This window comes from Ixodes scapularis, unplaced genomic scaffold, assembly GCF_016920785.2.
Source record: "Ixodes scapularis isolate PalLabHiFi unplaced genomic scaffold, ASM1692078v2 PGA_scaffold12__126_contigs__length_90152505, whole genome shotgun sequence".
Taxonomy (NCBI): domain Eukaryota; kingdom Metazoa; phylum Arthropoda; class Arachnida; order Ixodida; family Ixodidae; genus Ixodes; species Ixodes scapularis.
Window position 1 is genome coordinate 67,716,123 of NW_024609838.1, and position 118,768 is coordinate 67,834,890.

At 47.4% G+C, this 118,768-nt stretch overlaps 1 protein-coding gene across 1 annotated transcript; it reads right to left on the reverse strand.

The window, feature by feature from the left end:
- Window positions 1-7,779: 7,779 nt before the first annotated feature.
- On the reverse strand, window positions 7,780-114,476 carry LOC8043222 (nuclear pore membrane glycoprotein 210). The gene is made up of 44 exons (XM_040218742.3): window positions 114,280-114,476; window positions 107,031-107,161; window positions 101,390-101,521; window positions 99,674-99,761; window positions 97,604-97,754; window positions 95,309-95,438; window positions 93,286-93,414; window positions 92,518-92,586; window positions 91,174-91,280; window positions 80,552-80,692; window positions 79,820-79,960; window positions 75,637-75,810; window positions 75,379-75,487; window positions 73,330-73,422; window positions 72,560-72,708; window positions 70,287-70,398; window positions 69,588-69,650; window positions 68,110-68,156; window positions 67,321-67,394; window positions 64,124-64,214; window positions 62,803-62,995; window positions 60,996-61,102; window positions 59,526-59,630; window positions 51,853-51,954; window positions 51,312-51,437; window positions 50,475-50,602; window positions 49,535-49,664; window positions 43,665-43,727; window positions 43,037-43,207; window positions 41,088-41,168; window positions 40,467-40,598; window positions 37,670-37,840; window positions 36,301-36,395; window positions 35,579-35,747; window positions 33,667-33,839; window positions 27,210-27,427; window positions 23,010-23,143; window positions 21,170-21,284; window positions 19,466-19,603; window positions 16,317-16,552; window positions 15,204-15,390; window positions 12,604-12,729; window positions 11,018-11,110; window positions 7,780-9,518 (listed from the first exon to the last, which is right to left on the reverse strand). Exons 1-44 carry the CDS (start codon window positions 114,438-114,440, stop codon window positions 9,418-9,420), a joined length of 5,586 nt encoding a protein of 1,861 aa, XP_040074676.1. The 5' UTR covers window positions 114,441-114,476; the 3' UTR covers window positions 7,780-9,417.
- Window positions 114,477-118,768: the final 4,292 nt, after the last annotated feature.

Consider the following 118,768-nt stretch of genomic DNA (forward strand, 5'->3'; position numbering starts at 1 on the left):
TAAGTGTCTTCACCGTTTCATTGCTACATATACATGGGTTTGGGGATGAAGTCATTCTGGTTGTTTATGACTTTGTTCCACCATTAGATTATAGCTCCCACCAGTGCCAAATGCATTTTGGTATTCGTATAACTATAAAATGCTACTACACGGCTTTCTGTAAAGGTGCAGGGTTGCAATAATGAAAGATTCTAAACAAAAAAAAAAAGTGAAAGCCGTTTACGACTCCCTGTAACGCCGAATTGGAGCGCAGCCCTTGAGGAGGAGGAGGGAAGGGTACTGAGGGGAGGGTAGACCCCTCCTCCTCCTCCTTCTCCTCCCCTCATTGTTTAATATGTTCCGGAGGGGTCACCTGACCTCGGGGGAGGGGGTCACGTGACCTCGGGGAAGGGTAGGGGAGGTCACGTGACCTCGGGGAAGGGAAGGGGGGGGGGGTCACGTGACCTCGGGGAGGGGGGCCACGTGATCTCGGGGGTCACGAAACCTTGGGGGTCACGTGACTTGGGGGGTCACGTGACCTAGGGGATCACGTAACCTTGGGGTGACCTTGGGAGGGGTCACGTGACCTTGGGAGGTCACGTGTCCTGGGGGTCACGTGACCTTGGGGTGACCTTGGTTATGCCAACGGCGACGCCGACGCCGCTCAAGCCGGAAACGGGCGCCTAAGAGCTGCATTCTAAAAAGATTTATAGCAAATTTCTAGGCAATTGTGTTGCATACGTGAAACATTCTTGCATCAGATACATTTTGCGATACTCCGAGTTTCCAGACTGCAGACGCCTACTCCTCAAACTTTCAGAATTCAGACGCCTACTTCCTCAAATAGTTTAATGCGCACCACGTGTACACTTGATAGATGTTTCTAGAAGGAAGCGATACTACCGCTGATCGGGCTGATAAACTTGGAGATCTTCCAAAGCCTTCCATACTCTCGATCTCCTCTCATGTGTAGTACTGGCAAGGTGAGACTGCCAGGGCATCCAATGCCGACTGGACGAATTCGCGGCCTCAGGTTGGAGGGCGCTGAGACGCTGATCGTACCCCGGGTGGAGTACCAGAGCCTGCGGCTGGTCAGCGGGGAGCTGACTGCTCCCTGCAGCCCCCAGGGGGCGCTGTCTGTGGCCACCCAGCGCTACCTGCACCAGTATGGCCTGCTGGACTCCGAGAGCGCCCTGGACGAGGGACCCATCCTGGACATATCAGTGCCCTTAAAAAGCTGCCCAAGCTGCTCTGAGTGTGTGGGGGCACGCTCAGAGCAGTGTGGGGGCACGCTCTGTCCAAGGCGAGTGTGCAGTCCGACCAGTGCGCCCTGTGCATCCAGTCGAATTAGTGCATCTGCACCAGCGCGTCCACAGTCGCACGTGTGTGTTCTGGTCGCACCGGTGCATTTGCCCCACTGTGTCTGCGGTCGCAACAGTGCATCTGCAATGCATCCACAGTTGCTCCAGTGCATATACAATCGCACCAGTGCATCCAGTCGCACCAGTGCATCCACAGTTGCACCAGTGCATCTGCATTAGTGTGTTCAAACTAACTCGCAACAGTGCATCAGCATAGCAGCAACAGTTGCTCCAGTGCATCCAAAGTCACACCAATGCATCCAGTCACACCAACGCATTCACAGCTGCACCAGTGCATCTGCCCTAGTGTGTTCAAACTCACGACAGTGCATCTACAGAGCATCCACAATTGCTCCAGTGCATCCATAGTCACACCAGTGAATCAAAAGCTGTACCTCTGCAGTGCATCCATGGTTGCACTAGCACATCTGCACCAGTGCGTCCACGGTCGCACAAGTCGCCTGCAGCCATGTGCCTGTGGTCGCACCAGCTTTGCGATGGAAATGCCAGTAGCCTCAAGAAACGTGGGGATTGTCCTAGAGCTCAGCAGAGAGCATGCATGGGCCATTCCTTGGGTCTAACAGAGGTGGTGGCAGTTGCTGCGTTCGATTTACCTATGCCAGATGCACTTGGTGTGCACACTGCCGTATTTGATTTACATATATGTCAAAACAGAACTGGAAGTACATTTCCCTGTACTTTTCTGCACCAATGCAGGCTGGCACAGGTACGTCGAACGAGCCTATACTTCGTTTTAGCTTAAGTCCAGACGCAGCCGATGCTGCAAGCGCGAGCTCGGGGCTTTCAGCGTTCCTCCTGCTAAGCACGCGCACTTGTAGCATCGGCTGCATCTGAGCTTAAGCTGAAACGAAGTATAGCTGTGTGATTGTGTGGCAGCATTGTTGGAGACAATATTTTAACAATTTGACAATATATACTTTAAAAAAATTTGCAGGGTTTAATTTTTACATTGTTTATTTTGCCAAAATAGAAAACGCCATACTTTTGAAATATCAAGAAAACTATTTTGCGATTTGCATTAGCAAGAAGAAAAAAAAATGTTGTTTAGTCAACTAATTATGTTGTTCAATAAATAAAAAAAATATTGGTCACCACGCAATAACATTCACTCTTCCGACCGTTTTAAACTGGTTCAGTGCAAGAAGATCATTTTTATCCCTGTTGTCTAATTTCAATGGAAACTTGTAATCTGCTGAATTCTGATTTTCTCTTGCATGTATGGATAGTGTAAATTCTTTTATTGTACAAGTTCCTTTATCGTGCACTACCGTGAGATCCCGAGCAAGGGCCCACTCAAAATTAAAAAATAATAATGTAAAACTGGGGGATGGGCGCTTCATAGGTCAACAATATGTAAAGATACGTTTTGTGTATATATCCTAATGTTACAAAATTGAGGGGTGGGCGCTTGTGGAATGGGCGGACGCTCTGTATTTTACGGTAAGTGTTTCCTGGCTTTTCACTCTTCGCGTGGATTTTGTTTAAAGCGTGTAGACATGTTTTCAATGCTAGGACAAAACTAGTTTTGCACGAGCAGAGAGAATAAAACATCTTATTTATTGCAATGCACACTAATTGGCTTTCACTTTAGTTTGGTTATGTACTTGCACAGGTCCGGCGTTACTGTGTCGTTCTTGCAGTGTCTCTTGATTATTGTGTCTGTTTTAGCCCCATGTTTACTCCTACAAAGTTGAAAAAAAGCACTGTAACTGACCAATACATCTGTCCACAAGATTGAGAAACATTCAAAGCTAGTTATTACGTTGGTGTTATTCGTAATATTTGCTTATAATCGAGTATACAGAGAAAATGCATCCACGTTTTCCGAAATTCATTACCGGATGTCAATTTTAGACTGGATGCTGTCTGCTTCAATTATCATCAGCCCACAAGTGCTGGCCGGGCCCCTAGCATACATCACAATTACGCCGTGGTTCTCAGAATAGAGCTAGCTCTAGTCTCATTAAAAACATCCAACAGTTTGGTGGCGGGTGAGGGGAAAAAGCGCGCCGTACCCAGTGCTAAATCGGTGCTCGGCGCATCTGAGAACCGGGCCTTACCAGGAATGTTAGCTGGCGGAAAAGTGTGGTTTTTCTCACAGGTGTTTTCGAAAGGCAAAAAAGTAAAGGTGGTTTTTTGTTGGTACAGTCAAATCTCATTAATTCGAAGGGGACTGAAAATTTGTTTGAATAAAGCAAAGCTTGAATCACCGGGAGTTTCCTCCCATAGACACGCGTAGGATGGGACCTGCATATTAGTTTGAATTAAGAGAGTTTGCATCAACGAGATTCAACTGTACCTTTTTTTCCACTTTGGTACAGTAGCGTCTGGTAATCACTGCTGCTTGACATGTGCATTTTTCCACAACATGGAAGACATATTGCCAAGGCTCTTTTTGCGGTGCTGCTTTGAGGCTCTTCAGTTTTAGAAAGTGTAGGAGAAATATTTTCCTCACCCCAAACAATACGGGCATTACCAAGGCGAATCCTGCGCAGCCACCCGAAACTGCCACGTCAACTGGGCCTTTCATATTGTAGGGGAATGTACACCCGTGAGCAATATGAAGGTGAACAGCCCTCTGGGGCACTGACTCAGTTTGGAGCCTGCCAATAGTATTTCAAAGTAGAACGCAAGTGGGCACCAATATCATGTCAATATCAACAGCGTCGCACACTGTACATGACACTGTGTCCAGCATCAGAACAAAACAATGCTAAAAAAATTAATCCCAAACCATTAGGTTTAGCCCGAGTCACTGCTTGGGTCACTGCAGGCGAGCCACAATGAGACAATGCAAGTGGGCTTTTGGAGAAAGCCGACGTCTGCCACTTGGTTCTTTCGCGATAACTTCACTTAAAATTTAGTCGCTCCTGCTGGAAGTGCGCAAACTCGCAAAATTTGATTTGCAGCATACTTTTATTGTTCAAAGTGTTGAGAGTTCTTCGTATGTTCGAAAATTACGAAGGAATGTCTTCAGAATTTGTTTTTGATCTCAAGCTTCCCTGCTTTGCAGCAGTGTAAAGCTTTAGCACTTTGCATTGGTGCACGTATGTCATGCTCTACTGTTTTGCATCGTTGTGCTAGGAGAAGCAGCCGACGTGTTTGGGTCCAACAAAGGGCGTCCAGCACAACCAACAAAGGGCATCCCAGCTGTGGACCAAGGATTCATTTTGACCGCCTGGGGATCTTTCGACGTTTAACCGAAATCTTGTCTACACAGCATCCGGCGGATGTCAGGGGCTGTGTAACCACGGGGGTCATGGAAACTTTGCCTACAAGTGTAAATAAGCATTCTCAAGCTGCATTAAAATAAAGGTAGTCATTGCCTCGCCTTCCAAGTTTCATGTTTTACCCAAACTAATCTTAACAGGACCTTTCTTTTCATGCAAGCACTGAAATGTTTCTCATGTAATACAATTTTATTTTCCTGAGTATTTTAGAAAACTCCAGTCATGATTCATTAAAACATCCAAGCTCAATTCAGATTATCTAGAAGATTCATATTAAAATTTTATTTGCATTCAAACTCTAATGGCATTTGAAATTTTGATGTTTGCACATATCTAGCTCATGTCATAGCACAGAATAGTAAACAACTAATGGTTCACTATCTTAGGTTAAAGACGTGCCTGTGTAGTCCCTTGTTTTATATTTTAAATGTGCCCGCAGCTTGAGCTGTGGGAACATTTTAAGGTGAAGTAAAACTGAAATGTAATGCTTACGCAAGTTCATACATGGCCTTGTACTGTTTGCATAGTTTGTTATTGTGAAGTGTAGTAGTGGAAAAGCCTAACAGTTGAGTTTTCCCCGCATTCCCGCACTGCATACGATCGAGGAACGACATATTCCACTTGAGTGACTAGCAACTTGTTTGCTGATATTTTATTGTGTAATAAAATCTACACTAATGGTGATAAAACTATGAAAGTGGTGAATACGTAATCTCGCGCTTAGGGGTCCACTAACGTGCAAGGCACTGGGAACTTTGAACAAGTGAGAGTTTTAAAAAGTCTAAGCATACCGGGAGAATACATTACGGTTCCAATGGCATGTCACGCGATCTACATCACATCTTACGACTAGTATAAAGGGCTGCACGGGAGGAATGCGTGCTCACCAGGGGAAGGTCAATGTCCGCTCGCTTACACATAGTATTGTCGACCCAAGCTGTTGAACTGACTGGGAATTCAGTGGTATGCTTTTTGCTCAATGCTACCACTGTACTCTGTTCACCCCTAAGCTGAGTGCGGTGGAAAGGGTGGAAACTACACACTTGCCAGACAAATCATTCAACTAGTTTTTATCACCTGGCCTATCACGTCTGTCTTTTGCCACGTGATTGCCACATAGCGATTGGACATGAGCACTGCACCGCAGTTTGGAAAGGAGCTCGACATTCAAGCTCGGGTCCAATTGTTGCGACTGCGTGCCATCTCAGAGTTGAAAAAATTATCCATAAGATGGCACCACCTGTTAAACCAAACTTCACTGCCCGGTGGGTATACTGGCCAACACTTCCCATTCAAGAAGGCAATAGTGGTGAATTTTTGGCATCCCCTGCATTGCGGTCGTCACCGCACTACAGCCAGCACCGTTGACGACTTGCCAAAACTCCCTGGTGTCAGTGGCGCTTAACGCGGCTTCGCCTCTTGGGTGTCCCCAGATCTTGCTAGTGTGGAACAATCGTCGACTTTAATGCGAAAGCATTAACTGGGTCTCATGGAGCGAGCCGACGTCATCAGTTTGAAGCGTGAAATGGCACCTTAAGTTCTTTCTCCAAGTAAAGCCAGCTCCCAGCTATGAAACCACACGAAAAGCCTAGACACAGCACCTAGTTTCCCCGATCCCAAAGGAGCGAAGTCAAGCTGATGTATTTTCGGCTTCGGTCCCGTTGGCTGGCACGCGTCGACGAGGCTCCCATTGGCCGCTCCTTGTCAGTTTCAACGATCGCTCACCCGAAGGCGCTGCATGTTTGCGAGGCAGCAGCTCCATCGCTCCATGCCCAAGGTCAGCGTGCCGTACCCCGCAGACAAAAAAAAAAAAAAAAAGGGAGCGAAGAGCGGCGAGCGTGCTTTAGCATTCATAACTCGTAAGAAGTGCTTACAAGCATCTCGAGCCTTCTATTTTGATGTTTATGTTTGTTTTTATTTTGATGTCTGTTAGCTTTTTTTTTCTTCTTAAAAGTATGGTTTAGTAGCAAGAAAAAAACGCAACATACAAAGAATACCTCTTTAGCCTCTTGGCAAAGTCTGATATACCGTAGAATACCGTGCATCCGCCCATACCACACTAAGCGCCCATACCTAAATTTGTAAGATCTGGGAAAATATGGTTGCTCCTCTTCGTCAGACGTCGCCGCATTCTCCTCGCAAGAAGCACCGAGCTTCAGTTGGAAGGGGAGAAGGTAGACTCAAAGGGAGGACCCTTCTGATTGGAGGTAAGACTCTCCAGTGAAGAATGAGCAAGTCGTCTACTCCTCACGCAGAGCGAGCGGCAATGTCTGGGTCTGGCGTTCGGGTGCCGAATGTTGAATGCTGGTGTCGCCCAACGGTCACGTTCCAATAGTCAGCATCTGAGTCTTTGTTTTGGGTCTTTGCAACTGAATAACTGCGCATTTATAGCTGTGTGCACAGATTTTCTACCATGCGTCTCACTAAGAATCATTCCATGGCTTCTAACAAAACAAATGATTTTTGACAGATACTAGGTTTAATACTATTATTGTCTAATCATGTCGTTTAACACCCAAGACTGGGGTGCAGAAAAGGAAAAAACAAACAAAAACTTTTAGTCGAACAAACAGACAGAAGGATCGTCTCAAGACGTTCCCTTCTGTGTCTTCAACCAAGTTTTTTTCCTTTTCTGGACCAGTCTCGAATGTTAAACAAAATGATTAGCTACCACCAGCTCGCCTTGCATCTTACCGATGTAGTCTACTAAAATGCTGCTATTTTTTTAATTAATTTTAATAAACAATATATTCAAAAAGTAAAAAAAGAATGTGAAAAAAAAAAAAAAACATTTTTGTGCAACCGAGGACGTTATACAGAGATTTATTATCATTCTTGCTTTCATTAAAGGGGTACTCTGGTGTTTCTTCATGGTCTCCAACTTGCCTCAATTTTCTTAGCACACCAACAAACATCAGTTAAGTTATACAAAATTATCACTCGTGAAATTTTCATTGTACGAGAGCATTAAAAGAATTCAGTTGTAGGGTTAACGTGTTATTAATTTTTCCAAAGAACCGAGTTCGTGACTGGAGCACCCCACCTAGTCGCAGCCGACAATTTTTGCCAAGTTATGGTGGGAGTGAGTGCTACGAGATGCAGGTGCAATGTGCAGAAAAAGAAGCTCCCAAATATGAACGGAGTTACTACGAGGAACAAGTACGACGGAGCCATCGAAGCAAGAAATAGACAACGTTTGAAAAACTTTATTGTTCGAGGCACAAGTAACGATTTTGAAGCTGGGAGCTTTCCGACTTCCACATTCCCTCTCGCCCCAAGTCCGACCGCAGCCGACACCGCGATCGGACGGAACTAATCAATCACCCCCAAAAGTGCATCGTCCCGGATCTCGTTGCCTTCACGAGTTCATTATCGCCTGCTAAACCAGTCGCACACAAAGAAAGCCCAGGATCACTGTGCATTCGCTGCGCGCAATTAGTTCAGTAGTTTAGCGCCGTGATGATGAAATTTTGGCCTCAAATCGTAGCGACCGCTGTGGTCGGACTTGAAGTAAAATGGAGTGGAGGACGAGATTGACGTACAAAACCTTTCTTACTCACTATAAATGATCAAAGTTGACACCTTCTTCCACGTTTCCCCCTCCACCAAGGCAGACACGGTCCGACAAACGTGTCAATATGTCAAGGGCCATTCTCCTTAATTTGTCACAAATGTCTCAAGTAATTTTAAAGGATGCCAAAATACGGATCTTGGAACTCTCCGAGGGACTGCTGCAGTTCCCCCCTCCTTCCAACGAATGGCAACTAAAAAAATGACTGAGATCGGTACTGCCAAACGCTTGCCTAGATCCAGGAGAGCATGTACTGTGCAGCCCATTTATAACAAACTCCCAATAAAACAAATGCATCTTGCAAAACATTCGGGTTTGTTGTGCGGTCCGTTTTTCTTTTGTCGGTCCAGAACTAAAGAAATAAATAGAGGGAACTCTCATCGTGGTTTTTTGAGCTCTACGGCCGAGTTGGAGGCAATGGCAGTGACTAGAAAAGAGGTCGAATGGCTTAATTACTTGGCTAATTAACTGAACAAATTTATGCAACTTTTTAAATCTCAATTTTTGGGACATTTTGCATTCGGATTCATGATACGCTCCAACTGTTCGGGAGAAATTTTTATGAAAAAATTTGTAGTGGGCGCTACGGGGCGAAAAGTGTCACCTTTGTGCACGGCTTCAAACCGAAAATGTGGGCAAAGAGCACCAGTAATGTCAATGCTTCTGCTTTCCGCAAGCGATACCAACTGCGATAGCTCCGTTTCAGTTTGAAAACCATTGAGCATCGACTATTTAAATACATTATAAAATATATAAAATAAAAATATTAAAAAATAAAACTTTCCTGTTTGGTGAAATAATTGACCAATTTTGCCTCTTTTCTACAGTTGGTGACAGGCTAAAAGTAAAGCGGAAGCTCCTCCCACCCCATTTTACTTTAGCAGAGCGAATGCCGGAGGGGAGGAGCGTTCGCTCTGCCAAAGTGGAAAGAAGTGAGAGGAGCTTCTTTACCCCTAACCTGTCACCGACCTATAGTGGCTGCCACGGCCCACCAACTTAGCCTCGGGGCTAAACTCACCCTAACACCAAGTTCCCTTTTCCTAAAAATTCTAAACAAAGCAAAAATAAAACAACTTTGCATACAGGGCTGCACTGTACCACAGCCTTGAGAAAAGAAAATAAACAAAAGATCACAACTCTATGTACAGACGGCAGTCATCGCCGCACGGTGCTGAACACCGTCCCCAGTGGTCTTGGGTGGCACGGCCAGGCGAGTGCTGGCGAGTTGCCTCGAAGGAGCCTTCCCGAGCTCCCGCTACCTGGCGGGAGAAGAGCGCCTCTGGCTGGGGGACCAGTGGGGGTCCGGAACGCTCCAGAGTCGCTCGGGGGACCCTGGCCACGGCACGTAGGGTAGCACTGCACCCAAACACGGCACGGTTAGAGGACACATGGCAGACGGGAGCCTCATACACGGTTACATCAAAACAATGCAACAAAACATCCCTTGCATGCAAAGCAGGGACGTATTTATAGTGCAGGCTTGATGGGGGGGCTGCAGAGAGATCTGTTATCGCGGACACATGCGACGTCATGGGTGAAGCATAGCCCAGACGTATTTGGTTGACCCGGTAGTAGCCCAAAGACGAAACATCTCTTCCTCAACAAAAGCTGGTGTATGTAAATTTTTCCACAAGAAAAATGCACCCTATAGAGGCTAAGGGAGGGGGGCCCCCCCAGACTTTTCCAAGGGCGACTTTTTAGGGATTTAAGCAGAAACGGCCAAGGGGCACAGGTGCCAGCTGAATGCTGACGCAGCATTGGTGTCCAATCTGTGCCATCTGGCGACCTCTGGTGGGCGACATAGGAACTCCAGCACTACGGCCTTGCCATCCAGGGAGCCAATGGCCGCGTTGAGTCCGCATTCCTTTACACCTACTCTGATGCTCCAATTTCATACTCTGGGCACAGCAACTAAACGAACCATAGTGTATGAGAGCGCGACACACCGAAACTCAACGAGCCGCATGAGCCAGTTCCGACTGCACAGTCATGACGAAACCGGCATCTCGTAGATACGGGTGGCAGAAGCCCAAATTATTTTGAAGATAAATGATTAAAGGTCAGTGTGGAACAACACAGTATAGAGTAAACGAGTAGGCAATGTTATGAAGTTTCTTCAAATGTTTCTAATACCCCTGAAAAGTTTAGAGTGCTCCGATCACATATGTAAAAAGTTACCTCGACTGACCAATCTATTTATTGGTAGAGTATCACTCAAATTTAAATGAAAGACAACATTCTTGAACTCTCGTCGATGCAGGAAACGGTCAAATTTGTCGGAAATGTTTCCGACAAATTCCAGCCCATCGATGTACTACCCATATGCCACCGTTCAATAGAAGGCACGTCAATTCGTTTTCGGGCGAGATGCATGAAGGCACCTTTTCCGGAACCCTAGTTGCTGTCTTGGTCTTAGGTGTTGACAACATGCATTTACCAATCTTGATCACTTTGTTTAAAATTCGAGATCGAACAAAGAACAGCTGCATATACCAAGAAGATCCATAAATCTCTTCGATTAGGCATAGCTGTGCATCTCTAAAGGTTAATTTTATGCCCTACCTCGTTCACTTTCTAATGTCACAGTCTATAAATATAGTCAGCTATATTTATGGATTAATTTAGAAGTAGTCAAGGGAGTTCAGCTGAGTTTAGTTGTTAGTGGAAGTTGTTTAGTGGAAGTTGCAAGTTCAGCCGAGTTTACATCTAATGGTTACACAGTAGTGAAAGGCTTGGAGGAACTACCCATTCAATATTCAATTCCTAAATATCCGGCCAAAACCACTATTCGTTTTGAACTCATGTTCCACGTTCGCACGTGCCTAGCCGGCGCCCATTGGCGGCACCTGACTCACCTCCGCTGGGAGATCGGTTTTCGCCGGAGGTGTTGAGGAACACGTCCGGCTGGCGGGCGACTGCAGACTGCTGGCCCAGGAGGTTCCGGTAGCCTGCACCGTGGGGCGCCAGTCGTCATGTCTGCGCTTGGCAGGCGCGGAAGTTGCTCGTGCAACGACTGCTGTGCCTCTACGCTTTTTCCTTCACCTTTTCGTTATTCTTCTGCTAGTCTAGGCGCGTGAAAAAGCCTTCCGATGAGTCGAATTTTCAAGATTCCTTAGCAAGAAATGTGGCAATGCATGCAGGAGCTATAGTAAAATGCTGGGGAAGTGCCCACCCCGCTTTCATTGTAAACTGGGTTAACCTAGACATGGGTGCTTGTCTGGTCAAGTCGGTAAAAGCAAGAATGGCGGCCAATAAAGAGCTTCGAAGACAAGGTGAGCGAAATCAGAGAAAGCACAATTAATTTTACCGATGTATTTTTACGAGGTGAATATTTTCGGTTGATGCAAGTGCTTTGGAGGGGGTGGTCGTATAATTTGCAGAATTCCCAAATATAAGAAATAACAGTGGGCGCTTGCATAAAGTGGCCACTTCTGCGGCACTTTATGGTACGTGCATATTGCTGTTTAAGCTATCTTGTGTGCCTTTTTTTTTACAATGTCACAGATCAGTTTTTATCTGATGTTTCATATTCACATCCGACTGACTTTAGTTATTTTTCTCGAGCACTACTTTCTTTTTCTTGTAACATATTTTGTGTAACACATACTGTGCATGCTTTTGTGCATTTTATTTATGTTACAATGCATACTCCTGATAAAAGGTGGATCCTTTTGTAGTCCTATAGGCTATTCAAGGGCACCCCCAAGAGTTAAATAAAAAAAAAAATTAAAATATTTTTAGTCAATTGATTCCTTGCAGCACTTGGAATTTGTTGGCAGAGCACCGCACCATGCTACTGGTAGCACCCGTCTCCTTACCCGTGTGCGAGCTCATGAGCCTCCTTGCCACTCTTCACGCATAGCAGTTGTTTCGAACATTTTTATATTTATCTAAACAAAACAGTCGCTAAAAACTCCAAACAGAAAAACAAGCTTGATCATGTTGACAGATTGGTAAGCACAGAATGTGCGATAGGCTTTCCTGGGAAGAAGAGAAAGGAGTCTGAATCTCATTTCCGACACGTGACAGGAAAGGCTGCAAAGCGCGTGATGATGCCTTTGCAAGCCATGCAAATTACTTTGCTTCTGCATGCTCCAACCACCGACCCTGGATAGCCGAGTTGGCAAAGCCATTGCCTCACGACCTCAAGATGGAGGGTTCTAATCCTGCCGGGGGACTGAAGTCTTTTTATATGGTTTTCTATGAGAGTACACTTTCTGGTGTTTTTTTGTTACAGCCAGCTGTTACAGAACTCTATGGAAACCGGCTGACAAGACAGAATCTGCATTAAAAACCTTTTAAGAAAAAGAAAGGCCGCCAAACCTAGCGATGAAGTCGCCAAGTTAATGACGCTGCGTTCTGGCCAGAGGGCTCAATGCGGTGACCTGGGGTAGATGAGGAGTCGCGAGGATATGGAACCAGAACTCCCGACAACGCTCACCAATCAGCAGCGCAGCAGTGGCGGCCCCAATGACCAGAGTGGCCAGCCAGAACTGGTGGTGCGCCCAAAAGGAGCGAAGCACGGCTGGCCAGCCCAGGTCCGGCTCCAGACCTCCAGAGGGTGACACTGCATCGCACAACACCAAAAAACAGTCTGGCATTGTCGCCATCATCATCATCATCATCATCATCATAGGCTGGCAACGGTTCCGGAAATTCAAATTATGAAGCCTGGAACGCGTCCCCAACCAACGTCTTTATGCACGAGTCCCACAAGGACGACAAACAGAAACAAACGACAGCGACAAGCCTCCAACACATGCAGCATGCTCACAATGGCACCTTTGGCAGGCATTTAGTCGTTCGGTCCTCGTGAAGTAAGCACGAGTGATTGCAAGCCTGCCAAAGATACCCTCGCCTGTATGATGTACGTGTTTGAACATAGCCTCCTTTATTCCAAATCGCAAAAGACTGGTTTGAGGGATGTCGCTGTCGTTTTTTCCGTTTGTCGCTCTAGTGGGGCTCGGGCACCAGTGTACTATTCTGCCCGTGCATCGAGCGTGTCCCCAAGTGGCAACAAATGACGCCACAAAAGTCGGAGCATCGGGCCGTTGGATGTCGCGATCCTGGTGGTCGATGCTAGAAGTCCTGGAAAACTCTAAGAGTAAACGCGAGCGTTGCCATCGTCGCTGTGTCCCGACTCCGGACTGCCGGAGCTTCCATGGACTGTCAAGCCGGGGAGCGACGTGTGGCAGAGCAGGCATCTGCCACATCCACCGCCACTGCTGGGACGCCGCCAGGATTGCGGCTGGCGATGACGCGGCAGTTTTACAATGTCGTCTGGCAGAAATTGAGGGACCACAGCTAGGAACAGAACACTCTGCCGCCACACGCCCCAGAAACACCCTGTAGAATGTATTAAGTGTGACCGGCCGGGAGCGTTCTCGCACACAATTTTCACCCGTCAGCGTCAACGCGGAGTCATTGTGGACGCTAGGTGCTCGATGTTGCCAATGCGCCCGTCCCTGACCAGTCCAGAAAAAACTTGCGTTGTGCCGACGCCAAAAATGGGTGCCTGCCCTCGTCGACAAGAGCCAGGCGAATGGTAGTGCGATTTCGGCACCCCCACTTTTCGTGGTGTGCGTGGAGCACGTGGCTGACTCTGTGCACCTTTTCGTAAGCTAGGATGTTGGCGCATTTGATTCGGCTTAGAAACAGATTGATTTCCAATATAGAAATAAAACGAGTCTGCTACGACGTGCAAGATAATTTGAAACTATTATTTATAAAAAGACAGCAAGTGTGCAGCCGAGCAGGTGAACGACAACTACGACGAATTATACCCGAGACTCTGGTAAGGAAAGGGAAACGTCAAACAATGGAAGACAAAAAAGGTAGAGCCCTTCCACCTCAAGTGAAGATGGACGACCAGCGAAGCTGTTATCTTTACGACGCCCAGAGGACGACCTCAGGGACGCCTAGAGAAATTCAGTAGGATGCACTGCAGAGAAGCAATATTTGCGGAAGCAAGCACCACCGGTGTTGCTTTTCTGCATTACATCGATGCTCGGTAAGAAGCGCACTCAACGGGGTAATCCGCCACGATAAACACTTGGAAAAGTATGAATATCGCAATTCCGTGCTTGGAAAAAAAGCATACATTCAAAGCGGGATGGTGCATGTGTGCCGGCTGTATTTAAAAATAAATAGAAACTTTGTGAATGTGTATATCTACATTGTAGTAAAAGTTTCAAAATTAAACAGAGATGCCCTTACAACCTGCATTAAACATGCGCGATTCATTCTTTTTTTTAACTCGAGATTAAAGGAAGAATATATAGCAAGATTTGTAGATTCACTCAATTGGGTAGAGTTGGCCATCTCTATAGAATTAATTTTATGTCAAATCTGTCGTTTAGTTGCCATTCCAAGACATCAGACCTTCTGAGGTCACAGTTCATAAATATAGAAAGATTAAACTTAGCATATAAATGAACAAGGGGAAGAACCTTCACAAGTTTAGCTGGGTTTTCGTCCAAGCATTATGCAGATAGTGATAGGGGTGGAAAAACTATTAGATGTTCAAATCGAAAATATTCAGCCAAAACCACTATTTACTTTGAAATCGCTTCAAACTCAAAATCCACTATTCGCACAAGACTAAAATTCAGCCTTTCTACTCTGGTGAAGACCAGAGCGGAAAGGCTGGAAAGGTTGCCGACATCCATGAGCGACGACGGCAACCAGACAACTGGCAAGCCGGTTGCCTGTTTGCCACTGTCGCTCATAGATGGCGGTAGCTGTCTGGAGTTTTGTGTCCACATGCTGCTTGTCCGCGGACACGATAGTGGGGAAACTAACCCTTAACGACTCCGCTGTAAATAAAAAAAAGGACAGTCCGACGCTTTAAGTTTTATAGACTCTCGTCCTTCTTTCGTCTCTTCAACCGGTGCAAGAACCGTTTTAATATATCTGTGTGCACGCCATCTGCTCGTGCTGCAGTTAATGTAGCCCAAAGCCTGTCGCCAGCATAAGAACGCTTTGTGCAGGTCACGCTTTATCTACGCACGGGAAGCACGGGTGTGTGAGAGAGTCACTCACGTGCAACCATGCGCACGACCAGGTGCTCCCTCTGTCCCGTGGCGGGGCAGTCCAGCGTGACCCCCAGGGGCTCCCGGCGCCAGAGCAGCGTGGAGTGCGCCTGCAGCGCCAGGCTCCAGGTGTGGGCACGGCCGGAGACCGCACGCAGCCCCACCACTTCCAGCCGGGACTCGTCCGAACTCGCCGCCTGGGACATGCAAGGGCACGGGGCTCTCGGCGTGAAACGCCCCGACTTGGAACGCCGGCATTCACGTTCAAACAATTTGCAGACAGCGTCTACCCGCTAGAGCAAGTGGGTACGTTGGCCTAGTGGCGACCGTCAAACATGACCAAAAACAGTGCTCAAGAGGACCGAAGGAAAGAACGTGGGACAAACGCGTGGTGTTTGTCCCGTGTTCTTTCTTTCATCCCGTTTCTTGGAGTGGCATTGTTTGCCGTCTCTACCCACCGATCGTTCCACCTAGAGCTCTGTGCTTTAGTTGTTGTGCACACGTGTGCTTGGAATTCATTGTAGGGTCCAAGGTGAGTACCGCTAGGACCACTCTGACACATGCTGTAGCATATATGCTTAAAAGGGATATTGAATAGAAATTTCGAACTCACAAAACAAGGCTGAACAGACAGGCGGGACGCTGCAAAACCCCAAAACATCACTTATAGAGCAATATCTCTAACGGATCGCTGTGTTTTTTTTTAAAAGAAGTGCGCGATTGAACATGGGCGACGAGGCCGACGAGAGAAGTCACGTCACGATTCTCATTCCCTCTCCTCCTCGCTTCGTCCCGTCGAGCTGATGAACCAAAGCAAGGAGGAAAGAAGCAAGGTCGCTTCCCCTCATTCTCAAATTTTCCAGGAGGACTGTGACGTCAGAGTCCTCGCTTGATCGCCCCCTTCTTTCCCAAAAATACTGCCATCCGTTATATCGATGTATGAGTGAGGTTTTGGAATTTGTAGCGTCCTGTTCAATGCTTCTGCGGCCTTATTTTGTAAAATCCAAATTTCGATTCAGTATCCTTTTAAAGTGGAACGGAGCGTCGAGCAGCAATGGACGTCTTGCGACAAATGAGTCTGGTTGTCTATCCACACGGGTCACAGCAGCAAGCGCACTCTCACCCTGAGGCAGGCGTGGGTGGCGGGCCCGGCAGTGATCAGCACGCTGGTGGACGGCTGGTCGGGGCTGAGCAGCACCTCACGACTGTGCAGCTCAAAGGGTCCCGTGAAGAGGAGCAGCGCCGAGGACCAGGGCCCGTCGTCGTCCGGGCCCAGGGTGGCCCGCACCTCCAGCTGGGCCTCTAGCACCGCGCGGGGCTTGTCCACACCAGCACGCGGCCGCAGGGAGCAGAAGTACCCTGGAGTGGGCAACACTCGCTGCACGCCCTCCACACTGTCGGCGTGGTTTCATACCTTTCCCTAGAGCATAGGTTCTCGAACTGAGTTTTTAGAAACCCAGGAATTCCAGAGAGTACAGTATTTTTTGGGAATGAGCCTCTACCCGATCCCAAGCATTAGTTTGAACATAAAAAATTCTAGCGCGTGGCACACTTTGAAAATATCCTGTTTTATTAGCTCACAAAAAACACAAAAAAGCTTGTATCATAAGTAAGCACGGTTAGGCATAGGTGTTAAAGTTTCTTGGATTTTAAGAATGCCTAGCTGCCTCAAACAGAGGCCGAGCCACAGCTAGGCATTCTTATTCAGGCAGCGATACATTTAGGCGGTACAAAAGCCTACACACTGTCGAGAATACTGTCGCACTCATTTACAATCAAGTCGGTTATAACGAAATAGTGGCTAAAGCGAAGCGATCACGATTTACCATTTACCATTCCCATCTGAACTTTCTAAGGTATGTGCATATGTTTTTTGCAAAGCAAATGGAGCGGCTCTCACGGATATGACTAAAAAAATAGTAATAACTAAAAAAAAAAAAAACAAAAAAAAAAACTTTGTTTTTCATTTTGGTGAAGGAGGACCAGTGAAGCTGTACTATGGTGGAACGACCTCAGGGACGACGCTTAGAGGACGACCTCAGGGACAACGCTTAGAGGACGACCTCAGGGACGACGCTTAGAGGACGACCTCAGGGACGACGCTTAGAGGACAACCTCTTGGACAACAAGGACGACCTCAAGGACGACCCCTAGGACGACCCCTAGAGAAATTCAGCCTCTCCAGTCTGGTGAAAACCAGAGTGGAAAGGCTGGAAAGGTTGCTGCCATCTATGAGCGAGGCCGGTAAACCGGTTGTCTGGTTGCCGCCATCGCTCATAGATGGCGGTAGCTGTCCAGGGTTTTGTGTCGACATTTCTGTACGGGGGACACAATCCTGGGGAAGCTAGCCCTTAACAGCTCCGCTGTGATAGTCAAATTCAGAAAAGTTACCAAGTCGTAGAGGCTGCCCTTCGCTGCTGCGGTTGAGAGGCCACCCAGAACGTGTAGCGGACAATGCTGCAAATGCCACCGGTGGCCTCTGCATTGTAGTCTGCTCATCTGCTCAACGCTCCTTATCTGGGAAGCGGCTTTTCCGCATCGCACGCGGAGAAGTTGTCTGTTACGGCATGCCGACAGGGGCGCTCAGGGTGCTAGAGACGACGCACCGACATTGAGAGCCTAGATTTAGGAGAGGGAGTAACTCCAACCTTGGCGAGCAATTGCAATTTAATGGCGGTCGCCTTCTGGGCAGACTGACACAAGTGAGCACATGTTGGGTTGTCGTGTGGAGAGGAGGACGGAGGGCTGAAAGGCAGAGACAATTGCAGATGAAGAACGTTCTTGACTAATTCGATTCTCGTTTTGCAAACGCAGGCCATAAACCATGTGACCCCGATCGAGCAGTTGCACACTCTCTTAAATCTAAGCTCTCAGTATCGACGAAACACAAACTTGGGTGCCAACTTGGTATTGTGCGCACTCCTTTGTTTGCTTTGTGTTTTGTGTCGGCATCGCTGGTCAGCGTGGTAGCTCTCTGTGGAAAAGTCTCGACTTCGTTCAAGCACCGATTCAGCGCAACGATGGAGAGCGTGCCGTCGAGGTGCCAGCCTTCGACGGAAAAAAGGAAAATGAAAACGGAAGCGTGCCGTCCTCGACGAAGTGCACAGGAACGTAAGGAATGCCGCTCCAACACCATGTTGCGCAGCAAGAATGCCACGCAACATCAATTTCCTTCAGGAGGTACTGCGAGGTGCTAGTTTGCGCTAAACACATTCATTGCTCTCTAATCAAAAACATGTGCGATTTCATTTCTTGGGGGAGGGGGAAAGGGGGTTTACATAGTAATATATACAGTCGCCGACCGTTTTTTCGGACTCCGACAATTCGGACTTGTTCGATATTTCGAACCTAAAGGAAGAACCGTGACTTACTCCATAAAAATGGTGCATATTCACGACCAATGTTACGGACAGCTTGAAGTCCGAAAGTTAGATTATCCGAAGAAAATTGATGCGAACGATCAGCAGGAAACACAAGGAGATTGGGAGAAACACCACCGAGACGCAGCCATTTTGAATTCTATGTTAGCAGCAAATGAATTGGCTTGGTTTGGCAGCGCTACTTGAGTACTCCCGACTCCTACCGCTAGGTGATGCTATGCTAGCCCCTTTTTTTCCATTTAGCTGCACATCATCATCATCATCATCATCATCATCATTTTTCTTTGTTTCCTTCCATCGCTTCCGTCCTTTCGAGCCTCCGCCCCACTTTCGCGTCGCCAGTCGCCATTTTGCGCTCGTGGATTTGCCCCTCTCATCTCGTTCGGACAACGCTGGCTTGGACGTCATGGCCCCATCTGTTGTTCTGCCGCCGCAATGTGTCGTTAAAAAGCTCGGAAAGTACTCAACCATAACGCTAGAAAAGAAGGCAGCGATTCTCAAGCTAACAAAAAGCTGCCGAACGCAAACGAAGGCGTAACAAGGCACGCTGGCGTAACCTGAAGCAAGGCACTATTTACGGCTTTTTTAAGCCCACTTAGAAGTAATAAAGGCAAGTTTTTCAATCTGCTGATCTTTCAGACTGCTCTATTAGTCTGACATTCTTTTGGTCCCTGCGAAGTCCGAATAATCAGTCGGCAACTGTCTGTCCTATCTTGGCACTTACAAGCAAACTTTTTTGGAAACTCTGTGCTCTTTTGAACTAAGAAAACACTCGGCGTACAAACAATCAAACGATTTGGGCAACCGTGGGGAACCGGTTTCTGAAAACCCGGTTTGAGACCCCGTGGTGCGGCTGGTCAGAGGTAACGCCAAGCTTCCCAAAAGGCCTCACCTTGGGCAAAGTTGAAGCCTGCTTCGGCGGCAAAGAAGTCTTCCGCAGACGCTTCCAGGCTCGAGTTGACAAACTCCACCGAGCACGAGAAGGGAGGCACGACCGCCAGCTCGGAGGCTGCCCTCGAGGAGCACTTCCCTGCAGTGCACCGGACCCGTCAAAAAAAAAAAAACGGTTGCAGGTGGCCCACGGTGGTAGAAGCGGAACGCTCGGGCCCTGTTCCAAATCTTTGCCGAGCAGATCCGAGTTACTTCAGCGGATCGCACCGTGCAGCGACGCAGGACTAACTGGTGGGATCTGCTTTCCCACGGAGCACAGGGATAGCAAATCACTGATCAGTGGAAAAATGGAAGCCATTTATGGGACAGAGACGTCTTCATGCGAAATCGCTATCTGCTCAGATTGCATTTTTACGAAGAATCGAGTTCCCGACCTCGTTATGTGCTGTATTTTTATGCAGAACGCAATGATTGGCTGTATGTGTGCTATGCAGAAAAGTAGACGCAAGGGCCTTGTTCATAAGAAGTGCTATTACTTGAGAAAATATGGTAAGAATCGAACGAAAGTTGTCAAAAATATGCTAGCTGATAAAATAACGGTCCAGCATTTTTTTACTCTTAAAAATTCAAAAAGAATCATTTTATAAAAATTTTGGATAAGAAACTTTTTTTCGGCGACAGCTTTTCAGAGGTTGTTTTGAATTTCCATGTAAATCTGACAACACCCATGCCTAAAACTTTTCGCTTGGAAACCTTCCTCCCTCTCTAAAAGGAAGACACTGATGAGACTTTCCGAACACCATTTGATAAAAGGGCTCATTTGGCTAGTTGGTTCGAGTTCTAGTCTTTCTGGTCCCCATTTTTCCAAGGACACTCATCTGAATGAACCATTCGATAGCTGTTGCACGTCGCAAGAGGACACAAACCAAGTCCTAACCCAAACAGACAATCTTGTTGAAATAGACCATTTTCAACGAGCAAAGAACCAATACACCAGTCGGACTATGACAAAAAATTTACCATTTCCTTGGCATTTCCCAAAGGCATTCTAAATGCGCAGCATTTACCTCTTTGCTCTCCTCCCTTCAAAGGCCCACAAAGGGGGCCACTCAAGGGCACAGTGTGAAGGTTTTGTGAATATAGAAAGCCGTCAAAGTCTCACGTCATACTGCAAAGTCGTGGTGCACGCGACATCAGGGTCATGCAATGTCACATCACGTGAAGTCATAAAGTCACTCAACATCGTGAGACGTCACTGTGTCACATAATGTCATAGCGTCATGCGAAGTTACCGTACCGTGTGATGTCATTAGGTCACACGACTCATTAATTCTGTGGCACGCGATGTCACGATGCAACATCACATAATGTCACATGAACCTGCGACGTCATCGAGGCTACATGCCATGAACACAAAACCCCAAGGCCGGCCCTATAGACCTTTCCAGCACTTATCAAATGTCGAGTCGCTCTGCTGTGGACGCATGCTTGGCATCCCATGTTTCGGGGAAGAGAGCTACTGCGCACGTTTGGAACGCCTTGCGCAGCCCAGTAGACAAAGATAGCGGCGCCCAGAAGCTGACTATTGGAAAGGTCTATAAATGCTACACAATCAGAAAGCTGAAGCCGCCTCCAGCGTCACTTGGATGCAGGGGGCCGTGCAACAAGAGGTGCCCCCCCCACCCCCCTGGGACAGCCGACCCACCGTGCACGTTTGAGGGCTGGGATGCGAGGAGCACGGGCAGCCGCGTCTCCGCCAGGGAGGTCAGCTGGGAGCGCCCCGGGAGCAGCTCCAGGGTCGCCACCGGATGGACCAGCACCTGGGACAAACGAGCGCCCTCAGAGCGGCCGCATGCCCCGCGAAGGCGACCCCACTATGCGTGTCTGGGGCGTCCGTTCAAGGGGCAATAAAACTGGCTTCAGAGATAGTTTATTTACGAATAACTCGATCTACGGGCTTTAAACATTCTCAAAAGCCCAAGATTAGATCGATATGCGTCTGATTTCCGTATCAAAGTTTGCGACACAATCGTTTTTCTGAGTTTCGCTGCAAAAAAAAGAAGAAAAAAAAAGGGTGCCGTAGGACGTGTGACGACTAATCGCGAGTAATCGCCTCCCATACGCGAATCGCACACAGATGGAAATCGGTTCGCCGTTGGTAGGCCCCCTTGCCGCGCTGGAAGCGATGGCTCGCGATTGGCACAAGCACGTCAGACGGCGCCCTCAAATTTTTGAGTTGAATCGCAGAAAAACAGCAGTGTTGTGAACTTCGACTCTGTTTTTAATAGGAATATCGTACACGTATCGATCTAATCTTGGGTTCTTCTTAGAATGCTTGGAAACCACTTTAGTACCAAGTTGTGGCTTCTCAAACTAGGTTGTTAGGAACCAAGGGGTTCTCCAGAGTGCCCTATGGGTTCCTCGAGCTCCAGATTTCCTTGACAGTCCCTGCCCCTAAGTAAGATGTGTCCTCAATTCAAGCTCTATTTCAGCTTCGAGTCAAGCAAGATAGGGGCTCCTCAAGATCTAAAAGTATGATGACTGCTGAGTTTAGTAATGCACTCGCCCAAATCTAAAACGACCAGTTTTTACAAAAGATGCGGGGCACATTGGAATTAATCTTAGTGCAAAGCATGTAAGGCTATGAAGCCCTCCACTCTTTCCAATTTAGTAGAGTGAACGCTGAAAAAGAGACGACTGGAGAGGAGTAAACTACCAATTACGGTGAGCAGAGAGTTTCATAGGAGGAGCTATTCTAAAACTGCAACATAGTCGAGCAAAATTGGTATGCACACTGAAAGAAGAGAAGGGAGTTCGGGATGCAATACTTATGCCACAAGACACGCTAGGAATGATTCCAAGACACGCTTCTGTCTCAAGACTTAGACCCCAGAATAGAATCATACTTCGGAATAGCTCGAACGAGCTCTAAGACAAATTTTTGCATGAAAAAGTTTCTTGTTCTTTGGGGAAAGTTCATTTTGTGACTTGCATGTCCTATCCAGCAACTTTAAAAAATATTTAAGAATGTCCCAATCTCATCTCAATCGAGATGCACAAAATGTGTTGCAGACAAGCTGGGCACACATACAGTGTGCGTGATGTCATGGTCACGTGACTGATGTCACGAGACGTCGTGTTGTCATGTGACCTCATAACATAAGTCACGTGACGTCATGTCATGACCTCGAGGCATCACGTGACATCGCAGAGTCACGTGATGCCATGGTGTCAGGTAATATCAGACACCTAACGTTACGGTGTCGCTCGACACCCTGACATCGAGGCTATGTAAGCACTAAGCCGCCTATGGGGCTAGTATAGTTTACGTGACATTGACCTGCACGTCTGTCGAACCGGAAAGTGTTGCTCTTCTCCCAAAACCCAGCCCTCTAACACTTTCTGCGTTGTAACACTTTCTGCGTTGAAGTGTCTTGAGATTTCAGATTCCCCTCTAAATGTCGAAACGTTGTGCACTGCACCCCTCTGCCAAGTCATAAGTTGCCCGGGGCAGCACCGCGGGTGCCAGCAGAGCGTGCTCCCACCTGTAGGGTGCTGTGCAGCTGCGGAGCAACGGAGTAGCGGAGCAGGGCGGTGCCTGGCTTCAGGGCCACCGCCACCCCCGAGCCAGGCTCCACTGCTAGCTGGTCCCCCGTCTGGCTCCACACGCCGGGGCTCCCTGCAGTCGTCACCACAGGGTTTGGGCCCCACTCCAACAACAATGCTAGGGCTCAAGACAGCAAGCACAGTGGCGTGCCTCCTTCAAACAATAGTTTCAGAAGGCCGTTACAAGATTATTTTACAAGACTGACGCTTCAGAATACTACAGGCTACAAGATTGTGGCATTCTGATCACGAGTCTTCAAAACCCCAGTTTCAGAGGTCTGCTATAAGATTGTGCTGTCACAACATAGGCGTTGCAAGATCTTTTAGAACCCTAGTTTCAAAGGGCTGTTTTAACATTGCAATGTCACAAAATCGACTCTTTAGAGTAACTAGGGTTCAGTGTTTTCGCATTAATCCGCAAAAACTCTGAAAAAACTTGCCAGAAAAATTTTGTTCAATTCGGATTTATTCGATAAACTCTGAATTAATCTGTGTGATGTCACTTCCGTGACCAAGTCTACGTGACGTCAACCTCCGAACTTTGCTCCCCCTCCGAAGCGCGGAGAAAGATGTACAGTAGGCTCGTGATAATTCAAACTCTGATATTTCGTACTTCCGGTTAATTAAACAGATTTGAAAATTTTGGCTGTCCCGCTATGTTTTTAATGTATTTATTAGCCGCTTAATTTGAACAGCGTTTTCGCTTAATTCATACTTTTTTGCTCTCACGGCCCCGTTGAGTGCGCTTCTTTCCGAGCACCAGTGCACCGCAGAGAAGCATTACCGGCAGAGCTTGCTTTCTGGAGTGTTGCTTCTCCGCAGCGCACCGGTGCTCGAAATGAAGCGCACTCAACGGGGCTCAAGTGGGCACACATTAACCGAAAACGACGTTCACATTCTGTGCTTTAAAGGGACACTGACAGGGTATTTATGCTCGCCGAGGTTTTTAGTTGTACGTGACATATGAGAGCTCAACTACCCAGAACAGAATTTGCGGCTCGAAATTCGGTTTCTTTCCGCCCGAAAACCGCTGATCAAGAACTGGCCGGTTCGAGTCTCGCTCACTCTCTTTTTCGCGGTCACGGGCCGTTTCCTAAGGTATCGATGCGACCACCAAATTTAATCAAAGTCGTGGGTCACTGAAGGCACACACTCAGTATTAAAAATAGAAAAAAATATGAAACCCATTTTTTGTGGCTTCTAAAAAGCTGTAAATACGTTGATTGAAAAAAAAAGTTCCACATACAACCGGAAGCATTCTGTGCGTTTGTCGTTTCGCGTATCGTGGGTCTCGCGGGGACGGCGATGGCAGCGGACGACGGGCGTGGGACCTCCATTTCAGAACTGTCGTTCGCGGTACCGGCGAATTCTGTCTGCCGTTAAAAGAGAAATTTGGGACTGATCAAAAGAATTGGTATTCATTCCGTACGACACGCCCGGCCACCAAGCCGATTTAAACGAAGACGTCGCCGAGCCGTCGCTCCCTTCTCGTGGCTGAAGACATCACTCGCGCAAACGTCAAGCACGACGTGTCTACTTCGTGTTGAATATGCACGCGTACGATTTCTTTACTAGGTGCGAATGTCCCCAAAGCGTGGTGCTTCCCGACTTCGACCCGGGAGTGCTTTTGCTAGAGAAAAATCGATAGCCAACTTTCCAACTTACAGTTTACCGGCTGAATTATTCCTAAGGAAAAAGATCCCCCAGAATCAAGATGCCCCAGTAGCTCAGTGGGAAAGACGTCCGGTTCACACGCGGTAGGCCCGGGTTCGATTCCCCGTAAAATTGTTTTTTGTCGAACATTTTTTGATGTTTACATATCTTTTTCTTTTTTTTTTTACAATCATCATTGAAGAAACAAACAAAAAAAATAACAAACAAATGTTGTGGACGATACTTCGCTGAATTAAATGGTATGGGATTTTCGTTTTGACACCTGCGAACTCAATGTAATCACTTTCCACAAAATGCAAGGAGCATATAAGTCAGGTAGCGTCCGCTTTCCGAGGTGCCCGTAAATGTTCTACAGGAATTGCAGCCAGCCATTGGTCCCGATCCCGTTGATCTTTCGGAAACTCTGTCACACAATGCCACTTTTTTTCGGATGCAGGACAGGTGAGCCAGCTCTTCACGCAACATCTTGGGTGTATTCTTTTCGGAGCCGATCATGGAAATTCACCACGGGCACTCACTACTCATCTCCAACTCCTCAATGTACAAAACAACTCATCTTGGGATACAGAACAACGAGCAGAACAAACATAACTGCAAAAGAATCGCAGGGCGAGCAGTTCCCGCACGCCGCATCGCACGCCGCATGTCGTGTCGTCTGCTACGGAAAGGAAAAAAAAAAAAAAAAAAAACGCACGGTCGGGTGTAGCCACGCGACTTCCGCCACTCACTCTCTTCTCTCCACTTCTCCGACCTCCGTCGGGTTTCGGTTTCGGTTTCGAGCAGTTGCCTCTTTTGGCTTTATTAAAGAAATACGCTACTCTGTTGCAAAATATTAATTGGGTAGTCCTCCGACACCATAATGTAGTGCCTGGCAAAAAATATAAAAAATTTTTCTGGGGGTGTCAGTGTCCCTTTAAAACTAGCAATGATGACTAAGACAACATCGAGGATGAGGAACAGCTCACTGGCATCATGCTTTCTGGCCTTGAAGCACATAATGTGAATGCCAAGCTGGCGAAATATGCTAGTCTTGACGATGATGTGGGTGTTTGTCGTGATGACTCATCAGAGGACATAGTACAGGAAGTAATGCCAGTACAGTGCAGCAGTGACAGTGAAGATGACGAAGAACGGGATGACCCACTACAAACTGTCACAGCCGCACAGGCTTTTGAGCACATCGCTCAGCTTCAGAAGTTTCTGTGTGCAAAGGAAGAGTCCCATAAGAACTACTTGTGTTGGCTGGTATTGAAACTTTTGAGATCTCATGTGCTGACTAAACAGCCCACAATCAACACCTTTTTTGCCAGATGAATAAATCTAACGTCAGTTATTTCACCAATGTGTAATGCCTGTACTTGCTTATAATTAGGCCCTTGTAGAGGAAACTGACAAAAACCTGCTTTGTATGTGTAGCTATCCATGTAACAATTCATAATGTTGTCTAGTATCATATTTAGATGATTTTCTGATAATTCAAACTAAAATCTGTGACTTCCTGGAGTTTGAATAGACCGATCTCACCAAGCGTGCGGCACATGCGTGACGCCGCCATAACTTTAGTTCGCAGGAGGCAGGCAGCAGTGCACAAGACGGCTCGTGCCGCCTCATGCTCCACATGCGCAGAGCTCCAGCGAGGTTGTCACATGTGCAGAAAGGCTAAAGCTCCCTCTATGCATTGCGGCAGCAATGGCGTAGTCAAACCGGCTGGTGAGATTAGTCTATTAATGAGTCTACTGTAGTTCTACGTCTGAAGATGACAGCCCAGTTTGGAGGGGTAGGGAGCAAACCAAAACCGACACCACACAGGAACGCGACAGAGTATACTCAAGCGTAGCACTCAAAGGGTTAAGGCTAGTTCACACGCTTGTGACTTCTTACGACCATGCGCCTTAAAAACTACCAAGATCTCTTACGACAAAAAAATAGACTGGCACCATCTATCGAGCAGCCATCGAACGCCCGGGGCATATCCCTATTTTCTACTTTTGTTGCGCATCATTTTTTCTTTTTTGTCTCAAGAAGCTTTTGGCTATGTTATAAACAACCACTTTACGTATCGTAGAGTACAGAGCATCCGTCCATTCCGCGCTAAGCGCGCACCACCAAAATTTGAAACATCTGAAAAAATATGCAAAGTACATATATATGTAAAATTGATGACGTCATATGGGCCCATCCTCTATTTTTTTTTGTGATTATCTTCAAATTTTGAGTGGGAGCTTGCTCGGTATTTTACAATAGATAGTTTATACATTTGACCTCTCAAATAACACAAAACCTTCACTCTAATGACATGTAGTTCTAAGGTCACACATAGATGGCGCCAGCGTGCTGTCGTGTAGAAGATCCCAAGAACTCTGTTCGGAAGCAAATGCAAGTGTGTGAACAGGCTCTTTAAGAGAAGATTTGCAGATGGGCTGTCGAGACACTCTAAGCAAGCAACGGATGGAGCGAGCCCTTACCGTTGGCCGCCTGAAGTGGCGTCTGGAAGCAGACGACGTCGCCCACGCTCATGCGATCGGGCCGGGGTTCCAGGGCGGGTCCCGTGCGCAGGGACACGAACGTCTGCAGCCGTGCGTCGTCCCGGTCCCACAGGCGGAGCACGGTCCGGCCGGCGGCCACGCAGTGAAGCGCCAGGCTCCCGTTGACAGCGCCCTCGGACACACGCACCAAGTCGCGCCTGAGAAGGTACGGTTGAACATGGTTGACCGAAAGTGTTCATTCGGTGGGTTTTTAAATGCCGAACATTAATGGGCCCAGCCCTTGGTGCATTCGAGTTCGAGTGTGGGATGTAGCCTCGATAGTATTCCGGACAGAGCGTGAAGTTTCCAATTGTACACTCCACATGCAATCGGTTACTGTTCTTGGAGGGGGGACTTGTGCGCGATCGGTGGCAGAAAGGCACCCTAGAACACGTATTACAAGAGGCATTCGAGATTTAAGGTCTCATTTTTAAGGCAGCAGCTTTTTAGGACCAACCTACCTCGGGAGTCGCACAAGCACAAAATGTGTATCGTAAAATACCGGAAGAGTGCCCACACCACGTTTACTGAAAACTGGGTTAATCTAGACACGGGAGCTTGTCCGGTCGAATTGGGCGCCTAGCATATAATTTTCAGAATTCCCAAGTTTTGGAATTGTCAGTAGCGGGCGCCTGAACAAAGTGGGTGCCTCTGCTGTATCTTACGGTAGGTCAGTCAGTCTAATACTAAACAATCCTGAAAAAAAAAAAAAAAATACAGCGACCGGTTTTAGGGATTAAACTCCAGTCACCAGCGTGGAAGCCGAGCGCGCTGCTGATCGAGCTACAGACTCAGCACGCGGGAACGGGAGGAGCAGAAGCAGGTGGTGTGAGAAAGAATGCGGAGCGGGACGGGAAGGGCAAGAAAGAGGGGTAGAAGCAGGAATTGTAAAAAGAGTGCATGGAATGGGGAGTAGAAAGGGCAAGAAAGCGAGTTTCCCCTCCCTTGGTGACCAAGAAACTTCAGCGCAAGGTCTTTGCACCCGGGTGGTGCTAAAGTGTGCGCGGCGTCACGAAGAGACAATGGTGCGACGTAATCTGGTTCCATACCAAACCCTGCCCTAGACACCACCCGAACTAAGGGCACCACCCACCCTATAAAGCTACCGCTTTTTTTCTCTGGGTTGTGAGCGGGCAGAAAAATACAAAGTATCTTAAAATATGCGGTTCATTAGCAACAAGTGCACAACAGAGCAACATTGTTATAAAGTCTTCAAACGATTGCAGAGCAACCTGGTCTCAATAAAGTTTCAGACACTACAAATGGCAACAATGACCTCTGTGTTACCCTCACCAACTGCACCCCGAAGGCCATGACAGTGATGGCTTCATCCTCTCTCACAACAATGGGCCGGCCCATAGAGAGACAGCTGTTAGAAATTTTCTTCACAACAACAACTTTGAACTGATTCATTATGCCCTCTACTCTCCCGACCTTGCTCCCAGCGATGTTTGGCTGTTTCCGACAATGAAGGACACTCACCGTGGTCGGGCGTCTACGACGTGCTCTGCTGTTGCGTTGGCAATATCCCAGTGGTCTCAACAGACCCCCCCAACAAGCGTTCACGGCAGACTTACAGCTGTGACATTGACATGCAAAAAATGTATGAAACTACACAGCAACTACGTAGAAGAGTAAGAAAGTTTAAGGTTTTCTGCTGCAAATACTTTTTATACAAAAATTAATAAACCTTAAAACTTGAATTCTCCACGTATGAACGCTCTCAGTTGTGGGCATTGTCTACCATCAAAGCAGTACTAGCTGGAGAGGGAGGGGCAAGGGACGCGGCTGCGAAACGAGATTGGCGGGCCCAGCAGAGACATAAAGCCAGTCAGCATTACGTGGTGGCTGACCGGCAGTTCAAGCGCCACTTCACGGACAATCCATTTGGAGTGTTGCGTAACAAGTGTGACAGACTGTGGTTTGAAGCCTTTGTCAACAAAGCCTTTTTATTTGCAGGTTTTCTGCCTGTGGATATGTTCTGTTGTTCCCCGTACTGCCTGCAGAAAGGTACGAGGGGCAACACCGAAAAAAAATCCAGTGTCCTTTTCATTTCTTGTACCGGAGATGTAAGCTGCAAACCTCACTCCATTGTCTCCGACATGGGGTCTTTTCTGGTCAAGGTGCAAACACTCTTCGTATCAGTACCAAGTGAATGCACGTCGCCTGATACTTTGCATAAAGCCGATCGACTCGGGATGTGTCAAGTGCTTGTGTCGGCCTCCCGAATACAAACCCTAAAAGTTAAAAACGGGCAGAATGGGCAAATCGGATTCAAACAGATCGAAAGAAGTCGACACAACCGAACAACACATTCTGAGTCGGTTGGCTTTATGCAAAATTCTAAAACAAGTTCAAATCTTTTTTTTATAGATACCACATAGGTTATTGCTCCCCTCGACAGCTACAGCCTGAGGAAGCTCGCCCCTTTTCTAAAACTGACACTCTTGGGAGGGTGTCATATTTTTTCTAGTGTTTCACCTTGTACAGTGCAACCCACTTACAACAATACCACATATAACGACGTACCACTTATAACGATCAGTTTCTATAGTTTATAGACTGGAAATGATCAGTTTCTAGTCCAGATACAACGATAACCGACTATAACGATTGAAATTTCGGGTTTTCTCATTGTCGTTATAAGTGGGTTGCACTGTAGAAGGTTGCCACTTATTTCATGGCGGCAGCCGCTTGTGCTCCCTTTAAGCGAAATCTGGCAGCATTCGTACACAAAAACCGACGCAATTGCAGAGAGAGAGCGGCAGCGCTGCCTCCGTCACTGTCGCCCCTCGCACAATCACATCACCTACGGCAAGACATGCAATCGGGCTATTGCCCCTTCTTTCTTTCCTCCCCATCGCCATAGCTGCTTCGGGGTTTTTGGAAGGTTTTCTAGAGCGACTCAACGACCCCAGTTCGCCAGACAAGTGCCAAAATTAAGCTTCACTGCCGGTAGTTTGGCTGCCGTCTAGCCATCTTTGAGCCTAAATCACCACTCAAGTGGCAGATTTGGGCTTCACAGCTGGTTCTTCAATTCATATGTGGCATCTTTGGTTTAAGGGGGGGATACGGCCCCGAAATTCCATTTTTTTTCGAAAAAATGCATTTTTAAAAAATATTATATTTGGGTTCACTATATTCTGGAGCATAGTTTCAGAAAGTTTCATTTATAAATACGCAGTATTTATTTCGCAAAAAATTATTTTCGACAAGCTCGCGGCCGCGCGGGCTGCGCACGGAGATCCGTCGAGCGAGCAGAACAGCGAAGTTCGGCGTTTTCAAATTAGGCCTACTCCGCACTCGTTCGACGCAGCCGAGGTATCTTACCCTCGTTGGAAGCGCCGTTTCTTCTAGTTTCTGCCCATAGAAGCTTGCTACATTGGAGGCTATCTGTGGCCCGGGAGAACCCCGTACAAACAAGCCGAAAAAACGTGGGAACTGTGATACCAGCAATCCTATTGGTTGCGACCCGAAACGGGGCTCATGATTGGCCGCCTTCGGTGACGTCGCTCCTTGTTCGCCTCATACGCGCGCTTTCGGCTGCTTCTTTCGCTTCTGATCGTATCGCTACTTCGCCGCTGTTTAGATTCGTTTTCCCTTTTTGTTCCCGGTAGCTTTGTTCCCGGTAGTTTTTCTGCCGAGGAATGCCTGCCTCCAAGGTTAGCACTCGCAGTAGCTTTGGCCGGCGTTCTCGATGGCGAAAACCGAGGGGTCGATCAGCGGCACTCCACGCAAAGGACGGGGACCCGTCTCCGCCGGCACCATCGTCGCCGTCTCCGCCGCCGCCGTCACCATCACCATCTTCAAGCTCAAGTGCGGCTTTGCGGACATCGGAGCCTGCAGCTTCATCTCCGAATGCTCATCGGCTTCCTGTCTCCTCCGAATCGGATGTGCTGACCACGTTCGAGAAGAAGCTCAGCCTGCTCGATTTTGACGCGGGGACTACGGACGACCCGGAGCCGACAGACGCTCCCGTTGAAAAGCCGCTGGACGGCTATCGGCTCCTCAGTGTGTCGGCCGTGCAGACTCTTGTTGGGGGCTTTGCTCTGCCCCAAGTGCCACGGAGAACTGCTGAGCTTGCGAGAAGAAGGAATTGGCGTCAACCTTCAGTTCGTTGTTAGCTGCTCGACTTGCGGAGACATCGTCACGACACCGCATTCACCGTCAATTGGCAAGTCTCGACAGAACGAACTCGCGGTGCGTCTCGGCGTCGTTGGAAGAGACTGTGGCATCAGTTTTACGAAGCTCACGAATCTTTTCGGGGGCCTCAACGCTCCGCCCCCGATGCACGTCAAGTCGTACCAGAAGATCGCGGCGAAAGTACACGATGCGGCGATGCAAGCGGCGAGTGACGCAATGAGGGACGCTGCGCAAGCCGTGAGGGACGCGCAACCGACCGGGAACCCGAGCGCCGGCAGCGATCGTTTAGATGTCTGCATCAGCTACGATGGCACGTGGCATTAACGTGGCCATACATCGCACTTCGGAGTTGGCGTTGCTATCGAACTGGAGACCGGCTTGGTGCTTGACTTTTCGGTCCAGAGCAAGTATTGCCACGGGTGCGAGTTGGGCCCCAATGAAGACGACGAACACTTCGAGGAGTGGGCAGAAACCCACAAGGCAACTTGCCAGAAGAACTACGAGGGATCGTCCAATGCAATGGAGGTACAGGCGGCTGCAACCATCTTCAGCTGGTCTATTGAGCTACACAATATGCAGTACGTCACTGTTTTGTGCGACGGCGACAGCAAGGCCTTCACGCATGTGTCCAGCCTTGACCTGTACGACAAGGACATCCACAAGGAGGATTGCATCAATCACGTAGCAAAGAGGATGTATGCAGGTCTGGAGAAACTCAAGAAAACAAAAAAAGGACTGGGAGGAAAAGGGAAGCTGACCAACGTAGTGATGAAAAATCTGACGAACTACTATGCTTGCGCTTTGAAGGACAACGCGCCTGATGTCGTGAAGATGCAGCGAGCCATCTTTGCCAGCCTGTTCCACACATACTCCACAGACGAGGAGCCCCGTCACGTGGGCTGTCCAGATGGCGAGGATTCGTGGTGCCATTATAACCGCCACAAGGCCCTTGAAGCAGCAGGGAAGCCTTCGACACCACGGCCACACAGACCAGCATTCTCCAAAGACGTTGCAAGAGAGCTTGTTCCAGTGTACAACCGGCTGTCGCGAAAGGAGTTGCTCCTCCGATGCTCCCGCATGATGACACAAAATGCGAACGAGTCTTTCAACGCCCTTATTTGGAAGCGATGCCCCAAGACGGAGTTCGCCTCCTTGCGAACTGTCGAGACAGCTGTCGCCCTAGCTGTCCTCGAGTTCAACCTTGGACCTAAAGGTTTCGAAAGGACGCTCCAAAAGATGGGCATCACCCCAGGAAGCCACCAGGAGAAGCATGCCCACAAGGCGACTCTGGGGAAGATCGTGAAGGCCAGAGTGAAGGCACAGGACTCATCAAAGCTCGCACACAAAAGACGGAAGCTGGAGGCTATTGCCAGGGAGCAACAGAGCCTGGAGGTCGAAGGTGCCACCTATGTCCCAGGCGGATTTTGAGAACAAGCCGCAAGCTGCTGCCAGCAAGCAATGCGCCCATGAAGTTGAAGGTGCCACCAATGACTCGGTTGGATTTCAAGTTTCTGGCATCGTCCGAAAATAAAAAAAAACAGAAGTTGAAACTTCAATCGCATTTTTCTCAGTTTCACTTTTTGACAGGAATTCTTGTTTTAGGAAAGCTATCGTTTGACATTCAGAATAATGAGGGACATCATTCAAGGTTCTCTGGGACTGAAATTTTCTGGGGAACAAGATAGACTACTTCACAGTTAAAAAAATACACTCTTTCATGAAAAAAAAAAATAAAAAACTGAAACATGAAAATTTTAGAATTTTTTTTTAATTTTGGGATGTTGCTATTTTCATCATAATTGAATATTTTGCAATATATCTTTTATCTAGGTTGCACTGTGGGTATTGTTCTTCTCATTGAAGCAGGTAGTTTGCCACCAGCTAATATTATTTTTCTACGATAGACTTCCTAATGAAGTGTCTTTTTTCTGAAGTGTAAAAATCTTAGCATACTGTAAAGTTCACCGATAATGCTAAAACTTGGCAGATTATCCTTCCTCATAGTGCTAAAATAACCCTCAAAATTTGAGCCAAATTGGGTGAAGGGTTCAAAAGTTGACCCTCCCAGGCCATATCCCCCCTTAAGTTGGGCGCTTTAGCAATGATGTGGTGAGCCAAAGGAAAGCCCAGAAAAAAAACGCCAATGAAAAGCACTCTAGCACTGACGCGTTAAAGCAAAACCGTATTAGGCCCCTAGGATGTCCAAGCTTGTGCCAAGTTAGGGGTTCCTCGGACGTGCTACCCGGGCAGTCACCTGGAAGAGCGATGAGCCAGGCGCGTGCCCGTGGCGTGGAAGCGCCGTCCCAGCTCGTCGTGCAGGGACACTGCCAGCGGGCAGCTGAGGCCCAGGGGCAGCGTCGGGCGGGGGAGGGGCTCCTGTCGCACCCCGGGCTCGAGGAGCCCCTGCAGGAACGAGGCTGGCCGCACCTGCGAGAATTTCACTCGCTCGGACAAAGACACGCAAAACGCGGCCGAAAGACAGTTTCTGGTTGCCAGTCAATCGTTTTGTTCAATTGACCTAGTGCAAAGACACCTGTACTTCCTTTCATCTCAAAAGGCTGGTTCACACACTTGCGAATGCTTACAATTGAGTGCATTACTATTTCTAGAATTGAGAGTTCCCCTGTCACCATTATGTGTGTATGCACATATATATGTAGATATACAGGGTGTTCTTTTTTTAAACTGCACCAAATTTCCGGAAAAAAAAAAAAATAGTTGCATTAGGACAGTTTTTGCTTCTGATTTAGCTTACCTGACTTGGCCACCACTACAAACAAGGTTGTTAGTGCAATCAGGCAGATAATGGACGGAGATATTTTAATTAACTTTTTAATTACATAATGACTTAAGAGGGCATACTGCCATTTCCGACATTGATGTCCAACCTCCAAGCTGCATATTCCCACCGCAAGCTGTAATAAACGTGTAAGCATTTGGGCGTTACAGGCCAAATTATTTTAGTTCCGTGGGCTTGCTCAAATCGAAACTAATATAAAAAAAAAAAAAAAAAAGAGTGACAGTGACGTTTGCGTCTCCACCCTTGTGTAGCGTCACAGCAACAATGTCACTTGTGATGCAGGCACTTCAGCCGGCACTGAGGCAATATGTTTATCTTTTCTTTTTTTCTTTTGGCGTAAGTTGCAAGTTTTGTAGTCTGCTGGCGGCGTGTTTTATTTCATCCCCATCCCACAGGCAGCGTGCCGCGACACTTGCCTTTTATCTATGGGATAAACGCTGTTCTCCAAAAGTGTGCAGATAGCATATGGATCAATGAATGTTGCATCATCTGCAGCTTCTGTCGTAGAAGACACAAGTTGACACCAATTTATTTTCAAGGGTAAAGGCTACGAACAACGCAGGAGTTATGCGATTCGTAGCACTGTGCCTTTCTCTTCCCGACAGTGGCAGTAAATGTTTCCAAATGGCATCAATGATTGTGACAAGAATGTCGGTTGAAGAAAAAACCGACACGGTGATTGCATATTTAACTATGCAGGAAAATGCTTGTCTCGCCGTGCAGCTCTATGCTTCTCAGCACCCAGGCTGCTGCATTCCTGCCCTTTCATACACATTTTTAACAAGTTTGCGTCGAGTGGCACAGTGGTGAGTGGGCGAGACGGAAAAACTATGTCCTTAGCCGTGAATTCGAGACTGACGATCTCGCATACGCAAGCAAGCCTGAAATTGCGAGGTCTGCTGCGCCAACAGTTATGTCAGTGTGGAGAGTATTGGGGTTGAGCATCAGATGCAAACCTTGAGCAAATTTTGAGCCAAACGTTGACGCACTCGTCGTGTCCAATCTGTGACCAGCGTTGGCCCTTGCTGGCGATGACATCCTTATTAGCCCTATGGCTTTGTTATCGGGGAGGTGTTGGCGCACCCGTTTCATTTACCCTTGTCCCCAAAGCCGCGTGGTCCCCGAATCCCAGTATGGGGGATAAAATAAAAGCGAGACCTTACAAACAGAGATAGGTAAAAAAATTTGTATAAATGGCAAAAAAAGCATGAGCGACAATCACAGAGAAGACGTTAGCACTTCCCCGTGGCACGGCGAGAGCAAAGCGACGATTTCCCCCACACCGGAAGTTCTGCAATTCAAGATGGCGATGCTCGTGCGGAGAAAGGTCTACGGAATACGTCGCCTTCACCCCGAGTCCACTCACCTCCACGGGGGTCAGGATCCTGTGCACGAGGCCAAACGGCTCGGCGAGCGACACGTTGAGGACGGCCGATCCCGTGTGCGCTCCGGATACAAGCAGCGGCCCTTCCTCCAGCCGGAGCGAGGCGTGCTCCAGCCGCTCCAGGGCATAGGCCACGCTGCCCTCACGGTCTCTGCACAGAGCACACCTTCTCAACACCTTTCCAATTTGAGACTAGTGCACAAGTCTCAGCATCACTACTGTGCCCGGAGAGCGTCTCCGACTGCGCGTTTACAGCATCGTAAAAGGCAGTCCCTCAATTTTCGGTGTATGGCGTTGTGGAAGTGGCGGCACGGCAGCGGTGGCGAATGTGGCAGGCACCCAAATGTTCTGCTCCAGGCCACTTTCCGGCTTGACGCTCCACGCAAGCCTCGGCAGCCAACAGTTGGGGTTACGCGACGACGGCAACGCTGGAGTTAGCTCGTGCTTTTTACTGGCGTTTCTACGACCGACCGCCAGGTTGGCAAAATCTGACTGGGCGACACGGAGGCCCCGTGAAGCAATGTTCTGCCACTTTGGAACCACTTCTCATGCATGGGCAGAAAAAGGTGGTGAAAGTACCGGTCGAAGAAGCTTTCCAGGCACCTTACATCACCTAGAGGAGCCTAATGCAGGGCACACATTGGGAGAGTCTGTTCGACAGTGCACTTTAAAGAACACTGTCGAGCGAAAGGACGACCTCTGACCTGGAGGACTTGAGGGGCAGCTTGGCGTGAGGGGTCAGAAGTATGGGGCCGGCGCCGGGCAGGCTGGGATTCACCAGCTCCAGGCTGGGCAGGATCTGCAGGGGGTGAGGGGGAGGGGGGTACAGATACAGAGGGGGGTTCAGATCTCCCGCAAACTACTAACTTCGACGCCAGGCGGGTGCACCGAAACTGAAGGCGGCCCGGCGGCCCCAAATGCAAAATATGACCCGGCGTGCGAGTAGAAATTGCCTGTATCTGACATTTATCCAAGGTGTTTTTAATGTGTAGCATTTGTAGGGCCTCCTCGCCCTGCTCCTTTTGCAGGGAGACTAGGGAAGCCACTCGAGGAAATACTGCAAGGGTTCCGTGAATACATAAAGCTGTCAGAGGACGTCACCATGTCATGTGACACCACAACCTCATTTTCCATTGCGTTGGGAAAATTGCAAGGGTACCGTTCTAGCAATAATTTCGGGGAAATAACACGGTCGAAGAAGACGACATGAAAGAGGGGTATTAGCAGCAGGCACAATACCTCCTAGATAAGGCTGTTGTGCTAGACTCATTGACATCTTCCAGGGGCTGACACGAGACACCGACTAGGAAGCACTTACGCAGTTCTTGTGTGAAATCTGTGCCCCGTGCTGGCCTCCAAAAGGCAGCGTAGAAACTTTAGCACTACGGCCTTGGTATCCGCAGTTGAATTAAAATTAAAAATGCGCCAAATGTATGCAACCGCATACCAGCTGCGATACAGAATCTGTCCGCAGACAAACCAGAAACTGCAGTAGCTACTGCAGTTTCTGGTTTAACTGCAGTAGCCACAAGTTCTGGCACAGGAAAAGGCACAGGAAAGGAAAAGACTCTGCGGGGAGAGCGAGGGCTAGGGCCAGTACTCGATTGCTGGGCCTGCTCGGATAAAAATGAATTTGTTTCTGTGCCTGGCCCATCTTCCTTACGTGCGAGCAGTATGCACCGATTTTCACGGACGTCAGCACAACGTGTGCCTCAGTACAGGACATCTGCTCATGGCGAGGGAAAAACAGCTGGTAGCAATGATGGTGTGGGGGCAGCTTCCGGTGCATTCTTGTATTGCATTATCAAAGGTTTTGAAACAGCAACACCCTAAACAGAGCACTTGAGGTTGCGGAAGAGAATGGAAGAATGTACGATAACGGCATTATAATCACGAGGTGGAGGTTAGAAAACTTTTGAAAAATATCTAGGGAACTACAAAGTCGTGCACAACATTATTGGGTTGCATGGCGAGACTTTTAAAGGGAGAGGCAGAAAGACGGCAAGCTGCTGCCCGATATAAAGGGTACAGCCACTAGCATTTGTCCATCCAAAAAGACACCTTAGCCCCCACCTGTATCTGAAGCTGGGCATCCAGTGGCGCATTGTCCAGTAGCTGCTGTCTGCTGGCATCTGGAGCGTCCTCGGAGACCGAGACCTGCAGCCTCAGTGCCACCCGGCCCGGTGTTCCCAGCGCTCGCAATCGCACCGCACACACATTCTCCTCCCTCGCTTGCAACCCCTCCTGCCAAAAAAGGAAAAAAACGTTATGCATTTGCAGTAAACACACGGGCTTTCCCCCAAAATACAGCGCGACGCCCAAGAAAGAAAGTTTTTTCCCCCAATTAAGGGAATTAAGGAAGGCATGGTCTCTGTGCAACGATACAGATCTCGCTATAACAGCGTCGTGCTCTGCAACTATAAACCAGAAAGCAATTGTTCTTGTGTCGTTATGTAGCTACTGCCTTCGGCTCGATGCCTCACTTGTCTGAAACATGCCCATTCATTTTCCTCTCACGCAGGCGCAGGGTCAAACTGCGCTTTCAACGAGCCTTCTGAGTGCACGCTAGGTAGTCTGGCTAGCTATTACTAGCGGACATGTCATTCGATTAATTTTTTTACAGCGAAGCTGTTTATGGCTAGGGCTCCGTGGATTTTTCATGTGCGTCCACAAAAACTCTATGCTCACACAGCTGCACGCCTTCCCCGTATAAAAGATTCAAAGTAAATAACCAAAATAAAGCGTTGACGAATGCGCGCGAAAGATGACATTTGTTTTAAGCTTTTGCTTTAGAACAGTTACTGCCGCATACGCCGGCACGTGGAACACCATTCCCTGCATTCTCCTTGATGCTTTGGTAATTCAGCAACAGGTCTATTCAGTAGATTAGTTATCAATAGGCACCATTTTTAAGATCAGTACACTTTCAGGTAGATAATAAAGGTTTCTCGAAGGTTTGCTGCTGTGCGACCCGCATCGGCCATGTCAACGCTCACACCACCTTACCTTTGTCGTCGTTCCAAGAGCTTGTATGCCTAGTTTCCTTTCCTTCCTTTCTCTCGGGGTTGCAGTCATGTCGCCGGTGTCTGCTTTCCGCCGAATGGCGGCCCAGACGCGCGTGTCTAGTTTCCTCCGGCTTTTCGGGGTGGCGATAGTCGTCCACGCGAAATAATGACCACCGATCAAGAAAACAGATGTGTGTGCGTACCTTTTGTCACAATGACCACCGATCAAGACAATAAATGTGTTTGTACCTTTGCTCAAAATTCTGTGTCACATCTGTGTTGTGTGCTAAACACAGGGATGGGCAAAATACATGCAAATATGTATCGAAATACAAATACAAAATACTTCGTCAAAAATGTATTTAATTACAAATCTAATTACATTTCCAAAAAAGTATTTAAATACAAGGTACAAGTACAACCAAATGTATTTGGTCTCGTCCAAATACTTTTCCAAATACATTCCTCAAAATTTGTGTCAGCGACTTCAGGGCACCTGCAACGGGTTTCTGGGTATCTCATTTTAATTTTGCATCGCACACTCTGGAGTTAGTGTGCGAGGCTCTAGCAATGCAATAGAAATATAATCACAAAAAAAATGTAATCAGCTTGGACGTAATAGGTGAAAAAAGTATGGAGCTTCTAGCAGCTTTTTTTGTCGATTACATTTTGGTCTAGACCAACAAAGAACCGATACGACCAATACGCACAGCACTAGCTAGAGATTTTTTTATTGTTGCAACTCGCACAAGTTACGAAAATCTGGACGACCCACGCATTTAGAATGTTCCAGGCATTTATTTAGCCAGTCTGCCTGTGAACGTCGATTTCGTCACTAGTCTTGCCCTGGACTAGCACCGTAATCACAAAGTACTAAAAGCTTGTGCTTGATTGAGAGACACTGCATTCGGTGCAGAACGTAGTTTTCGTCCTGCTCTGGACAGTGACAATAAATTTTAGGGATGTATTTTCGCCCACAAAATTGTATTTAATTACAATTGTATTTGAAATACCCATGTATTAGTATTTAAATACACACATCAAATACATTACCCAATTTGTAATTACATACAAATGCAAAATACACAAAGTATTTGAAATACATATTTCAAATACTTGTATTTGAAATACTGCCCATCCCTGGCTAAACAGCTTCGCTGGTCATCCACCTCCACAGAGTGGAATGGCTCATGATTTTTTATTTTATGCCAGGCGATTTATTATGTTGTCAGAAGACCATCCAATCAATATTTTGCTACAACCTCACATTCTTAATAAAGTAAAAAAACGCAACTGCTCAAAACCGAGACTGGATCCGGGAGGAAGAAGTAATGTAGAGGAGGCGAGAGTTTCCGGAAGTGACATGGCTACATCAGACCGCTTCTTCCCTTTCTTTTCCTTAGTTTTTCCGGCCGTGCAAAGCAGACGGGAAACTCGAGCGTCACACAAAACCCGAGTCAAGCACTTCAATGAATGTGCGTTTTTTAAGCCAATTTAGGTGGTTGAAAGTGGCCGATTTAAAATGGGGGATGTCCAAGCAAGCTCCAGTTAGAAGCCCAATAATTCGAGGCCTACTCTGGCTCAAAATGTTGGGTCCCTAATTAGGGCTTGGTTTTTAATTAGTCTTGTCCCAGCCAGACAGATTTGTCATATTTTCAGGACAAAAATCACCGTCATTGACAACAAGAGATTGAAAAATGCCCAAACATATAGTTGTACAACGTCCCAAGAGCCGTAGAAAAAGCTGCAAAATCGTGAGCGATACCAGCGAGACTAGTAAACAGCCCACAAGACAACTCGCACTCCAATCCAAGCATGCACCACCCGAGGCGGCTCAGCTTGCCGGTGCTTCGTGCCGAACCCACCTGGACCAGGGGAGCCTCCAGGGCCAGCAGGCGGGGGTCACTGACGGACCAGCGGAACAGCAGCGGGGGCTCGGCGCTGCAGAAGCTGAACGGAGTCTCGAACTCGTTGGAGCCCGTGGCAAATGCAGGAAGCTGCAAAGGGCGGCAGTTTCAACGCCTGGTTTCCCCCGAACGGTGGCCCAGCTATGGTGCCTGGGGCGCGTCTCCAACCAGTGTGTCCGCAGTGTCAATGTTTACGGTCCTTTGATTTCCACCTAATGACACCGCGGACGTGTCGTGCCGTCGCCTGCTGCAATCCTGGCGGTGGCACGACGGCGGAGGTGGCAGACGCTCCTTCTGCTGCAGGTTACTCTCCAGCTCGACAGTTAAGACAGTTGAGCTAAGACACCGTGACGACAGGAACGCTCGCGTTTGCTCGTGCTTGCTGCTGGAACTTCTACGACCAGCTGCCAGGATCGCAACATCCGACGGCATGATGCGCCGACTTCTGCGGCATCGTTTGTTGACACTTTGGGACCATTGTTTTGATGCGTGGGCGGCACGAGACGCTAAACATGTTGATCAAAAGTGCCCCGGACACCATCACCGAACCTGGACCCAAATCGCCGAGCGAGCGCCTACCTCTGTCCCGGACAGCATCCTGGAGACAGCCGGCTGGATCCGGATGCTCGCGAGTGCCACCACGTGCACGCTCGTCACGTCCTGCAATGGCGAGAGGCTCAGCAAGAGCACACGCGAGCCTCGACCACTTCCCCCCACTGACCTCCGAAAATGCTGACAATAGGTTTCCATGTTTCGTGAGAGAGGCCTCTGGCCCTTTGTTGTAGAGCAGGAATACTCAAACTTTTTCACCTCAAGGAACCCCTGTTAAACAAGAGCTGAGGAACCCCTCCCAATCTTGGCATTGATGCAGTAATGCAATAAAGAAACCCACGGGCCTTGCAGGCAATGATGCACACACTAGGAAGCATTTGGCACATACTGTAAGATCCAGCACTAACGTCTGCCTCTGAAGGATCACCCGTGTTATTTGGAGGGCTGAATCCATAAAGGCAAAAAATTCCAGAAAATCATCATCCACCCTTAAATTTCTGCCGGATATCGCCAATTGAACGTGCAATGTCCGACGGGAATTGCATCTATCATGCATTCTGCAGTACCAACATGTGTGACAAGCTAATTCGCAGCAGTTCTCCCATGTTAATCGCACCGCGAAACGTAATCTACGGTATCCACTCCTGTGACATGGCAGTTTGTGGTGGGTTCCCGCGTTTTTGTCCACGATCTGCGAATGTGACAATGGCTCCCCTGACACTCATGTTTGTAGTGGGGGTACTCTGATAATTGGTCGCACCGTGAAGTGCGAATCTGCTGCGTCTGTGTTCTGCAATGTTTGTTCCCATGACAGGGGAGTTCGCAACGAATTCTCGTGTTTATCTCGCTGTAGAACACAAATTTACCATGCCTGAAATCTGCGATATCGTTTGTAACAAAAAATTTTTTTTTTTATTTTATAAAATTTTGATGTTGCATTTTTAAAGTCTGCTCACCCCCCTTTTTCCAACTTATTTATTCATTTTGGGTCTCAGGGGATTTTACGGTAGTTTGTATCAGCGAGTGGCTTAGATCTGCTCAGGTGGTCCTCAAACTGAAAACCTACTTTACTAAGCTCAGGGAACCCCTGAAGTAACCATGTTCGAGAACCCAAAGTGTAGAAAGTACCGCTATGCTTTCGGAGGTAAAATATGGCTGGTCACACTCCATGGCCATCACTTCCTAGCTTGTCATTTAGAGCTGTTTACTACCAAAGCACCAAGGAGCCAATTTTCCGATTACCCAGAGTCCGAGTCAATTACCTGCATCGTCCAGTCTCTTTCGTTGATCACCAAAGTATCGGTGAGAGTGCAGATCCGCAAGACCGAGTACTATTTTTCACCCAATCGCAACATCATCTGGCTGTGGACTCTGAGAAAAACTAAATAAATTCCCGTCCCCAGTGGCAGCGCAGCCAAGCTAGCGCAAAAGATGGTCTCGAGAAACACACCGAGAGGTTCTGAACCTTCGACTTTAAATTTCAATCATTGGACCCGGAGCTTGCGAGGAGCAAACGTCTGCTGCTCCAAGTGGAGGGGGACAGCGAATAGGGACAAAGGCAGCTGGCCTTTGTGCCTACCCACTCATCATTCCAATTGGCGCTCGATGCTCCAGTGTCTCCATGTGCTCTCATCACCTTCTTTCCCATAGTTTTTCGCTGTATAGTAATGTATGCATTAAATAATAATGTAGGAATGTATAGTAATGCATATATAACAAGGCAAGTACTCTAATGCCCATAGAGCAACATGCGTATAGTAATGTACAATCGGCATGGAATGAAATGTGAACGCCGGAATGCATGGCCTTCGATACATGCTGCGCTATCTGGAGGCTGATAAAATTGAGGAGTGGAGAGGGGTCCGAGAGGGCGTGCACGTCTGAGGAAGCGCACACCCTCGTGTAGTAATATAAGTATAGTAATGTGTAGTGACACATGTATAGTAATGTCACTAACGGAGACTGCTGCATATCACCTGAGAGTAGACGACACCGCTGTCAGAGTCGAGGAAGCGAGCCGCGACGTTGACGCTGCCCAGGGCGCTGGCCGTGACCACGCCGCTCGTGGACACGCTGGCCACGCTGGCGTTGCCCTCCAGGGAGAACTCCACCTGGCCCTCGGGTTGGGGGCCCCCAGACCACCAGAGCTGCGCAGTGCACACAGGGGCCACTCAAGCTCCGTCGCCGACTCAAGCTCGACGAATAAAGGGACGCCCTTTGGCGAGAACACCCTTCCTGGTGTTGGCATTCCCACAATAAAGCAGTCAAAAGCCCACAGACCTTTCAAACAACACAAAATAGAGCATTTTCACTCCCTAAATCATGCACTCCCCAAAAAAATTTTTGTTTTCAGTGCCTAGATAAGACGCAAGTCATGAAGAAACCCCCCCCCCCTCCCCCCCCAATGAAAAACACATTTTTCTGTGCAACATTTACTAGATTCTCTTTTGAAAGTGGACCTCGCAAGCTCTTTTGGGAGCCATCCAGCTGTTCCAAGGAGGTCCCAAAGCATCCATAGTGGAATATGTCACTCCCTCTTTGAGGCCGTGCGAAGTGCCTCTCAACAAGACCAGTCTCAAGAACTGCCACAGAATGCTGTCTCACCTGGAATGTGGCTCCTACCACCAGGGTGATGTTTCTGGGATCCAGCTTGAGTGGAGCAAACACCTGCAAATTCGCCCCCACCAGCTAGTTACAACACTGTCCATACTTCTAGATGGCCTCACAAGTCGCCTGCCGACCTTTCCTATACCCAATAGAAAATTCCGCACACAATGTGGGGAATAGGGGGTCAGGAATCTCCAAGTTCATTAATACAATACCTAATACACAGATAATACTCAATACGTTATGTACGAGTACATAATGCAAAGACTTTGAGAGAAGGGAATTCTTTACAAGACACAGGGACCTCCCAGTTTCCTAGATGTGGGAAATTGGAGATTTCCCCGCAAGAAAAAAAAAAATCCTGTTCCCAAGATCATGTAGAAATCGTATTTCTGACACTCTGGTATGGCATTAGCGCGAGTCACCGTCACAGCCATGCAGGTGCCCTCAAACTTTTCCCTCGAAACCCTGAATGGAAGGAGCCAATGTGCCCACTCCAGATTATACACAGAGCTTGGTTAAGTCGAACAAGACCAGCTGGGAACTGGGACCTTCCAAGCAAAAACAAGAACCTTGGACTATTCCAATTCTGCATTAAAAACCCAATACTGTAATATCCCCAGTCATCGCTTATACCCGAGACATTGCCTACCGCCACTTTTTGGGCAATATCGATTTCCAAAAAAAAAAAACAGTGATTGCCCACCCTTACAAACACACAAATGCAAACTCTGCAATCCGCGAACATTCATCCTACCCGAATGACGCAGCTGCGGACCTTGCAGTTGGAGGATGTTCGTGGCAAAGTAAACCGAAGGGAAAGACACTTTACTTTGTTCACGCGCTTTTTCCGCTATTTCCGCGAGTTTAAAGTCTGAGCACAAGCGTGCAAAAGGAAAACGATGAACATAACAAAATGAAAACTTTGGTTTCATTTTGTCGGAAAAATAACATAAGCACTAACCGATTCAGGGATTGCAAGGTCCACGCTTCATATCCTGACGAGGTCAGCAAAAAAAAAAAGTCTCCGCGAACCCGCTCCTTCTTCCAAAACATTCCAACTGCAGTTGGTACGGTTGTGCGGTGTTTGAGACAAAGTGAACGGATAAATAAAACGCACACAGACGTTTGCAAAGCGTCCCATTTCGAGGTCTGTGTTCATGGTGTAGCCCACGCCATGCAGCAACGACACCTTAACACGCATAGATAGCACGCCATGCATGGATTATACATAGGGATGGGCAAAATACATGCAAATATGTATCGAAACACAAATACAAAATACTTTGTCAAAAATGTATTTAATTACAAATATAATTACATATCCAAAAAAAGCATTTAAGTACAAGATACAAATACAACCAAATGTATTTGGTCTCCTCCAAATACTTTTCCAAATACACTCCTCAAAATTTGCATCAGCGACTTTAGGGCACCGCAACGGGTTTCTGGGTATCTCATTTTAATTTTGCATCGCACACTCGGGAGTTCTAGTAACGTAATAGAAATATAATCACAAAAAAAAAAAAAAATGTAATCAGCAAGGACGTAATAGATGAAAAAAAGTACACAGCTTCAAGCATGACGAAAATAATCCCTGGAGAAGGGGAACAAGAGGGACAAAGGACAAACAGAAATCTCCAAACACAGCTAGGGGACTGGTGAGCGTCTGAAAAAATCCGCCTGGTCCGGGTATCGAACCCGGGACCTCTCCATTACAGGTGGAGCGCTCTACCAACTGAGCTAACCAGGGGTTAGACGTCAGTAGAGCAAACGGGTTTTATCAGCTGCCACCAGTCGAACACCAACAAGGGTGAAGCTTGCAAATTTAAGGTTATAATTATAATGCAATTAAATGCAAAGGTGCAAGCGAGCTGCACCTTTGCATTTAATTGCATTATAATTATAAGCTTCAAGCAGTTTTTTTTTTTTTTGTCGATAACATTTTGGTATAGACCAACAAAGAACCGAGACGACCAAGACGCGCAGCACTAGCTAGAGAATTTTGTAGTGTTGCAACTCGCACCAGTTACGAACATCTGGACGACCCCCTCATTTAGAATGTTCCAGGCAAAAATATGGATGGAAGTCAGGCTGGAAAGCATTACAAGTTGTCACAGGCACTTATTTAGCCAGTCTGCCCGTGAACGTCGATTTCGTCACTATTCTTGCCCTGGACTAGCACCGTAATCGCAAAGTCACTAAACTCTTGCGCTTGAATGAGAAACACTGCATTCGGTGCAGAACATAGTTTTCTTCCTGCTCTGGACAGTGCCTTTAAAATAAATCTGGAGGAGAAAAAGAAAAAAGTTCAATGGCCGAATAAAGGATGGAGACTATATCTTACAACCACATGCATAAAAACAAGATGTAGTTTCGCCCACAAAATTGTATTTAATTACAATTTTATTTGAAATACCCACATTTTAGTATTTAAATACACACGTCAAATACATGACCCAATTTGTAATTAAATACAAATGTGAAATACACAAAGTATTTGAAATACATATTTCAAATACTTCTATTTCAAATACTGCCCATCCCTGATTACACACAACACAAGGAAGTTGCACAAAAGCCTGCCTGCCCCTTACGATTGACAAGGCGCCAAATTGGTCCCACGCTCTAAAAAAAATCCATGCCAGTGGAAGGCACAGGTTTACTATTTGGTCAGCAGAACTTGCTCCCAACAGAAAGCAATGAACTTGAGATGAAAATTTAAATCCCAGGGAAGCTCACTCCAGTACTCGCTCGAGAGAAAGAAAAAAAAGAAGCGACATGGTCCGTTTTGAATGGTCGGCGACAGGTTAAAAATTCGGCGGGATTCACTGGAAAGGTCCAAAGCATTCTCGACAGTTAAGGAGCATTCCCACCGGCGATGTAAGCAGTCGTGCGATGCGACTAGATCGCATCGCAAAAAAGCTAGATGGTCTCACCGGCGTGCACGATAAGCGAGTCCAACGCCTTCATTGGCGAATCATTTCTTGAAAACTGTCCCTCTGAACACCGTTCATTGGCTCCGCCACTTTGGGACTAGATCGCATCGCAAAAAAGTCGGGTCGAGTAGCAACTGCTCAAATCGCGTCGCTTTTTGCCCGCGATGGTCGCTTTTGCAATGAAAATTATTGGCGACTAGATCGCATCGCCAGTGGGAACGCACATTTACCGTGTGTTCCGGTTTAAAGGATCCTCGAACGCAGAGCCGTAGCACCCGGCATGGAGTCAGTCTCACACTAGTGCTTGATCCTGCTGTTCCAATAACATCAATGGCCGGAACGCCAATTATTGAGTTTTTGTTTAGGCACAAGTTCACCACACTAAACGCTTAATTTTCTGAATTCTTCGACATTATCCGTGACAACTTGAGCTTCGTGTTAGTACGGTGCCGGAAAAACTTTGCCTAATATTCTATTTATTGACTCGATTTCCGCATGATAACTCAAAGTCAATTTCTGTCAATTCGACCCCGTCAAGACATGCGAAAAGAGTCAAATTATTCAAACATTGAATTAAACCAAGAACGGTGGCAAAACGGTCCAGGCCGGACTCAGTTCGATAGGAAGTAGTTAGTGACGCTTTCCCACCGCTTACACCTGAAATGCGCATTGAATGTCATGCTCCAGGGGGCGCCGACATAGGTATTTAAACGCGCTTTCAGGCGCACGCAACCGCTTGTTTGGGGCGTTTGACAGCCTCCTCCTCAATTCCATGTCCTACGTCTATCCTACGGCTGGTAGTCTTGACTATTATGTTGTCGCCCGTAAGCGGCCCGCGGACTTCGAAGCTGTCGTCCCCATTCAACAAATCTTGAAACAAGACGCCACCCAGGGCAGGGAACAAACCAGTCGGCGGCAGATGCATTGGCAGCACTTGCATCGCCCTTTTCGGCTATCTCCTTTCTCAATAGATCACCCTTGACAACATCCTTAAGGAAGGCTCTCTTCGTACCGATGGACAGCGAAGTGTACTTCCCGCGTGATGCCATACGCAATCGATGCTGCAAGACACTTTAGCTTGAGGACATGGCAGAGGTGCAGCCCGTGGCTGGTCTAGTCCCAAATGCACAGACTCCACTTCCTGCACTCTCTCAAACTGCCTTTTCACTTTCGGTACAATGCAGACAAATATCTTTGCAAAGATTGATTGAGCTTCCATGAAATACACTGCACAACCGAGCTAAGCACTCCTTGCGGCCGACGATAAAAGGGATGAGCGGGCCGTCGTGGTTACGCATCTGCGCAAACAAAGTGAAAACGGTAGTGTTGTGCGAATATTCGAAATTTCGAATAGCAGTTTCAAATAATACACTATTTGAATTCGCTTTCAAGAGAAGAACTGTGATATTCATATTTTTCTAAGTGTTGATTGCAGCAGGTTAGCCTTGTGGAGTGCGCTTCTCACCGAGTACAGGTGCACTGCGGAGAAGCAACATCTGTGGAAACAAGTTTTACGGGTGTTGCTTTACCACAGTGCATCGATGCTCAGTATGAAGCACACTCAACGGGATAACCTGCAGCGATCCAACCTTGGAGAAGTAATGAATATCGCAACTGCGTGCTTGGGAGAAAAGCACACTTTCAAACCGGGACGATGCACGCACGTGCCTTGTGTATTTAAAAAGAAAGAAAAAATTGGTAATGCTGATATTTACATTGAAGTGAAGTTTTCAAAATTGAACTATGGCTGTTATACAAAAGTATATGATAGGCAGAGATGCCCCAGACAGCCTAAAATCATCATTCACTTTTTTTTCTTTTTCAACTTTGAGAATTCGCATATACTACTAGCAAGATTTGTAGATCAACTCAATTAGGTATAGCTGAGCAACTCCATAAATTTCATTTTATGTCAAATCCATGGTCGACTTGCCAACCCAAGGCATACATTTCCGAGGTCAGAGTGCATAAATATAGTTAGATTATAGTTAGATTAAAACAAGGTTATAAATGGAAAAGTGGAAGGTTCTCATGAGATTAGCTGGGTTTTCATCTAAGCATATTGAAACAGTAGTGAAAGGCATGGAAAAACTACTCGTATTTGATTCGAAAATATTCAACCAAAACCACTATTCGCTGCAAATTCTCTTCGAACATAAAATCCACTATTTGCAGATGACTAGAAAACAACCCCAAAAAGCCTATCACACTGCTTCCCAAAAAATGCAAAAAAAAAAAAGATTGGGAAAGATATCTTTCTCCCCTTTCATTATTTCGTTTTATTTGTTTATTATTATTATTCATTATATTATTATTATTATTATATTATTATTTGTTTGCTTACTTTCTACGAAAGTAAGCAAACAAATTTCAGATTTCAATGTACCGTGCATTGGCTTCGATGCTACCGGGGTGCAACATGGGGCGGTGAGTTCCCGCTAGGTTCGAATTAAACGGCGCAAAGCCCTTTGCGTTCGAACTATTGAATTTATTTCTCCATACGAATGTATTGGCGCCCATCGGGAATTCCGAACACAATCGAATTGAACGAAGAGTCAAACTAACCGAGGTTGAATCAACGCGAGTTTACCGTAATAGGTGTTGCGCTGTCGCCAGCAGCGATCTTGCAGGTGTTGTGGGAGCGGTGGTGCAGGTGGCAGACACCTGTCCTGCTGCAAGTCAATCTCCATTTGGAGAGTCTACGAAAGCTTCCACAGTCAAGTGTTGGGACGCCGCGACAACGGTGACGCTCACGTTCCCTCGCGTTTTTGTTTTCGGAAACCTCCACGCCCTATACTACCAGCACGCGCTCCGGCTTGTCGTTTGTTGCCCCCTCGGGACCGCTTTCGATGCACGGGCAAGATGAGATGCCGAACACACCGGTAAAAGACGCGTTCCAGACACCGCAGTGTCGAAAACAGGACCCACCTGAACAGACAGAGCCTCGCTGGCCACTTGGTTTGCTCCTGGACCGCCGGCCACGAACTGGAGGCTGGTGGTGCCCAGGGAGGAGCCCCGCACGGCAAACCGCACACGGTCGCCCTCTCCCGGCAGCGGCCTGCAAGAATTCCGCCGTGCGTCCGCATCCCCAAGCCAATCAGACGCCAACTTCCGAAACTCATGAGTCACATTTCCGAAATTCTTTCATTCCACTTGCAGTACACGTTTCAAAGCGATCATTTTATGTGGGAAACTTCGTGAGCCTTCCTTCCTTGTGTTGGTGTCACCGCACGACTCCCACGACGTCAATTGCCCTGCTAAATTTAGTGGGGAAATTGATGGGGCAGTTTAGGTCGTGGTGTCATGTGATATTGCAAGGTCAATTTCCCTGTATTATTTGGAAGGGAAATTTGTGTTTCGTGATGCCATCACATCATGAGTCATGGTCACGAGATGTCATGATGTCACGAGTTGCAATTTCCTCACCAAATTTAATGGGGAAAATGATGTCTCATGATGTGACGACATCCTGCACTAGTCACGGTGTCACGTCACCTCATGCGGCAACAGTATTGTGCGACATCACAACGTCATGAGTCACGATTTCCCCGCTAGATTTAGTGGGAAAATTGTCTCACAATGCCATGACATCCTATGACAGTCATGGTGTCCTGTCATGTAACATTGTAGTTTAACGTGACACAATCTGCCCACTAAATTTGGCAAGAAAATGCATCTACTAAATTCCTCCATTGCAATCATGTGCTACTGCACCCTTGTTGCACACGACAGTGTCCAAGCCAGGAGATTTTTCGCTGCACCAAACGCACACCGCCTCAGTTTGCGTTTTAGACTCCTGATCTTAGAACTCTTTACTTTTAAGATCCCCATGCTTCTTTACCTCATGGACCATGGAAAAACCCCTGACCTGATCTCGAGCAGGGGTGCCCCCAACAAGGGCCTGAGGCCGACCAGATCCAGTAATGAGGCCGACAGAGACTGCCCCAAAGAGTCCTCCAGCTCCACGTGAGCCTCAATCTCCTGGCCAAGCTCCACCTAGGAAGACAGCAAAAGCTTTCCCTGTAAGTCTCAAACATGAGGACGTGCCCTAAAGAGTGATTGATCAATCTATGACCAGTCAATGTTTGATCAATCAATCAATTAATCTTCAAACAATTTAACAGAGCTCCAATGTAGGGCCCTCTCAGTCACTTCCTTTGCAGGACGACACGCAGGCAGATGACAAACGGCAAACAACGGGCCGGTAAGCAGCGAGCAAACTCGCCCGCTCTTTGTGCAGAGGGTGAAATGAAGCCATTGCGATGCCGAGCTTCGGAGTCATCTGCTAGCTGCAGCAATGGCTGCCTTGCCTTTTCCATGGCTACTTGAAATAATTTAACGAAAAAGAAGTTCAAGAAAGTTCAAAGGTACTTTCTTTTCGTTGAGTAGCAACTAGCAATTGCCAGACGCACCACACCAAGGGAAGAACTTGTGGCCTAGACGTCTGCTATCCACCTAAGTGAGTGGCATCTATTGGGGGAAGCCTCATCGCACATGCAAATCCCCACTTTTTTGTGAAACCCCTCACGTTTTCTCGTGAATGTGAAACTCCTCACCATTTCTCATGCACAAAAGAACAAGTTTTGGTCGACTTCGTTAACTTAGTGCTAACCAAGTATTGCTCTCGCAAAAGCCGCTGCTGACAGACTGACGCCCCCTCCTCTTCCAGAGTGAAGAAATAGTGAAGAGGGGCGTGGCCACTGACCTTGGTGAGGGTGTGCAAATGCAGCCTGGCCAGTCCCACCAGCTGCACCTCCAGGGTGAGGGGAGGCAGGTCCAGGCACAGGTCGTGCACCCTCACACTCACGCTGCCTTCTCCCAGGGGCACCACCTGAAACAATGCAGAAGGCGGACACCAATCACAGGGGCGAAATCTGGTGGACATTCGAATTCCGGCAAATGGCCAAACTCCGGCGAACATCTGGCAAACGTCCAGTGAACATTCAGTAAGTGACTGGCAAATGACTCAACTCTGGCAAATGTCTGCCAAATGTCTGGACCCCAGCGAACATCCGGACGTCAGCATTCAAGTTTTTAAGAGCGAAAAAGGCCATATGCAATTGTAATTATCGGTATTATAAAACGCCTAGGGTGTGTAAATTGAGTTTGCGCCATGACAAGACGATCTCGAAATTCATCTTAGTGCCCCTTTAAAGCCAAATCTATCAACCGATAAATCAATCCCCTTTCCAAATGAACAGAAACAAAAAAAGTAGCATCCGACAGCCCACAGGCCGAGAGCCCACCTTGATCTGCCGGGTGGCAGCGTCCAAGGTGACCTTGGCCTTGGCAGGGTCCGAGCACTCCAGCTGGAAGGAGCCTGAGCCATCCTGGAGGCTCACGCTTGCCTGCATACAGGGTTGCCGAGTTAGCAGTTCTCTCGCCAAACTTAGCGGTTCAGTTTCATCTATAGACCATCCACTAAGGGCTCTCTGGGCACAACTATTTTGTTTGACTGCAGTGCTATCTACATACATCCGGGCACTTCAACGGAATCGTCGGGGCAAAAAAGGAAAGGGAATGTGCCCGATCTCAATAGCAGATAACAAACCAACTGTCCTCTGCAGACATTTCAACAGATTCGACGGGGGCACGTGCAGTTCTCATCGGTATGCTGTAATACCGGAACTATGGCGCCTGCAGCACATCTCAGCGTCCTGAAGTGGCAAGAAATGACGTCAAGGAAGCCGGAGTGTCCTGCTGTCGGATGTTGCGATCCTGGCAGTCTGTCGAAGAAATGCTGGCAAAAGCACTAGCGAATGCGAGCGACGCTCTTGTCGTGGCATCCCAACTTCTGGCTGCCGAAACTTTTGTGGATAGGCACACTGGAGAGGAACCTGCAGCGGAACAGGCGTCTGCCACAGCCACCACCTCCACTGCGACGCTGCCAGGATCGCGGTCGGCGACAGCATGACGCTCCTACGATGTCATCTGGCGGTGATCCAAGGACCCCTTTTTTTGGACGCAGTAAACACATTCCACGTTAGAAACACAATATTGGAATTGCCTGAACATGGAGGCTCATTTGCCGCTCTCCTCTCATGCTACTACAATGCTCTAAAGCAGGGGTCTCCAAACCCAGGCCCGTGGGCCAAATCAGGACCGCGGAGGCCTTCTGACCAACCAGCAGCTGGCCGTGCTTCTTCCAACGTAGCCCAACCCGTGGCCCGCTTCCGGCAGGCACGCTGCTATCGGTGCAAAGTAAGCGTGCACGTAAAGAAAACGTGCTGAAAAACTGCGTAAACGAAGGTACAGTATAGACCACTTACAAAGTAACCGCTTATAGTGCAGGACCGGGTATAACGCGGCTTTTTTAATCCACCGGTTCGCCTCCCATAGATCTCCATGTAATTACATACCGCCTAAAATGCAGGCGCACGAAGGGAAATACCGGTTATAGTGCGGTTTCTGGAACAGCCCGCCGACCGCACGCTTCCCTGCGCGACACGAGATAACGACGCTAGCCGCGAGCCGCACTCGCGGGGCAAGGAGGTTGCTCGAAGAAGCGGGGAGAAGCGAAGAGGGAGGCTTCAGTTGCCATAGCGACGGAAGGAGGCATCCAAGTGTCGTTCACGTGCGTGCGTCCTTCCGCTGCATTGGAAACAACCGCAACGACAGACCAATCGCAGGTCGAGGAGAAGTGTTTGCGCGCGTTGCATGCCAGTCGTGGGCCGGCTGCTTCTATCCGCAAACATGGCGTCGGTTAAGATCGTCGCTCATCGTTCCGCGTAAAAGCGCTATCCTTGACAGTGAATTTTCGTTGTGTGTCGCTACGATAACCCAGCACGTACTACAAGGGAAGATCCACCTACTCGTGCGGCGATGTTGTGGCGGCACTCTCAAAATGGCAGTAACGCCCGTGTCGTCGTGTTTGTTTACTTCGACTACAGTGGTGCTTTCTAGGCATTTGTGTTTTCAAACATCGCCCGGATTTCTTATTTGGAGCATTTCGTGCCTGTGCTCAAGTTGAAGGTATTACTGGCGCAAACCGTATAAAGGATGCGAATTTTCACGCGTTTTCATCGCCGGAGAAAAGTGATTAGGGTTAGCAATCCAGACGTTAGCAACGTCCGTCCGCAACCCGCGACGCCGTTAAAAGGCAGCACCAGGCGAAAGTCGCTCATTTCTTTAAAAATGTGTGACACACTTGAGAGAGAAGTGTACTAGTCTGGTGAAATAAAGACTTTCCTCAAACTAAGCTTTATTTTTCATCTAACATAAAATAAATTGTTTTACAAAGGTAAGTTGTCTGATGGCATGTATTCTGGCCTGAAAAATTTATGTTTTGGTTATAGCGCGGTACCGCTTATAGTGCGGATTTTCGCGACTCCCGCGACATACGTTAAATGCGGTCTACACTGTACCAGAAAGACTAGAAAAAACTGCATATCGTGAAGTGCCTACCCTTATCATATTTTGGGCATTGTTACCGGAAGAGTTATTACCTCAAAATATGAGATGCATATCTGTCCTATGTCAATTTTTGAAAAGTTTTTTATCACTAAGGGCTTAAACTTAAAACAAAATAAAGTAGATAGCCCAATTCCCCAGAAAATTTCAGTTCAGAAACATGTTGATTGTGGTATCAGAATACTTTCACTACTAAAACTACTTCGCGGAGACTGTAATTGTTCAAATTGAAAGCTTCGGCTAGGTGGCGCAAACCTCCACCCAAATAAAGAGGGACACCGACATTCCAAAGGTTGTATTATTTTCTTGACTAAAAGGATGCAAGTTGTAGTCATAGACATGAAAAAAACTGCCACAACACGAAAAATATTTACCTACGCACGTGCAGTCTTATTTTTGGTGTTCTCTCCCTCTCCTAACCCCCTCACTTCTTATTTGCGATGTAATCGATTATAAAATGTAGAAGTTTTGTAATCAACATTTCTAGAATGACGACATTCATAAAACACATTTTTAAAGCAATTGCGAACACACTACAGCCCTTGTTTATAAAATACTGAAAATTTGAGTCCAGAAGTGATGTCGCCTCCTGGTTTTTTATCCTCGCTCGAAAAACATAGCGACGCTCGGCACATGTCGTAGCATTGAGGAAGTCAAAATAACTGGGTTTGGTGTGTGTGCGCCATAGTTTCGTTTGCAACCACGCCGAGGCAGCCTCTCAGCAGAACCGGCGCGATTTGGTTCCTCACGTCACTCGGAGAAGTCCACTGCGCATTATCTTCAACCTCGCACCGTTTCGAAGAACTCGAGATCGCAGAAAGAACCTCCAAAAAAACTTCAAACTCTAAAGTGAAATGTCGCCCACTCAGTAATAAGCGGCACGCCCAAAGAAGAGCAGTGGATCATGGGATGCGGGCAAACACAACACTTCCGGTCGGGGCAATTCGGAGGTGCAAGGGAAACTCTAGTGACAGGACAGCCCAATCTTGGACGTCGCTGCATAGGCGTGGATCGCGTGGGAGCTTCGAATTCGGCTTTTGGAAATTGTTTCTTTACTTAACATATACTGAGTTGCCAAGCTTCCAATTCTGAGGGTATTGTCCCGGCAACGTTTTAAATAGTTCCGGTTCTTAAAAAAATTATTTGGATCTTTCAGTGCCCTTGTAAAGGGTTAAGCCATATCCATCCATCCATTACAATCTAGAAGACGAGGCTTGTTCATTAGTTCATCGCCAGTGGATCTTTGAAACGCCCGAAAGCGGCAAATGCGCTGAAGCTCGAAGAGAGAATGGTGCAAAGCGGCAGACGCAAGCGTTCCACCGTAGCCGCGTGATAGCGTCGATGATGTGACGTGTTGTGACGGAACTCACTGCTTGTGCTTTTACTGCTGAGACATCCCACAAGTGTACAGTGCTGTAGGCGTTGCCGAGCAGTTCCAAAAAATTGCTTGCCACCGTTTCACTGGTTCCCAACGTGCCAGATTTTGTTAAAAGTAAGCAAATGTAAAACAATAAATTGCAAGCGTCCCAGCTGGTGCCTCTGTCGTGCAATCATGTTCGCATGCACGTGAGGGCAACTTCGGTAGGCTTGGAGTTGCACGTGCTTAGTAGCGCGATTGGAGACAACGGCTGTTCAATCGAAACTGCCCCGTCGCCAACTGATTCCCAAAATTGTATACAAAATGTAACTGTCGAGAGCCCGAAGCATAGAGTGGGTTGTTAACACTGTGGCATAGCTCAGCGATAACACCTCTGCTTCGGACGCAGCGCACCCAGGTTCAATTCCCACAGGTGGCAGGAGATTGCTTTCAAGGATTTGTCAACATTTATGATGGATGCCCTACACTGCCAAATACAAGATCAACAACCACCATAACTACTACAACTACGTCAACTGACGTCCTTTCCAGTGGTGGAATGCGTCCATAAATCCTATCGCTGCAAAAGAAACTGGAGGCACTGTATTTTGTGAGAGTCCTGCCACCCTGAAGATCCTCCTTGTACCACTGCATCTGACACAAATGCTGTCCTTAACCCAAAAAGAAACTAGAGGAACTTTTTCACAATTTTTTTGGTTTTCAATTCCCAGGTTTCCTCTTAACCTTAAATAGAGCAGAAAATTTCACAGCTTTTTAGTCTAAAACAGAGTTTCCTCCATGACATCACATCATAGTATCCGAGACCACAATACGTGGCAACAAATTTAAATATAATCAATTTTTTTTCACTGCAATTATGCAGCAGAATTTCAACATTTTGAGGGAGGGTGACGTCTTTTCCATCACTTTTGTCGAGACAAAATTTATAAAAAATACATGTTGCAAATTCTCAACGTTAAAATCTTTGTACTGACCCTGTAAGGGAATACACAACTCTAAAAGGCAAATTTTTGAACCGGTACTCTGATTTGCATAAAATTTGCAGGGTATATTCGACATTGGAAAAGATGTGACCATGCAAAGTTTCACATTTAGAAAATAATACTTTTCAAAAGTTGTATAAAAGTACATCCAATGAACACTGTGCCTTGAGGAAAACTATTGTTTAGAAATGGCAAGGATAATGGCCGGTTATTGTGGTGAAACATAAAGCATAACACCTGTGTCATGCAGTTGTGGACAATTACAGAAGCAATTTCCAATAAAAAATAATACCGTATTTACTCGCATAATGAACACACTTTCTTCCTGAAAAATTGACTCATAGTTGGGGGGGGCATTCTACGGGGTAAAATTTCTTGCATTTACACACTTCTTGCAAATGTAATATTAGGTGCCAATATGACATGGCAAGGTACTGTGGCACGTCTCCAGTGATGGAAGCACACCCGCGGCTGGTCGGGGGTGCACCACAATAAAATGTAGAAGAGTAGTAAGCTGGGCGAGTTGGTAAACGTTGAACATAGTTAAATCACGCACAAAGGGACGAGGACAAACGAGGAAGGAACACAGAACACAGACAGGCACACACTCACAACTCTAGTATATTAAGTGAAGAAAAGAAAGATGAAGCACAATTTTTTACAGGAGACAATGTCCCCCTGGTGACGTTGTACCCTGTAAAAAATTGTGCTTCAACTTTCTTTTCTTCACTTAATATACTAAAGTTGTGAGTGTACACCTGTCTGTGCTCCTTCCTTGTCCCTTTGTGCGCAATTTTTAACTATGCACTACAATAACCATACTTTGTAAATTGCAAATCTTTTTAGGGCGCTTTCGGGGTGCCTTTTGCCGAAAAAAAAGCGCCCTACGAAGCTCACTCAGCACGAAAAGCAACACAACCATTCTTAGGCAATATATATTGCTAGTATCTGGCGGCACGCTCAGGTATATCTGCGACTACGCGTATAAAAATTCTTACAAAGTCCAACCGCTGAACCCGCTTGCACGGATCAAGTTTCGTTCACGGAGACGCTACCAGACACTCTCGGCCTACAACGCAGCGTGCACCTCGGTGTGCCGTTCTGTTACGGATTAAATAAACACATTTACCTGGAGTATGTGAAATTAGGCCTAACCACTTTCACGATTTCACTGTCCGAAAGCGGACCACAGACAGCTTGTTTGTCGACTACAATACACCCGATAAGCGAAGAATGTCCGGGGCTTGGCAATTCCTCGACTCAAGGGTAAATAAACAAACGAGTGCGCGACATTCGATTTCACGGTCGATCACTTCCGCAATTACTACGCACTCGCGGCCATTACGAGAGCGGCTTTGCTTGGCTTGGTCTGACTGCTTAGCGGCAAAAGAAAACTGACTTGGTGGCTTCCTAAATTGGACGCAATTCGAGACTCGCGGATCCAAAAATTGGAGGTGCGTTGATTACGGGAGGGAAAGAAAAAAGTCTGAATATTGATGCTCGTTGTGGGGGGTACGTTCAATATGAGAGTGCGTTTATTATGCGAGTGAATACGATAATACATTTCTTTCTTTTTTTGTGTGTGTGCATAAGGTGAAGTATTTGCAGCGTTTTATAACAATAGAGCATGAAAATGCAGAAAGTTCAGTTACATTCCTTACAAAATTTCAGAATGAAAACCCCAAAAATTGGCTCCACACATCACTTCATTACCAAGTGATTATCTTGCTGAAGAGAGTTTTGATGGGAAAAAACAAACAGGGATGAAAGAGTTTAAAACGTGAAAAACCCCTTAGATGCTTCCGGCATGCCAAAAAAATTTCTTCCATAAAAAACGCTTTAGTTGCAGGAGTGAAATTTCCTGGCAACAGCCATCAGGTGATTTGCAAGCTAAGAAACTAGATGAAAAATTGACTTTAAAAAAATTGACAATTGTTAGGTAGTGTCCTTTTTTAATGGTATTAGCATTGCAAAATGCTAATACCAAAGCATCAGGGATCAATCGAGTAATACGGAGATGTTTTCAAATACTAAAAAATTATATAGTCTTCTATTGACAATTTTCCTGCTGCACTATACAATATAATTTCTTGAACCACATTTATGTGTCAAATAAAGTTTTCTGCCTTTTAACTTTATCTGTTACTCCTGCTACAGATATAGTTAAGAGTCGCAAAAGGAAAAAAAAACACCACCGCACCAATATCCTGACAAATGTTTTATTTTGTACTGCCCACCGTCCACATGCAAAGCGGAGCAGAGGGGGTGGAGGGGGGGGGGTGCAAACAACTCGAGGTTGCTAACACTGAGGGAGCTAAAGTGCTCATGGCCACCACCAGAGGGACAAGTGTTAGTCAAGAAGGGTGTTAGGTCGCAAAGCGAGCATTTGGAGGGATGACTGCCGATCGACCGAACGCTTCGGTTTGCCGGCACATGCGCTGCTGCCCCGGTGGTGGCCAAACCTTTCTACAATTCCTGCAAGCCGGGAGAACACACAGTCACGGGGAAACCCTGGGGATGAGCAGACTTCACAGACACAACTTGGGACAGGCACAGGGTCCTAAAGGAAGACTGCCTCTGAGACAGAGGTGGTGCCACGTGGCACCCAAAGTGCCGGCCTAATTCCCAGATGGCATATAGTAAAAGGAGGAGGCGAGCAAAAGTGTAAAGCACGAAGTGTACGTCGGCCTCTAACAAAGGTTGCACATCCCAACGAAAGGTTGCACATCCCAACGAAAGGTTGCACATCCCAACGAAAGGTTGCACATCCCAACGAAAGGTTGCACATCCCAACGAAAGGTTGCACATCCCAACGAAAGGTTGCACATCCCAACGAAAGGTTGCACATCCCAACGAAAGGTTGCACATCCCAACGAAAGGTTGCACATCCCAACGAAAGGTTGCACATCCCAACAGTTTTGCACATCCTGACGAAAGGTCGCACGTCCTGAGAAAAGCTTGCATGTCCCAATGAAAGGTTGCAGGCAACCTATAACATTCTATTAAAATTTTAGCTGCATGTCGAAGACCTTTCATCATTTCAGAAGTCCGATAGCATATGCTGGCTTGGAAAACAAATCTCCAGAAGTGCAGCGATTCGCTTGAACAGGCATTTGTAGCCGCCAAGGGACCACGAGTGGCTACTCACCGAGTGGGACGGATGATTGAAGACCGACACCTTCGAAGACGACAGCCGGGCTGGTTGCACCAGGTCCAAGCTCACAGAGCCGCTCACCGTCGGACTGACCGCATGCTGGATTGTCAATCACCAAATCAGCACCTCACAAACTTGCCAAGCATTAGGCCTACTAACACTACCAGTTCCCCTGGAAGGGAAGTGCTATGCAGTAAGAGTAAAAGGTGACATCAGGCTGAACTAAGAAACACCGAGTAGTAATGCAGTTGTGCCTTGCAAAAAGGGACATCTCCGCTCCCCCCAAAATCATCCACAGTGCGAGTTGTACATTATAATGCAACAAAAACATACATGTTTACCAGTATCAGGCACATAGCCAGTGGGAGGGGAGAAGGGGGCCATGGGGCCCAGCCCCATAGCCCTTCCCCCTCCCCCCCCCCCCCAAATCTGATTTTGCTAGGGCCGCCTCTCCCTTTTCCCCCTCATACAGCATTTTTTCATTCAAAAGAAGGCAGCGATTCTCAAGCTAACAGAAAGTTGCCGAACACAAACGAAGGCGTAACCTAAAACAAGCCGTGCAGGCGTAACTCGAAGCAAGGCACTATTTACGGCCATTTTAAACCTCGTTTAGACATAATAAAGGCAAGATTTTTAATCTGCTGATCTTTCGGACTGCTAAATTACTCGGACAATTTTCCGGACCCTGTGAAGACCGAAAAATCGGTCAGCGACTGAATACCGAGCCACATAATCCATTAAAGAAATGAGCAATGTCATTCCCACCACGCCGCTAGGCGTTCACAAAAAAGTGAGCAGTATTAGTAAATAAATAAATGAACAAGGCAGTATTTCTAGCATCTTCAAAAACCTAATTTAATAAGAGCAGCAAAAAAAAAAAAACATTTTAGGGGGGGGGGGGGGCCTATGATTAAGAAGTTTGAGGCACTGCTTTCATCGGCAGTTACAGAAGCAATTTCACCCTAACCGTACTAGCGCTGGAGAAGTGCTGTAACAATTTTAGACGACCTAAGTGAGCGAGGAAGTTTTTCCCTCCAACTCTCAATCCCAGCAAGCAACGCTCAGAACTGCCCAAGCCTGGCGGCTCTGGATCGTTATCTTCGAGAAACCTTGAAAGCCACGTCAGTTCTACTATGATGACTGGAAAGTGTCTACAACTGGCATGTTCAGAGTCCTATTCCGCCGCAAGTGCTTCACAAGTAGAAACAAATAATGTCACAAAAGCTAGAGTGTAGTGCTGAGGACATTGTAATCCTGGCAGTTGACAGTCGCGGCGTTCCACCTCCCGGCTTCCGTGGACACTCTAGCAGCGAAACATGCGTCGGCCACATTTATTACCACTGCTGCGGCACAGCCAGGATCGCGGACGGCAAAGGCGTGACACTTCCACAAGGTCAGGCGAAAATCGAGGAACCACTTTTTGGGACGCGGTAGTTCCGCTTTGGAAGAGGGCGGTTTGCTTACCACGTTGGGCAGCGAGGAGTGCCTGAGGATCTGGTGGTTGTAGCCCACAATCTTGGCCGTCACGGTCAAGGCCCCGGACTTCTGCTTGGGCCGGATCACCTGGAAGTCTATACGTAGGAAGACTCCTCAGATTCTGACCGACTCGTCATTGCCCACACCGAACAAACCCGGCGGGTCGTCGAAAAAGTCATAGAGACATTGGTTAAGTGGCCCTGAAACTAATCAACCAATTTCCTAGATCATGGGTTCTCAAACGAAGTTTCCAGACTCTGGGGGGGGGGGGGGGGGGGGGGTCTTCCCAAGCTCGGAAATTCCTTCGAGTCTCTAGCCGCATGTAAAGGTTTTCCCTGTTGAAGTATGATTTTAGAAGATTTGAGCCACCCGCTGATGCATACCGTAGTATCTCTCCATTTCTTTGGGGCCCCCAAGGTTTCGGGCCCCCTACTCTAATGGCAAATTTGTCTGGCGCCCGCATCGCACAGGTGCAGTGCGGTTCGTGGTATACGGAAGGCTAGAGGGGAGCTTCCTTCTCTCCCCGCCAGTCTTTCGTGTACTAAAGTGGAAAGAGTTAAACGCACTAGACAGGTGCGGTGTGCCCCAGTCGAATAGGCCATAAAACTCTACTATTTCAAGCGGTGTGGTTGACTGGGGCATGTAGGCAGACTTTGAATCGCCGAGACTCGACTCGCCAAGAACCTGCTTCGGACACTAGAAATTCATTTTCAGTTTCAGAATGAACCCTTGGCTACAATATTTTGGCTGAACAAATCGTTGGAACGATTATGGACCAGATCGGCCTCTAGAACAGGGACGACTGTCCGGACCAACAGAAAACCACCGTTTGTGCACATCTTCCCAGAGCTTCCCAAACAGCAAACTGCAGCCCTGAGACACAGCCGCTGGGGCAGCGTTTGGAAGGACCAATCCCTTTCCTTTCCGTGTCAAGTACAGCCCCACTGTTGAAGGCCACGGTATCTTCCCCAACAGTGACAGATGGGGCTGAAGATCATGCGTTCACCACTGCATCCTACCCAACTGCCATCCTTAACCCGAAAAATAAGCAGTCCCGCGTTAATCCTCAGGTACGGTAAGTTGTAGGGCATAGGTGTCCCATTCTCGCACTTGGAGCGCGTGAACAAAAGAGTTTGGAACGAGACAGACATCTGTTTTGTTCCGAATGCTTTCAATTCTTTTTTGTTTAGGAGTGCATTTCCCGGCAAGAGCTCTTGGCATTGACAGTGCTGCAACAACATTTTTTTATAGGGTGGGAAATTTTTTTTCGAGGATTTGGCAACGTTGACGACAGACGCCCTTCATCACGAACTACAACATCAACAATGACAACTACCATAACTGCTACAACATCAACAACCGACGTCATTTCCAGCGGTGCAAAGAGCCCATAAATTCTATCGCTGTAAAAGCAACCAAGGCACTGTTTTTTGCGAGAGTTCTGCCACCTTGAAGACCCTCCCTGTACCACTGCATCCAACCCAACCGCTGTCCTTAACCCAGAAAGAAACTAGAGGCACTGCCATTCTATTGCATCGGGCAGGATCGAGTCAAGTCCCAAGATGCATACGGCACTCTTTCTGACTTCACTTCATTGTGGCATGTTGGATGCATGTCGGCAGCATATTGGCAGTGTGATGGTCGTACGTTGGACCATCACAGCTGCATGTTGGCTGCACATCGGACATATGTTGACTGCAAGTCGGACACATGTCACACACATGTTGGGTGCACGCGAGACGCAGATCGGCTACATATCAATCGCGCGTCGGCTGAGACACGGTCCGGCACTCACTGCGCGAGACCCTGCGGTAGCCGGCGGAGCCGTCCGTGTGGATCAGCAGGTCCCGGTGGCTGCTGGGCGTGGCCAGGGAGTAGTCCGACAGCTCCCAGTGCACGTCCAGGGAGGACACATTGGCCAGTTTGCGCCCGAGGGGGTCCTTCACCACCACCTCCACTTCCACCTCCTGGGAGCTCAGCACGCACACCTGCGCCGCCGTACACAGAAAGGGGGTATGCCTAAGCCCTCCTGCCTAACGGCAAACCACGTTGACAAGGTGCGGCCTTACAGCCGACGCAAGGAGGCCACGAGGAGGCATTACGGTGGAACGGACACCACGGCCTTACGATAAACACTACATTCCCCTTCCCATTAGGTCCAACTGCGGCCAACTTCACAATTTGATGAAGCGAATCAAGCAGTGCCAAAAGTGCATCGTCATGCTGCTTGTCATCCATGCGCGTTTGCCATTGCCAGCTGAACCAATCATGCGCAGCGAATGTGGCACAATCTTGTGATTTTCTTTCCACGCCCAATTTCGTTGGCTGAAGCGTCGATACTTTGAAACACTACTCGTTCAGTGGCTTGAGCGGGCCACTTGGCGGAAACCAAAGGACGGGATATCATTTGCGTGCAACAGGCAGTTTTCTTAGAGATGTATAGTTAGATCTTCCCGTAAAATGTTGCATTTCCAAAAGTGTATGTCTTTCTACCAAAGGAGTGTCAGTCTCACACTTTGACGGAAGGGTGTTTCGGAATCGTTCAAATGAGCCACGCAATGTAAATATTGCTCTACATTTTTTTTTTTTCTTTTTGGGTAAATCTTGTGTAAAACATAGATGTCCTATAAAAATATTTTAAAACAATGTCGGGGAGTTCCTGTTCCTTTGAATAAAGTTTAAATGGGCGGCGGCGAAGTGACTTAAGATGTCTCCAACGTCAAGTTCCTCAGATTTCAGCATAGTTGCAGTCACACTGTCCGTACATCATACAAAAGACACGGCATTTGCTGAAGACGTGATGGCAGGATCATCTGAAGATGTGCTACAAGCATGTTCGAAGCATGTTTGCTTCTAAGCATGTTCAAACATGTCCCAAGACAGTTTTTGTGCAACCAACGTGACAGGACTGCCATACAAAAAAGAAACGCGCCTCAGTCTGCAGACCGTCTTTTGTATGACGTAACAGCAGTGTGACTGCGGCTTTCTTTGTCTGTGCAAATGTGCAACCCTGCGGAGAACAACTGACCGGGGGTGTCCCGAGAATAAAACCCAACGCCCTGCCTCGACGCTTTGTGCGGAGAAAGGTGACAACTTCCTTAAAAGAGTGCGCGCACCTTGTCCCCCTCGGTGGGGCAGGAGGCGGCCCGGCTGCCCTTGGGACTCTTGACGTGCAGTTCCACGCTGCTGGGTGGCCCACACACAAACCTGGAGGAGAGGGACCGCGGGACAGCGTTAGTCAAAAAGGTACAAGTAGAGCCAATAAATAGGATGGGTTTCGCAAGAAGTATGCTGCAGTCACCCTGCTGCTTAAAGTCATTATTGCCGTTTATCTGAACCCAGGGGCGTATTTATGGGTCAGCTGCAGATATCAGACGTCGCGGACGGACGCGACGCAACAGGCGATGTGTTGCCCAGGTCTGCTCTTTTGACCTAATATGTGTTTTTCCACAAAAACAAAACATTATTTAAAAAACAGTCACCTTTTTGTGTGCGTGTGTGTGTGCGTGCACAGGGGTCGCAACATTTAAGGTTGACCAAAAGTTTGTGACAAATCCAAGATTTTTCTATTAAGCACTCTGGGAGAGCCATTGTGACCCAGAGTCCGTCATAAAGACCGGCTCATACATGCAGCGGAGAGCTGCTGACTCTGTGCTGCATTATGTGTAAACTTGAAAAGGCCAGATCACATACAGTGGAGCACCAATACAGCACAAAGCTGGTGCTGACATAGCACAAAGTCAGCGACGAGTAAGCACCGAGTTGTATAGGCCTATTCACACATACAGTGCAGCACGAAGCTGGCACTAGAAATATTGTCATTTTAGCACCTACCTACTTCGCGCTATGTTAGTGTACCACACTGATACAGCATCGTGTCACTGCTAATTATATTTGAAAAAGTGCTGCTATGTTCAAGACAGCTTCGCACCAGTGCTGTTTCCATGGTGTTGATTCAGCACTGAGGTAGCGCTGCATTGTATGTGTAAACCAACCAACCGTACGTGTGAACTAGTCTCCAAGGGGTTGTTATACGGTGCAAGCCTATTCCCAAACAGCCAGAGGTGGAAGAATTATAAACATTGAGCTTCTTTGGGCCAATAAACAGCAAGCTGCCAAAAGCTATTTAATAATGAGTTTTAAAGCGATAGCGTTGCCGGTGACACTTGCATTGATTTCAATGTCTGTGTTGGCAGTCTGTCGTCGTAGCAGAGATACAAAAACCTTTCCTCCCCTCATGGCACAAGACAGAAGTCTGGTTTTCCCATGGGTCACACCGCACAAAGGGGGAAGAGGAGAGCCCTCATGACAATGGTGCGACAACGAGGAAGCGTCGTCTGCTAACGACAACTTCAAAACAGGTGTTTAATAACATTTTTCGCGTAATACGAAATCCCACCTTGGCAGTATCCAACTGCTATGCGTAATATTGAAAGGTTTTGGAAAATTTCAGCATAACATCTCTACTTCTCAAACGCACCCCGAAACGTAAACTATGTCTGCCAAAACTCGTCACCTTTCCTTGCCTGCAGAGCTTGCCTCTTTTCTCTGGGTCCCTCACTCTGCTCATCGCTGAACGTCCAACGTTAACCCCCTCCCTTCACCGCTCGACGTCACCGAGAAATCCTGCGTCTTGCTTGCATTGGCGCAGGTTTTCCCGTCATCGTGCAAAGAAGTAAAAGGCTGTAACACGCTCGCACAATGTGGGAAAAATGGCGTCGTCATGCACCATCCTCGAGCTTGCGGCAACACCAGATTTCCCGTATCGCGCGAAGGTGCTGCAGCTATCACTTTCACTTCCTTGCACATTGTGGGCGAAAAAGGCACCTTTTTTAGTGGAGCAAGGGTCAGATTTTACTAAAAAGCCTGCCAAGAAGTGATAATCTTAGATGGAAGCCCGATCAAACATTGCTCCTCAGCAATAGGCTCTGGGCAGGGTTCCAGAGTGCGCCAGCATCGGTTGATCATCAGCGCCACTGTGGCCAAATGAGGCACTACTGGGACGGCTAAAATCGGTAGCGCCGCCGGCATTCTCTTGCGAGATGACGTTATTACCAACTCCAAGCGTTGCGTTGCACTACACTACTGACTGTTTTAAGCATCTATCAAATGTTAAATATATAAATGTGCATATGTGTGGTTGTGTCATTGTAGAATTAGGGAGTTTTAGTAGGCGCCTTCCTCGATAGGTAGAGACAACCCAAAACGTGAGCTAGCAGAACAAAATTCAACGTCTTAATATTACGGCCAAATATGAAAAAATAAAAAAATAAACAAGAGACAGTATTTTTTTTTTTCACGTTGTTTGCGCGCACCTCAAGATAACAAAACTGAAGACTTCATCGAGCTTCCATCCTCTAGAAAAGCGCACTGCAAAAGCGAAACTAATATCCGAATTGGCAAAAATTTTATTGGCGAGTGTTTTTCGGAGTTTCTTTGATTTGTTCGAAAACACAAAACCCTACTTATAAGATATCCAACTCTCGAAAAATCTGCTCAGATCCAAACTCTGAATCGAAACGCACCGGAAGCAAAACTTTGTTTTTCAAAATACATTAAAATCTCGTTAATTCAAACTCTCTTAATTCAGACATGCAGATAATTCAAAGTAACATGCAGGTTTCATCCTATGTGTCTCGATGGGGGGATACTCTTGATAATTTAAACTTTGCTTTATTCAAACAAATTTTCAGTCCCCTTAGAGTTTGAATTAACGAGATTTGACTGCATGCTTGCAAACAGCCTGGATACGACCCTTTGAAGCAACATAACTAGTAAATCTGCACTTTCAAATGTAGCAATTAAAAATCTGTTTGCAAGTTACTTATAGTGAGCGGCTAAGAGTTCAGGGGAAGCTCCTCCTACCTCTTTCCAATTTAGCAGAGCGAACAGCATTTGCTCTATAGTCCGTTGCAACTGAAGAAGGTAGGGCGACGTTAAGACGGGCCGGGGAGGAGGAAGCAGACTGAAGACTACAGAGAGGAGGAGGTTTCCCCCTCTCTTCTGCAGCGTTCCGTTTGCTTCCTCCTCCCCGGCTTGTCTTACCCTCGCCCTGCCTTCTTGAGTTGCAACAGACCATAGTAAAGTGGGAAGATGTAGAAGCAAATTTTTCGGCAAATTTTGGTCCGAGCAAAAGGCACGGGGTTGTACGAGAACAACAAGACGGCCTGCGCCAGAAAGGCCTGCACCACAAAGGCCTGCACCACAAAGGCCTGCACCACAAAGGCCTGCACCACAAAGGCCTGCACCACAAAGGCCCGCACCACAAAGGCCCGCACCACAAAGGCCCGCAACACAAAGGCTCTGCACTCACTTGACCGAAGCCTGGTTCCTGGCAGGGTTCGGAAGACTGGCCGAGGCATTGTTGCCAACCCTCAGTTCCAGGCCCTGCCATCAGAGAGAGACATGCTTCACTTCCACCACATTGCCAGAACGTCTTTTACACATCAAAAAAACAATTGCACGCACATTCATTTGACCAAACACGATGAAATGCGGTAGCTTTACAGGAATGTCAGTAGCGAAAACAATCAGGAAAAGAACTGGTACGGTCATGAAACGGTTCTAATATATTTGTGCCCACATCAAAGCCTAGTTCAAGGACGGCGTCTAGAACGGTGTATAAAACAACGTCAATGACCGCGTTTAGGACAACTTCTACTAAAATATCGAGGACAACCTCTAGGATGGCATCTAGAACGACAAGGATGGCTTCTAGGACGCCACCTAGGACGACATTGGGGACAGCATGCCAACTAGGCGTGCTGTCCCTGACGTCGTCCTATGCTAAAAGCTGATTTATGCTGCAACTTTAAAGGTTTCAGCCAAAGTCGAGACTCAGCGGTACACCAAAACACTATGTAGTGTGAGAGCAACAGCAAATTCTTTACTGCACTGACATGCCGACTAGACAACAAGAAAAACAGTAAAGCTTCTACACAGCCAGGGGTTGCTGCTTCTATTAAGCTTGCATTCAAGCAGCCAGCTAAACCTCTTCAAACATTACCCAAAACACTCAGTGTGGTCACACACTAGACACGAGAGAAAGGCTCTATGTGTTCCAAGTGTGAATCCCCATCCATTTCCAGAACGGGAGCCTCACCGTTTCCCCGAGGTCCTTGCAGAGAATCCTGAACACATGAAGGTCTCCTGCACAACCGGGCGTCAAGAATGAGGGCCGAGGTGCGCAAATGACGTTAAAGTTTAGAAAGAGCGACATTCTGGACAGATTTTGACAAAAAAATTAAACCTATGAAAATGGCCCGCTGTCCTAATCGGGGTGATTTATAAATCCAGAAGCCCAACGGGCAAAAGAGACTGAATAGGTCAAAACGGTTAGAAACTAGGACACAAGCACATGACACATCCTGCCTTAGTTGGCATTATGGGAAGTATCAAAAAAGTTTACATTCAACACAGAATCTGTTTCGTGGGTAGTTTTCTATGAGAAAAGTGTCACGAATGAGCGTCGTAGCAAGCGTCATGACCGAGCAACACGCTGCGAGCATTAGTATGTACGTTAAGGTTGTATATTTAAGTTCACACACAAAGTTCGAGCCCCGGCGGGGTTCAAAGCTGGGTCGGTGCAGTGGCAGTCAGATACTAAAGCCACTGAGCTGAGTAAAACAGAGGGTCCGAAATGGTAAAAAAATTAATTTATTTTAATGAAAACGTAACGGCTAGAGCGGCAGGTTTCGAATGAAAATAATAAAATTAGTAAAAATAAACAACAAAATAAATAAAAATAGAAAAATAAATAGAATAACTAAACAAAACCATAATAAAAATAACATAAAAATCAATAGAAAATAAGATATTGCAATATATATTGATAATACAAAGAATAAAAATCCAGCTAAATCCCAGGAGCATCGAATGTGCAGGACACATTCGATGCTCCCTGGTCTTTGTCTTCGAGTGCCGCGCCAGAATGTATGCGGGCATGCTCCCACAGAAGTTTGTTTTTATTTTCTTTTGACCTCCCAACTGGTCTGAGGAGTTTGTTTTCACGTGTAGAGCAATGTTATACCCGTTGATGGCATGCGGAAAGTTTCGTTTGCGGGACTTTTTTGTTTCGGTTCGCCCCTTTGCCGTTCCAGAAGGGCGAATCTATGTCGTTTTACCTAGCGCTTTACGGCGAACGCTTAGATCTAAAAATTAGTCATGTAAACTAATTTAGTAATTAACCAAATGAGAAGGTCCTAGTTCCAAATAAAGAAATGTTGGTCGAGGCCATTCGAAGAGAGTGACAATAGGTTCCGAGGCCGAGGTGCCACTTTGCGTAGCACCGCGTCTCGAAAAGTACAATTTGAGAAAAAGTTTGGGGGCATGCAGCCACGAATTAACTTTGAGCCCACAGATCGCTGTGTCTTCGATAAATAAGTATACTTCATAAAGCACGCTACAGTCTTTTGCACGGGACCAAACCTGCCAAAAACGGCCACTCAAGGGGTTCAGTAAAAGTTTCGGAATTCCATTCCATACGATTGGCCATTGTCCGGCACCGTTAGATTCAAATTCGATTCCAGCCAAAGCTGAACCAGTTGCACAGCCTAAAAATGATGAGAAATGGGCACTCACGGTTGTTCCGGTGGGGGTCGATGATGCGCATGATGCTGACCAGGGATGTATTGTCTGCCACCACTGCAAGAGGCACAACCCACCCGGGTCAAAAAGAAATGCCATCACATTTGAAAGTAATAAACTTCAAATTATTGTGCTCAACTAATGACTGTGGAAAATGGGAATGGAGCGGCGAAGTGATAATCGAAATTCATAGATTAGATGGTCATGTCCTAAATGTTTCAACTGTTGCTTGCCCAAGGTTTGGCGCAATGTTCTCCGTCCAAAAGAGCTTGAACATTGTGCAGATCTATAATTGCGCGATGGTTCAGATTTGCTTCGCAAGTTTCAATTTTCGTACCCAACTCCCATAACAAATTACTCTGTACCCCAAAATGTGTCGCTAGTCCCACAAAATTCGCCAAAAAGGTATATGACCATACGAAAAAATATAGTTCTAGCTCTCCAGTTTAAAAAGAATTGACTGACCACAGAAAAAATAAAACAAACTCTGGACGAATCATAATGAACACTTCATGAAAATGTTTGTCGTCCCTTGTCCCGAGTTTGCTTTATTCTTTCTGTTGTCAGTCAATTTTACCAACACACTCTTCAGTTGATTTAAAAACAATGCTAGCACGAAATTTTTGAAGTGCTCGTTTTTTTCAGTAGCAGACGCATCCGTCGAGCTGCGCACGACGATGCAAATAAACTTACACTTGACGTAGTGACCTTGCTTAAGCATGGGCCACGGTCTAGGTCCCCCTTCGAAGGCCACGTCTTTGAAGGAGCCGTAGGCCACGACCACCGTCTTGGCCGGATGCACAGCCTGCATAAGAACAGGCACAGCACCAAGATGCTGTCAAACCGGTGCCTCCTCGGGCAAAGGAGGCACCTCTGCTACGATTCCCAGAGCGTGTCGCCGACTGGAGTGTTTAGTACATCCTAAATTGTGGTTCCTCTATTTCCACCTTTTGACGTCGGAGAAGTGCCACGCAGTCACCAACCGCGATCCTGGCAGCGTCTCACAGAGGCAGAGACAGAGGTTGCGGATGGCCCCCGTAAAATTCCGCAAGGGCCGCCCTCTCCAGAGAGATGTTCATCCCATTTTCCGGCTAAATACCCTTAAAATGAAAATACCAAATCACTCCCCCCCCCCCACCCCCCATTTTCGAAGGGAATCTCATCAACCGTGCAATCTGCGGTACCGGTACAAGTGCGACATGAGAAATCGAAGCTGGTTCTTGAGTTTTTGCTCGCGATCTGCGCACGCAATATTGGTTCCACTGACACACGAGTTCGTAGCGAGCTCCCGCATTTTTTTGTCCGCGATTAGGTCCCCGTGGCACTAGAGTTTGTAGCCAGTTTCCGCACGCTTACGACACTGTTAATCCCGAATCTGTAGCGTTTGCAGTCTGCGGGATCCTTTTTCGTGACGCGGGAGTTCATAGCAAATTCCCACGTTTTTATTGTGCTGTTAAACGCTCCTTTGCCGTGTCCGTGGTGTCAGCTCCTGTCATGTGGTTTGTAGCGGGTGCCCCTGTGTTTATCATTACAAAGTTTTGCTTTCTCATCCCCAAAGATAGGCCAGCTCATGTTATCACCATTCACCTCTTCGTATTGCATAGGCACCCTTAAAGAACTTTAACAACCCCCAAAACCTTTTTTTAATTTTTTGCTGGGAGATTTATCATGGTGTCACAAGACTACCAATGAATATTTTGGTCAGCAAAAAAATTCTGCCCTAACCAAGTTTTTTTCGTCCGGAAAAAAAAAAAGAAAAAAAAAAATAGAGAACCACCTCCCCTCCTTTCCTTGTGGCGTCGATAGTAATCTCTGGAGGAGAACCCCGCGCCCAGGGGCAGACACGGGAACCATATGTCCGGGGCTGGGCGGCGCTTGAAAACTAGGGTGAGGATGGGAGGGTCTTTTTCCACCCAACGACGGTTGGGAATTTCCGGAAAAAGAGAAATTCCGTCGCTTGCCTGTCCCAGAATCAACGAGAGAGATACAAACGACGGCAATCCCCCCTCCTCCACCTTCTGAAGGAGGGAAAAGGGGAGGGGACAACGCCTAGGACGACCTCAAGAACGACGCCTAGAGGACGACGCCTAGGGCGACCTCAAGAACAACTTCTAGGAAGCCCTTGAGGATGACCTCGAGGTCGATGCCTAGAGATGGTAACAAGAGATAAGGACCTCACTACCTAATAATGCCAAGGAAGGCTGACTCCCGCTGGTTGCCCCCTCTTTTTATTTTTATTTATTCATACTTGCCGCGGCCAATGGCGAGTTTTCTGTCAACATCTGCGGGCACATTTTTTTCCCAGACCCTAGCGCATAACAGCTGCGCTGTAATAACCACCGAAATCACGGAATCCTACTTGCAAGTACCTGTGACATTATTTTAAGACAGCAACTTAGTCAGTTGTACGATAAGTTACAATTCAAGCAAACTAGGTTTGTAATATAAGTGTTGGAGAGCATTAAATATACAACTTTACAGCGAAATATCTAAGTGTACACAGGATATTTTTTTTAGGAATCAGTTTGGAATAAAAATGAAGGGGCACGACTTGGGAATACTAACACGACATGCTACTTTGCACGATACATTGTGGAATGTACGCAACGTTGGCATACGCAACGCATGACGTAACGATACGACGCCCAGGATGTGTGGATGTACACGTCGAACCCATCAGATGGCTAGATGAACAGACAGAAACGGCTCAACCAAGGAATTGGGAGGCGACTTGCACCGCCTGGCAAAGAGATAGCCAAGGTCGTCAACGGAGCGTTCCTTTTCCACTAAATCTAGTGTCAGTGACCTTTCGCGCAGCGGGGCGTAACTCTGCGTCCATTTCGCGCTTCTGGTGCCCCCAGGCACAGAAAATCGGGAATGCATAAAAATGGCGCAACTGGCACAGCTGTCCCACTTTCTGCGCCCGACGATTCGAGTGCATGCCTCGGAAATGCCAGGAGCCGCACCTTGAGGGTCTTGTGGCAGCCGAGGACAGTGGTGGACTTGAGGTCGAGTTCGCCGTCGCGGTACGAGACGTAGACGCGCGAGTGGCCGACGGACTTGCAGCTGAACCGTAGGGTCAGGCAGCCTTGCCCCAGCGGGGGACCGTGGGAGCCTGGGCAGAACAAGCGTCGGACGTCACTGTCTCGCGACGAAACTTGGCATTCACGCTGTCCATATACCGTACGAAAGACTCTGCGTTCGCAGCAGAACTGTGACAATGTGATCTGCAGACACAACACGTTCGAAGCAGGTTTATTTTAAACACGTGTTCAAACATGTCCGCAAACAGTTTTTTTATGAACGATAGGACGGCAGCATCAGTGCAATCCACTTATAACAATACTAGATATAACAATGTACTGCTTACAACTATCAGTTTCTAGACTAGGAACGCTCAGTTTCTAGTCCAGATAGAACGATGTTCGGTTATGACTACTTAATTTCCCTATTTCCTCATTTTCGTTACAAGCGGATTGCACTGTACAGAAAAAAAAACCTGATGCTGACAGTGCCTGCTTTCCTTTCTGCCCCTTTCCACGCGTGGTTGCAATAGGACGCCAGAAGCGCCAGTCAGAGGAGCGTTCAAAGCATCGCACGTTTGGGGGTAGAGGACGTCTCGGGCATCGTGCCTTTATTTCTGCCCTGCACCGTGACTTCGCTAAGCAATTGAAAGAAACAACAAAGGTAGCCCTAAAGTCTCGTGCCAGACTTTGACCGGAGCGAGAGCACCCACCCTGGATGTAGAGAAAGCGAGCCTCGTCCACCACCTCCACAGTCAGCGGGATCTGGCTGCAGTCATCAAACACCCTGCGGCCGGTCTTGTTCTCTGGAGGACGACAGATGCACCGCAAGGTCGGGTTGGAGCAATATGGCGCGCTCGGATGCTCGCAGGGAAGAAGGTACCACTGTTTATGCCGAGTGCAAGTTTGTCTGTTTTTTTTCACAGGTTCTGGTAACATCAGAATGCGGGATCTCCAACTGGCACTGATTGAATGATAGTGGATAGACCTCAAAGCAGCTTGCTTTGAGGTCTACCCACTATCCTTTAATCGGAGCCAATCGGAGCCCTGCGTTCCGACATCGCCACAACCCCTGCAAAAGAAGCAGACAAACTTGCGCTCAACATACTCCGTTTCCCCTGCTAGTATGGCATGTACACTAAAGCTTTGAAATCATTTTCGATGGTCCGCAAAAATCGGTTTCTAAACGCACTGCGCCGCGACTTACTACAGGGCTGCCGACAAGTGGTGAAAGTTTGAAGTGAAAACATCAACAGATGAAGCTACCTCGCTCAAAATAAAAAAATAAGAACCTACTTCGAGCAATCTATGGGGGCATTTTGCAGACAGATGTCAGAAGCGTCGAGGGCACACTGGCGCCAAACGTAACGGACGACCTTCCAAAAGTTTTGATTATGCTTCATTCGGCACGGCACGCTTTCTCTAATACCGTATTTACTCGCACAATGAACGCACTCGCCTAATGAACGCACCCCCAACTCGGATGTAAAAATGTTGACCCCCTCCCCCCACACGCGTGAAATTAACGCACTTTTCTTTCCTGGTACAGCGAGGTCGCGAATGCATGGGCAGCGTGGGCGAACAAAACGCCTTGCAAAAGGCGTTAAAAAAATTTGAAAAGATCCAACGGAAGCAAGTAAAAAGGACATGGAGAGGAGCTTTTATTTTGCACAGCGCAGTCTGGACTTTGGTTTGGTTTCGGGGCGCCGCCGCGCGCAAGGAGGTAAGAAAGAAGCGCTCTAAGCAAGCGAAACAGCTTGCGAAAGGCGGCAAAAGGAAGAAAAAAAAAATAAATACCCACCGAACTAGAGAGAAAAACTAAAAAGAGCTTTTTTTTCTTTTTTTTTCTTTTTTTTTTTGCACAGCCCAGTTCGGATACAGGGGGTTGCGCGCCCCGCGCAAGGAGGTAAGAAAGAGGAGCGGAGAAGCCCTCTAAGCAAACGAAACAGCTTGCCAAACGCGGCAAAAAAAAAAACCCACAGAACTGAGAAAAAAAAGAAAGAGGAGCTTTTCTTTCTTTTTTGCACAGCGCAGTTTGGTTACTGGGGGGGGGGGGGGGGGGGGGGGGGGGGTCGTGCATCGCGCGCCGCGCGCAAGGAGATAGATAGATAAGCGGAGAGCCCTCGCCTAAGCAACGCCTAAGCAAACAAAACAGCTTGCGAAAGACGGCAAAAAAAAAACCAAAAAACAAAAAAAAAAAATTTTTTTTTTTTTTTTTTTGCACAGCTTAGTTTGGTTACGGGGTCGGGCGCCGCGCGCAAAGAGATAAGAAGTTACTTCGATTTTTTGGGAAAAAAGGTCCGTTCATTAGGCGAGGAAATACAGACGCAAAAATTTTACTTCGCGTAATGAACGCCCCCCCTAACTTTGCATCGATTTTTCGGGAAAAAAAGTGCGTTCATTCTGCGAGTAAATACGGTATACCATCTAGTGCTATAACTTTTTCTATAAACTAAACACAAGAGGTATTTGAATCCCTCAGGGCGCTCATTCTTTTATGGAGAAGATTGGTCAAGACACGGATTCCTCATGCGTCCGACGTTGCGCAACCTGTCAGCATCACATACAAGCTTGCAAGCTGAATTAAGGTGCTTGCCAAGTTTGCATGACACTATCATGCCATATTATGTCACAATGTAGATTGACATTGCAGAACCATCCGATACCAAGAGATCCCCTTTGAGTAAAACTTAAGGCTTGAAACTGACGGCTGAGAGTAACAGTCTTTTTTATACAAAAATTGTTCAGAAGTCGCGCAGTACCTGAATCTTCGTAGCCATAGAGTGCTACGGGCACCAGGACCTCGTTGAGGTAGTCAGTCTCCAGCAGAGAAGGCACAATCTCCAGTTCGGCCACCGGTTGGACGGACACCTGCCAGAAGGTGGAAGCCGACTCAAGCCAAAGGTCAAAGCCAAAAACGACACGAGCCAGGGAAAACCCGACCCTGCCATCGTGCCGGCTAGTTGCCCAAAATTGGGCAGCAAACCCGGAACCAGACCTGGTCCGTCGTCCCAACTCACCAGAGCCTTTCCCAGGGAGAAGGAGTTATGGGCGTCCTCGGCCACCACGGCGGTGCGTCCCAGGCCGGTCGTTACCACAGTCGCCTTGCCGCTCAGCTCGTCCAGCGCAAAGCTCACCCGCGCCACGGAGCTGTTGTCCGCGTACCAGCGGTACGAGCCGGTTCCTCCCGAAGCCTGCACGGATGGGGAACCTTCTGATCGGGCTGCTGCAGACTGAACGCTTGGCAAGAACGACTGCAAACGCTTTGGTTTCAAGCGACTCTCTACGGAAAGCCTAAGCTCGGTGCCTTTTACCACAGGTTCTCAAACTGGGTTCCTCCTATGAACCCAGTGGCTCTGCAGGAACCCATGAGAGCTTTCCAAGCTCGCGAATTTCCTCAACTGTTGCTGCCCACAAATAAAGAGTCTTCTCGGTTTAAGCACTATGGCATATCTAAATCATCCTTCGATGAATAGGTATAGGAGGATAGATGGAGCGATTGGCCAATGATTGAAACAATTGCACATTCATTTACCAGAAGAGAGCTCGAAATGTTTGTTGTTAGCTGGATTAGTGGTCAACATTTAAAATTAGCAGGCCTTATGGTACAATTTTTTATAACTGATAACGACGCTTTTAAATGTTCTTTATAATGCTGTCTGCCAGAGGGCAGACGGCATTAAACTTGTGCGACTAGGCTCAGAGCTTTCGAAAAATCGAAACGTCTGTGTGCGAGCTTGCAAAAAATGTGAGCTTGCAAATTGAATGCCAGTTCAAAAGCTTGTTTTGCATGTTCTTCACTTTTGTTGGTCACATGTCCGAGTTGATGGGTGACACATTCGAGCTTCAAACTTAATGGGCTAATAAACAATGTGCAGATCGACTGAGGACTGCGACTAACTATCACTCGGATTAAACGTCTTGTGCTCATGAAGCATAAAAACTAGGGGTGTGCGAATATAGAAATTTTCGAATTTAAATCCAATAAGATTATTAAAAATAAAAAAAATTGCTTTAAATATTGAACATGCTTCGAATATATGTTTACCATTATTAAATAATAAAAAGTAAATATGCAGATACTTTTTTTACTACCTCCAAAAACCAAAAATAATGTAACATATTTAAGTAAATGAAACTACCTGACTAAGCAGCATTTAAACAATGCAACTGGTAACACATGAAAGCAGGCAAAAGGTACAACCGATATAGAAACTGATAAAATTAAGAGCGTACAAAACTGCACGTAAAAATGCAACCTCTAATGTCACACAAACAACTGGTAGTTACTTTTTTTTTTTTAAGAAAATTATTTAAATTTTTTATGACTAGCCAGCAAATACTAGACATCAGCTGCTAATGCAATTACTGATAGTGATCGTGCCAAAAAATTCATTGTTCCACATCTTCAATACATGAGCACTTCCTTTTCGCAGTGACAACTGCTCCTGCAGCAAAAAATATAAGGTCACTAGAAAAGTGACTCGCAATGCAGGCTTGGCAAAACGAAACCAAAACTCCTCCTTTGTCCTGAGCGAATACATATTGTGCTTGCACAATTATAACGCACACTTTGCTTCAAAATCTGTGCCCAAAAATACATGCGCCTTACGATCAAAACCAAAACTCAAAAGGATGCAATACCCGGTATAAGGTGGCTAGCCCCATTGCCATCCTGAAAGTACATTTACATTCATCATTTTGGTACCCGTATCGTGCGCATTCTCTCGCGTCTACTGACTGGTGTCTGCCGTTCTAAAATAAAAAAAAATTAAGAAAAGTGATTTTACTAGGGGGTTTTATTCAAACGATAGGCCATCATGCTGGCTGGAAAAGAAAACTGAGCAGCACTGCCTGGCCTCGCAATCCCAGCGACCCGAAAAGAAAAAAAGTAGCACAGCCACGACTTCCGGCAACTTTCTTCTCCATATTCTTCTTCCTCCCCAGTCCAGTTTCGGTTTTGGTTGCGAGCAGTTGCGTTTTTTTACTTTATGAAAATACATGTGATGCTGTAGCAAAATATTTATTGGGTAGTCCTCTGAAATAATATTAGATCGCCTGGCAAAACATAACCAATATTTTTTGGGGGGGTACCAGTGTCCCTTTAAATGCTGCCTAGTCAGGTAGTTTCATTTACTTGAATTCGTTAAAATATTTTTGGAGGTAATAGAAGTATCGGCATGCTGTAAACGACTTATTTTTCGTGGGCTCAATATTTCGCGATTTAGGTGAAAGCTGAGGTTTTAGAATAATGCGCGGGTTCTAATATTCACGACGCGGTGGGATCTCAATATAGATTACAATATGTTTACATTTTATCGGAACTGTTAGTGGTACCTATTTTTCGCAAATTGTAGGCGATTCGCGAAAATTAAGTCGTTTACAGTATTTATTTTATTATTTATTAATGGTACACACATTCAATACATTTTACATATTTAAAGCGATTTATTTTAATAGGTACTCATACTAGATTCATACAGTCGACTCTCGTTAACTCAAAATCTCTTAATTCAAACTTGCGGATAATTCAAACTAACATGCAGGTCCCATCCTATGTGTCTCTACGGGAGGAAACTCCCGATAATTCAAACTTTGCTTTATTCAACCAAATCTTCAGTCCCCCTCGAGTATGAATTAACAAGATTCGACTGCATTCGAAAATTTTTATATTCGCACGCCCCTAGTTTTTATGCTTTACGAGTGCAAGAAGTTTATTTTGAGTGATAGTCGCAGTCCTCAGTCAATCTGCACATTGTTTATTAGCCCATTAGGTTTGAAGCTCGAATGATTCACCCATCAACTCATAGGTGTGAGCAACAAAAGTGAAGAATATGCAAAACAAGCTCCTGTACTTGCATTCAGTTTGCAACCTCACATTTCTCGAGACTTTTCGATTTTTCGAAAGCTCCGAGCATGGTTGCACGAGTTTAATGCTCCCTACCTTCTGGCACCTAGCATAATAAAGAATAGTGTTGTGCGAATATTCGAATAGTAGTTTCGAATATCACTCCATTCGATATTCGCTTCAAGAGTAGTCGTAATATTCGTGCTTTTCGAAGTGTTGGCAAACTCACGGTCGTGAGCTTGTTTGCTGTCTAAAAATCACTAAGGAACGATTTCTAAAATCAAAAATATACTCCCACGTACGGCAAATGGTATATATATTATGGTGGGAACTTCCAAATATATTCATCATAGTCATTTCATCAACTTTGTTTAATAACGGACAAAAGAAACCAAGCAACGAGCTCAAGAGACGCTGGCGCAATCTTTGCCAATCTTGGCGCCCTGGTTGTCGGCACTCTTTTCTCCCCACCGCCGCATCCAAACATAAAGCTAGAAAAAGAGTCCAAGATAAAAATAAATACTTTAGAAATTCCTCATAACCTGCACTATTGCTCAGAAGCTTTTAGTTGCAAGATAACTCAAAAACACCATTTCAAAACATTTAAACTATAATATTCTGAAAGAATATTATATTATTACAGCGACAAGATGAGTGAATAACATCGACATTGTCAAAATGGCGGAAATTCGGTTGGTTGGCAAGACTGACTCGAACGACAGCTTGCAAAATCCAGTTTGGAAGTACTTCTCTAAGTGTGAACAATGCAAAAAGTCACTGAAGATGCCAACCCGAACAACAACCCTTTCAAACTACCTGAAGAAGGATGTTGTATGCGGCCTACGAAGAATGCGCTGCATGTGAAAAATTAACTTGCATGCCACTTTGCAGCCAAGATTTTTGAACGGCGAGTATTCAATATTTGATTAGAAAATATTCAGCCAAAATCACTATTCGCTTCGAATTTGATTTGAACACAAAATACACTATTCGCACAACCCTAATAAAGAACATTTAGAAGCATCATTATCAGTTTTAAAAATCTTACCATTAGGCCTGCTAATTGCGAATGCTGACCACTAATCCAGGCTAACAACAAACATTTAGAGCTCTTCTGGAAAATGAATGTGCAATTGTTTCAATCATTGGCCGCACACACAATCGCTCCATCTATCCTCTTTCTCAGCTCTAGGTCTAAATGCCTGTCATTCCATGACGCTGGAATGTAAATGGGGGCAAGGTCATCACATGTGCTTGGGAGGCTGTAGCTCAAGGTAACCGCTAATGACCTTGGGATGCCACAGCATAAGGTCACAGGCAACTGCTTGTGAAGGGGCACAAGCCATGCCACTCACCCTGGCCTGAGGGCTGTACGAGGGCTTCACCACGGGGTCCCAAGGGAACAGGAGCACTGGCGGCTGCACCACAATGCGCTTGAAGATGGACACTTCCTGGGAGCCCTTGATTCCGTAGGCCGCCTTGCGGATCGCACCCGCCTGCGAGCGATTGACCAATATGGAGAATGTCAACTGTACACCAGCAAAGTCCCCGCAACTCTTAGAATAAGGCTCGTCAAGATAATTGTTTGATTTACAGGGGCCCTAATAGATCAGCATAGTGAGGGAGCCAATCTTTTCATCACCGCCTTGTCTGCTGCCAAATGCATCTCCCCGACAACGGTGCAGTCACACACCGTGACATCCTACATACTCGTTCACAGCATTTCCCTCCTCGTGTTCCATTAAACCGAATAACTGTACGACACAGCACTAACAAGATTTTAGAGCATTCTTATAGTTTTTCCATAGCGGACAACCAAAAGCAAGTGCCGCACATAGCTGCACTCTTATACCTTAGAACATGGGTTCTCAAACTGGGTTTGCGAAGACCTCCTGCCATTCCCCCGAAAGGCGCCCCACAACCCCCTCAATCTCTAAACAACCCTCCCCCTTCTTCGCCCCCCCTAAAAATCTAACAGGTCCCAGTAACCCCCTGCAATTCCCCAATAGCTTCCTGCAACCCCCAGGCACATCCCTGAATTCCCTAAAAGTTCCCTACAACTCCCCCATGGTCGCCGGACCACTCACGGGGGTCCGGAATCCCTCCAGCCTGCCAGTGATGCGGGTGGTTGCGGGGCCCTTGGTCCGCACACAGTGGTGCGTGCCATTCTCCGTCGAGGAGAGCACCTCCATGTGCTCCGAGGGGAAGTCCATCGTCACCACCAGGTTCTGCAGCGGGGCCCCCAGACAGCGTAGGAAAAGTCAGGCCCATTTCTGCACTTGTGCTGCTGCTCAATCAAACCACCTTTTTTCAAGCTACTCTATCTACACAAATAAAATAGCCAACTCAAAAAAACCTTGAACAAATATACGAGCTAGTAACCCCCCCCCCCCCTCCCCACCCACATAAACACACTAGAAAACTTGGCAAGAATGAAAACACGTATGAAGACAGGTGACCTCAAAACAAGCAAGCCTGCAGCTTGCTCGTATAGCGAGTGCTAGGAGTAGCAGGGCTTGTCATTGATGTTGGTTTTATGTTTGATCATGTGGTGTGACCTGCGGAAATAACTCTAATCTACTCGAGCAAGACATTCGGCTGGCACTCGTGTTCGATCGGCAAGGAGACGAGCGCTGTGTCAGCGTTTGGCTGGCACTCACAATTTTTTTGTTCAGTCTTTGGAGTGGGAACCGGAGCCAGTTATACAACATTCTGTCTTAAATAAAAATAAAGGGGAAGAAAGTGACACAAATGCAGCTTTTGCTGCGATTTATTGGGTGTGGGCTCGACAGACACAGGACTGGAGGATGATCGTCACACAAATTATGAAGCCAATTAAATAGACACTGAACCCCTAAAAGACGTTAATTTTCAGCACCAAATAGGACACGTCATAAAGTAAACCCCCTGTTGAGGAAGTCGAAGAGAAGAAAGAAGAAGGCACGAGGAATTGAAGGACTGATCGAGACTTTAGAAAGAGGAAGATGAGGGTGTTGTTCTTTTTACCATTAACCAACGGTCACATAGACCTTCTGATGCTAAAGTCCACCGTCTCACTGATAGATCTTTAAGAATTCCACATGGTGCCGAAACCCGGGAGAGAGCTTCAAGTCATCGTATCGTGCTCAACAAGACGTTGCGAAGGCAAGTGAAACGGAAATCTTATTGATCACAAAGATCCAAACGACGGAAGCATTACGACCGGGAGAAGCAACGCGAAGACAAGCTCTCCGGCTTAGAGATCTACAAGGTTGGAAACGGCATCAGCTGACCACTGAACTCACAAATAGCCATGGATCGGTTGAAAGCCAAGCGTTCAGCCCGACGAGCCCAGAACACGCGGCTGATTAACGACGCCGACACGATCTTGAACGATCCACAGACAGACTTAGGCAGGCTCCACGCGGTCAAGGATCGACTGTCTGCCAGCAACATCGAGCTAGACCGCATCAACGAGGAGCTGGAGCCACTATTGCCAACGACGGAGCTGGAAAATGAGTAAGCTTTGGTAGCCGAATACCAAGACCACGCCATCAGGGTTCTCGCAGAGCTGCGATACAAGATCGAACACCTGGAGATCACCAGACGTAACCCTGTTCCTCCTACAACGGCCCCATTACAAGGCGCTTCTGAAGGTATCACCCCAATGAGTGGTCCAAGACTGCCGAAACTGGACATAACCATCTTTAAAGGCGACATCAGCCACTGGCGCGCTTTCTGGGAGCAATTTGATGGAACAATCCACTCAAGTCGGGCATTGTCTACAACTGACAAGTTCCATTACTTACGACGCTACCTCGCAGGCGATGCAGCATCGGCAATTGCCGGGTTACCGACGACCGAGCGGTGCTACGCAGATGCTATTGAACTCCTGAAACAGCGCTTCGGGGATCCCAAAAGAATAGAGCAGGAGCACCTATCAGCACTGCGAAACCTTCCTCAGATTCGATCTTCGGTTGACAACCGGGGTCTTCGCAAGCTTTATGATACAACGCAGCTGAACATACGTTGCCTCAACGCCCTAGATGTTCCAACTGCAAGTTTTGCGGCAATGCTCAGCGACATTCTGATGAAAGCAATGCCATATGACATCGTCGTGCAATATCATCGGCAAGTCAGCTACAAGCTCTGAAGCAACGCAAATTTGATGCAGGGCGACGGTTCCGCATCAGAGACATCCACTGCCGCTGCGAATCTCAATGAGATTCTCAGTTTCCTCCGCATCGAAGTAGAAAGCAGAGAGCGAAGCGGCCACCCCGCAGCTCGAGGCAAGGAGCAAACAGACGAAACGAACGACCAGTCCCAGCCGGCGGCATCAGCGCTCCATAGTGCGGCACCTTCAGCGCCAGGGGAATGCCTTTTTTGTCACTCGAAGAAGCACGAGACACAAATTTGCGATGCTCAGGAGACGCTATACAACAAAAAGAAGATGTTAGGAAGAGATGGGAGATGCTTCCGGTGTACTACAAAAGGGCATCGTGCTAGGGATTGCCGAAAAAGACTGATCTGCTCATTATGCGGTGGTCGACATGCCGTCACTATGTGTGACCCGTCATACACACGAACAAAAGAAGGAGCAGTCGCCTGTGTGTCTTCGTCTAAGCCGTATGAAAAGAGAGGTGACTCGTGTCAACGGACAATCGAAGATCGAGTCCACCTACAGACATTTAAAGCATGGGTCATCAACAAGGACACCGGCCGATATATAAGGGGAATTCTGGACGGAGGCAGTCAGCGATCATTTATTCAAGAAGACTTGGCGCAGCGATTGAATCTCAAGATTCTGCGGAAGACGAAGCTTAAACTGAACACGTTTGGCAGCACTACCAGCAAGGAGCTTGAACATAGCAATGTGGCGGAGGTCCGCCTCAAGAGCGAATTTGACGATAGCGAGTGCTTAATCGAAGCGGTAACCATTCCGGTTATTTGCCAGGACATTGCAGCGCAAATTTCTGAGGACAGTTTTGTAGAGTTCTTACGCCTGCAAAATAGAAATCTAGCAGATGACACAGTGGTTCCAGAAGTGCAAGTTACGCCAGGAATTAGCTTACTTATTGGATCCGACAAAGTTTGGAAAATCCTCACAGGAGAGGTCGTGAGATGTAAGGAAAGTGAGGGGCTGGTGGCAGTCAACACGAAAATAGGTTGGACTTTGCAGGGACCGTCTATCAGGGTGTCGAACCGGAACCGAACCGAACCGAAAACCGGAACAGAACCGTTATTTTTAGCCGAACCGGAACTGAACCGAACCGAAATCTTCGCCGCCATCTTGGAACTGAACCGGAACTGAACCCGAAAAAAATATAACGGTAACCGGTTCAAAACGGTTCACGGTATTTTTTTTTTGTTAGTATTACAAATTTATTATTATTGGCACGTGTATTCCTCTACGTATTGATCAAATCGTCATATACAGAATTGCAATGTATAATAAATCCTGGTTTTTTGCGGCACTTTCTTATTGGCACTATGATTAGCCATGTGTCACAATGTCACGTGACGTCATGATGTCAAGACATGCTGTCAAGTAATGTCACATCACGTGACCCCGTGACGTCACGTGACTCACCGCGTTAAGTCGATTCGAATTGAGGACGTCGCTAGATCTATTAACGTTGTTGATACCGTGACGTCACATGACATCACAACTTCGCACTGAGAGTCACGTGACACCATGATGTACCCGATTGTTATAATCCCGAGTCAAATGCTCTGGTTCATGACAACCAGTATCGCCAAACATTCGGGTAACGCTCGTGTTCAACTCAAAGATTATGATGGGCCCGAGTCCCACTAGAGCTAGAAACAGAAACAAACGAAAGCGACAAGCCTCAGACACATGCAGCATGTTCGCGATGGTACCTTTATACGGCTTTGAGTTGTTCGGTACTCGCGAAGTTAGCACGAGTGTTTACAAGCCTGCAAATGGTACCATCGTGTGCATGATACTCGTGTTTGAGCATAGCCTTCTTTATTCTACAAAGCCTGTCAAATCGCGAAATACTCTGGTTTAAGGCTAGCCGCTGTCGTTTGTTTCTGTTTGTCGCTTTAGTGGGGCTCGGGCATCATAGCCCAACTAAAGCTATATCTGAAGATCAGCCCATGCTCTCTGCTTTGCCAACCCTGCGTATGACTATGATAAACACTGACGGTGTATATATTGGGATCAGATCACGTGGCTGATAGTTCTAATTGTGAGTTGACGAGGGGAAAGCTGTTTCATTTCTTTCTTTCGACTGTCTGCCATTTCGCGGAGGGGCAAACTAATGGATGCTTTTGCAAGTTATCAACGTCAAGGATTACAACTTAGCGGTATTTATTGAACTTAAGGTAAAAAAAAAAAAAGGTGCTGCACGACCCATTTTACATGTATGCACACCATTGACGCTCTCAAACATGTTTTCGTTATTGCTGAACTGCCTCAGAAAGTTGTCCCGAGAATAGAAGTGTTAAAGGGTCTAAATGTGACGTATTAGTCGGACGTTACATGGAACTATTAGTGTGTACGGGAGGGATACCTGAGAAGAAAGATCCTAGTGGCCTCACGGGGATAGCCGAACCTTGGCAGCCGCTCTAAGTCTCACAGGAGTGTCGCTCTCAAGTTCTCCAAGTTTCGACCGCCCTGTATTTTGTTTAACCTTCACAGTTTGGTGCAAAGTTAAAGCAAGGAAGAATTACTGTTAACAAGTGACACAAATATAATTGTCGAGTGAACACCACTCAATACGGAGCAGGCAATCCCTGAGGAATAAAAAGTATCTTGAGGAGCAACTAAAAAAAAAGGGAGTGGGGAGGGGGGTAGTTTTAAAGCATACTGTGTCGTAAAGATTCCACTGCCCCACATTTTCGGCGCAGACTAGAAAGCGTGGCCTGGAAACGATAGTGACAGATGGGTAGTTGGTAACACTTTTATTTGTAAAAACACTCTTGCCAGAAAGCACGTTTTCGTCGTGCCAGATACTCGCGCCGTGCCTAACGACGATGTACCAACAAGAAAAATGTGTGCCTCTCAAATACATAGCTTGCACTGAGCGCGAAACTTTTGCAGCGTGCATTTTGCCAAACCGAATTTGATTTTCTCAGCAAGAACAACTCGCAATGACAACCAGTATCTAGTGCGATTACGTCACGTGCAAACCATGTTAAATACTTCAGCTTTCTGGTGAAGTGCGACGTTCGCAACACCAGCAGTAGACGTCCAATGTGTAAAGTAGTGTAGTATTTATAGTAGTCTCGCGATGATATACGGCAGCCTAATGAAATGTTGGAGCACATGACTGATAAAGAACAGAGTCATCAAGTAAGGTCTCAAAACAAGTGCACATAAAACCTAAGATAACATTAGCGTCCCGAGGCAGTATCTCGCGACGTTTCGAGCCGAGGCAAGCTGATGCCCAAAAGTGATTTATATTAGGATTCTAAAAAATCTTTGTTTGCCCTGCGCGGAATCTATGTTTAATTAGGAATATCATTTTATGCATTTCTATGCATTTCTTTTTGCAGTAAAGCGTTGTGTAAGGGATTATTTAGAAAAATGCGTGTCATCTCCTTATTTCTGCACATTTCGTGTATTTGCCTTCCGATATATCATGTGACCACAGTGTTTTTTGGCATGCCCTCCAACCCACTATTTTACACTGCAAAACAGCTAACAAAAGCACGTTGCCGAAGACACAACAGCTGGCGTATTTTCGAGTATCGTCCTTCCGTGTCGGTCTCAGGCGGTTATGTGAACTTCATAAAGTCAAATTTATCGATGATAATAAAAATATACTTAATTCCTGTCTGAAGATTTGGCAGCATAAATAGAAGATTCTCACCTCCAAGATATATAAGTAAATGCGCCTTTAAATTATCTGAAAGATGTTCGGCAAATACGTTATCCTCTATAGACACTGAGAGCAAACAATGCTAGTTAGAAAAACAAGCATTGCGATTGTCACTTAGTGTTTCTATAAAATATAGACTAGAAGGACTTGTCCCGTGACTTTCGTGACATTTTGAAAATTATATTGCCTTAAGCTCAGTCGTCTCATCATCATATATATATTGTGAAACATAATCCGTAAAACACATTTTATGGTATATATGGCGACGAGGTGCCCATATCATGATTTTATTCACTGTAATTAATTCCTTAGTTCAAGGGCAAAACCACGATTCAACATGTAATACTGCGATACAAAGTTGTACCAATCACGGGTATTTTAGGCAACCTACTTCACTTCCTAAAACATTTCGATTCAGGTACAATATATGTGACTCTGGTAAACGAAGGGATGTTGAGTCGTATAAACTCGACGTTTTGTATGTTAATGTAGATTTTCCTTTATTGTTGTGTAGGAATAAATAACAGAATTTTATAATTTTGGTACCTGAGAATAAAACTAAATTGAACAAACAATAAAAAAAAAAAAACTATATACTGTAAACGACTATTTTTCGTGGCCTCAATATTTCGCGATTTAGGTCAAAGCTGAAGTTTTGGAATAATTCGCGGGTTTTAATTTTCTCGACACGGTGGAATCTCAATATAAATTTCAGTCTGTTTACATTTTACCGAAATTGTTCGCGGGACCCATTTTTCGCGAATTGTAGGCGATTCGCGAAATTCTCAAAAATAGGTCCTCGCAAAAATCAGATCGTTTACAGCAGTTAGTTTCACGGCCTAAATAGCGCCTATTGACAGAACAACGCGGAAAATATATTCTTAATTTAGCGGTTCAAACCGGTTCGAACCGGTTTGAACCGTTATTTTTTGCGCCCCGGAACTGAACCGGAACTGAACCGAAAGCCGTGAACCCGAACCCGAACCGAACCAATAAAAATATCGGTTCGACACTCTGCCGTCTATACCAAAAGGAATCTTGACGTCCGCATCGACATTGATGGTGTGTGTACTGAACACCCAAACTTTGACAGAGGATGAAATTACATCCGAATTACTAAAAGCCTTCTGGGAGCTGGATGCCATGGGATTTTCGACTAAGGAAGCTGCGGACGACAATCTAAGCCTCTGCGCATATTTTGAAGAAAACATAGTTAAAGATGGCCAACGGTACGAAGTAGCGTTTCCTTGGAAGGAGGATTGCACAGAGCCCTTGCAGAACAATCGAGACATAGCAGTCTCACGCTTGCGTTCGCTTCTCAGACGACTTTCATCCAAAGAGGGTTTACTTCATCGGTACGACACCACGATCCGTCAGTACATAAAGTTGGGTCATGCGGAAGTGGTACCAACCGACTTGGAAGGTGATAACAAGAAACGCATCTATTACATGCCACACCGAGAAGTTGTCCGGGAGGAGTCTACAACCACAAAGCTACGAGTAGTCTTCGACGCTTCGTCACATGCAAAAGGATGCAAGTCTCTCAATGACTGCCTGGAAAAGGGACCAAACCTGAATCCAGACATCCTCCAGATCCTTCTTCGGTTCAGATGGTATGCGATCGCCTTGACAGCTGACATCGAAAAAGCTTTCCTTCAGATAAAAATCAGTCAAAAAGACCGTGATGCGGTCAGATTCCTGTGGTTTGCCAATGAGCCCACCGGGCCATTTGATTTAGAAAGCTAACAGGAATGGCGAATGACCAGAGTCCCTTTCGGGGTATCCTCCAGTCCTTTTCTATTGTCTGCGACAATTCAACACCACCTAAAAAATGTGGCAGTTACAAAGAACATTGCTGAAAAGATGAGGAGCTCTTTTTATGTCGATGACATTTTAATGGGTGCCGACACGGTCGAAGAAGCGATTACGCTATACGAGACGTCTAACTCTATCATGAAGGATGCGGGCATGAACTTGAGAAAATGGGCCTCCAATGACAAGCACGTGCAGCACATAATGAACGAAGCGGAAGCAGATGCGGCACCGGCAGACAGGAACCTTAAGCTGTCCAGAATCTCCAAGGTGCTGGGAATGATTTGGGACAAGGACAGTGACAGTTTCAAGTTTTCGGTGGACTCTCTTACATCGTTCCTTCAGACAAAAGTGGACACCAAGCGTTTCATTCTGCAAGCTGCGTCAAGAATATTTGATCCCATGGGATTCATTGCCCCTTTCACTATACGAGCTAAGCTCCACTTCCAGAAACTATGGAAACTAGGAGTGAACTGGGATGAAGAAATACCCGAGGAACTATATGTCGAATGGTCCAACTGGTGCAGAGACATTCCTAACATCTACGCAGTACATGTGCCAAGGCACATTAAGAATGGACAAAAAAGACCGTTTAAAGAAGTCCAGTTGCACATATTCGTGGACGCCAGCACACAGGCATATGGAGCATGCGCCTATCTAAGAATCGAAGATAACAGCGGGCACGTTGGGACTACCTTAGTTACCGCAAAGTCAAGAGTGGCGCCTCTTAAGGTATTGTCTTTGCCACGATTGGAGCTCATGGGAGCCACAATAGGAACGAGGCTGCTGGAATACCTAGGTTGTACGTACACAGAGCTTAAAGAAACATACACCATGTGGACTGACTCGACAGTTGTGCTAAGTTGGATAAGAGGTTCGGCGAGCAGGTGGAAGCCATTTGTCAAACACCGCGTTCTAGAAATTCAAACTAAGAGCGTGCCAGAGAAATGGAGACATTGCCCGGGAGAGACTAACCCAGCAGACCTGCTGACAAGAGGAGAATCTCCATCGATTCTTCGCGATAGCTGTCTGTGGTGGGAAGGGCCGAAATGGCTCACTTCTGGAGCAGATGACTGGCCGGAAACCCCACCTCAATTAGGGGAACTCAATGAGCTCGAAACAAAGAGTTGAAACCGACCCAGGTGTACCTGCAAACAGAAGGTCAAGAAACGGCCGCACTTTTTGATCTAAAGAAGTACAACGGGTATCAGAAGGTGCTTAGAATAACCGCCTGGGTGATGAGGTTTGCGCGTAACAGCAGTTCTAAAGAAAATCGACAAGTCGGCAAATTGGAAGCCGTAGAATATGCTGCAGCAGAACGATATTGGATAAAGCAAGCTCAAGGACAAGCCTTCTCAAGGGAGATTCAGTTGCTTTCTAGCAATCAGGACATTGAGCCGGCCTCTCCTCTTTTGGATCTGCACCCATTTCTGGACCATGATAATACGCTCAAGGTAACGGGACGGCTGCAACAATTCAACGCCCCTTGCTCCGTGACACAGCCGATCTTATTACCGAACGATCATCGTCTGACTGAGCTGATTATTATGGATGCTCATTATCAAGTCGGCCATGAAGGAGTATGTAGCACCATGGCCACCCTCCGACAGCGATTTTGGATACCTCGAGCACGACAGGTAATTAAGAAGACTATCCGAAACTGTCTTCTATGTTCGAGGTTTCGCACGAAGCCTACACCTGTGCCGTTCGCTCCCCTTCCAGCGGAACGAGTGAATGTTACAAAGCCGTTTGAGATCTCAGGCATTGACTTCGCAGGACCTTTATAGTATGTGAAGGCAGCAAGTGCAGGAACTAGCAGCTCTAAGGCGTATATTGCCTTGTTTACGTGCGCGACAACAAGAGCTGTCCATCTGGAGCTCTCGAGCGACCTCTCCACGGAAGCGTTTCTTCTCGCATTTCGAAGGTTCATTTCCCGAAGAGGAATACCAAGTACAATATACTCGGACAATGCTACTTCCTTCAAGAGGGCGTCGGGGAGTTCCAAATTATCCTTAGGTCAGCCGACGCCCTCTTGAAGGAAGTAGCATTGTCCGAGTATATAAGGTAGTTTTAAGGAAAGTTTTGGGAAGAAGCAGTCTCAAGTTTGAAGAGCTAGCAACGGTGCTTGTAGAAGCAGAAGCCATTATTAATTCCCGACCATTAACATACGTTTACTCCGACCTCAAGGAGCCAACACCTGTCAGTCCAGCTCATTTTCTGATTGGACAAAGCCTTATTGTTCTTCCAGAAGTCGGCTCATACTCTCAGCTTCCCAAGACCATGACTCACAGGGAATCCACTCGGAGGCTGAGGTATAGACAACTGATTATGGACCACTTTTGGAATCGGTGGAGTAACGAGTATATCGTGCAACTGCGATCGGCTCATCAGTACCCAAATGTCAAGGCTATTTCGTTGAAAGTTGATGACGTAGTCCTGTTAGAGGACAAAAAATGTCCAAGATATTTTTGGAAGCTCGCCCGAGTTACAGAAGTCTACGCTGGAACGGATGGGTGCGTTAGAGCATGCCTCGTCAGAGACAAAGATGGAAACATTTATCGAAGACCAGTTCAAAAGCTGCATCTACTTGAAATCCATTCACCTTTGCTTGCTCGGGAGGATGTTGAGGAAGTCGAAGAGAAGAAAGAAGAAGGCACGAGGAACTGAAGGACTGATCGAGACTTTAGAAAGAGGAAGATGAGGGTGTTGTTCTTTTTACCATTAAACCATTAAACATTTACCATTACCTTCTGATGCTAAAGTCCACCGTCTCACTGATAGATCTTTAAGAATTCCACACCCCCCCTCCAAAAAAAAAAGTAAATAAATAGTTGCCATAACTATGTTGCGAGACGGTCTTAAAATAGTCATAATTCGGAATCTCTGAAGTGAGCCTTGCAACATAAACATCGAGCTAAATCTTTTTTTCTCTCTGGGACAATTTATTTTGCCACGTAAAAAAATTGTTTGGCAGTTCGGTTTTTCTTTAGAACAGCACAGAGCTGGACACTTCTCCTCCGAGTTTCTCGCTCCCTGCACTAACTTGGAAGGGTGCGTGGACTTCTCACCTCGCTCAGGTGCACCCTGTGGTGGTGCTCGTCAAACAGGCCGACCTGCACGCAGTACTCCGTGTCCTCCTGCAGTCCCCAGGTGTCGCCGGGAGTCACCGAGAACACTGCAGGCACAACAAGGTCCCGACTTATAATGCCGAGATTCCCGGGGCGGGTCGGGGAAGAAATCCGCTTCTCCACCCGCGCCACCGCGGCAAAAGGCTGTGGCGACGCAGAATGCGTTGTGCGTTGCTTCCGGTACGGTGCCTGGAACGAGTCTTCGACCGATTCGTTTAGCCTCTCATACCGTCTGTGCATCGAAAGTGGTTACAAAGGGGAAACAAGTGACGTCGCAGGAGTCAGCGTGCCTTGCTTGTTACTATTCTGGCTGTTGCTAACAGAAGTCCCGGCAGAAAGAAACGAGCGACGCAAGTGTCGCCGTCGTCGCGGCATCCCCACACCCGGCTGCCAAAGCTTCCGTGGACTGTCAAGCCTGAGAGAGACCGGCGGCAGAACTGACATCTGCCATATCCATCACCCGATTCTAAATTTCTAAATCCTCAAAATAAAAAAATAAAGGCAAATCTTAACCTGGCAGCATATACACCAACCGGCGGCCCTGACGTCGCACCGCTACGATGGCACTGCTACTTGCAGGGCGCACGTGTAGACACTTCACGCAAATTTAGTTTGTGCACACGCGCAGCACCCACACATCGTGTGGGAACTGAGCCTTTGCCCAGACCTCATGGGGGCTCGTTTGTAAACAGTGCGTTGGCCTATACCCATGTACGCAAATGCATATACTGTAGTAGTATATATAAATATTGATGTGGTGGAAACAGTAAGATGGAGAAGAAAAAGAAAAGCATAGAACCTTTTTAACCATTCTGTATGCAAACATTGAAAAGACCAACCAATTTGTTGATTTTTTGCTCTGCCTGCACGGTCTGGTTTCTGAGCAAATGTCAACTAATTAATATAGAAGAGGCAAAAAAAAATCCAGGCACAAAACAAGCTTGCAACATGTGCAAGCCAGCATGTTTAAGATGCCACAAAGTCAAGAATACCCTAGACTGACAAAGATTTGTGTTAATGAACATTAATAGATCACAGCAGTGGTAAAGTGAAATCTGTTCACTAAATGAAGTTACATTTCCAAAGAAAAAAAATGTTGCAATTTTAGACTGGAAAGATGACAGTGCTAGATTGGTACATTCCAATTAGAACTGTTTCCTGTTTCTGGCCAAAACTGACTCGCTAATTACCAGAACTCATTTTGATCGGAAAATAAACAGGACGAGCGTGTGCTCCAAGAAATACCGCAGTGCTCAAATAGACACAATCGAATGTGGCACTCACACAAGTAGCTGGGCTTCACCACATATATTTCTGCCCGAGGTTGCCGGCTGTACTCGTGCAAGGTCAGATCTGAGCTAGGGTCAGGGAGAACACCTGCTCAAGAGAGATGCATCCTTGTGGGCAACCTGTGTCACTGTCAGTCACACACAATTTGTCTTAGATTTTTTAACACTGGCAGAGTTAGTTACATTCAAAATATGGCAGTAAATGTTTTCACAGTGTATTGGCACATGAAAACGCTGTAAGAAGACCTTGCCTCTGTTAAAAGTTAAACGAAACAAAACCTTTCACTACGAGTTAAGCCCATTTTCCCTAAACTCAAATTCTGCAATCGTCCAAAGTTGTTTTTTTACATTAATGTGAAAAATACCTTCATAATAGTGCGTAAAAAATTTAAAATTTATTAGTAACATTTTCTTCTGTCAACGAGATCCTCATAAAAAAATACAACACCTAGTCACACCTATGAGGGAAGCTAGAGTCTTATATCCTGCGGAACCGGTCCCACAAATTAGTTCAAGTGGTGTTCAGCGAAGGGAATATTTAAGACAAACCAGAGTGTTACCTTCTTGAAGACAGAACACCTACCTTCGTATTGGTATTTAATTTAAAAACTCTTCAAAAGTGCTACTGCATTTGCATTTAAATTAAATATGTTTTCGGCCAAGTATTTGCAGGCACTTCAACCGCCACCGAGACGCTGGTCGGAGAGGTTCTCGAGCCACCTTGGTTCCGCTTTGCGACGGGACGAATCCCGAGCAAGGATACGGGAGTCCCTGAGCACCATGGACGTGTGTCCCAGGGAGCGCGCTGTCACCGACGAGCTGAACCCATCCAGTTCTGCCACCAGAGGATCCTCCACGTGCAGAGAGTACTGCTCGCTCGGGAGCTCCAGCTCTGGAAAGAACAGCCGACCAATCGATTACAAATGCGCACTTCCGGTTTCACAAAGTTGCACTTTCTGGGCATTGCGCACAACTTGAACTCTGCCCCCCCCCATGTATTGCGTAAAACAGACGCAGGGCAAGCAAACCAGGAGTAGCTAGCAAACAGTATGCAAGAGAAGAAGGCAAACGAGGGAGAGATCGCAAGATGGCGGTCGGGCAACACCCATGGCGACACCGGATCTAGAACGGACTGATGCATGCTAACGGCTGTACCCTTCACGACGGGCGGTAACTTGCACCACCTAGCCTAGAAATTAAAAACCAAAAGTATGATTCCTCCCTTCACCCTTCTAAGCCAATTTACTTCCCTGCTGCAATTTTGTAAACATCACCAAGATGACCGTTGGGGGATCAGGCAAAAAAATGAATAACTAGAAACGTCGCCCCGCCTCTTTCGCTTGGCAGGGGGAGAGTCCCTAATTTTCCGCGAGTCAAACCTAGCCGGTGTTACCCTGGCACTGGGCCCACTGGGAGACAGGGTATAAACTTTGGGCTGGAGCCACGCGGGAGGGAATCCCAATTTTTCTGTCTTGCCTGTCCACCAGCTGTGTCAGTCAGTTGTATGCCATTCAATTCTTCCTAGACAATTTTGACCTGTCTTCTAATCTTCTCTTTGCTATTAAAATGCACCCATCATCCATACCTCCATTCTTGTCCGCAAACCCCAGCGCTCTGGGCAAATCCGTCGCTCACCAGCACCCGAACCACCGGGATGCTACCATTGTGGCCAGGCGCTTAACAGATATTAATTAAATGCAACTAAATGTGCCATACAAGAAAAATTCCTCGTCGAAATTTTGAAACTTACTTTAACATACACAAAAAAATTATATATATTTTATTATTGTAAAAATTCATTATTGAAAGGAAAAATAACACTGGCTATTATTGGGAAATTCCCACGGTTTGAAGCACTGCTAGAAATTCCAGGGCATTTAAGGTCTGGAAAATGCCATTCCCAAATTCAAGGGTTTTCAAAATTTTCAAGGACCCATACGAATCCTGTTCAAAACTTGCCCTTCTTCTATATTTGTGCAAATACGGTACATCGTGCACAGTTAAGACCCAAAAGAAATGGGTGCATCTTGAACCATCGTACATATAAGATGTGCCAATGAAGATTCAGTGAAATCTAGTGAGAATTGCAGACCTGAAGACGCGATACACCTAGAGCACTATATAGCTCCTTCGGAGCAGAGTAGCGCAATCGAGAACGCCATCTCTCGGCGACTAGCGGCGCACGCCCGGGGGTTCCAACTCCGATCAGAAATGCATGGGGAACATGAGAAAATCATTGTTTCTTTAATATTGGGGGGATGTACGGAACACCAAGACCCATCCACGTCGAGCAACGATCTTGAATGTTTTACTCCAGGCATTGTGAGAAAAGCAACCGTCCCTCTTACGAGAAACTCGAAGAGATGCCACGACGCGAGGCGGTGGTTCACAGTGCATGCGTTGTCACGCATACCCGGCTCCCCCAAAAGAGGGCGTGCAGGTGCACTGCGTCATCAGTTGTCGCGTCTTCTGCTTGTACACGACCACTTCCGAAGGGTTCAAGAAGCTTCCTGCACGTCAGACTTCGGTGCAAGATCTACATTTCGTGAATGCAGAGCGAAAAATATGTCCTGCCCCAAACCTGGTGCTCTTCGGGCCTCCTTCCTCACAGAAGTAATCAAATTCGCCACATGGGATCAGCGAGGGGTTGGCGGCAAAAGGAAAGGCCATGTCCTGGTTCCGCCATTCAGTCACCGACTCTATGGTAAGAAACACGCTGGCTGGAGACCCCTGGGTGCGTCAAGGGAGTCAAGGGCACCAGAGTACTGGTGGCATGGTACACTCACCGGACGCCGTGCCCTTGCGCACCAGCCGTGCCCTGAAGTGGATGAGAGCTCCTTCGAGGAGGAAGACTCGGGACGGCTCCAGCAGCACGTTGGCCACCACAAGCAGAGTCACCTGCTTGCCCGGCACCTCCTGGGGGAGGAGAGACGGAAGCAGATTGCGGTAAATCATAAGCGCCCCCATCGACGGTGCCAACAAGAATGAGAATGGCAGGAAAGTGGAGAAAGCAAGCAGCCGACAGTTTGTTGTCAAATTAAGACATTTCATATATTTCTTTTTTTAGGAATAGTTGTACCGTTTTTGTTTGGACTACGTTTTGATAGATTGTGTTTGACAACTTAAATTTTGCGTTAGATTTCCAGTCTCTGCCTTTAGGAAAACGCAGTGTCTAGCGTTACGTACGTCCGCCGGAACTCCAAATAAAAATTAAAGTTACGTCTGACGTAACTTTACCCTAAGGTTTCGAGTTACGTCCTACGGAAATAAGTTACGGCCTGTGTAACCTACCGAGCCTTATTGAATATTACGCTTTGTGGCCGAAACACGACGTAAACATAAAAATATATATAATTACTTCTGCATTACGTCCGATGCAGCGTTGATAAATTGGTCAAAATCGTGGCTCTATTCATACTTCCAGGTTTGTTGAGGGGGTTGGGGTGTGTTCCTCGTATGTAGAGGCAGCGTAGGCCCGGCGGGTTATATACCCGTTACATAAGCTTTTTTCTTTTTTTTCTTTTCTTTTCTTTTTTATGTCCTTTCTGCGATTTTTTTCTCCTTTAAGAGGATCTTTTCCTTCGATTTGTTTTTAGATATGAAACCACTTCTTCCTTGATGAGACACGCAAGATAAAAGAAAAACATTGAAAATGGAAACCGCAGCACGTGTGCTGCGAGCGTGAGAAGCTGTAGATGAGAAAGTTAGCCAGTGCAGTACAACCGCTAACCAGTGGTAATTACACGAACGCGTGCCGGTACCACAACCAACGCCGGTACGAAACTCATCCAGGTCGAAACTGGCAGGAAGTGGGGGGTAACTATTTTGTATTTCGAGTTCCGTCGGACGTAACATTAATTTTCACATTGGGTTCCGTCGGACGTAACTCGAAACTTTGGGGTAAAGTTCCGTCGGACGCAACTAATTTACATATTGGGTTATGTCGGACGTAACTCGAATCCTTACATAAAGTTACGTCGGACGTAACTAATTTTTATTTCGGATTCCGTCGGACTTAACGCTAGACACTGCGTTAAGAAAAAGAACGAAAACCTAGATTTCTTCATAAAAATTAAGATGTCCAGCTAGTCCTAATATTCGTCCAACCAAGAAATGGCAGTCTAGTAGATGCCTATGCCATTTACTTATGTAAAAAAAAAAAAAAATGCTCGCTAGCAAGAAAAGCAATATTCTATTTCGTCCTGCTGACAAGCTTTTTCACTAAAAAAACTTTTAGCCTTTCCACTCTGGTGAAGAAAGAAGACCAGCAAAGCTCTACCACGGTGGGAATGACGTAATGGCCGGCCGCAAATCGACAAGCCAAACTGGAAAGGCTGGAAATGTTGCCGCCATCTATGAGCGACTGCAACAACCAGACAACCGGCAAGCCGGTTGTCTGGTTGCCACCGTCGTTCATAGATGGCGGTAGCTGTCCACAGTTTTGTGTTGACATCTGTTTGCCGGCAGACACAATACTGGGGAAACTAGCACTTAACAGCTCCACTGTAAAAGAAAATGCCATAACGCAGTTTGTTTTGACGATGGAGTGATGTCTCGTTAAAATAAAAACCTTCGTTCCCCCAAAAAAAGCATCCATAATGCAAGTTGTCCATAACAAGTCAAAATGCATGTATTTATCCAGTTAGTCCCTGAAATGCTTTCTCTACAATGGGGCATCCATATTTTAATGGGGTCTGTATTAACAGGACATGACTGTATTAGGCTTAGGCTGAAAATTTAATTTGCCATCTGTCCCTTCAGGCATCATCACATTCTCAAACTTTCGCATCCTAACCCCACTGCTGGCATTATGTTGCAACGAAGTTTAGGCTTTGTGAGGCGCAGTTTACGAGAATGGACAGTTGGGCTAGTTGGTAAACGTTCATGACGAAAAACAGCGCGAAACACAAGGACAGAGAAGAGAAAAAACATACAGGACGGCACCTCTACCTGTATGTTCTCTTCCGTGTCCTCGTGTTTCGCACCGTTTTTCATCATGAATGCAAAGTTTATTTGTGCGGGTCGAAGAACCGGGTTTTGTTTTCTTTCTCTACCCCATGGCAACGCTGGGGAAAACTCACCTTGTAGTCCGGATGAGCAAGGTGCACGGCAATCCTGGCCGACCCGGTGCCGACCCCCTGTGCCAGCACGGCCCAGCCTTGAAGACCCCTCTGCTCCCAGAACTGGACCCCAGGGGGGCTCCGATATGGCGACTCTGACGACTGCAGAAACCTGCCACCGGCAGAGCCGTGTAGAGAGAGTTTGGTCAATGGAAGGTGCAAACAGAGCCAGGCCGTGCACCAGATGCAGAAAGAGGGCTTGACATGCTCCCTTGGCCAACCAGAAGCTGAAAAGAATCCCCTAGCGGCAGTAGTGAGAAACTGTTTTAATAAAACGTATATGTTGGTATATTGTGTTAATAAGCGCAAGAGTGAAGTGTAGTAAACCTTTATGGTTGAAAATAGGGTGCACGTGATGTTTCGATTATGATCATACAGAAAGATGCAAGAAACGAATGTGCCGCTCGAACCTTGTTTTGCTCGAACAGAGTGAGACTGTTCGGACGGCAGATTCTGGCCCTCGGCGCCTGGCGTACGGATTATGTCTATCCTTCCGCTAGTTGTGCTCTTCGTCCATGATCTTGGACGACCGCGATTGAAACATCAAGTGCACCATATTTTCAGTCACCGAGAGTTACTCCGACGCAATTAATTTAACTTCTCGTGACCACTGCCAGGGTATTATTTCCAGCTCCTGGTTGGCCACATTCGAATTTGTGAAGATGCCCTGGAACATGCCCAGCACGCTTTCGGCCAATGGCATCTCCTCATTTGCGTCCTATACATCCCAATGAATGGCCAAACTCTTTGTATATACGGCTCTGGCCACCAGGAGTCCCATTTCGGTCAAGTGGGAGCGAGGGTCGTTTTCAGCTGCCGACCGGACGCAGTGGCACAGCTCGGGCACAATCAATCAGCGAGACCAATTTAAAACAATCGCGAGGTCACAATCTGACAATAATTTGGCGAGAACGTCTCAGCAAAGTAAAAATTGCGAGAGGGGTCTGGTGGCCTGCGACGTGCCCTTGTCCTTGCCACTCCATTCGTCGACCGGTAGGTGTCGGCTTGCGTACGGCAATGGTGCAGTTTGAGATTTTTAAAAGGAGAGCAGGTCATCAATGGCTTTAGGCACAAAAGAGCGGACTATTTTGGAATTTCGGCCTGCATTTGATCTCGCTTTGCTGCAACACTCTTTTCGTAGCAGAAGATTATGTTTTGTCTGTTAACGGATGACGTATGGTGTTTTCTCGTTTTACTTTCGTCCACAAATGACGGTTCATAGGTGACAAACAGTGTTTTTCGCTAGTGTTAGAGGACGAATGGTCTCCCAACGTCGTCTTTGCTCAATCTGCGAGGGATCGAATTAAATATCGCCCTCACTCTCGCAATTAACAATATTGAACCCCAGGAGAGGAGGCAAAGGGGGGGGGGGGGGGGGGTGGGGACCTCGAAAGCTTGAGACGGCACCAGGGTGCCTGGAACGTCTCACAGACTGGTGCGTTTATTGCATCCTCAAATGTGGTCCCTCAATTTCAGTACGATGACGTCACAAAAGTGTAACACAGTGGCAGACGCCCGTTCCACTGCAGGTCACTCTTCATCTTGACAGCCCACGGAAGATTCGGCGGCCAGGACTTGGGACGTCTCGACGACGGCGACACTTGCATTCGCTCGCGCTTTTTGGCGGAACCTCTTTGACCAAACACCACGATTGCGACAGTCCACAGTGCGGCGCGCCGCCTCCTGCGACGTAACTGCCGCCACTTCGGGACCACTTTCGACGCATAGACAGCAAAGGACGCTAAACACGTTGGTCAAAGACTCGTTCCAGACGCTGCTTCGGGGGTCAGCAAGGAAAGCAGGCAGCTGCAAGAACCAGAGCTCGCAGGGTCGTTTTGCTGCACCCTGATAAGTGTAGCAAGACTACAATGGTGAAAAAAAGCTGCGATCGTTGCGTAAGTGGGGAGCGGGCAATGTCAAACGCGAGCCACGTGGGGTTCATACTTCCGCACAAACGCTGGTTGGTGGCTGTACAACGAGTGCTGGACGTACGACCCCCGGAGGGGGTTGGGGGAGGAGGCAGGGACTTACCGCACCACAGCACCCTGCGTGCCGGCCGAGGGCTCAGACAGGATGGACCACTCGAAGGACACTCCGACCAAGGAGGAAAAGGTGTCCCCTGTAAGGCATAAGCACCCCTGCCTGAGTGCACCAAAGGAAGCGGGCATCCACAAATTAACAAGATACTATTTATTTATGAGGGCCGAATAAGGAGTAATTGGACTGCGCCTGTTTATACACGGAGGTAGACAGGCGGTGCGGTGGTGACATTGCAAATGTAATACGTCTGCATGTTCGAACCTGCAGTTGGACCATTGGTCCTCAGCGATCTGTCACAGCAAGCGAAGGCACCTCATACGTGTCATCTTGGCAGATGACAAAGACTCGCTTGTGAGAGTATGGCAAAGAAGCGTAATTGAATCTTGTGTTGAACTTTAAAGGAATACTGGAACGAAATTTCGGCACTTATTTTTTTGGGGCTATATGTGTTCAAAGGAGCAGTATCACATCGAACACACCAATAGCTTGTTGAAAAAGACACGAAAAGAAATTTTAAGACAAATTAAACTATTAGCAAAGAGCACCTGGTGGATGTCGCCGACGCCTCGTTTGTAATGCCCGTCTAGGAACTTTGACAGGTAGTGACGGTAACTGTCCAGCCTCCGGCCACGACAAGGGAAGAGCTGAAGGAGGAACTCCCCTCTCCCGAGAATCTTTTTTGTGTGTCCCAGAAGTCGCTATGCTCCCCCTACAAGGTTATAGAAGATTAACCCGTCACTCAAAATTCGTACAAAAGCAGCCGCTTCGGTGGCTGAAACGACTAGGCCATCCTCTCAACGTCAGCTTCGCCGCAGCTTTGCTCGTAACGAGACGAACTACGTCACGATTGCGTGCTTCAAACTGATGACATCAGCTCGCTCCATGAGACAGTCAATGCTTTCGCATTAAAATACAGCCACGAGGCTCAAAATACAAACGTGGGATTGTCATTTAAGGATATGGTGGATCATAGTCAACCTATCTTTAAACACGACGGGTATATTTCAAATTTCATTGAAGTATTCCTTCAAAGAGTAGTAACTGCACTGTCATACACATCATATAACCTGGACTTACCGCCATAAATTCTGGGCATCTAAAAAAGCACTAAAAAAGGAAAAGAAACTTCAAGTAAGAAAGTTCTTTTTCATATGATGGCTCGAACAAAGTTGTGGCTGCAAAACTAAAAGTGATGTTGCAAAACATTCTTTTATATTTTATAAAATTGGGCTTTGGAAGATTCCAGTCAATATATTGAATGTGAAGGATGGCAGTTTGAAAAGGAAAAAAAATCAGGGTCTGTACTTTCCCATAACTGGACGGCACCGGAGCCTATCAAGGAAGTCGTCAGATATCCTCAAAATTCGTCGGGACAATCAATTCCTTGCGAAGAGTTAGGGTTAGAGAAAAGGCAAGTCCCAATCTTCGCAACAAAAGCATGCACGACACACTTACGCATACACGCAATCGGCAGAAGTACGCCGCTGCCATTACGTGCACGCTTGATTCGGCACCCGATTCACCTACAGAGCACGTGGAGAGGACCAGTGCACCTGCAGGAGCAACTCCTATGTGCCCGAGCAAGATTTGGAATGCAGCCAAATGGCAATCAACCACTGCTACCTTGAACCACTTAACACCGTCGTACGCACACTCGATTCGGTGCTCGATTCAGCAATGGAGCCTGCGGAGAAGACTGGTGCCTACCCTGGTCGTTGTGCGCCATGACCTCCATCATCTCGGGCGAGTCGTCCAGCAGCAGCTCCCTGGTGGTAGTCATCACATCCAGGGAGTGTACACGGTCCACGATCACATCGCAACTGAGCACCTCCCCCGTGGCTGGGCACATTGATCCATGAACACTCAATAAAACTGTATAAACATACCCATAATCCAATTTTATTTTAGAGCGCAGCTCTTAGGGGCCCGTTTCCAGCCTGAGCGGTGTCGGCGTCGCCGTCTGCGTAATTGCGCCCCTCCCTCTCCTCCTTCCCTCATTGTGTAGTATGGTCCGGGCGGGTCACGTGACCTCGGGGGGAGGGGGTCACATGACCAGTTTCCAGCCTGTGCGGCGTCGGCGTCGCCCCTCCTCCGCTCCTCCTCCTCCTCCTCCGCTTTTCCTCCTCCCCCTCCTCCCCCGCCAAGGTCACGTGACCCCGGGGGGTTACTCCCCTCCCCCCGCCGAAGTCACGTGACGGCCCGCCCAAGGTCATGTGATCCCGTCCCCTCGAGGTCACGTGACCCCCCCGGACCTCTGCCCTCCTCCTCCTCCCCTCATTGTCTAGTATGGTCCGGGGGGGGTCACGTGACCTCGGGGGGAGGGGTAAAGGAGAGGGGGGAGCAGGAGGGGAGGAGGACTAGCAGGCATGATCACGAGGGAGGAGGAGGAATATACCCTCCACTCCTCCTCCTCAAAAGCTGCGCTCCAATTCGGCGTTACAGGAAGTTGTAATTTCTCTGTCCACGTCTATTAGTTACCGACGGCATGAGAATGGCAGGGAAGTCCCCCAGTTGCCCCACCTCCCAGAGCAAGCTTCCCAACTTCGACAGCACGTGTATGCCTTGTGGGCATAGAGTGCACACTCGAAGTACTGCGAAAGGCAATGAGCATGCGCGCCGGAGGCAGGGCATTCAAAAGACTTGCCGCTCCCATTCTGTCGGTGAGGGCCGTTCATTGCCCGCGTGCCAATGAACGGAGTGGAACACCAACGCTCTGCACCGCAGCATTTCTGTCTACCGGGCCCTATTGAGAAAACGAAACCCGGTTTCTTTACTTGCATAAACCGCGACATCTGAAAGCTGAAACTCTGTAGGAATGAGACTCTAAATGTAGAAGATTGTACTCCAGAGACTGAGACCTATAACTTAATTCCCAGCTGCCTTGCTGAGGCTTTATGTACAAACATAATAGAAGCGTGGTGCCCTCTAGATCTTTAGTTTTTAAGATTACTAGAGCCACCTAACCTCTCCCCCTCTCACCAGTTTAGCAATTTAAACAATCAGAAATTCGGTCAAACAAAAGGGACGACCGCCCAGACCGTATCTTTCGAAAGCCTTCAGTGTTTCAGGGCCTCTTGCTTGAAACCTTGGGTAGCCACCGGACGGGGTCCGCTGTACTGGATCTGAAGGTTCTGGTCCAGGCACATGCAGCTCTCTTGACAGGTAACACACACCAGGTGCTTGTGGTTCCGCTGGGGGAGTCCTATACGCCGCATCACAATAACTTGGAGGACCGTGGAGGCTACAACCCCCGCGACCCAATGAGCGTAGGAGTGAGGCACGTGACGCCACGTTATGGGAGCGTTCGTGTCACTGCACCAAACGAGTGGCTCCGAGGAACCGGCTGTCATGCCTTGCTCCAACGTTCTCATTGGGTCGCGAGGGCCACAGCCCCCACAGTTCACCAAGTTATCGTGAAACGAAGTATAGCAGTGTCTCAACGACATACCAACAAGGCCGCCATGCTTCACACAACACTTTGGCACCGCACGAAGCATCTGACTTCCATGTTCGTAGCCAGCCGACACAACTCTTGCTGCGTGCCAGCAGCTCGCTGGCACCTTTTTGCCCGGTCTCTCTTGAGGAAGACCTCCGTCAATGGCCACTCCGGTTTCGGCTTCTCTGGCGACCTCGGTGTCCTGGTTCGCACTCTCCACTCCATCGACAACTCCGCTGAACTGAACCTGGACGGTCCTGGGGCGTCTCTAAACACCAGCGGAAGGAGGAAGGGGTCGTCGCTTTTGCATAGAAGGTCCTTGATAGTTCAAACCGTGTGCTCAACATCCATGTCGGCCTGCAAAAAGCACGGGCTGCTTGTGATGTGCTCAAAGCCGAGAAAGTTTGCAAACTCCGCTGCTGAAAACTGCAGGCCGTCGTTGCCACGGACGATCGCTGGATACCGAAGTGCGCCAAAACACCCTTCGTGCAGAGATCACTGACAAACCTGTCGGGCTCCTGAGCGTGACGACTGCAGGGTACCAAGAAACGAAAATATCGACAATCACCAAACATTTTTACCCGTCGAAATGAAACAAGCCCACCCCTTATTGCTGCCGAGGCAAGTCAGGGGAAGTAGACGACAGGAGAGGTTCCACACGCTGTACCTTTGTGGAGGCGTACCATTCACAGTTCTCAACCACGACCTTCACCTGGCTGCTCCCCCATGCCATCAAATTCTGAGTCCTGTGCTCTTTCACGGCAGTGGCTCACTTCGTGGTGCCCCTCGTGGATGGACCAGAGGTCCTCGTCCTGGAGAGACGCTGGGACGACAAGACGACCCCCCTCGAGAAGCAAGCCGTTGTAAACGGAAAACTCGCCCTGGTGTTTCCAGTACTTGGCAGGCTGACCGGAACTTTTGGCTTCACGGGCCAGACTTGCTCGCAGTACTTGCAAAGTATGCCGTGCTCCCCCATCTGAAGCTTGCTCGCGTCGAAGCCTGTCTAGCCCCATGGGCTATCGGTCTTGGATTGCATGGACGATGCTGTCCATGATCCGCTCCGTGGCACATACAGTCAGTGGTGCCCTCTCGGTCACTAGTTTTACCGGTTAGTAGTGCCACCTATAGCAAGTTACAGGTCAAGAAGGTAGCGGCAAATACCCCTCAAAGGGATTCGTATATCCCTCCGCCACCTCCGCATCCAATAGCGTCCCATCGTTTCCGCGACGTCGTAACCAACGCGGGAGGAGTCTTGCCTTCCTGTAAATATTTGCCTTATCTTTAGACTTTGGCTTAGCATTGTGGAAGCGACGAGAGGGAGATTAGAGTTTTCCCCTTCGATGGAAACAAATGCGGATTTTGAGGGTTAGGTTCCCCCTCCAATGGATACAAAGGCTACTTTCAGAGGCTCGGTTCCATCTCCGACGAATACAAAGATTTCTTTCTTAAAAAACCGCATCTCCACGTGGTGAATGATGTTGATTGGGGCAAAGCTCTGGTGGTGCTTGTCTGCGTAGACGCTGAGCCGCAGCATGGCAAGCCTTTCGTTCGTTTTCATCCATGTCACGCTGCGGTCAAATGCTCAAATGCGTATATAACCATGTTCCATACCACACATTCTCTTTCCGACATGGATGAAAACGAACGAAAGGCTCGGCATGCTGCAGCTCAGCGTCTACGCAGACAAGCACCACCAGAGCTTCGCCCCAATCAACATCATTCACCGCGTGGAGATGCATTTTTTTTTTTTTTTTTTTCCCCCTACACGAGCACGGGAGCACATACTCACGTGCTCGTGAGCACGAGCACCCGACATCGGACGGACATACGGACATGGCTAGCCCCTAAGGAGCTTCGCCCCTAAAAGGGGGGGGGTCGGAAACAAGTTGGCATCACTCTGTATCCAATATCTATCCACTGAAGTGCAACAAGGGGCATTTCCAGTAAATATTCTTTCGACTGTGGAGGGATTTGAAACTGGCACATCACGCTTGTGGGAGGAGCTTCTCTTACCTTTTTGGCTTGTAACCGATTATAACAGTAACGGCATTGATAAAATGAGAAAGTGAGGGCATGATGTTACCTAGAATAAAAGATAAGAAAAAAATTCTTCACGAGAAAAAATTCACCCAAGTCTAATATTCGTTGTGCTAAAACATCACAGTTATGGGTGCCATCGCATTTGTTATGACGAAAAAAGGTTCCGAGCAAGAAAGAAAAAAAAAAATGACCGCATCTCCACGTGGTGAATGATGTTGATTGGGGCGAAGCTCTGGTGGTGCTGATGGTACTGATTTTATTGTTCATAGGGAGTGCTAATGGTGCCGATTTTTTTTATTGCTCTATAGGTGGTGCTGAGTTCCGGGTTGCGTTTCGACTTCATTATTACTGCTTTATGGTCGGTGAAATGCAGAGCCAGTGGTTCTAGCGGATCAGCTTGGATCCGCTAGAAGCCGTGAGAACACATCTCCGCTTAAGTCAACGGTCCATGTCAGAAAGAGAATGTGTGGTATGGAACGTGGTTATATACGCATTTGAGCATTTGACCGCAGCGCCCTCTCCTGTATAAACGTTGAGCGGCTACATGCAACGTTTCATCCATGACAGAAACCCCAGCTCTTGAGTTACTACCACCTCTCGGAGCCCCCTATTCGTCCTGCAGTCGTGGTTGAGTGGTTAAGGCAATGGACTAGAAATCCATTGGGGTCTCCCCGCACAGGTTCAAATCCTGTCGACTGCGCAGACATTTTTTCTTTTTATGCGAACACGGACAGGCAAGACTAGACCCTAAGGAGCTTCGCCCCTAATATTCTCTTTCTTTCTGACGAGATTTTTCACTGAAATGCTACAGTTCTCAACCATAAGCGTCACCGGCATTTTTTATGTGTCTTGGTTTAACAATATTGGGCTTAGGCAGACGTCGGCTCACAGAGAAACACTGGCGTAGCTAGGGGGTAGCCTTATGGGAACTTCCCCCCAAATCCAGTCAACCCTATAATATACACATGCATTTTTGATCCCCCCCCGCTTTCCCCTCTCCCCTCACACTAGTCATGGACATCCCAGTCACTTCAGCACCTGCCCGCCCCCGCCGCCCCCTCCCTCCCTCTCCCCCTCCCCCCCCTCTCCCAGAAAACAAAAATTCCTGACTGTAGAGAAACATTGATTTTTCTTTTGTAGCTTCATGCAAAACGTCACGTTTGCAAACTTTCGCATTCCATCACCACAGCTAGTGTCGCATTTTCAGGGAGTTTCAGCATTCTGCCATGCATAGCTTATTAATGAAGGCCAGGAAGCCGGGTTTCGATTTCACTAAGTAGCCACAATAAAAACTATGCCAACGAATGGAGTACAACTGAACTTTATTAACAAAGGTGGTTTTAGGTGGTGCATTTATCACTCAAACTTTGTGAGCGTAGGTTTCGGGGAAAACAAAATGAAAGCAAAAAAAAGTGTTACTTATATGCACAAGTAGAAAAACTGAAAAATGCCACTACTCGCAGGTGACGCCACAGCACTAAAATCTGCTGGACATTCTTCTGGGGTGTTCACCTCAGAGGCATTCCAGTTTTTGTTCGATGTGGTGCCATGAATAACCAGGAGGTTTGTTTCAGTTTCTCTTTCTTTGCATTAAAAGAACATATTTTCTTCCTTTTGTTTTTCAAGAAACCTAAACTTAACATTAAAGCATGATGAATGCAGCACCTAAAGCTGATCCTACATGCATCAGCGCCACTCCTGGTGACAGAACTTACTAGGGCAAAGTTTCTAGACCAGTTAGTAGTTGATCCAAGAACTTTGGTTACAACGTGTGCCCTCCCAGTTCATGCACTAGGTTTTTAATGCTAAGGCACCGAGGCAAGTCAACCGAGAGAAGTGGCACCCAGGGTGGCCACAGCAAGGCAGACTCACCAGAGTTGTCGGCCGTGACGATGGCCGTGCGCCTCGCCGGGTGGTGGGACACTGCCGAGACGAGGGCCTGCAGGGCACACTGGTCACCATTCGCAGGCTGCACAGACACCAGGTCTGGCTGCGACGAACTCCTGTGGAGGAAGAGGCTTTAGACATCCTTTCTTGGACAACACCTCTTCTCCCGCTCTTGGTGCAACATGACTAGACCTAGAAGTGCAAAGTCCAGGATTGATGTAGGGCCAGAAAGGACACCTTAACCGCCGGACCGTTACTTTTCCAGTACTACATGTCGTATCTCGATTCTAGGCAGGGTGGAGAAAAAAATTAAGACAATTTAAACTGCGACTTAAATGACAATATAAATTGCGATTTAAAGCTGACCAGTTTTACCATGATAATTTAAATCAAACCTTTCCCAAAAAAATATATTCCGAATATGTATTTTATTTACTGCTTGTATAACATTTGATGCTTACTATATGCACATGTTTTGTATTTAAATGAAAGACGTCAACCAAGGAAGATTTATATCGGCAGAGCACGAGCAAAAAGCAGTGCCCTTTTGAGCAAATCCGAGCGTTGAGCTTTATTCTACGTTGCACTTCGATCAATTATGTAAAGGCGCATTCCAAGCAAATCGGAATGCAAAAGAAAGGAATGAAAACTAGAAAAATCGAAACGCGAAAGGAAAAGCAAATGAAGCTTTTCAACTAACAAAAATATTCAAGCTGTTCCCTTCCTAGTATGGTGAGGTTTACATCAATAAAAAGTTGTTAAATTGTAAAAGTCATTGCTTTTCTAGGCCTTCAAGTCTTCTCTCGCTCTTAGGCATACTTAACTGCAGACTTTGAAGCAGGAGGTCTAGCAGACATGATGGCCTATGAACGCCTCCATGACTGCTGGACCGTTGCTCCTCTACGCCTACCGTCTTCTCTTGCTTCCCATTTGTGTCAGTATGCTGATGTAAAATATACAACATTCAAACCTAATACCATTTCACAACGCCATTCTTGAACACTGATTGGCTATCCGTCTGCAGTGTCTTGTGTTCTTTACAAGTCCACAGGTGTCCTGATGAAGAGGCTTGATTTTTGCGAGCTAATATGAATAGCGGCGTAAGAACCGTTCCAGCTCCGAAGATTGTGTGGTGCCTGAAAAATAAGTAGGTGTTTGTCGATGTAATCCGCGTCGGCTAAGCTGTTTTCTTTCTGTTATTTTAATTAATAAAACAGTTGCGACGACAGCTTCGCACCGTTTTCGTCGTTTGAACAGTTTTTATCATGTATAACGTTTACCAACTCGCCCAGTATGCTACGTTACAGAAGACTAGTTCTTATATAGGTCACGAGTAACAACAGTGACAGTGAGCAGCTCTGAAGGCCACGGGGGTGGCTCGCCGTAGAAGGGCACTACCACACAAAGGCAACGTATGGAAACACCAGCACGAACGGCTAGAAAATGTGCAGGTCCGTGGAAGAAAAAATTTTCGGTATCCTACCGATAGTCCTATCTTGTTTTCAAAGGTTAACAAAAGCTAGCTACAAGGAGAATTTCAAGCACCGCGTTGTTGCACATGCACTTTCATATTTTCGGCATTTACAGTTTTGCTTTTTCGGTTTTAGGCAGACATTAAGTTTTCAACCTTTTTCCTTATCTTCGGGTTCATCAAGTTTTCAGTTAGGCTTTCGCTGCCTAGAGGGTATACCACAAAAAAACTCACCCGCAATTATTAATTTGGGGGCGATATACCCAATAAGCTGAATAAATATCACAAAAAAGTACATTTTCTTTTTCTACAAAGCTGACGAATTTTATTGATAATAAATTTATATATGTTACGCATGATCCCACAGCCTTCATAAAAAGGAAGAAAAAAATCTGAGCTTTTCTCTGCATACGCTCAATGGCCGGTCAGCTTTTCTCTGCATCCGCCGGTTTTGTGGTGAGCTTTTCTCCGGGATTCGACACTCCGACGCAGAACGACTCAGCCTCGCCTCGGCCGACTTGCTTAACCGCTTATGGTTGAAGAATAACAATTCAGTCGCAGGTGTTGGTGCTTAGAATGCGATACAGAGTTTTTTTCGCACGCTTCTGACTCTGGATACACAGGGTGAATAAACAGAACAAAGGATTGCAAGGTTGACCAAGCTAAACGCGCTCATTGTTGCCAATCTAGTCGATAGAAACCGAGATTAAGACAAAATTTTTGGCGCACATTTTGCGATTTGGTGCATAATGGCGCAAGGTATTGCCTGTGGCGCAGTTTCTGCAACATGGCAAAAGATGGCGCAGACAAATGCGTCTGGCGCAAAATGGCGCAGTCGTTCCACCCCCGATATTGTCCAAGCAATACTTTATTGGGCAACGTTCCCACAAAAATGCCCACCGCCTAGGCTGTGTCACTAGTTTCTAAGGGGCAGGGGTTCTCCATCCTAGGGAACACCAACCTTCCCCGTATGACAGCCAAAGAGCTTCTTCCCTCTTGGCATTGTTACAACAAAACATTGCAGAAGCCTAAAGGCTGTTGGCAATAATTCGCACGCTAGGGAGTGCCTGGCTCATTTATGTGCATCCATGAACAACCAAAAGTGCCTTACTCGAATGTAGAAACACCTAGGCCTCTGGGAACCCAGTCTGAAAATCCCTACTGTTGGACTCAGTTCTATCATCAACGTGAAGTGGGTTTCAATTCAGGTGTTCTATAGCCCGTTGCAACATTGATGGATGGATGAAAACGGCCAAGCCCTTTAAATTGGGTAGCGGCTTCCACCACTTAGCCAGTGCTTTAGTATCAGCCATTGACCTCTACCCAACGTACAAGGCATTAACAGCAGTGACGCATACCCAGAAGCTGACCGATGCATCACAACAGTTACAGTGCAAACAGTCAAGCCACATGCCATGTTGAGTGCGGCGCAGAACCTCCAGAGGGACCAATCAACACCGCTTTCACACTTTTCAGGTTCAGCTACGAGCATTGCTCCTTCAAGATGCCCAATGTGCGAGGTCAGTCGTCCTCAGTACTTGCACGACTACCTTTAGGGGGAAGGTGTGTTGTGTACTGAAGTGCTGCGTGAGAAAGCATGAGGCACGAGGGCATCTGCAAACTCACCTTTGCATGCTCACGCAGGACCATGCACTTAACTCCGAGCCTCCTTGAGGGAACTTTCTCGTTATCCTGCCTTGTACTAAGTAAAGCTAATGGCACATCGCACTAAGCCTACAATGTGCTGTCCCTATCAGTACTGCAGAGACAATAAACTGACGACACACTAGCCAGTGTCCAGCACATTCTAACCAGATACTCCAAATGCAAACCCCCTCGTGTCGTCTTGGAACGTCTTTATTTTCTCAGGAATCCCACATCATTCCCCCCGCAGGGGGGGGGGAGTGACCATCCCCTACTAGTGCCACACCACTGGCTACAATACCAATAGACAACTTGTGGCCACATTCTTCTTCCCCCTTAACTTCTGGTCTGCTTGCAGGAGCAGACGTTTCTTGATGGCGGCCTCGGACCCCGACTTGCCCCTGCCCAGCAGTTTGCACAGGCCCCGGGTGATCCGCTTTTCCAGGCGTCGTTGAAACTGGTTCATCAAAGGTGGCACCTTGATGCCCTGCTAACAGACTGCCATCTGCAGCTGAATGCGAACCTGCTCAGGTCACCGCATAAAGCGGATTGGGTCACGCTAAGGCTTCTCTAGACTGTGCACTGCTTTTTTACTTTTCAACCTTCTTGGTGGTTGGCAGGATTGAGCTTTGCGGCAAGCTTCTGTGAGGGGCCCTCTAGGTGGTGCGCTACAGAAGTGGATTCTCAACCGGCAGCTCCATCTTGCTCCTGGTTGTTCCCGGGCAAAAATGACGTAGCCGATGTCCTCAGTTTTTTTGGGGTTGTGCAGTTGCAAAACAGTGATCGGTGTTCTTCCGGAGAAAAGTTGTGGATGGGCTGGCGACAGGGGCAGGCGGGAGGTGGGGTGAAATGGTGAGAGTAGCGGCGACATTGTGCCGGCTTACAACTCCTTGCTGCTCAGTCGGATCCGGCCCAGTTCAAGTGGCACATTTAGCATTGCCCGCAGGCGTCCCAAGAAGGCGTGGCGAATGGTGATCGAGGCGGCCTCAATTTTGGCGGATGTAAGGAGCTGCAATTTTGCCGACACCTGCAATTGCTTCAGTTCTGCTGTAAAAGATCTGACACCGCACCCTCTACAGGGTGTTTCTGAGCAATATTTGTGTGTGAAAAGTTCATATAATTAAGCCAATGAACCAAGTACAATTAAACTTTTCATAAAGGTGTCTTTAGTTGGTGCATTTTCTATACTAAAAGTTAATGTAAAGGAATTGGAAAAAAAAATTCAGCCTAAAAATTGTTTTTTTTCTATGCACAGGAAGGAAAACTATAAAAACGATCATGAGGGGGGCGTAATTTGCATCTTCAGAGAGATTTTTCTGTCAAACTACAGCCACACAAACTGGTCAAAACTGAAATTTCCCGGGTAATACGGGAGACTTGGCAGGTATGCATATGAAGACAGGGCAAACTCGTTTAGAAAAAAAATTTATAAAAAAGGCCGCAACAATTTAACAGCATGATACTATAGTTCTTTACAATTTAGAGAAGAAAAAAATATATATGCTATGAAAAGTGGCCTAAAAAGGATGCTTGTTAAGGTTTAAAATCTATCTTTACACACAGGGTGCTCCGTTTTCTAGGAGGATCTTTTTGCCTCCAATTGGGGTCTCTGGCAACAGAAAGAGAGGACTCGTACGCTGAGAGGGGAGCATCCTCAACAGACCCGAGCCCACTTTCAGTCATGGGCTCTACTGTTGCCGCCGGCAGCTGACCCTTAGAGATAGACTGCTTCGGCAACTTCCCGGGCTTCCTCTGGGGAGCAGAGGATCGAGGAATCGAAGTGGCAGATGGAGCAGAAGGCGTCATCCCCTTCTCCGGGGTGAATGCTGACGACGCAGCACCCACCTTGCAATTCCGAAACGGTGCCACTGGCACCACTCCGAAGGACACTGAAGGAGACCGCGATGGGAGACAGATCGTCCGGAGATGTCCGTGTTTCAGTCGAAACCACTGGCCGAATCGATGCCCTGAGCACGGCCTGGGCATAACAGCCTTTGGAAACAAAGGCAAAGCACTTCTTTGCATGAGTGTAAGAAATGTTTTCAGTAGCCTTCAAGGTGAGGATTTTTTTCTTGTTTCCATAAAGGGCAGGATCGGGAGTATGCTGGAAGCTTACCGTTACAGTTGGTACATTGAGCTTCATTCACACACACACATCAGCGAAATGCTCCTTACTAGGGCACTTGGCGCAGGTGTTGCTACCCTGACAGTTTCGCGACACATGGCCGAATTTTCTGAACTTAAGGAACTGCCGAGGGTTTGGCACATAGGGCCGGACACAATATTGAAGGTAGCCTGCCTTTACAATAGTTAGAACAATCGGAGTCGATGGTCAAAATAACATTACTTGTTTTGCATTCTATGCCATCACGGCGTATGGTGATGCATTGCGCTGTAACAACTCCCCGATGCCCAAGTAGCTTTGCATCTGTCGTGTCAAGCAAGTCATCATCGGAGATGACACATTGGACAGTGTTTAACTTTTGGTGAGGGGTCACATTAGCCTCGTAGTCTGAGCAAAGTTCAGGATTAGAAGAGATTCCCTTGCTTTCTTGTATTTATACCAATGAGAAGGTTGCCCGATGCCATTGTTTTGGCGCTGAAGTTTGCACCAACAACACCTTCGAGCACTTTGGACACTAAAAAAGAGGAAAGTTTAACAAGTGGCTTTTTGCCCCCCGAGTGCAGAACAAGAAAATCGGGGAATGTGAAAAGATTGGAGGTTCTTTGTGGCTACGGCGAGAACGTTGGTGCGACCTCCTTCCAGAGCCCGATCAAGAGGTTGTAATATGCCATAGCAAAAACGGCTTAGCTGACGCAATTACTATACCAGTGCTGCCCAGGCACGATACCCAAGTGTAGTTGCAGGTACAGGACCTGGTTCCAACTAAGGTTGGCCCTTGCCACCTAAGATTGTGAAAAGGAAAGAAGAAACAGTAGTCGAAAGAAGTGAAAGGAGGGAGAAGAAGGTAGAGGAGGCTACTGACTGAACCACCCTGGTTAGGCCAAGCCAGGACACTCGTCTACGGGGAGCAGGGGCCAAAGTTGTATATTGCCTTGCCCTGGGTGGGGGTGGGGGGGGGGGGGGGGGTGGGGGGGGGAATGGTCCAAAGATACTTTGGGCTCGGCTCAACCACTAGGATCCCCTATTCCACAGACAGGGGCTAAACCACGTACAGCCAGGCGTGGGTGTATGAACCCACATGGATCGTGTTTCGTGGTGATGCCACCCACCAAGGACCTAACGCAGGTGCCCCCTGCGGGGATGTTCCCTCGAGGGGGCTCAGAGCAGGAGTGCAAGGTCCTGGACGAGCACGCGGTAGGGCATTTCCGCTGGTGCTCCGTGCCCCGCACGCTCTCGCTCTACGCTTTCGGTCCACAACCTTTGAATAATAAAGGCCCATCCATACAGCAGACCACGCTACGAGGGCTTGCGTCGAGTTACGACCGCGAGTCACGAGGACATACACGGTTCGTATAAAGCATGGCGAGGAAGTAGCTTTGCACGAAACATATGAAACACGGACAGCCCAGTGGCTTGCGGTCGTGTCACACACACAGTAACGTAGGTAGTCAAGCGCTGCCGCGCGACTTCCTGTCGTCCCGCAACATGGGACAGTTGCGCTTTCAAATTTCGCTGGCAAGGTGAGAACAGCAGGAAGAAGCTTCAGTTGTTCCGCCTCTCCAGCGCAAGCTTCCCACCTTCGGCCACACTTCGGCGTTTGCCAAAGCACGGCAGAAGGCGTAGCACGCTAGTTGGAGGCCGGGCGTTCAGGACGCGCCCTGCCCTTCTCATTCTGTCAGTGGCTCCGGCGGTTAAACCGAACTTGAGTCGGCGCGCCAGGAGCCTCGAAACTTTTCGGAACTTCGGTAGGGCCAGGGACTGCCTTTCGGCCAGCGCGTGGGAGGAACCCTCGATGACAGCCGACCACGTGGATGGACGGTACCGGCATAGCCTTGTTTGCATGGTGAAATACGAGCGATGCTGCCTTATCCGATACGCGACAAGCGGTCAGTGTGTCTGCACGCACGAACTGACCCGACTGTCCCCCCGCACCGAGTGCTAGAGTCGAAAAACCGCAACGGGAAGGAAAGCCCGGGCAGCCGTGGCCCACATACCAGTGGTAGCAAGCGCCCGGGCTGGCGTCGAGGAGTTCCAGGCTGTAGTTGGTGGCCACCTCTTGACGATACGGCAGCAAGACGCGCGGGACGTTGAGTCTGGCTCCGTCGCACAAGAGGAGAAATAACCCAAACAGGAGGAGCGACTCCTTTAGCGCCATGTTTCGAATGCACGGCCGACACGACGGAAAGTCGTTGATATACGATCCCCGGATGCAGAGATGGATGGATAAATGAATGTTACTGGCTATACCCTTTGTAGCGGGCGGTAGCTTGCGCCACCTAGCTTAAGTCTAAAACAGACAAACATTTGATTCCTTCGAAGGGCGAGGGCGAGACGGGCCGGGGAGGAGGAAGCAGACAGAACGCTAAAGAGAGAAGGGGGTTTTCCTTTCTCTGCTCCAGCGTTCCGTATGCTTCCTCCTCCCCGGCCCGTCTTACCCTCGCCCTTCGTTCTTAGGTTTTCTCTCGCTTTCTGCCACCATTCAGTTAATCTTTGCTTGGTAATTTCTTGTGATTGCCTGAAGCTGAGCAGGTTGGTTATTCATACTTGTAGGATATGCCAGCTGAACAAGAGAAGAAAAAATATACAAGACAGAGAGAGTCACAAGGAACAAACTAGCGGAGTGTGTGTATTTGTTCTTTGTGACTCTCTCTGTCTTGCATATTTCTTCCTTCGTTCAGCTGGCATATCCTACAAGTATTGGTCATTTCTACTGTCTTGAAATCCACTCTTCCTTCGCTGTCTCTAAAACCCACTGACTTCATTAAATCTATGTTGTCTTCAATACGCCTCGCAAGTGGGCTCATTTTCGTCTTTTGCGCATGAGAAAGGAAGTAGCGGTGACGTCAGAACGCCGAGCCCTGATTGGCTGATCGCGACCCCCTATCTCGGCGTCGTCTGCTCCTTTGCAACTTCGTCTGCTCGCAACGTCGTCTGCGTCTGTCTTACCTTTCCTGCGACTTTCGGAAGTGCAGGTCTTTACGAGCGAGCTCGACTTCGCCTTTCAGAGAGGGCAGACGAAATAACTCGAGCGGTGCGTTGTTTTTATCTAACAACTAGCAGACGCGCACTAAGGAGGGAAGTCGAAGGACTCACTGGCGAGGTGTCCTGAGGCGCCGAGGTTTGTTTGCTAAGAACCGAGCGTGTGTACGCAAGTTCCCTCCCAAATACTTTTTCGCTCCTTTCGTGTGCGGCGAGAGGTTGGCGCAGTTAACGTCGTCTGCTTTACGTCTGCTAGTCAAAGCGATGGCTGCTTTACCTTTCCTGCGTCTGTCGGACTCGGAGATTCACCGCTTTTTCACCGGCGAGAGTCACCGTTGCCTCGGGAAACAAGGAGATAACAAGAGGAAGAAATTGAACTCTTAATCTAAAATTGAGGTCAGCGATCAAAGTATAATACGGGAAGGGTTCACAAGGGTCGCGCGGGCATATTCCATTCAGTACGCCAGCCGGTCGTGGGCAGCCGGTCGCCGAGTCGCAGAGTGCCTGCTAGGCCTAACTGCCGAAGCTCGCTTGGTCGCGTTCGGTGGAATCGTGGCCGTTGAAGCTTTTCCCGGGTGTTTGTGGATCCAGCGCTCTTGTTCGTCGTGGTCTGTTTCAAGTACTTTTTACTTTTTTCTTGCTGCTTGAAGTCGGGACGCGTGAGAAGCGCACATAGAAAAATAAACGTCCGTGGGTCGTCGCGGCCATGCTGATTTGATCGTAAGAAGTGCGTAAGACGGCTTCGGAGCTGTCGTAGGATTTCGTTGTAACCTGCGCAAAACTTACGAAAATTTCGTTTCGTGAATACGAATTTGTTCCTAAGTTTTGTCTTGCGCACATTTTTGGCGTAAGATCGTTTCTTGAATCTGGCCTCTGCACTTCCGAAAGTCGCAGGAAAGGTAAGACAGACGCAGACGACGTTGCAAAGGAGCAGACGACGCTCAGATAGGGGGTCGCGATCAGCCAATCAGGGCTCGGCGTCCTGACGTCACCGCTACCCCCTGCGCAAGAAGCAGACGAACGTGCCCTCCGCATAGGCATAGGGTGAAGCCCTTTACAGCAGAGTATCAAGTGCTCAGCCGTCTCGTCCTCCTCTCCACAAGCAGTGCACACTGTATCCATTTCCTGGTACTTCGCTTTGTATGTTCCGGTTCGCAGAACACCTGTCCTCGCCTCAAAGTTCCGCCGCTTTCCCCCTTTCTGATTGTGCAGAAAGAGTGAAAGCCCCGGATGAGAGGCTTGGCCGGTGTTGGGTGTCTGCTGTGCCCCAACTTCGTTCGCGCTTTCTTTTCTGTTTTGAACTCGCAAACTTAATTAGAGCTACGGGCTTCGATGGCAACAGTCCCCCGGTCATGGGGACACCATTGCTCGGTCATAGGGTGCACGAATAACGACAGAAAGCGTCGAATACTGCCCAAGGACCTCGTAGCTTGCATGGAATCCGGCAAGGCAAGTGCGGCTGCAATGTTTTGGAGCTCCACCACTTTCCGCATAACTGGAAATGATGAACCATTCATAAATTTTTGCTTGCAATAGGCTTATTTCAACGTCGCCGTTTTTAGTCATGAACAAGCGATACACGAAACGGGAACCTCAATTAACGTAAATACACGGAGCTGCTACAGATCGTTTTGCTGCGCTGCTTTTATCTTGCGTGTCCGTGTTCTTATATTTCCTTGTGGATGAACGACGAAGACGTTCTAGATGTGCTTATATCGAACCGCAGAAAGCCTCAAAGCAGCCACGAATTATTTTACTATTTGATGCAATATTTTGGGTACTAACCTCCAATTTCTATCACTGACACGTTCGCTGCCGCTGTTCCCCTCGTCGCCGCACTGGCGGATGCCTGGAGAAACGTGCACACTGGGCTCGAAGACGCAGATCGCAACACACGAGACATACCCTGCAGCGACTATCCAGCGCTTCAAAGCGCCCAATCAACAGAAACAACCCACCAGCGGCACTCCAAGGAGCGCTTTTGCCGGGTCTCTGGTATCGCGCAGGATATCGCGATTCAGGAAAACCGATAGAACTACCTTTTCAACAATTTCTAGCCTCACCCGGTGGCGGAAATGAACCTTGCAACTAAGTGTTGTAAATGATGAAATCGAGTCAGTCACCACTGCAAATTATCAACATTAAGATAAATTCAGTTACAAACTTTTACAAGCTGAAACAGCAATTATCACGAGAAAACTGGCACGCACCTTGCGAGCGTACCCCATGTTCATCGGCGGTACAGCGTTCGGTACGCGCTCCATTCACAATATGTTCCGAGCACAGTCGAGAGGATGGCGTTTAGGAAACGTCTTTTCGGTTTACGGACGCAATCCACTGCCGCCAAGACCGGGGTTATGTGAAAAGCGATGGAGCTTCAAAACATTGCAGCCGCACTTGCCTTGCCAGATTCCATGCAAGCTATAGAGGTCCTTGGGCAGTATTCGACGCTTTCTGTCGTTATTCGTGCACCCTATGACCGAGCAATGGTGTCCCGATGACCGGGGGACTGTTGCCATCGAAGTCCGTGGCTCTAACTAAGTTTGCGAGTTTAAAACAGAAAAGAAAGCGCGAACGAAGTTGGGGCACAGCAGACACCCAACACCGGCCAAGCCTCTCATCCGGGACTTTCACTCTTTCTACACAATCAGAAAGGGGGAAAGCGCCGGTAGCCCTTTCCCCTTTTCTCTCTCGCCCTCTTTTAGTAAAACGGTCTATAGCTCCCGGCCCGGCGACCACTCCTTCTTGTCTATGTTTTTTTCTTTGTAAATAAATGAAGGGCCGCTTTGGCCACCTCGAGCTTTAATAGCAGACTGTAAAATAAATAAAAAAAAACATTAATTTGTTTGTGCTGTGCTGCACACTTTGCGGCACAAATAATGAAACGGACTTCCCATTGTTTCAGAAGTTGTTCACCAGATGGCGCCACGTTTCAGGGGCAAATTTCAGTGCACAGTCCCTATATGGACAGAAGCGATGGAATTGGTGGAACATTGGATTCAGACTGCCTGCGGTGGAAGGCGATTCTATAAGGATAAAAACCGACAGAGAGGGAGGAGATGGGAATACATATGGACGTGGGGCTACCAAGCACAACATATCTGGAATGATAAGTGGGCATTCGGCAAAGCTAGCTGCCCTTGTCTCTACTCGCTGTTCGAACGCAAATGCCGGACTCTGGCATTTGAACAATGCTTAGGTAGACGTCGGCTCAAAGAAAATGTCTTTCTTTTTCATCTTTTTATCCAAGTAACATCATGTTGTATCCCAGCCGTTTTCGTCATATTCTCACGAAGTTTCAGCTTTCTGCCATGTAAACCGTATTTACTCGTATAATCCTCACACTCGCGTAATCCTCGGACCCCTAATGTGAGCCACCAAAAATTGGACTTTACTTTTCCTGGCGTAATCCTCGCACCCCCAAAACTGCAGCGGCAAAAGTCACCTGCTCGCGAAACCCGCATGATGCACGCGCTCTCCACCGCCCGCATTTTCTGGCACCGC

Coding starts and splice junctions, on each gene's coding strand:
- LOC8043222 (XM_040218742.3), bottom strand. CDS start 114,440: ATGGCGCTAAAGGAGTCGCTCCTCCTGTTTGGGTTATTTCTCCTCTTG. Junction 97,755..99,673: donor ACGCAGGGTGCTGTGGTGCG/GTAAGTCCCTGC, acceptor TGCCGGTGGCAG/GTTTCTGCAGTCGTCAGAGT. Junction 75,488..75,636: donor TCTCCCTGGGAAAGGCTCTG/GTGAGTTGGGAC, acceptor ACCTTCTGGCAG/GTGTCCGTCCAACCGGTGGC.